The sequence below is a fragment of the Erigeron canadensis genome, chromosome 6, assembly GCF_010389155.1.
Source record: "Erigeron canadensis isolate Cc75 chromosome 6, C_canadensis_v1, whole genome shotgun sequence".
Lineage (NCBI taxonomy): Eukaryota > Viridiplantae > Streptophyta > Magnoliopsida > Asterales > Asteraceae > Erigeron > Erigeron canadensis.
In genome coordinates, this window is record NC_057766.1 from 765,059 (window position 1) to 881,266 (window position 116,208).

The window sequence follows — 116,208 nt, forward strand, 5'->3', positions numbered from 1 at the left end:
CGATTAGTCTAGTGATTGAAAAGTTTTCAAGATACGACTTTTATTTTTGTTTCGACAACTTCAAATTATGAATCATCACCGATTAATAGTGTTATATTTTTACTCCCAGACCGGGGTTTAGAATTTGGCACAGTATAACGAAAATTTTTTTACTAAAAAAAATATATTGTTTTATTGAAAAAGAAAATATTAAGTAAATTCTTGAAGTTAGAAAATAGTCGAAGTTAGGAAACCGACTTAAGAAATGTAAAAGTCCGTGTTAAATAAGTCAAAAAAGAGAAATAAAATGGTTGGTTGGAATAAGCTATCATACTCTGCGTACTATTATATGAATAGTACTCGATATAATATAATATTTCATTTTATCTTCATATTTACCTTTTTGATGCATATGGATATAATAACATATAATTATTATTATACGAAGAAAAAAAGAAAAAATAAAACCCCGACCGGTTTCGTCTCATTTTATCTTTTGGGTTTTCTGATGATCTTCTAATTACTATTATTAACCAGAAGAATTACCTCCTTTCGCGGTTAGTTTCTTCTTCTTCTTCCTCATCTCATTCTCTTTTTCTTCTTTTCTTTTTCAGTATTATTCTAATAGATTTTTACTGTTTCCCTTAGTAATTAATATTATATCATTACTAGTTATTTCCCAATTTTTTTGTATTTATTGATTGATGATTTTTATCTTCAAGTTTTTGAATTTTTTAATTATTAATGTATGCATTAAGAAGTATGTAATTTGGCTAATACTCTGAGCTTTGAAGTTCATTAATTAACAACCCCTATTGAATGTTTGCATATATAATACTCATATATATATATATATATATATATATGAGCTATGAATGAATGCTAGTATATATATCATAATAAGTCAGATTATTGGGAAGAATTGTTGACGGTTAATAGGACGACCGACCGTGCTCCAGCCCACCCCATAGACAATAACTAACTAAGATACCCCTTTAGACTTAGTGAACTTGGAAATGCCAAAATGAGCTTAGAAATGCAAACGTTTTGGGTCGAGAACTGTATACGACGTTATTTATTCCCCTGCCCGTAACGAACTAGGATACCCTTTAGATATGAGGCAAGTAGTGAATACTAATTGTTTTGTATTTTGCGGGTTTTTTGGTGCAAGTTCGTCCTGGATTATTGTTGCAATCATTACAAGATGTTTGGTGCATTAGTTTTGTTCCATTAGGTTTTTTGATTTTTGTTTCATGAAGGAGTGTTTCAGATGTTTTGCTAGGGTTAAAGACTCATGAAACTAGATGTACAGTCAACACGGGCTTTTCTTTCTCTGTATCTTCCTTTTTTTTTTTTTAATAGATTGTAGTTTGCTTATCAATTAAAATTTGCATCTTTCTTATCGTTTTTAATTTGCACCTGACAATTGGCAATTATTATGTAAAGTTCTCATTTCTATTATTCTTGCTATATGTAGATTTTTTGTCACTGGATGATTGCCAGAAAACGTGAATGACTGCAAGCTTTACTATTTCGTAGCAATTTTTGGTGTTGCAACTTCTGTATCATAAATGTATTCAAACAAGGTGGATTTGCCAACATCTCTTGAAAAATCAACTCACCAGCCAGATCTTGATATCAAGATTTGGGGATGGTCACTTATTTCAGTTTTTCCGTGGGCCATTAACGCCAAGGAGAAAATTAAAATGCCTGCTTTTTTTAACAAAAAACTGAAGAACCACGCACGGCAGTCTCGATTTCGTAAATTTTCTGAACCTGGTATGAGTTACGCCACAGTTCGTTTCAGGCCTTATGTTTCCAAAGTTCCATGGCATACAGGTCCAAGAGCGTTTCTGTCTCAGTTCTTTCCAAGATATGGGCATTACTGTGGACCAAACTGGTCAAGTGGGAAAGATGGAGGATCTCCACTTTGGGACAAACGTCCTATTGATTGGCTAGACTATTGTTGTTATTGTCATGACATGGGGTATGATACCCATGATCAAGCTGAGCTTCTCAAGGCAGATTTAGCATTTCTCGAGTGCTTGGAGAGGCCTCATATGGCTACAAAAGGGGATATTCGTGTCGCTAATCTCTACAAGACAATGTGTTTATCAGGTATATGTTGCTTCCTTTGCCACCTGCATGTTTCACTGAGAAGATGTCACAGTTTGACTAGCTTTTTCAGGTCAAATCGGCCATTTCATATATAAATAGTTAATACTCTCTTTTTACCTGGAGTAACTGATCTTAGTTGCGGCATATTAGGAAATTTGGTATACTGAAAAGTGCTCAAACAAACGCCACATTTCATCTAGAAAGTTTTTGTCCAAACTTAAATGATACCTCATAAGTAATGATTGCAAAATGTTACTATGGTAGTATGATTTGCTGCAAAATATTCTTCCATTTTGTCATTACTGCCTAGTTTACGATGCACTTGATTTGGAGTACCATATGTTACAGTTAAAATATGGTCCCATGATGATTGTGAAGTTGACTTGTAAATAGTTGAAAATGGTTGACTTGACTATTTATCAAAATATAAGATATCCAACAAGAACATCATTGAAACTTTGAAACTACCAAAATAATAATTTCAGCTTGTTTGTGAAAATTATCATGCACAGCCAAGTAATTTAATCTAGAGGCTTTGTGAAGAAGGAAATGTGTGGACTATTTCGAATTATGTCGTGACTAAAAGTTACATGTTATGAGTAATCTATCATCTCTGAATCTCTGATGCAGGTCTGAGGAGCATACTCATACCATACAGGCAGCATTTGGTGAAAATAAACTCAGGTCAGTTATATCTTTCTTTCGGATGGCTTAGCAATATGAAGTGGAAAGGATGGAATGCTCAGAAGTAGAGACTAATTAGAGTCGATCTGGTATTTAAGAATCATTTATAGGATATGTTTGTATAGGTAATATGTATATGATTATAGATTTATAGTGACTGAATGTGTACCACATAATCAAGTTCTGGTTTTCTAGTGTAAATTTACAAGTATGGATATTGTAGTCATGAGCGCATGTCTGTTTGTAGACTCGTCCTTGGGTGAAAAGTTTGTTTTCTGTAATTTCATCATTGTCTGATACTCTCTTTAAAAGTTAATCATTAGATTCGAAATGTTTCGACATGCTCATTCCAACCTAGCGGTCTCTTACTAGTCTTTTTCGCCAACTCTAGGCAGCAACCAAGCCTCAAAGTACTGGACTCTTGATCAAACCCAGTTGCGGCTCAATCAAATCGGAGGCCTAAATCAAGTTCTTATCATTGGGGTCTTTTTTAAGTAACAAAACTATTGATATTCTAAATAGAGTTTATTTCAAACACTAATATAAAATAATAAATCACTCCTAATATATCCGCTGAAACAACTATCACCTAATTGATAAAACTTAAGTTCTCTAATTCCCATTACTACGTGGTCATATGCATAACTAGAGAAATATGAGGCTTTCGGATACTTGGGGCCTAAAGTTTTTGCTTCCCTTGCTTTACCCTTGAGCCACTACTGATCATAAAGTTATTGATAGGTTGCAATGCAAGACTTGGATGTATTCAGATTTTCACTCTTTTTTGGATTGTCTATCTATGTGAGATGCGGTATTATGAACTCCTCACTTTCTATGCATATCAGACAAGATCAAGATGAATTGTGTATTGGCATTTGGCAACGGGGCTAATTAACAGGGAATATAATACAATAAATGACAAATTATCCAAAAGTATCACCAAAGTTGATTGTTTTTTTGTCATCTTTATACGTTATATGTGTATATCTCACAGTTTTAAATTCAACTATGCGTTTCGGTCCTTTTCATTATGTCGTCTCTAAAGTTTGAAGAGAATTAAGTCTAAATCCAAAGGAATATGCTGCAATAATACATTGCATGTACATTAATTAGAAACGAACTTTGAAATAGAGTATAATGATAGAAGGGTATAGAAGGGTGATGATTCTCTCAAGTTGATTCCCCAACTTGAGTCAAGTTGAATAGATTTTGAACTTTGAATGAAAATCAATGGTCAAGATTCACCTTTGAATCTTTGCCTTTGATTTTCTAACAACGACCAAGATTACCCTAGTCATTTTAAGGTTAACTTAGAAATCCCCTTCTTAAAAACAACCATTTCATCCATATAACCAGCCATGCCATATTGCTATTTTATACAATAGTTGAGAGTTGATTTATGGTGATGATAATCTTGATAATATCATTTCTAGGAATGATTATATGACCAACATAGGTTTGTATTTTACGCCTTCAACACTTTAAACTGCGATATTGATTATAAATGGTCCTAATGTGATCATGGAATTGGAAATGTGGACCATTGGTCCTGAACAATGTAGGGCTCAAACCGCCAAGCATAGGTCTTGTGCAACTCAATCATTAATGCTTTAATGTCTTTCTAACATGTCACCTTCCATTTCCTTAACTATGGTTATTTTCATTTATTTTTTAACTACGAATGTTAGTAGTGAATTTTCAAATTAGTATTTTACCATAATGTAATACTATGGGAATTGAACTCTAGACATTCTCATAAGGAAATCTTTAAGAAGATACTTTTTGACATATACAATAGATTTGAATCCTTAGTATAGTTATTACCAAGACCGCAAGAAGTTGAAATAATATATATATTTAACCATTTATTTTTAAAAAAATATGGTAACCTTTAAACTATAAATTAATATTCATACGTAAATGATATCTATAAATAAATTCGTTCACATATAAACTGATCAAGTTATACCTGATAAACATATATGAATAATCTTCACATAGTTACAGAACTCCCCTTTCTAGAATTATAAATTTGTAATCTTAAAATACTCTTCACCTTTATTTATAATATTAAAATATCTATTTCATTTATTTAATAATATCCTTAATGAGCTAATTTACAATATCTAGTTCTTAAATTTCTATAATATCTACACTATCATGTTTAAATCATTTACCTACACTATTCGTTGTCGTCGTAACTCCCATCATCACACCATCATTACCAATATTGTTGTCGCGAACATTCAATGTGTGTATGTATATATATAATGAAGTACTTATAAATTTGACCATTGTTTCCATGTATAAAAACCAATGAAATAGTCTATCAAGTGGAATATCACATGATTGATAGAAATGGTTACATCTACATGTTAGAAATTTGTAGTACTGTACATCCAAGGTTCTATTCACATGCTATTTGTATTAAGTCAATAAATAATTAATTGAAAAAGAAAAGACCTATTTTACATGATAACATCAGATTTTCTTTTTTCATTTTATTTATATCAATTATTAAGATGTGGGATCAATAGTTATGATTGGGACTAACATGTGACATGACTTGTAGATAGGTCTCTTTTTAAAATTTTTTTATTATATATGTATATAGGTATTAGGTAAAATAAAACAAGTATTAAAGTAAAATAAATAAAGCAATATGTTTTTCTTTACTAATAATTATCGTGCATCATGAAAACCATCGTATATCAATTGCTTCGTGAATCACCGTGCACCAATTTAACCATCATATAAAGGCCAAGATCTTTATATTTGTTTTACTTTAATACTTATTTTATAATATCCAACCCCTATGTATATATATTAATATATTTGATTTTAGTTTATTACAAAAGTTAAAAACAAAAAATCTATAATTAAGTGATATCAATACGAATAAAATCAAAATAATGCCCAATGTATCCAACATATATATGTTGTATAATTATTATTATTTACTTGATAGATAGTTTGTAGCTACTAGCTAGTGTTGTGAAGGAATTCGAAATCATTTATTTTCAGGGAGCTCGAAATCGACTTTCGATTTTTACGAGTAAAAGAAAGAAAGAAAGAGTGACAGGCTAGAAAGAAAAAGACAACCGGGTCCCACTGTTGAATTGCCGCTAAAACCGGACACACACCTCAATTTAAGAAAATAATATAACCAACCAATTTTCCATTTATAATTGCATTATATTATATTATTATTATTAATATAAATATAAATAAATTATATTACTACTCGTATTAGATAGACGTAGATCTAGTGTTCGATTTGTTTATCTTTTTATATATAGGTTTTCGTCTCTTCTTTTATTTCCATCTGTTATGTTATTAGGGCTAGTTTTGTTTATTTTTTTCCAGAGTGATGAAAATATATATATATGAATTAGTGTATGTATATATAAATATTTATGTGTTTCTATTGAAAAGCAATTACATTATCATTATTATTCTTTGTATTTAATTAACATAAATCTTCAAAATTTAAAAGTAAAATATAAAAATGGGTTGCTTTTCTTGCTTCAATTCCCACTCTCATAATAATGTTGATAATTGTGGTGATGCTGCTGCTCTGGACTCCAATCACACCCCCTCAGGTTTATTTAAATTTTTTGTTTTTTTTTGAAAAAATAAATAAATGAATTTATTTTTCATGATTTTTATGCATTATTGTGTGAATGTAGGTCATGGAAAGAAAAGAAGATACAAGGATGTTACTGGTAAGGTTTATCGAATATTTTCGAGATTGCAAAAACTTATTAGAAATAATATTAATTTATAATGTAGTTTTAAAGTAGGAGTCTTTTTTGTATATATGTTTGGTGTGTAGATGGGAAAGGGGTGGATAGTATGAAAGGAAAAGGGATGGCATTGAGTGGTCAGAGAGCAAATGTGGCACGAAGCTTTACGTTTCGCGAGCTAGCCGCATCCACACAGAATTTCCGCGTTGCGAATTTGATTGGTGAAGGCGGATTCGGAAGCGTTTACAAGGGCCGCTTGGATTCTGGCAAGGTATTTTGCTTAAAGTTTGTTTTTTTAGCTATAGATGGGAATAAGTATCTTGAACTGTTGATGTGTGTGATGAAATGTGACTTCAACATTAAAATCAAACTTACTAATTATGTAACGATATGATAGTTAGTTCCGCAATGCTAGAGATAATTCGCCAATGTAACTTCTACTTCAAGAGTTAATTTCCTATGGTTATTTCTTGTTTGATTCTCCAAATTTGCTAAGATCATAATCCGTTGAGTAACACTTAGGATTGGTTCTCAGCTTTAATGCACTCGAGGTTTCTAAATTTACATATATCTTGACATTTGGTTTACTTATACCATCTTCTTAACGGCTTGTCACCGTAGATAATCATAAAGCATAATTATAATCACTTTTATCTCAACAAGCGAAATACATACATAGCCTTGTAATGCATAAAGCGAACTTTGCTTTCAACATTTACTAAAAAAACAAGACAAATCTATTATCTTGTTAAACGTACATCCAAAAAATCCTTATGCACTTTAGGCGATTAAATATTGAGTGGTGGTTGCGGTGTCTTATGTTTGTATAAGCATTTGTTTCATATGTTTGTTTCCCTTATATTGTGGCATTGATAATGATAATGTAGTTTTATGAACAGTTAGTGGCTGTAAAAAAGCTCAACTTGAATGGACTTCAAGGGAACCAAGAATTTATTATGGAGGTTCTTATGTTGAGTCTACTTCGCCATTCAAACCTTGTCACATTGACTGGTTACTGCACAGACGGAGACCAGAGGCTCCTGATATACGAGTACATGCCTCGGGGAAGCCTGGAAAGTCATCTTTTTGGTACGTTTTAATTCATTGCATTCTTTGATCACTTTCTTTAGCGAGGAATGAGTTTTAATGAGAAGACTATATGATGCATGGATATCTAGACACTGGTTGTCTCTGACATCAAGTTTCTAGGCTGTTGTGTTTTTTTAAAGTTCAAAAGTCTTGTCTTGTGTCCATGTGCATACCTGATGAGCTCATAGGTTTGTTCCATTTTTATGTTAATCTTGTAATATTAATAGAAGAGATAGAAACCTGAACAAGGAAATATTTTACTTTATTTTAGATGACATGTATTGGATGTATCCTTTTCTAATTTACTATATTTTTGTTTTCATGGTATAGATCATTTTTGGGATAGGTAAAAAACTAATAATGTCCTAGGAAGAAAGTGAGAGTATCATCGATGGGCCAACTTGGTTTAATAAATTATATTCACATGCACTTCTATACACCGGCTCTGCTTTAAGTTAAGAACAGAATACTAACATCTCTGTGTACGTGATCACCGAAGGTCTTAATTATGGGCTGCAAAACAGGGGTCGGTAGTAATGACTCAATTATAAGCTAGGTGGCTGTAAGCCTATAAGGACACAATCTTAAACAATGTGACCCACTTCCTGAGTAGCAGTGTTTTAAATTTACCGTTTGAATCGCTATAAGTCTGACGCGTTTCCTTGGTGTGAGGTCTCCCATGCCATCGGTCAATTTTCAGACTTACTATTGTCTAGTTAAGAATTTCTTTACAGTACAATATTTTTGTTTCATTTGGTATCAAGCAAGTCTCATGGTAAACTTAACTGAATGCATACCTGTTTTCAGATCTAACTCCTCATCAGGAGCCATTGGATTGGCACACCAGACTAAAGATTGCGGTTGGTGCAGCTCGTGGTCTTGAGTATCTTCATTGCAAAGCAAATCCACCAGTAATTTATCGTGATTTAAAATCATCGAACATATTGCTAGATAATGAATTCAATCCAAAACTTTCAGACTTTGGGCTTGCTAAATTGGGTCCTGTTGGTGATAACACCCATGTGTCTACTCGAGTTATGGGTACCTATGGTTACTGTGCACCTGATTATGCAATGAGTGGTAAACTTACAATAAAGTCAGATATATACAGCTTTGGTGTTGTCTTGCTGGAGCTGATTACTGGGCGCAAAGTAATCGACATGACCAAAAAATCCGGAGAACAAAATTTAGTTTCGTGGGTAAGTTATTGGTTGATTTTCTCTTGTTTTGGAATGTTTTTATTTCTTTAATTATAATGAGCACATGAGGCAAAATTTGATGGGGACTGATCAATTGGCCAAACCAGACTTAGGTGAATGCTGAACACAGTTTAAGTTTTGTTGTTGACTTACTCGTCAGTAGAGGTTGGGCCGTCGGGGTAGGTCAACCCATTATCGTTTTCCTTTTCTTAAATTATTTGAAGTTCACAAATATATGGATATATATAATCGGAAATGGGTTAACATGGGTTCCATTATATCTCAAGTAGTTTAAATTAACTGATATAGCTTACACAATGACGTCAAACAGGTCACATACTCACATGGGTCAAACTGTGTGGTGATCCAAAGTCTAATTTCTATACATACAATCTCTTAAACTACTTTGTGCTTTGACTGAATATATGGATTATTATTATAAAACACTGTTTTGTAATCATGATGTAGGCATGGTCATTAATAATAAATTGAGCAAGTGTGTGTGGGGTTAACTCCAACCTAATTGTAAATCGTGTATATAAGCATCTTAATCCACATTGCATGTCTCCTTAATCTATACCCAATGTGTTTGCATCATTTGTAGTAATCCACTTTTCATTCCAAACTTTTTTGTAGTCCCGGCCATTTTTGAAAGATAGGAAGAAGTTTGTTCAGTTAGCAGATCCTTTGCTACAAGATCGCTTCCCTTCACGTTGTATGCACCATGCGGTTGCCATTATTGCGATGTGTCTCCAAGAACAAGCAAATTTTCGGCCCTTAATTGGTGATATAGTTGTTGCTCTCGAGTACTTGGCATCTCAAGCTGAGATATCTGAAAATCCTAAGAGCTCGACATTTAATTCTCGCCCATCACCCTCAAAGAAAGAGAATGAACATGTTGCACATGAGCGAGGTACAAAAATTCCGACTTCTTGAAATTGTGGTAAACCGAAGATCCATTACAGAAAATAGGAGCCGTGTTATTCTAAGAGGTTTACTGCAAAAATTAGGAGTCAAAGAAGATGATGGGAAGATTACTTTACTTTGAAGCATGAGGTACACAATCTCATTGTCAATTTATTTCTCATGTTAGGGAAACAATATTTATACCATGTTTACTCAACAGTACCATTATACATCGTGGGAATTTGACCAACTTAGTTGTGCTCGGTTTTTCCTGCTAGCCAACCCACCCATTATACTTCCTTTCATTTGTAAATTGGCTGGTTTTGACTATACAAAAATTTACGATAGTTTGTGTGGGAGACTGGGAGTTCATTAAATGTCTATAATTACTAGCAGTAAATGAACAAAAGAATAAATTTTTGTTGATTCACATTCCTCTTATTGTGAAAAGGATGAAACGGGACCTGCTGTTTCATACTGTATATCTTTATAACTAGTAATGTTATCCCATGAAGTTTTCAATATGTTTGTGAAATTATTCTAGAAAATTTATTGAATATTTATGGAGAGTTACAGAGAAAAACGATAGATTTGTTGATACAAACCAATATTATAGTACATTCTTAATGATGATGCTAAAAACCTTCTTATAAAGACATCATTTTCATGATGATTCTGCAAGTCAGGGTTTTAAAAGAAGTCTGGACTATAAAATGCTTTGAATAACTCTTTAATTGATTGAATACAGTATCACTTCTTACTTATTTCTATTCTGTAATGATGGCGTTGAAGAAATCTGTATTTGGAAGTTATTTAACCTGATTGAACTGGATGGGTTGAAATTTTGAGCAAAAAGGACTCGATTTTTGGTTCCTTTCGTTAAATTTCAGTGCTTAGTGAGCCCCTCTAAATATTTAAGGTATCTTTTTTTTCGAACTGCAAATTTGATCAACTTTCAAGAGCACGAGTAACATATATATAGCTGTAAATTGACAAATCACCAAAAACCTGGATACGTTGCCAGTTTCATGGGAATCCAAAATGGGAATCGTTGCAATTTTCTTCTAACACAATAAGTTAGTAATTTGTACTTACCAGTATAACCCCAAAAAGAGACATTTTGAGCAATGGCATTAATCTTTGATAATCCCCAATGTATGATCCCTGCAGGGATGATGCTTATGCTGGGATGTGTTTGAAAGTGAAACTCCGATGTCTCGTGTATTCTGTAAGTGCATATATGTCTGTTCCATCAACTCAGGTACTAGGGAAACGGAAGAAGCTGTGGATTAGTTTTATTATTTTCACCCTCGACAAGCATTAGGTATTGTGAAGTAAAGTGTAGCTAATATTCATCAAATGTGTAATTATAGCACAAGTCTTGATTATAGATTTAATAGATTGAATTTGCATCCAAGCTGGCACGCCCTTACACTGTGCAGTATTTGATTTTCTTGAGACATGATTTATATAACCGATTCCCAATCCAAAACTTTATACCTTAAATCTCAGTTAACCCATATTAATTGTGTGGTTTTTGGCTTTGATTCTTGGCTTCTTGCTGCAGATTATATGGTTGTGTTGCCAGTGTTATACATTCCTTTCTACTTTATCTGAATGATCAATATCTTGCATATGGTTTTGTGCTTCAATTGTGCATTCAGGCTATGTTTTGTTTTTATATATTTATTTTCTATTTTCATCTTACGGGTAAAGTTAAACAATTACCCTATCTTAAAATTTGTCAAAGTGTATTACTAGTATTTTTATTACTTATTAGGCCAATCTATGTAAATGCAAGTTATGACTGGTTAAATAGTCTTTCCTGGGAAATTAGAAGGAATATCGGTGGATACTGGATAGAGCAAGTCTTCTGTTAAACTTCTGATCACAATGGAGCAATTCATGTAGATTATCTGTTGTCACAAACATGCTATTCGTAAGTATAAACATATGAACCATGTCGAATGCAGGTAACATTGCCATTTGGCCAAGTAGTTCAATCTCAAAACCCCTATGTGGCGGATTAAGTTGGATGTGGAGCTCCTTTAAACAAGAATACTTGTGGGAAACCTTTGGCGGTTACTAGTAGCTAAGGCCGAGTATTTATCAGCATGACATCATAAATCAAAATCCAAACCACATACTTTTGGGTGTCGGAAATATCAAACCAAATGCCTTCGGCTTATAGCTAGCGGTTTGGTTATATTTTTATTTTTTTTTGTTACAGTTTTTTATAGTTTTAAAGGGGTCAAGCTCGCTTCTAGTTTCTACAATAGCGAGACCGTAACAACAAATTTCCAATATGAAGATAGAAAAACTTACACGATATTAATGTCTAGTTAAAAAATAACTCAACGATACAAGCGTAAACAGAAATAGATAGCACGAATCAAAATGTCTATAAGAAATAAAGTATATATTAAATTGGCATTAGAAATTAATGGTTTGGATTGGTTTATCTCGTTGGGTTTTCGTATGCATCCAGAAACCAAACTATTTCGGTTTTCTATAATTAAAAAACATAAGTAGGTTTTCCACTCAGGGGCGGGGTTTTGGTAGGACTATTAATAAAGTCGGGTTCAAGTTGTTGGGTTCCGGTTATTATGTTGACGGGTTGAAAATCTTCATCCCTAAACTGGCCCGCTAAAATTTTCAAGTTAATTGAAAAGTCTAACCCAGACCCATGGCCTACTAACCCAAACCTAAAAGTGACCCGGTTAATACATGGATCAAGAAGGTTGATGGGTTGGTTTAATTTCTGAGTCAAATCTTTTAGGATTCGACATGGTGGAATTAACAAAGCATTAGAGATTCGAAACAAGCTAGACTAATTACTAGTTTTGTAAAAACTTAAATGTATTAACTATGGTTATTAATCACAGTTAATGTGAATTCATTTCAAAACTTTAGACATATACGAGCATGGTACCCATGCAATGCGGCGGCGATAGCATTAGTTGCAATATGGTGGCGTCGGCGTTAAGAGGTATTGGTAATTGATACATAGATATTTGATTTTTATAGATAATGAATATCTTTTAAAAGATTATGGAATGGTTGTGTAAGTTAATTAATTAAGGGTAAAATGGTAATTTCACATGTCCCAAAATTGTAAACTTTTCAACATAGGGATATAATTTTTATATAGTAGTATAGATATAGATGTAGAGTACAATCAAAGTTGAGATGGTTACTTACATATGAGTCAAGATAGTTTATACTTTACGCTGACTGATACTATGGCAATGGCAAATGGATAGCATATGAACATGATCATGCACGTGGTCAAGATATTGACCAGTTAATTGATCATATTCATACTTGTTTCTTTGATGGAGTCACATTGCCTTAGAATATATATGTACGTAGTTGTCACTTGATATAAGTAATGGGAACAATATAAATGTGTCATCATACATACGTACTACTTCTGTAAGCAACACCACCAATACCTTTGATAAATGATTAGACTATTTAAAAATAGTTCATCTATAATGTTTTTTTTAAGCGCCTGATGACCCGACCAGTTTTTTAGTAAAATGACCATACTTTTTGCAGCGAGGGTCGCTGCAAAAAGTCAGTGTACGAAACCGTACACTGTGGACCATCAAGACCACAGTTTACGGTTAAGTTCTATAAATATAAACTTCATTTTCATTGTCTCTTAAAGTGATATCTTTCTTTCTATCTTTCATTGTATAAATATAAATTTTCTTTAGTTACTACTATCTATCTTAAAGCGTACGCGTTTTGAAGTGTTATTATTATTTCAAAAACTTTAGTATTATTATTACTATCTATCTTAAAGCGTTTCTATCTATCTTTCATTCTATCTTTCATCCAAGATGGATTTTGAAAGTATATGGGGCGAAATGGGTGCGGAAGGTTTTGAGCTTCACTTAGAAGAACCTGATGAAAAATTTGACATACCAGAGGCGACCCCTCATTTTGACTACGACGCTAGGGTTTTCCACACCGATCAGGTATCCTTGTTAACTTTAAAAAAAACTAATTTAGGCAAATATCATTATTAGTTTATATTTTAGTAGTATTTAATTTGTGTTTTTTTGTTAAATTTATTGCATATTTAAAATGTTAGATATTTATTAGTATACAAATTAATGATAAATTTTTAAAAAAAAACTAATTTAGGCAAATAACATTAGAATATTTATATTTTAGTACTATTTGATTTGTGTTAGGATGTTAAATTTATTGCAATGTTAAAATATTAGATATTTATTAGTATACAAACTAATGATAATTTTTATAAAAAAAACTAATCTACGCAAATATCATTAAAATATTCATATTTTAGTACTATTTCATTTGTGTTAGGATGTTAAATTTATTGCATATTTAAAATGTTAGGTATTTATTAGTATACAAATTAATGATAATTTGTTAAAAAAAACTAATTTAGGCAAATATCATAAAAATATTTATATTTTAGTACTATTTAGTTTGTGTTTCGTTGTTATATTTATTGCATATTTTAAAATGTTAGATATTGCATATTTAAAATGTTAGATATTTATTAGTATACAAATTAATGATAATTTGTTAAAAAAAAACTAATTTAGGCAAATATCATAAAAATATTTATATTTTAGTACTATTTAATTTGTGTTTCGTTGTTATATTTATTACATATTTTAAAATGTTAGATATTGCATATTTAAAATGTTAGATATTGCATATTTAAAATGTTAGATATTTATTAGTATATAAATTAATGATAATTTGTTAAAAAAAATTAATGATATTGCATATTTAAAATGTTAGATATTGCACAAGGAAAATATTATCAAATGACTTTAATACCCCTAATCTTATTTTTACTAAACCCACTATTACTTGTAAATTTTTACCGCAATTTTGTATAAATATATTGCTCAAGGACTAATAATACATCTTAAGGTGTTCGATTCACACGAAGAATTGTTCAACTGGACCAAAAGTACAGGATTGCAGCTTGGTTATGTGTTAATCAAACGACGAACAAATTCCAACTTAGCTGGTGTAAGAAATAAAGTGACGATAGTCTGTAATCTTTCTAGGAAAATGAATGATAGGATAAGCGGCCTCGTTAAAAAGACACTTAAGTGTCAGTGCCCCTTTAGATTAATCGGTCGTTTCACTGATGATGGTTGGAGGATAACCGTTGTAGACGACACACATAATCACTATCCAGCAGAGAATCTGGAGGGTTACGCGTACGCAAGAAGGTTGACTGAAGAGGAGAGATTATTTCTGGAAGAAGAATATCATCGTGGTAGTACGCCCCGTAGGATGTTAAAGCTATTGAAAGAAAAATTTCCAGGAAACTTGACCCGCAGTGATGACATTTACAATCTCCAAAAAGCTATGCGGAAGAAGGCGGCCGAAAAACATGGGAACACTCCAATGCAGGTATATCATATCAAATTTACATATCTTTTTATTTATTTACTATGATAGAGTATCTGAAACGAAATATGTACGCCATATTGTTCAAACGAAACAGGTTATGTTCAGTTTGCTTAAAGAGCATAATTACTTGTATTATCATACAACAAACAGTGTATCTGGTCGGTTGGAGAATCTGTTTTTTATACATCCGACAGCATTTAAATTGTGGCGTGCATTTCCTTATGTTATCCAAATAGACGCCACGTACAAAACGAATATGTACAACATGCCATTGGTCGAGATCGTTGGTGTCACTCCAACAAACAGGACCTTTAGCATATCATATGCGTTTATCATAAGCGAACAAGAGCATAATTATAGATGAGTGTTGGAGTGTTTGAAGTCGACGTTAGGTGAAGGCTTTGCTGTGCGTGTCGTACTCACGGACCGGGATCTGGCGCTAATGAAAGCATGCAAAACCGTTATGCCTGAAGCATACCGTTTACTGTGTAGAGTGCACATATGGAGGAACATAGACAAATTTAGCATGCCATCGTTAAAAGGGGAAGGGAAATGGGGGCCTTTTTACGGATGGTGGAAAAAACTTTACGAGTCCCGCACACTAGAAGAGTACACCAACAATTTATCATATTTAAAAGAGAAGATGGGTCCCCGTTTAGACAGTAAGTGAAGTGCTTTTGAAGTTTTTTTTTTCCTAATTTTTGGTAAATCACATATACCCACACAAGCTAATCACATGTTAAATTGACAGAGGTTTACAAGTACCTGCAGAAGGAGTGGCTTTCCCCGTACAAGGAAAAGTTTGTGTCCTTTTGGGTGGATCAGCACATCAACTACCGTAATTACACTACCAACAAAGTTGAGGCTGAGCATTCACTCCTCAAGTCCGAGTTACAGGGGAGATGTACATTTCAACGAATAATTCAGTGTGTTAATGATGTCCTCCTCGGACAAGATACAGAAATCAAGGGCCAACTGGAAGAAAGCAGGATTTATAGAGCTGGTAAACACAACTACCTATGTTTGAAAGACTTGCTTTGTGTTGTATCTGTGACAGCTCTTGATATAATGGTCGATGAAATAAAACGATTAAAAAATGAGATCGGAAAAGACTTGAGAAAATGCGGGTGTAAGGTGTGGACTAGTTGTGACCTTCCATGTGCCTGCCGTCTAGCTGCGTACATGCATTGCAGTAAGTTTATTGAAATATAAGCAATTGCTTTTTTTTATTTGCTAAATGCACAAATATTGTAATTATTTTTCGTCAAAAATGTAGACAAACGTGTTGAGGTGCATACCATAAATGACTTTTGGAGAAAGCTAGACCTGACACTGTCGACATGCCTTCCGGACAACGATCATCGAAAAGACTCTGACGATGACGAAGCTATCGACCAATTAGTAGAGGATGTTAAAGTCCAGTTTAAGGATCAACCGAAGTCAAATCGCAAAAACTGGATTTCTAAATTAAAAGACATCGTCTATCCGGGGAGAACGAAAATCAAGGACCTGTCTGTTATTAAAAATAAACGTGGAAGACCAATCGGGTCAAAGAAAAATATACCTCAAGTATGTCGGATCATAATTCGAACTACATTTAATTAATTGAAAATTTTTTTGGAAGTTTTGGTAATTGCCCCCTATTTGTTAGTATACTTGTAAGTGTAATCTGTTATTAAAATTTTTTTTTTTTTGCAGGCGCCCGAACAAAACAGACCAGCGACAAACACAGCACCCTCGGGTCTTCAAAAATCCAGGTGGGTTCAATTCTCTGATCAATTTTCGCAGCCGTCATGTGCATTTGGAGAAGGCCAATATGCGAGACACAGTGAATACGTGAGCACCCAATCACGTTTTTTTGAAGAAAGGGAAAGTCAACCACAATCACTTGAAAGTCGTAGATAGAGTGATTATGTGGGCACCGGTTCATTTTTCGCGGAAACACCATCACGTTTCTACAATGAAAATGAAAGCCAAGCACAATCACCTGAAAGTCGGAGACAGAGTGATTATGTGGGCATCAGTTCTGTTTTCGCGGAAACACCATCACGTTTCTTCAATGAAACTGAAAGCCAGCCCGAATGGGGTCAGATTGGGAGACAAAGTAATTATGTGGGCCTATCAATGAACGTGCCAGACAATGTAGACGAACCATATAACAAAGTATTATGGGGTCAAAGTGGTAGGCAAAGTGGGTATGTGGGTTATGAGTTTAACATCCCGGGAAATACAAATTCCTTTGGCGAACCTTATAACAAACTATACTAGGGACAAAGTGGCAGACATAGTTCGTATGTGGGTAGCGATTCACGTTTCGCAGACACACAAAGTTATTTCGGAGACCAGAATAACCAAACGCAAGAAGAAACATATAGCTTTGTTGATCAATTATTCTCGACACCCATTACACAGAATACACAAAATCCCCAGAACAACCCTGAACCGTTTACACACAACTTTTTCCTGAGTGAGTCAACATCGTTTGACATGAGTCATTACCTAGGCCAGCTCCCTAAGTTCTTTCAAAGATACGTTGTCAATATAAAAAATGTACAGTCTGATGGTAACTGTGGGTTTCGGGCACTGGCTGTTGCTTTGGGTGAAAACGAGCAAAAATTCGAGTGGATTCGCAAACTAATGCTAGAGGAGTATGAGTCCAGGCGCGGATACTATGAGGGTGCATTCGCTGGTGACGCTAAACACATACACACTTTGCTATCAATGTCTTATCCGAATGGTCGCCCACATGATTACTGGATGATGAATCCATATTGCGCTATGCTTCTGTCTAATGCGTTGGGGGTAATAATTATCTGTTTAAGTTTAGAGGAGAACATCACATGTTTTCCTTTTTGGAAGGGGCCAAGCGAGCTATACGTAGATGACCCGATATGCATTGCCCTGGTATCGGGGTCGACACATTTTGTTACAGTTGTTTTAGATAAGGACTGCCCAATGCCTTACACCTCAGCTTGGGGACATGATAAACCTGCATCGCAGGCCTGGGCAACACATCCGAAGTACAGAGACCGTTTGGCTGAGTACCACAGACACGTTCAAGCTAATAAGGCACCTACGGGATATAAGATCCTTGAATAGTTTATTTATATCGTATAATTGTTTGTTTGTAACTCTTTAACGTATGTAATAATAGTTATTATAAGTACTAGATATCGTTGATGTATTTTTTTACTTATATTTGTTATAATGATTACTAATAATAGTTGACGTATTCTATAGCTATCTTTGATGTTTTTGTTTTTATAAGTACTAGATATCGTTGACGTATTCTATTACTAATAATAGTTGACGTATTTATTTATATAGATTAGGCATATTTTTTTTACGTTTTTTTCGTTTGTTATGACCATCATCACCAGCACATCCGAAAAGATAAACACATATTCACCATAAACATAATTGATACGATAAAAAATATATTGTTTATAACCAAAAAATACTAATCATGAGCTTCATCGCTCTCATCATCATCATCATCGTCATCTAAATTGACATGATGCGATCCGCCTGAGTATTGAGGGGCTGTGGGCAACTGCTGGGACGGCTGAGGAGGAAAAGGAGCCTGTGCATAACTAGAATAGTTAAATAATTCATCAAATAAGGAGGACGTCTGGCTAGGCTGAGGTGGGTCATTGTTCAAGTCGAATGATGCACGTGGCTGTCCCTGGGTAAGATGCGTATAGTCATACGCCTCGGTACCCATCTGCCTGATGACCCGCCCTATGCCTCGACGATGCCTCGCCCGGGGTCCCCGTACATCCATGACAATGTCAGGATCTGGTGTTGGAACGAGGTCCTGTTCAGCCTCCTCCTTCTTCTTCTTGAGCTGAGACTGTAAAAAACATTACATTATACATAAGGTTGATTAATTAACATTTAATACTAAAAAATATAAAATCCTACAGAGAGACACATACATGTATTTCTTCAGCCATCGGGTGTTCCCATTGTTTATCCTTCTTCTTCTTGTGCTTAATCTCGAACAAATCCACCAAGTCCACGTCCTTGTTTTTTTCAACCTGTAAACACATCAATTTATCATAGACATATACATTCTTTAATTTATACTTTTAAACACAATTATATATATTTAATACACATATAATTCATAACTAACCTTCTCCTGGTGGACGTACTGAGAGTAAGACTTACGACCATGGGTCCCCGCAAGAACTTGCTTGCCCCTGTTCGTGCTGTTTCTCGCCGACTGCTTCACCCGGTCCAACCTCTAGTAATATCCCAACAAAGCTCTCCAGTCCTCCTGTGACATACCCTCTGGAGGAACAGCCTGTTCCAACTGGGGAACTACATCCAGGCCCCCCTTTTTGGAAAAGTGGGCTCTCTTGAACTGGCTCTTCCGGAGCCGATACTGATCGGAGCAGTCCCTATCAACACACAGCCTAAACCCCCGCCTGATAGGATCCTCGGGGTTAGGAATCTGAATAAAGTGGTCCAATTTGAACCGAGTCTGCAATTTATAAAAGTAAAAGTTAGCGAAATTAAAAATTGATACAAACATCAAAGAAGAAGTTAAAAATGAATAATATTTTACGTTCAGAGTCGGGATGATAAAATCCTTTCTCTCAGCAGGCACATGGTCCCAGGAGTCGTATGTCTGAGGGATGTGGCGGACCAAGGTGCCAATGAGGCTCTTATACATAGAAGAATTTGGGCCGATCGCCTACCACGTTTTTAAGTTGCTTGTGTCGAAGTCGATGGACATGCGGCCCTTTTTCGCGAACTCGGCCTCCAGATTTAAATTTTGACATGGCCCCCTCCCCTTTCCCTTTCGTGGGCTAGCAAAAATTAAAAAAACAAGTTAGTAAAAAAAATATTAAATTAAAATATGAATAATAAAGAACCAAATTCTAAAAAGACAATTTAGTAAAAAATATTAAATTAAAATATGAATTATAAAAAAACCAAATTCCTTACCGCCGCTGCCTTTGCAGCCTCATGTAATCTTCCACCATGGTCGATGTGGGTCTTCATTGCCGCCATCACCGCCATGGTAAGTCGCCATCTATACTGCAAAATACAAATCATATTATACGTTTTTTGCAAAATACAAATCATATAACAAAATTATCACAAATTTAATTACTTTTATATATATCTTTTTTACTTGATAATAATTTTTAGAACTCCGTTTATAGAATATAAATTTACTTTTATACTTTTAAATTTAACTTTATAGTAATTTTTAATACGTCTAAGGTAGTTTATTTAATCAAAATTTTTAATTCAAATTTTTAAATAATTTTGTATATTTAGTTCAATACATATATTTTTAACATAATCTTGGCTATTTATTTTAATCAATTTTTTAACAAATTTTAATCTACGTCATTATTATTTTGTCAATATTCTAACCAAAAAGTAAAACACCTAACACTAATGACTAAAATATTCTAACAAATCAATATATTAACTTTTTAACTTAATTGTTTATACTTTTGAACTTAATTTTTATAATTAATTTTTATGTATATTTTTCTTGAACTAAATTTTATTACGTCTTAAGTAGTTTATTTAATCAAAATTTTTACATAATCTTGCCTATTTATTTTAATCAATTTTTTAACAAATTCTAATCTTCTTAATTTTGCATTTAAAGATATATATTCTAACAAATCACTAACAAAACAAATTCGTGGCTCCTAACAAATCACTAAATTATCAATAAATCAAAACTAACTATACTAACAAACCTATTAAAATCCTATAAAAAACTAATAATCCTAACAAAACTAACAAAACTAATAAATATACAAAAACTATACTAACATACCAATATTCTAACAAAACTAACAAAACTAATAAATATACAAAAACTATACTAACATACCAATATTCTAACAAAACTAACTAATTAACAAAACTAACAAAACTAATAATAACATACCAATATACTAACAAACCTATTAAAATCCTATAAACAACTAATAATTCTAACAAATTAATAAAACTGATATATGTACAAAAACTATACTAACATACCATGGAGGCCCGAATTTTTTCACTTTTTGCAGCGAGGGTCGCTGCAAAAATTAGTAATGGTGTAGATGCTAAAAATAATGGTTTGGATATTGAGAAAAACATAAAATAGGCCTGAATTTTTTCACTTTTTGCAGCGAGGGTTGCTGCAAAAATTAGTAATGGTCTAGATACTAAAAAATAATGGTTTGGATATTGGGAAAAGCATAAAATACATACCACAATTTGAAATGGCTTGAAAATTTGGGGGAAGACGACCGACCGGAATTTGGGGGAGGATAATCCCGACACTGGCGGTACTGCGGTGGCGATGGACGGCGGCAGCGGCTGGCGGTAGTGCACGGTGGTGGCTGGCGGTGGACGGTGGTGGCTGGCGGCGGTAATGCAATAGATGGTGGAGGAAGAGAAGGCTGGCGGTACTGCACGGTGGTGGCTGGCGGTCGACGGTGGTGGCTGGCGGCGGTACTGCAATAGATGGGTGGAGGAAGAAAAAGTGTTATATTTTGAAGGGTGGAGGAAGTGTAATCTGAAAATGATGGAATAGATGATGGGTGGATCGGTTTTTAAAAAGGCGTCGGGTTAACTTATTGCAGCGACCCTCGCTGCAATAAGTGGAGTAACGGTCGGGTCAAACATTTAAAGCGGTGAGTGAAAAGCTGACGTGGCGAGGGTTATTGCAGCGACCCTCGCTGCAAAATGTGCCTGGTCAAATTACTAAAAATGGTGGTCGAGATACGGGGCGCGTTTTTTTAATCTATAGTTCATTTTTATATAGTTTAACTTGTTTTTATTTATGTGAAAAATTATATATATGTGAGTTGATATACGGGACGCTTTTATGCTTAGGTAACTTGCTCTTTTAATACGTTTAGGTTTTTGCTAGCGACTAGCGTATAGTAAACACGTTTACATAAATAATGAAAGAAACATGCTACAAATTGATATATTATTATGAAAACAAATGTATTGAAAATTAAAGAAAATGAAAATGGATGGACAGTTGGACACATAAAGACAGCATCCACACGTACCACACGTTTCAAACCTTTCCACACTCTTTTGAACCAGTTCGGGTTTTGTCCTTGATGGAGAATTCGGCATTAAATCTTTCCGTCATTTTGCAACTTAGTTTGTTCGTGTCAATTCCAGTTTACCCTTTTTTTTTTCAATTTTACTTATATAAAAAAAGAAACAAAAAGTGTATCACCAATACCACAACTTAATCAATACGAAAGCTAAAGAAAAACATATAAAAATTAATAATAAAAAGAGAAACAAAAAGTGTAGAGTATATAGTTTGAAAAATACATACCAATTCATCAACAAATACCATCTCGAATGTGTTGATTTTTTTCGGGTTATTCTACTCCAAAACAGTCCATGAAAAAAGTATATAAATTAAAAAACTTTTTGGTAGTCGATCATACCTTTTTTTTCGCTGGAGGTTTTTATTAGGGTTGAGAATATGTGAGTATTTTTTCTAGGTGGTATATATATAGATAATAATTATAAAGAATTTTTATAAGATTTTTTTTATTAAAGATTGGTCATTTTTTATTAAATAAATATTAAAAAAATAGAAGATTAATAAGGTGGGAGTATTAGGCTAAAGGAGGGAGATTAGGGGTGCAAAGTGTACCCCAACCTCCTTTTATAGTTATATTAGTATATATATAGATAATACTAATAAAAATTTTTAATAAGATTTTTTTATTAAAGCAAGATTGGTCAATTCTTATTAATTAAATATAAAAAAAATAGAAAATTAATAAGATGGGAGTATTAGGCTAAAGGACGGGAATTAGGGGTGCCAAGTGTACTCTCAACTTTCTCTTTTAGTTATATTATAGATAGATGAGTTAATCCCTCTCCGAAAAAACTATATGAGATGAAAACTTTGCCGCATAAATATTAAATAAGATTTGAAAGATTTGTTTATATATTTTTAAAGATTTTGTTTTGATAAAAAAAAAGATTTATGATAAAAGTTTAAATATAATTATCTATTTAATAAGTAAATAAAAAATTAAAAATTTTAGAAAAAATGAGAGAGCTCTAGAGTAATTAGGAAAGAGTTTTAGACCTAAAAATGGCTTTAAAAGATGTCAAGTGTACCCCTAACCTACTCTTTTAGTTATAAGTATAGATATTAATCATCTATATTATAATAAACCTAAGTTATATCATTTACATTTTAACTCTCTCTACATGAAAAAAGCCATTTAGAGACATCTATAGCGACTTAATTGGCGACATATTTCAAGCTAGCAACTTGCATAGCAATATCAAGTAAGAAGTCTCTAGAAAAAAGTCGCAAATTTTTGCGTCATTAGTATGTAAGATGCTAAAATTAGCGATAGTAATAGAGTCATTTACATCGTGTCGCTAACTTTTTTTAGCGACATCACTACTGTGACGGTAATGTTGACGTTAATCTCAAACAAGTCGCTAAACACGACGCAATATGTGACACTAATTATAGCAAAATTTTCCTGGTCCGTTTCATTTGTCGTTATATATGCCATTGGTTATATTAAAACCAACATTTTTTGAGCTAAATAGATAATAACTATACAAATAAATAATCTGATATTCGAATTGAAACATACATTACATTAACTAGATATTCCATTTAACATATATCCAAAGTAACTTCTACAACAAACTAAACATCAAAAAGTATTTAAGTTTAAACTAAAGATATTGGCTTCTTGAACATGACCTTTCCGGCTTTCATTAGCAAGTGCAATATGTGTATTCTGAAAAAAATAAGAAAATAACACTTTGTTAATATGGAATCTTGTAGAGAAACCTTGCATCTATTTAAAAAACCATAGACTTTTTAAAGAAAACTGAACATGATCCTTCCCTGGGATAGTAATTGTTTTCCTATCCTTCTTAATTCATGATTTCAATAAGTCAAATTCTTGTATAAATGATATAAAGAGTGATGCATGACAAGCACAGCCACCAATACTAGACAGTCTTAAATTAAGATAGGTGATGATCTTATACAAACCCGTGAATAAAAGAGCAACAAACCTGAATCTCTTGTCCGTTTTTGCCTTTAATCAAATGATCACTTTAGATCCTTCAGTTGCTTCTTTCCAGTTTATGCAGGTACATTCTCTCCAGAAAGCTCCTCGTCTCCTCTCCCATTAGCTATTGTTGCCTAATGCCTACATACATGGTACTCGACTTCAAATTTCAGAATTATATTATAAATTAATAAGATGAGAGCAAGAAGAGCAGTAGGTTTACCTGCAATAATCTGAACTTTAAAGAAAAATCCTTTGCATTAAAGTACTTTATAAACAAGCAGATGCTACCAAGAGATTCGGTATTCTGAACTTTAACATATCGGATACTTGGCATGTAACTGCAAAATATATTTAAAAAACATAGCCGTTTAGCAACATTGGCTACTATTCATTTAGACATTGTGCCAAATACTTGATTCATTTAGCATAAGTACCTAATTTTCGAAATAACACCTAGTAAATCAAAACAAATGAGGATGAAAACTACTCACTGAAAACCAACACTCTTAAAAAGGCGCGCGCACAGCTTTCAAGATGTTAGACAGGTTAACACTCGATGCCTGATGACAATGCCTTATCAACCATTGTGACGTTGTCAAAAAAGCAAATGTTGACGACGTCGATCTCAAAGCTTTTTAAATACTTGTATGAAATAAAAACCTATGAATAAATTGAAAAATTATACTCACCGCAATGACCTCAAGTCTTCCTTGGGGCTTTTTGGGAGCCATATCTCGAGATACGGAAACAATGTAATGTCCTTGCAGTATATCATCTGTATCCTATAAAAGATCAATATTAAACTATTAATTGGGAGTCACTAAATTTGTCTCTAAATGGTTGTTTTATTGTACTAGATTTTAAATAACTACATTACTTCCTTTGCATTAATTATTTTTACATTAATAACCACTCCACAACCGCCACCATCGCCGCCGTCACTCGTCACCGTCACTGCCACCACTGCAGTCGCGCCACTAAATTAAAAGTGATTAGATCGTCACGTTAGTTTCCAAATCGACATAACTAAAAGGTTGATTGCATTATATAGCTACTATAATGGAGACAACCAAAACTTATATAAAAAATTTTCGGTAAGGATCCTAATAACAAACAACTTACGATAAGAAAAAAAAAAAGATACATGACCCATAAAAGTCAGGAAAGCTTAATGCCTTAATCTTCTTGTTTCTATTTGCTAGCCAAAGAAAATAGCATGAAAAACCTAGTTGAGGACTCCGCCGAATTCTTGAAATTACGTGATTCCTGAATTTCCAAAGAGACCCAACACCAAACGACACATTTTATCGCCTCATTCACCTCATTTTATCGTATCATGAATCACAATGTCTAAAATTTCTGTTGTACAATGACAAAGTACATTTTATCATAACTCATAGAGAAATTCTATAACTAACTATTGACATCGATCAAGTTGCTATTTTTGGAAAGACATAAATTAAGGCTAGCTACGTCTTTTCAACGACGAATCTACTACTCGTATAATCTTAATCTTAATCTTAATATATACTATAAGAGAGTTGAACTAGTAACTTATTAACCAATCAAATCATTCAAATAAAAATTTCTAATAATGATTATCCAAATATATTATTATATTAGTATTTATATTATATTGTAGAAAAAGTCTCATTAATTTACAATTTTTTGTTTTTCATCAACTTACACTTTTTAGCCCTGAATACTTAATTTATATTTATTTTTAACTATTAACTTGTGAATTTTTTTAAAATTTATAATCATTTAATTAGTTAAAAAAAATTTCAATATATTAAATATTGTCTACAAAAAATTATTTCAATAGCTAATGACTTATTAACAAACATTATATTAGATTTTTATGAATTATAAATATTAATATTTAGTTTAATATTTAATATAAACACAACTTGAACTCTAAATACATATCGATCCAAAACATAATAACAAATGATGATATACAACATCCTTATCCTAAACACAATAGGAATCACAAAACATAAGACGGTCACAGAACAAAACACGATTTACAACACAGACTTACTTGAATACTAAATCGAAGTCAATATGAACTCTATTCAAGATTCATTATATCTCTCAAATCAAAAAGGTAAATAAGTTTCCTTTTTTTTTGTATATTAGGTTTGCGTATTAATGTTTAAAGTTACAATTGTCACTCAAATCAAGAAACCTAATTGTTATCAAAGAGTATGAAAACAATCTTAATTGTTATCTAATTATCACAGGACAGGTGATTGAAAATAAACTTATGCGTGTTATGGGTCCGCATCATGATCACGTACATATACTTGAATGTCGAATACATGATCAAAAGTATGTTTATATCTTAATTATTAATTATCTTTCATAATAATATCACATTATGAGTACAACTGGTTTCAAAAAGTTATATAATAGAGAAATTATTATAACATGTGCATTGTGCAATGAATACGACAAACAATTTCATCAATATGTCTGAGCTAATAATGACAGTGACGAACATATAATTATTGTACTACAACTTGCAAAGTGTAACACTTAAAACCATATATCTTCAAAATTATAAGCTTTTATGACTTAAATGTATAATAATCTAATATTGATAATATCGTAAACCCCGTATCCAATGTTGAACACGAGTCTAAAATCTAGTTATAAACGATACGGAATAGTTCTAAATTAACTCATGCTAATAATTGAATTTTTTACTTCGCCCCAAAAGGCAATAGACTCCATCAAATCAGCTAATTCTAAATTGGCAAAATTATGGGTATGTTTGGTTGGTGCCTTGGTGGTGTTTGGATCGAGGAAATGAGTTTCATAGTTTGTTTGATGATTTTAAACCAAGAAGAGGAATGAAACCTTTAAATCATAACGGAAAATTTTGAATAAGTGATGTCATTTTGTTGATTAATATAAAAAGTAGACACTAATTACTTACTTTAGCTATTTGAGTTTTTAGCTTATCCGAGAAAAAGTTTTCAAAATGTTTTTTTCGCCATGTACTCTTCTCCCTTTCCACCCTTTTTAACCACATGATCGAGTCACTTTTTCAACGCTTTCTCACAACATGCATTTGGCATATATGTTTTTTCTAAAATATATGTGTGGTTAATAATCCGTAATACATACAACTTAAATTTTGGAACAAATTGCATTTTTGGTCCCTGTGTTATCACACGAATTGCAAGTTTCATACAAACTTTTGCAAAGTGGCGTTTGTCGTCTTTATGGTATCATACCAGTTGCATTCTTGGCCCAAAACTGACGGATCGTTTATTTTTCTCCGTTAGTATGGCCATGTGCCACACATGTGACTATGTGAGGGTAATTATGTCATTTTCATTCAAATAATATTATCTAGATCATCAAATCCAAATTTGTAGTAGAACAACCTAGATCTATCATCTCTCTCACTTCTCAATTTAACAAATTTATTTCCCATACATAAATCGAAAACATAAACTCTTGTATCTATATAAATCTATTATCATAAAAAAAATAAAAAATAAAAAGCCAAACAAACTTACTTTTGTTATACAGATCTTAACAAAAACATGTCATCATCCAACACCTTCCAAATATTATACTCTAATTTTGTAGATCTAGAACTCAATATTCCTCACCCCTTTATCTCTCTCTATACACACACACACACAAAAATAATAATAATAAACTCTTCTATCTATATAAATCTATTATCATAAAAAAAATATAAAAAAAAAGAAAGAACCCAAACAAACTTACTTTTGTTATACAGATCTTAACAAAAACATGTCATCATCCAACACCTTCCAAATATTATACTCTGATTTTGTAGATCTAGAACTCAATATTCCTCACCTCTCTCTCTCTCTCTCTCTCTATATATATATATATATATATATATCTAACATATATAATAAAAGAGCATTCTAAATTCTAACATGAAAAAGCAAGAACCCTTAGATTAGTTCAATGTTGATCTAACCATTGATTTTTTTTGATGATGTCATTGCCCAAATATAGTTAAATTATGTTAAACCCTTTAGTTAAATCACACATTAAAAAAAATAATGCTATTATGTATGACTTTTTCAAATTTTGAATTGGTCCTATAAATCATCTAGGCAAATTAATTACAAATTGACTACTTTGATTTTTTTTTAAAAACATTCAAATAGAATATATTATCAAATTATTTTCTGCAAGTTAAATATATTAAGTTTAATTTTAAACAAGACATGTTAAGATTTAATGATATTGTTTTAACAATGTTTTATATCAAAATTTATTATCTACCAATAAATTTGTACAATATCGTAATGTAACAAACATAGATTAGAATTTGAAGAATGATCATATTTTAATTATACTATTAAAGTAACTATTTTTTATAATTATAAATTGTAAGAATTATTTTCCATATATAATAATGATCATATTTTAATTTATTAAGTTAAAGTTAAACATAAAATTTTCTTAAAAAAATATATGACAATATCATTTTCATCTAATGACTATAATTAAAATTTGAATTTTATGAAAAGGTTCAGACTTTTCCAATTGTGAATTAAGGTTTATCCTTTATTAAAGATTTATAAACATATATAAATGTCAATGTCAAGCTATATAATATTAATATTTTGTTAGTTATATATGTTCATCCGCGTAATACGCGGGAAAGTAATCTAGTATATATATACACACACAAAAAAAATAAATTAAAAAATATATATATATACACACATATATATGCATACATAACAGATAGTGATAGTTCTGGGTGGTGATAGCGTATAGGCAACGGTGGCGGGTGGTATACACAAGATCTGGAAATCCCTTACTTCACAGTCGTCGGAGCACCACAACCACCGGACTTCATAGCTGCCACCACCTTTTCTTCACAAATCTGAAGAAAACAAAAGGAGCCAAGAGATGCAATAGGAGACTAGGGTTCTTGGAAGGCTCGAATCAATGGAAAACAAAAACAACAAATTTTTTATTTTCGAGCTGAATTTTCAGGGGTTTTGATACCCGAACTCCAGACCTTTAAGGAAGAAAACTATCGTTGGATCTGAGTGTATACGTGTCATGAGACTTCAGTTAAAATTTCATTACGATCCGAGGGTTCATTCTCCGAAAAATTGCCAATCTTTGCAACTGATTTCAACAAGCATGATTTTTCACCCATTTTCCTTTTTTTTTTTTTTTTTCTCTTTTGGAAATTCTCCAGTTTTATTAAAATGATTATAATGGTCTTTGCTATGGTAAGTTTGATTTGAATAGATATAGAAAAGATTGGATGTATATGTTATATATATGTAAATGGATTAAAGATTGCAACTAGGGATATGACATAACTTAAAGTAGATGTTGGTTATTTTTTGTTTGGTTGAAGTAAAAGAAGTAAGGAATGGGTTGACATTATTACCCCTCACATATATGGCACATGGTAACACTAAAGGAGAGAAATAAACAGTCCGTCGGTTTTGGGCCAAGAATGCAACTGATGTGATACCACAGGGACGACGAACGCCACTTGCACTGTATTGTTAAGTTTTTTTAAGAAGGGGGAGGAAAGGACTTAGAAGGAAAAAAATAATAAAGGCATTGTTAAGCTTTAAAATGATATGGAAAGGAAATGAAAGGAGAGGTGAAGTGGGGGAAATAGTAGTTATTTTTGCTTTAAAAGTTTTCTTTTCATATTGAGGTGATTAAGAAGGAAAACTTCTTTTCACTCTTCTTTCCTTTTCATTCTTTAGTTAACTAAAGAATACAGTGTTGGCACAAGTTTGTATGAAACTTGCAATTGGTGTGATAATACAGGGATCAAAAATGCAATTCGTTCAAAATTTTGCTTCAATAGAAGTATATATGAGTACAAAAATTGAATACTAAAAAGTTAAATGTTCAAAAAAGAAAAAGACTACAAGTTTCACGGCATATTATTGTCTTATAATAATTGATCTGCTTTCCAAAGTACGTCTTTGATATTCTGTTCGCTTTTTCGGATCTCCTTCAGTAATCCTTTGCACGAGCGCTATACTTTCTTTTTGACATTGGTTCGTTCTCTCCACACCTTGAAAGTTTTTAGTCTTTTTAGATCATCCCAAACTTAATTTCAATTTACATTCGTTAGTCCTAAAATGGTGCTTAAGGATTTAATGAGTTAAATTTATAATAATTATTGTTGATGACGTACGTGTATAAGAAGTTTCACAAGTTTATAAATTCAAATCGTATCATCATTAATCTATATATAGAAGCAATCACCTGACATCAAAGAAAAAATATGATTCAAGAAACATCAAGCGTTGTTGAAAGGGAACTAACGTTGGTGTTTACTAATACTCGTTGATCGATGATGAAGATATATACAAATAATTTGAAGTGTTACGATTTCGAAATCTTGATTGTTGACGATCAACATATATCATCTAAAGAAGTTGTGTTTGTATGCAAGTATCTTGGCATATATATATAATTATTTAATACATCTACCAATATACTAAAACAGGATTGAAAATTTTATTGATCGACACTTCGTTTATTATTTACATGACATGTGTCCTTTTTTAAATTTCTAATTTTAAGTTACCTTATTACTATCAAATATTAATAGGTAATTATTAATATTTAATATAATTTCATATCTCTATATATATCTTTAAGTATTTTAATAATACTCATAACGAATTGACATAGTAATTCGAAAATTCGGAGGTATACTTTCCAACTTTCATGCATGTTTTTATTTTTATATTCTCAATCTTAATCTTAATCTTAATATATACTATAAGACAATTGAACTAATGACTTATTAACCAATTAAATCGCTCAATTTCATCAAATTGACTCTCGTTTATGTCATCTTTTAGATTAACTATAAATTAAAAATCCTAATAATCATTATCTAAATACATTATTATATTAGTATTTATATTCATCTGTAAAAAAATTCTCATTAATTTACACTTTTTTGTATTTCATCCATAATATACATTTTTTTAACCCTAACTACTTAGTTTATATTTATATTTAGCCATCAACTTGAGGGAATTTTTTAAAAACATTTCAAAAAAGTATTTATATTTAATTTTTTAAAGTTACAATTGTCACTCAATCAAGAATCCTAATTGTTATAAAAAAATATGAAAACAATGCTAATTGTTATCTAATTATCATAGGACGGTGATTGAAAATAAACATATTCATGTTATGTGCCGCATCATGATCAAACAAATATACTTGAATGTCAAGTATAAGATCACAATTATGTTTATAATTTAATTCTTAATTATCTTTTATAACAATATCACATTATGAATATAATTGGTTTCAAAAAGTTATATAATAGAGAAATTATTGTAGCATGTGCCTTGTGGAATGACTACGACAAACAATTTCATCAATATATATCAGCTAATAATGAGAGTGACGAACTTGTGGTTATTGTACTACAACTTGCAAAGTATAACACCTAGAACCATATATCTTCAAAATTATAAGCTTTTATGAATTATATGTATAAAAATCTAATATTGATAATATCGTAAACCCGTGTCCAGTGTGGGACACGGGTCTAAAAACTAGTAGTTAACTATAAGACAAAAAGATGTTATTAATTTTTTGTAGTTATGTATGTTTCTATTTTATTAATTATGTACTTATGTACATCTTGTTATATTTTATATATTCTCAGTGAATTATAAGACAAACAGGTGTCATTAACTTTTTATAATATAAGTAAATACAAATAAGCCTATAATTAATCAAAAGTGTAACAATTAAAAGAGTTGTTACCATTTACTAAAAAGAAATATCAGTTAATCTAACAAAAAAAAAAAGATTACAAAACTTAAAAACAAATGCACCCATATATGTTTTAGTATCATGATTTTAAGGTCATAAAATTCATTATTAACAAAATAATTAACATCATATTACTATTAACACTTTTATGATCCATGTATTGTATATTAGTTTTCATCAAGAAAATATGCATTAAATAAATTATGTTTAAAGTTAAACTTTTTAAAAATATCCATATAGTATATAAATTAATAAATCCGTATATTGTATGAGTATTAGTACTAGTAAGGGCTATGTAATGTAACAATAAAAAAATTATCAGTTGATTAACTCTATTTATTGTTTAGAACAAACTATATCATTCTAAAAAGAACAATACTGATCAATACACTTCAAAGTTGTTCCGCTAACAGACTTTTGTACGAAATGCGTAATTGTGTCGAGACATACAACTATGGCACATGTATTTTGTTATCAAAATTAACAAAAACTAAAATATTTATTGTCAATTGACGAAACCACCCTCGCCTTACAAACAAAACATGGAAAATATATATCCAAGGCCATAAAGGTAAATCCATACAAACTTAACGCGAATCCCAAGAAGCATAGATATGATTTGGGGGCAAATTAACAAAAGACTCGTACGTTAACGAAACAAACGACACAGCGAAGGTTTGAAATTTTTTCATTTGGCTCGAACCCACCCCCACGTCTGACAGCACGTCTCTTAACCGACACGGCCATACCAACTGTTGTCACTGAACTGTGCCTAGCTCGTACCGACGCTACACGTTGGGAAAAAGCATTTGTGCCAATATCGTTACTGTATTTGTACCAATCTAAATTCCCAAATTTCTGAATAAACAATTAAAAGAGTTGATAAGAACCTCTGTTGCATGCCAGCTACCAATTAATATAAATATTAAAATATATTCGTGTAAGTCTAATATGTCATCAAGTATTTGGCCTTGTCAACCATATACTTATAAATTCGATTGAGTATTATGTATGTGGATGTCACAATTGAGTACGTATAAATACCTTTAACTATCATTTATCTACGTTCTTTTATACCAACACTACTCCAGAGTAGATGTTCACGATTTTTTTTTTTTTCTTGATGGTAAACGATAAATTGTGGAGAGTACTAACTCCATTTAAAGTTTTTAACATATAAAGATGGGGCCACTATCGAGTTAACAAGATTGTCTTATCTATATTATATTATAAAAGAAAATGTTAAAAGAAGCCCTTAGAACTTTACTTAACATACATAAAAAAAGTTGTACGTTTCCATATTAAAAGTCTACCCTCTTATTTTTATGGTAAGTGTACAACTACTTAATGCAGCTTAACGAAAGCCCTTAGGGCTTCGTTTAGCAAAACCCTATAAAAAAAAGGGAAATGTTAAATGCAGCCTTAAGGGTTGTATTTAATGTGCATAAAAAACTTGTACTTTCCATATTAAAAGTCCAATCCTTAAATTTTATGCTAAATGTACAAATAATTTATGCACCTTAAAAAGTTGTATTTAGCAAACCCTAACTAAAAAGAATAACTCCTTATTTATGTAAATGTTAAAATTTGTGTAATATTTATACATAGTAGCTAATAGTACCCCTTAAAATGTTTTTATCTGCATAATCCATTAAACATTAATAATTAAATTACAATATCAATCATTTATCTCTTAAAATATCTACATTAGTTCTTTACATCAATTATTTTTACATCAATAACTTATACCACTCGACACTTCCTCCGCCATTAACAATCGTACCCACCACCATACCATCGCCGCAACAACTACCACCGCATTGCATAGGTAATGTGCTAGTCTACCACAAAAAAATATTTACTGAGTTACCAGTTTAAGCAGTACTCAAAAAGTATGCATTGCATTGTGATTTGTGATTGTGATATGATTCGGAGATCTGATGTGAGGTTGAATAAGTCATGCGAGGCTACCAAATTTACTTGCGGTTGACTACGCAAATACGCAATATAAATAAATATTGAAGGCCATTAAATTGACTTCCATTTTTAACTTCTACTTAATTATTGAAAAAAGGTGTTGGTATTTAATTGGATGATATGACGATTTCATTCTTGTGATGACTCGTTCGTTATGATTAATTTTCATAAACACATAAAATAAAATAATAATTATATATTTGTACGTATTTATGTATATAAGTTTGTGATACAATTTTGTTATAAATATATCAAAATTAAACACCAATGATATAATTTTGATTCGTTTAAATGTATTGATAATTGGATATCACATAATAACAATATCTTTTTTAAACACCAATAATATAATTGTCTGTGTATTCGTATAGAACTAAAAACAAGTATCACATACGATTCAAATACTCATTGCACATTAACGTCACATAATTATTATTTTTTTTCACATAATTTGCCCTTATAATACCGCCATTATCTCTAAATGCTAAACATATCACTACTGTTAAATTATCGCCACATATTTTTATTTATTTAAACACAATATTAAATCAAATAACATTACATTAATTTAAAATATCTATTAAAACTAAATAATACATATTACGTCAATATTAGAAACATAAAAATTAAACTAAACCTAAATCAAAAACATTAAAACTAAATTAAAAGTTTAGTATTTTTCAAGCTATTCAAATTAAAAATAAAAAATAAATTAACAAGATTCCAAATACATCCTTTAGTAACAGTATTCATGTATTCCAATGACGTCACAACATCGTAAATTTGTAACAAATTTTATCGGTCGTCCTACATTCGTCTTTAAATATAAATTTGAACTATTGCATTTTTGGTCCCTGTGTTATCACACTTTTTGCAGGTTTGGTCCAAACTTTTCATTTGTTGCATTTTTGGTCCCAAAAGTATGCATTTTTCGCAAGAATGGTCCAATTTAACGATTCCGTTAGTTATCAACCGTTAATTTGATCATGTGCACCTCATGTGAAGGGCAATATCAACTTTCTTGTTTCTATTTAATGTATATATATATATATGAGAAAATGGAGTATGTGGTTGTTAGACATCCAAGCTTGAGTGTAGAACTCCTCACATACTAATTTTTTAATATATCTATAAATGTTTGGCCCCCCATGCTTACCACCGATAGTCCTCCCTTACACCACCAAGAGCACATAACCACCACCACTTGGAACCCTAGCCGCCACCATATCGGACTATTGGATTTCTGGCAAGAGAAAGAAGAAGAAGAGTCAAATTGTTGGGTTTATAGCAAGAGGAAAAACCACCCACCACCACCACCTTTTCTGAATTTATCTGTACAACAACCTTGGAAACATTCACTTCCATCCGGTCCATCTTTTCTTTTATAAAATATGTATAATAGATGAAGATCTAAAAAATAAGAAAAAAATATGGAAATTTGTGTGTGTCTGTGTTTATAGATCTGTGGGTGTGTGTGTTTGTGGATCCGTGTATATATGGAAATTTGATGTGAGTCGAAGGTGTGAGTCCCTCGATAGCTACAAATCGCTCTCGAGATCGTCTATTATTATGTCGTGAGTGCGGAATCCTCACGAGATAACTAGTTTGATTAGTTAACGTGTATATCGCTAATTATCAAGTAAACAATCAGCCGTATGATGCTATATTCGTTTCTATAAGCTATAGAACGAACTTAGTGGTCTGGTGTACGTGTATGTCGAATGTGATGATCCATTTTAGGGTATTCATTCGTATATATATGTTTCAGATCGAACTGGGCTTGCTGGGCTTTGTTCTTACGAACTTAGCTGCCCAGCCCATGTAACGAAGTTAATCTTCGTTTGTACCAAACGAAGTTTATCTTCGTTTGCCTCTAACGAAGATATTCCTTATCTTCGTTAGATGTAATACTTGGTTATATTCCTAAGTGTTTCAGATCGAACTGGGCTTGCTGGGCTTTGTTCTTACGAACTTAGCTGCCCAGCCCATGTAACGAAGTTAATCTTCGTTTGTACCAAACGAAGTTTATCTTCGTTTGCCTCTAACGAAGATATTCCTTATCTTCGTTAGATGTAATACTTGGTTATATTCCTAAGTGTTTCATCTTAAAGAATCTTAACACATATTATGTTTGTATTTGTATAACACACAACAAACATCATACATAACATATATATAAAACCAAAACATGTAATCGATCATTACCAAAACATAAAGTCCATAATTTATCAATTACATATATATAGATACGACATAAAATAACATAATGTCTTAATCTAAAAGACGGATCAAATCTAAGTTGCTGTTGTCACATCAACGTGCATCAACAAACTCCCCCTTGACAGCAGCACCTTCGATTTCTTCAGTCTTCAAAATCTGATCATGCATCAAACAACAATCTTTTGCTATTTGCATGAATATCTTCATGTAAGCAGAGTTGAAGTATCTTACGATATCGACTTTCTTCATGCTTCCAAAATGGCAAGAACGAACACTCTGTATCGTATAACTTCCTCAGATCATTTCTTGAGAAGTTCACCAACTGCATCGGATCATATACTCTTCTCAACAAAATCTTCTTCTTTGAGTCTGCATACATCTTTGCTTCACCAAAATTTCGATCAATTTCCTAATTATCCATCTTGTCCAAGACATCTTGTGCCCATTTCTTGGCAGGGACTTTGATCATACACTTAATATCATGTTGAACATACTCAACTGTTTTATCTGGCTTGACCACTCTTTTCTTTGATCTTGGTTCAATCTTAAACTGTGGTTTATCTGAATCTTTCATGTTCTTTCTCAACCAGAAATCATTTCGAAGATTCTTACCAACAATATCAGCTAAACCATCATCACTTGGATTGATAATCCAATTATTTCCAAGTTCATGTAAATCTTCTTCACACAAACTCCTGAAATGTCTCTCACACCAGGCTAAGTACTGACAACCTTCTAGTCTTTTAAGAACAAACAACTTCAGTTCATCATCATAAAACCAACTCCAGATGATTGTCTTGTACTTTGCAGCATCTTTGTCTGAGATATGAGTCCAATACAAATTTGGTTTCCACGTTTCCCTATGTACTATCCATTCATTAACTCCTCTCTCGGGAACATGTCGATCAACCATATGTAATGAATCATCATCTCTGAGAGGAACTGGAAAATCATTTGGATTGAATGGTCTTGTCACGTTAATCTCATAATCAGACGGAATCAATGCATCACCATTCTTAGCATACACAACAAAATGTAAGACTTGAGTTTGGCTACTGAATGGAACTTGGAAGCATTCTTTCCCGAACATCTGATCTCTTCTGATCCAACACTCTACTCTCTTCAATCGATGGATCTTCAGGAATTGAGTCCCATACTTCATCAAACCCATAAGGCTTCTTGAATATGTTTAGATTTGGTTCAGGAACAAATTCACCTTCCTCGAGCTCATCACCATCAAAGAATAAATCTGTATAATCTGGATCATCTATTCAAAATTTACATAAAATGAACACCAGAATACAAAGAATAATCATGATAATTACAATAAAGATAAAATGTAATTGTATTGAAATAAGATAGATTACATTTACATGTCATAACTTATTACATACAATCGAATATACATTCTATCTACAAATTTTTATCATAATCAAAATCAGAAACATCAGAAACCTGAATCACGAGGAGCACCAGAAGGACCAGCACCAACATCAGAAGTATCACCTCCTGTCTCCCCCTCGATCTCTGCACCCTTTCCTTTATCTTCAACTGGGCGAGAATCATTCCTATCACCAGCATCACCTCTTGTCTCCCCCTCGATCTCTGCACCCTTTCCTTTATCTTCAACTGGGCGAGAATCATTCCTATCACCAACATTATCAACATCATCATCATCATTCTGACGTCTTGGTTGAACCGCTGACAATCTGCAAACCTCTTCAGGAACTTCTCCCCCTTGATTCTTGACCCAGTTGATCAAAAAAGTCAAGGCGGCTCGAGTATCGGTGAGATCAGACTCCAAAGTACGAACTCTAGTCTCCAGAAGATCAACACGACGAACAATCGAAGAATCTGAAGGAAGTCGGTAAGATAAGGAGGGAGCTACCAGAGGACGTAAGACTTGTGCTTGTGAAACAACAGGAACAACAGCAGCAGTTGGTCTTGGAGGATCAGGAAATGCTACAGAAGAAGCTTCAACAACACGTCTACGCTTATTTCTGGTATACTGAAGTTCAACATCCCCTTTCCGTTTCACCGGACTAACCGAACTGGCTCTGTTCACCGGATCTTCCATATCTTCAAAAATCCCACGCAGTTCAGAATCATGCTGAGCAGCAACATCAGGATCAATCTGAGCAGCATCACGAATGGAGTTAGCTGAATCTGAAACAGCTGGAACAGCATGACAAGCCTTACTTCTACGCTCTCGATGGAACGCAACACCTTCTTGATCAAACGACTGATGCGAATGATCACTTTCAGAAGCAGCCGAGATATCATGAATCAACTTAGTTCGACGTTCAGCAGCAGCAGATTCATCGGTGTCTGTCTCATTCGTAGCAGCGAAACCGTCGGAACTATCAACTTCACCTCCATCATTTCCATCATCCGAACCATCAGACTCATCCCTTGAATCATCACCAGAACCATCAACAGAACTTTCTGAATCATCAGAAGCAGAATCTTCATCATCATCATCTACAAACATATCATTCTCAAGACGAGATCGATAGTTTGGATTAATCAAGTGACCAAAAAGTGGTGGATCATGAAGACCAGCCACATTACTTGTATTGGCTTCAAGATCAGCAAAAAGACGCGAAGGCCAAGCATGAAAAACGTAGTGAGGACCTTGGTCATATACTAAGTTAGGACAAAAGTGTCTAACTGTGGCCATAACAAACCGAGGATACAAAAGAAATCTCTTTCTCCCCCTAGCATTAAGCTGATCAATAAACTCCTGATAAAAGTATCTTGAGAAAGGATAAGGTCGATTATATACCAATGCAACCATCTGTGACGCAATCTGAGCAGACAGTTGATCAAAACCAGCCTTGCGATTTCTCAAGCATACGAGCAATGCATACGCCAGATATCTCCATCTTCCCTGAAAACCACTCTTGTCAAAAGGAAGTTTGACCTGACCGAAAAATCCCATTCTCTGAAAACATCGAAGAAGTTCAAACTCATAAGTCATCTCTACGTCTTCTTCTTCTGCTACTTCCGGTTCTGCTCCTAGATGCAAAATAGTACGAAGCGATTCAGCGTTGAAATCAAATGTGATTCCTTCAACAGTAGCACGTACAAAACTCTGTCCATCAACCATGACTTCATGAGCAGTTGACCAAAAAGAATCGATATACTGCCTGACAAGTCTAGGCGAATCACAAAAAGCAAAAAATAATCTCGAGCGAGCAATGTAGTTAAACATTTCATGAAAATGGTCGCTATTATGCTGATCTGGATCAAGATTCAGTGCAAGACTATGTTTCTTCACAAACTGACGAGGAGCTAGAGCCATTTCTGCAAAACAAAGCAACCTGTTCATGCCGTTAAGGTGAATTCATAAAGTATAAACTGTACGAAAATACTCTTTAAATTCGTTAAGTATACAGGGACGAAAATAGAATCTAAATTCGTAAGCTATAACGGAACGAAGATAAATCCTAAATTCGTAAGAACTAATCTGAAATTTTCACCTAACGAAGTCTAAATTCGTAAGGTCTAAACTGGACATACAAGTTCGTAAGTTATAACTTATATTCTAAGTTCGTAACTTATAAACGAAGTCTAAGTTCGTTTGAACACAAACTAAGTTCGTAAGATAAGTTCGTTCCTTATCAACTAAATTATAAGTTCGTAAGGCATAAGTGAAAGTTAACTTCGTTTCCACCCAATTAACTTCGTTCGAACTAAAAGCTAAGTTCATGGTCACAAATCTAAATTCGTTTGAACTAATCTCTAAGTTCGTTTGCACAAGTCTAACTTCGTTTGGATAAACCAGTTAATGATTTCAAGAATATATATATATATATAATCAAAACGAATCAAATCGAAGAGACATAGAAAACCTAGATCATTTTCGTGAATGAAAAGAAGATCAAACACTTACTTAGATGACAATTTGCAAAACGAATCAAGAAAACGAAGTAGATAGAGAGAAAAGAAAAGAGTTTGGGTTTTAGGGTTTTGCTCGAAAATAAGAATAATTTTCGTTTTGTGAAGAAGAAACGAAGAAAAACCCCTTTATATAGTGAAGTAAAAATGGGATAACTATGGGTCGGGCTAAACTTTACAAACGAAGTTATCCAAACGAAGATAGCCTTCGTTTGGACAGAATAATTTCGAACTATCAAAACGAAGATAACAGTTATCTTCGTAAGAACAAATCAAAGTCAGAAAATATTCCAGATTTCAGCTAAGTTTTTGAAAATTATTCCAGATTTTCATCAAAGCGATCTTCCAAGACACGACCCTTCAGCGCAATTTGTACATAGCAAAAACTCGTTAGAAAGCAACCTGTTCATGCCGTGTACTAAAAAGTGCTTATCACCCAAATTCATAATCATAATGTAAGTATATAACCAAACATTATAATCTTGAATGAAAACCCATGGTTTAAACACTAACCATCAACAAACCTCAAAATAATCAATTTATATATGAACCTCATTACCAATGACGAGTATGACACCAAGAACTTCCTTTGATCATGGATATGCGTGACGGCAAATCATCTTGAAACACTTAAGTCCCATACTAGATGTCGTCTACAAAACTAACCAACAATGAACTATCCAACAAAAATTCACTGAAGAACTTAGTAAAGTTTTCAAAAGGATGTCATGAATCACAGCATGAAATTCAAAGAAAACAAAGATCAAATTTGATTATTTTCATTAAATACATGAATCATAAAATAAATAACTATTCCAAAAACAAGTTCATGTATTCATCCTTCACATGCTCAAATCTGCATCACAAATATTATCACTACACACCAAGGATCTTATCGTCATGATATCATCCGTGTAAATAACAATGTAGTAACAGAAATCAGCACTCCAACTTTATCTTCTTAACCTGAACACTGCACAATTACTACAGAACTCATTAACGCATTGAGAACAAAACAGTATAATGCAGAAAATTCAAGCTACAAACACACTCAATCAGGGTTAACAAATATGAAATAACTAAAAATCTAACAAAAGATCAAGGGAGGTCATTTCTTATCAAACCCTAAAATATCACCAAGTTATTAATCAAATTCTTAACTTGTTACAAATTAAAATTGTGAGATTTCAAATAACTTTGACATTTCACATAACACTTGAAAGATCATTTTCTAAACTTAAACAAATTAATGTCCATATTAGAAAATCTTCTTTGTAAACAAACCACACAACCTCATTAAAAATTCACATGAAGGAATTCAGCAAAACCACACAATCTTCTTTGCATTCATTTGATTTGCATAACAATATCACATTTACGTTCATGCTCATGATTGGTAGAGGTTCTTGCCTATACATTGAACAAATCTTATAGTAATGCTAGATCTTTCACAAAATTTAAGGACTACATCAATTCATTACTGAAAAGCAAGCAATCTCAGCCATATATCTGAATATGTTTCCCACAAGAACATTGTATAATTTAAGTTCAGATTGAAGGAAACCTTGGTACTTTATGTCTACCGATATATCCCAAATTGTAATCACTGAACTAATCAGTTATATTACGATTAAGCAGGCTTAAAAGCTAAAGTATCGTCACTTCTATTCATTTAGCACAGTAACCTTACTTTATTCATATTTTTTTTGGATTTTTGATTTTTTTTTTTAATGTTTTTGTATTTTTCTGACACTAGATATATACAAACTTATACTAAGACAACTCTTTTTGTATTTTTATGACTCTATCTATGTACGACTTACACTACAAAGACACAAAAAATAAATTTAAGTTCTTTGAGAGAAACTACTCGGCATTCTTCATACCATTGAGTTGATATAACAACTCAAGAAGAGGTCCATCAAAAGCTTTAGTGTATAGATCAGCAAGATTATCATCAGTGATAACCTTTTCTAAATGAATAAGCTTTTTCTCAAAACAGTCACGTATGAAATGATACTTTATATCTATGTGCTTGGTGACTTTAAAGTTTTTCGGATTCTTGGTAATATATATGACAGACTTATTATCAATACAAATAGGAGTATTTGAGATATTCATACCATAATCGCGCAATTGTTGTTGTATCCAAAGCACCTGAGAACAGCAATATCCAGCAGCAATGTACTCTGCTTCACAGGAAGACTGTGCAACCGATGTCTGCTTTTTGCACTGCCATGATATAATTCTCCCCCCTAAAAGCTGACATCCACCTGACGTTGATTTCCTATCCGAATTGTCACCACCATAATCCGAATCAGTGTAAGCTACGAAGTCAAAAGAACCATACATGGGATACCAAAGACCTAGACGAGGCTTGGCTTTCACATAACGAAAAATCCTTTTCGCAGCTTTCAAGTGAGACTCTTTCGGATTAGCCTGATATCTAGCACACATAGAAACAACAAAGGTAATATCTGGACGTGAGGCTGTCAGATACATCAAGGATCCAATGATAGCTCGATATTGAGTGGCATCGACGTATGGATCATTAGGCTTATCAGGACACAACCCATGATTAGTCTTAATGGGAGTAACAGCATCCTTAGCATCAGACATTCGAAACCTAGTAAGAAGATCTTTGACATACTTGGTCTGATGTATAAAGAACCCATCCTTCAGTCGATCCACCTGTAGTCCAAGGAAGAAGGTTAATTCCCCCATAGCACTCATCTCAAACTTAGCCTTCATGCTCTGTTCAAATTCCTTGCACATTTTATCATCAGATGAACCAAAAATGATGTCATCGACGTAAACCTTTACAAACAAGTAGTCCTTCCCTTTCCATTTAATAAACAACGTGCTGTCTATAGAACCTCTGGTAAAACCACTTTCCTTCAAATGTGTTGACAATTTTTCATACCACGATCGAGGAGCCTGATGCAAACCATATAAAGCCTTATCGAGACGATATACTCTATTAGGAAAGTCTGGATCCTCAAACCCGGCAGGTTGTTCTACATACACTTCCTCTTTAATGTCTCCATACAAAAAGGCACTCTTTACATCAAGCTGATACACCTTAATACCTTTATAACTAGCATATGCCAGAAATAATCGAATAGCTTCAAGTCTGGCTACAGGTGCAAATGTCTCATCGTAATCAAAGCCTTCTTGTTGCTCAAATCCTCTAACCACCAATCTTGCCTTATTGCGAGTGACGACACCTCTGTCATCTCTTTTACAACAAAAAACCCAACGCGTTGTTAAAGGAGATTCACCCGAAGGTAGGTCAACTAACTTCCATACCTCAAGCTTTTGAAACTGAGCCAATTCGTCTTGCATCGCCTCAACCCATGACGGTTCCTTAAGAGCCATTCCAACATTCTTAGGCTCAACGTGAGAGATAAAGCAATAATGAAAATACCAAGTAATTGCCCCAGTATCCTTAACTTCAGCAAAAATACACGACAGTTTCTTAGATTGATTCCTCGTGCAAACAGAGGCAGAAGCATCACCAATGATTTGCTCGACTGGATGATCCTTGTTGACCCTAGTTTGAGGAACCTTATCGACTGAAAGATCATCTCCCAAATTTGTCTGCACATGTTGCTCTGGAGTTTTATAATCTGGAGTTTGAGGCTCCTCCTGAGTTTCACCTTCCGTGTCATCAGTATCATAGAAAGGAGAATCAGGTAGAGGTACATGCAAAGGATCAGTAGGAACTATAGGAGCAAGCTCTAAGGTAGAATCTGCTACTTTTGTCCCACTAGATTCTCCAGATTCAGAAGTAGGCTCAACTATTGGTGAGGAAACAGAAGAAGAACCAGAAACCGGTCCACCATCCAGAGGATCATGGAGAGTAACGACATCCTCCACAGTTGGAACACCTGCAAAAGAAACAGGACCACGAAAAGAAGTGAAGACACCATCATAATCAAAATTATTAGCAGGACCAATGTGTACAGCAGGTTTATGACTGACAATTACGACATTTGTACCAAGATCTAGTTTGCCAGTCTTCTGATTGTACACACGCCTAATCGGTTTACTTGGGACATAACCCAGAAAAAAACCCTCCTCAGATTTAGGTTCAAATTTCCCTTGAGGAAGAGTTTTAAGAAAAGTGCAAGGAACATCGAAAGGCTCAACATTCTGCAAATTGGGCTTTTTATTGTGCAACAGTTCATAACTAGTTTTCTTAAACCGTTTAACTGTCAAAACCCGATTCAGAATGTGACAAGCTGTATTCACTGCCTCTCCCCAGAAAGTAATAGGAAGCCCTGAATCAGCAAACATCGTCCTGGCTGTCTCAATCAATGTCCTGTTCTTCCTTTCAGCCACGCCATTCTGTTGTGGCTCATATGGTGCACTGTACTGATGTTGAATTCCTTTGGTCAAGAAAAATACAGTAATAGTATTATTCTTGAACTCAGTACCATTGTCACTCCTGATTCTCTTAACTTTGACTCCATGGACATTTTCAACTTGCTTGATAAAATCCATAAATCGTTCTGCGGTCTCATCCTTGGTCTTCAGAAAGAATACCCATGAGTACCTCGAGTAATCATCAGTGATCACCAAACAGTAAGACATCCCTCCAATGCTTCTCTTGTTCACAGGACCAAAGAGATCCATATGAAGTAATTCGAATGGTTTGGAAATAGTGTTGAGTACTTTTGATTTATGCGAATTCTTATGTTGCTTTCCTTTCAAACACGGTACACACTTATCTTCCATCCCAAACTTCTTAACTGGCACATCGTCAACTAACCCAAGACTAATAAGTTCATTCATCTTCCGAAAGTTGAGATGTCCCATTCTACGATGCCATAGGAGAGATTCAGACTCATTTGCCTTGCTCAACAAACAAAGGGGCTCCTTTGGATTATCAACACCTAAAAGTAAGCCATAGATGTCTCTCTTCCTAGGAGCTTTGAGCATTATCCATTCTTATGGAATAACGAAGCCCGGCTTCAAGATGTATGCCTCCTTTTCTGTGAAATGAACATTGTTGCCCTTATCACAGATCTGTGAGACACTCATTAGATTGTGAGTAAGTTGTTCCACATAGTTAACTCTTTCTAGAGTTAGTTGTCCATTGACGACATCTCCTTGGCCGGTGATGTTGCTGCCCTTGGATCCAGCAAAACTAACATACGACCCATTTATACCAGTATAATTGGACAAGAGCTTCTTGTCCCCTATCATGTGCCTGGAGCATCCACTGTCAAGATACCACAAATGAATTGGTTTCCTAGGAACTCCCTGCACATAAAATGAGAAAAATTAGTTTTCATTGGGGACCCAAACCTTCATAGGTTTGGGTCGTCCCTTCTCATCCTTGAGAATCAGTTCAGTCCAATATCCATTGCTAGAAGCCGTGGGTGTGACTTGATTCTCAACTTGTCTTCTCACTGGAGAAGACTTCGGACCTCTAGTCGGAGAAGGTCTTGGGGAATGAGGGCCAAAAAAAGGTCTAACACTTGAGTGAATTCGGTCATAAAATGAATTACGACTTGGAGGTGTTTGTGACCGACTCGAACTCCCACTGGGGGTAGTGAATCTTTGTTCCTTAGGGGATGAACCTTTTGTTGGAGATTCACGTCGATGAGGTATAGTAAACGGTTTTGTAGAAGATTGAACTTTAGCCTCATAAACCTGTTTATCATTACCCAACCCCCTTTTTCCTTCCGAGGTGGAAACCTTTGAAGGAGAACCCGATCTCCGAGGTCGATTAGGACATACACTGTAAACATGACCTTTTTCATGACAAGCAAAGCAAGACAGGACCTTAGTCTTTTTCTTTGTATCTACCTTATTATTGGTACTTACAGATTCACTAGTGTCCACAGACTTACTTGTTTTTCTAGAATCCTCATGGTCTCGTTTGGTCGGTGATATCCTAGACTTACTTGGGGACTTTTTTCGTGCAGGCATTAAAATATGCTTCAAAACCTTAGTTGCTTCGACATTAACAACTAATTCATCTTCAAATTCGCTATCCCTAGACTGCTTAGGTAAAGGAGTTTGACGCAACTAACTTAATCGCTTCATATTCTTAATGTCAACATCCCAGACTTTATCAATCCTCTTAGGGTCAATAGATGCTAATGGAAATTCTAACTCAGTGTAGACCCTACTACTCTTTCGAAGTGTAAAGTGAGTAATATTGTCTTTCTGACCATAAGAAGTGGACGAATCTAGGACGACACCTTTCAATTTCTCTTCCTTGGTAGGTTGAGAAGAAACTCCTTTAGACTCTGTTTTTTCCTTAGTCAAATTCGGCTTAGGAGTTGAGTCTTTTGATTTACCATCATCAACACTAGGTTGAAGTAGGACTTCAGGAATATTGGGTTCAACAGGAGTATAGTTATTGTTGAAAGGAGGAGGCATTGTATTGTAAGAAACCTTAGCAGTGTTAGAAGTCTTAGATGTAGAATCCTCAAACTTTTTCATATGCATTAAAAGCTCATCATGTCTAGCAGAATCAACCTTAGCTTGTAATTCCACTATTTCTATTCTAGCATTAGCAAGTTCTTTCTCAATTGTAGCACACTTTTTAGCTAACAATGCATAAGCTTCACCACCTACTCTTTCTACAGCCACAGCATGTTTAACTTTGTCTTTCATAGCACTAATGTCAGACTCTAAAGATCTAATCCTATCTTTTAAGAATTTTTCTCTATCAGTGACAGTTAGATCTTTTTTAATCAACTTATCTCTTTCCTCATGAGCAGCATTAACAACAGATTCTAATTGTTTAAGTTGTGCGTTCTTTTGTTCAATTTCATCAAACATTCGATTAACAATTTTGTAAACATGAACAATAGTATGTAGAGAGTAAGATACCTGTTGATCTGCTTCTTTGCAGTCTGCCATGTAAGCAACAAAGTCATCCACACTCATGCCTGCTAGAATTTCATACTCCTTCATCTGCTCTTCAATTGTCTTTTCAACCTTTTCAGTAGCAGAATCGTCTTTGTTCTCAGCAGCGTTCACCTCTCCAGAATCTTTCGTATCATCAACCCCAATCTCTTCATCAGACTCAGAATCAGTGTCATATACCTGAGCAGAAGATTCCAAGTTCGAGCTTTGAACATTTTCATACAAATGCTCATCATTGTGGTAAACTGTGGTGTCCAAGAAATCCTCAACAGAATCTACTATCTGAGCCATATCATCAAGTATTTCAGCCAAATAAGCATTATTGGTCTCATCCTGTGGAAGATTCCAGACATAAGAACCATCAGGTTGAGCAGCTACAATAGCCTTGTCATTGCCATTTCCAGTAGTATCATCAGTCAACAAGAGAGCTCTACTTGCATTCGGATTAAAAAGACGATTACCACCTCTATCTGGACGTGTAGGGGTAATATTGACATCTCTCTTTGGTCGTTGACATTCTTTGGCAAAATGTCCAAAGCCATCGCAGTTGTAACACTTAACCTTTGACTTGTCGAAGCCCTGAGTACCCCCAATAAGCTTTCTACCTGTTCGTTGCATAAACCGTTGCACTCTTCTGGTGATCATCGCCAAATTCCATTTCAGATCCATTTCTTCAACATCATCTGGATCTATTTGGTCATAATCTTCATCAATGAGTGCTGGATCTGTGATCCTTCCTGCAACAAAAGCTTCATGTGCAGCACACATTGCGGCAAATACATTCATCCTTCCCTCGGCAGATTTCATATCCATGGGCATAGACTTGTAACCAGCAGAAGTAAATGAAATGTTACCAAACGTCATATTTCCTGGCTTTGCACTCTCACTAGTCTTTCGAGCCTTGAAACCAGCATCAGAAGCCATGAAACCAGCAGAATCATCTCCATCCATAACACAATTAGAACTCTCTTTCGTGCCAGAAGTACCAACCCCAGAAAAGAATGCATTAACATCAGTTGTTGGATTTTTCATAGTGGCATGATAAAGAGATGGATCTTGTGTGAAGTTGTCTTGGAGATCCTTTGCCTTATCCTTCATTTCTCTGTTTCTTAATGTGGATATAACACCATCTATACGAAGAGATGCATAATCAGCTCTTTCTTGCAATCCATGACGAAACTCTTTATAAGCTTTCGGCAAACCATCCAAGAATTTATCCACTATCTCAGTAGGAGTGTACTTAAGATCAAAATAGGCTAACTCAGCAAGAAGATGTTGAAATCTCAAGATAAGATCCTCAACTAGTTCGTTCTTGGTAGCATTAAAGTAATCAAATTGTTTCTTAAGCATCTTAATTCTATTTTGCTTCAATAATGGATCACCTTCACAGTGAGCTTCAATAGCATCGAACAATTGCTTTGAAGTCTTGTACTCCTGTTTAGGAAACAGGTGCACTAATTCTTGAGGAATGCACATCCGAAGAGTAGAAAGAGCCTTAACTTCAACAGCATACAAGGATTTTTCTTCTCCTTTTAACTCTCCTACCTTGTAATTAGTTGTAACACCGTTTACAGTAAGAATTGGCCATTCATATCCTTCGGTGATCATTATCCACATGTTCAAATCTTCTCGTTGAATATAATCTTCAAATCGGCCTCTCCACGCCCAGAAGTCAGCCAATGAAACTAACTTCGGTGGAGAATTAGTACGTCCAACGAGATGATCATGATAGACAAGAGAATTCAGGTATTGTGCAACAGCAGTGTTGGTTGACAAGGAAGCCATTGTTTAAATTCGTTTGCTGCAACTTAACGAAAATAGGATTAAGTTCGTTTGTAGGAAAGAAACGAAGATAGGTCTAACTTCATTTGAAGGAAAGAAACGAAGATAAGGCTAAGTTCGTAAGGTGAGAATGAACGAAGATAACTTTAAATTCGTTTGAAGGAACTTAACGAAAATAAAGCTAAATACGTTTGAAGAGATTGAAACGAAGATGAGGTTAAGTTCGTTTGCTAAATTCGTTTGAGAAAACGAACTTAGCGACAGTTAGGGTATCGGGAGGTTGTTTTGAGAGAAAATAATCAAACAAACGATCTCGAACCTTCGATAAGATATCGATTGGCTCTGATACCACTTGTGAGTCCCTCGATAGTTACAGATCGCTCTCGAGATCGTCTATTATTATGTCGTGAGTGCGGAATCCTCACGAGATAACTAGTTTGATTAGTTAACGTGTATATCCCTAATTATCAAGTAAACAATCAGCCGTATGATGCTATATTCGTTTCTATAAGCTATAGAACGAACTTAGTGGTCTGGTGTACGTGTATGTCGAATGTGATAATCCATTTTAGGGTATTCATTCGTATATATATGTTTCAGATCGAACTGGGCTTGTTGGGCTTTGTTCTTACAAACTTAGCTGCCCAGCCCATGTAACGAAGTTAATCTTCGTTTGTACCAAACGAAGTTTATCTTCGTTTGCCTCTAACGAAGATATTCCTTATCTTCGTTAGATGTAATACTTGGTTATATTCCTAAGTGTTTCATCTTAAAGAATCTTAACACATATTATGTTTGTATTTGTATAACACACAACAAACATCATACATAACATATATATAACACCAAAACATGTAATCGATCATTACCAAAACATAAAGTCCATAATCTATCAATTACATATATATAGATACGACATAAAATAACATAATGTCTTAATCTAAAAGACAGATCAAATCTAAGTTGTTGTTGTCACATCAACATTCATCAACAGAAGGTAGTGAATCCGTGGGTATGTGTGTTTACAGATCTCAATGTGTTACGACCTTACTTGAACAAGATCTGTTCCATAGGCTTGTACCTATGTATCCTTGATTTCTATCAAGACAAAAACTCATGTCTAGTTGATGAAATATATACATGTAGCTAGAGTGTGATTAACCGAGCCTTATGGTCTTGACCATGGCCCAGTAGAGGATCTCTGTTTGTCTATAAATTATGTTCGTGGTGGCCGAATGTGATGATTGATTTGGGTTGGTGGTGGCCGGAGGTGACTGGAGGTGGGTGGGTGTGATGATTGATTTGGATTGGTGGTGGCCAATATTGTAATGTATATGTGTGTATGTATGTGTGTGTATATATATAGGGGGACAATCAAATAAGAACAGATTTAAAATAAGAACGGTGAGAACACCTTAAAATCATCATTTTGATGCATTAAAAATCCATAAAACTGACATAATGCATAACTAATTATCATTATTTAAGTGTTTAACAACACATTGATTCATCAAAATCGAAAAAATCACGTTTTTTGTTGGATGCATCATTTTGATGAATATGCATCCAAGATGGATGCACAAAACAAAAAACATGATTATTTCGATTTTGACGGATTAATGTGTTGTTAAACACTTAAATAAAGATAATTAGTTATGCACTATGTTAGTTTTATGGACTTTTAATGCAACAATGCAACAAATGCATACTTTTGGGAACAAAAATGCAACAAATGAAAAGTTTGGACCAAACCTGCGAAAAGTGTGATAACACAGGGACCAAAAATGCAATTAGTTCTATAAATTTCTTCTTCTAGTGACAAAGTTGTCTTGCCTTTAAAATCTTTTTAATTAGCAACTACTAAAACGTCTTCCTATAGTTTTCTACTTTTTAATATTTTCAAGATTCCGCTCAAATATAAATATCTCCAAGGACTGTAGATTTTCACTTGATTAACTGTCATATAGCTAGTAGATGATGAAAAGGCGTCCATTTATTTTTGAAAGATTAATTTAACTTTTGTTGAGATTCAAAAAGAGTGTTTGATGTTATGTGAAATGTTTGAAATGTATATACGTGTTTCTTATGGAATATGAAAAGAAAAATACTAAAAATAGAAGTTGAGTTACACAAGATCGTGACACTTATGTAGGGCTCACATTTATTCAAATTCTCGGTGTATCCAGGGTGAGGGACGGCTCAAAGGGATCTAGAACGCGATCGTGACACTATAGACTTAAGAACTACGCAAGACTAGACGGCCAGAACGAGATGATGATATTAAAGACGTGAACATGAGGTGAGAATAGGCTTAATGTCATCGTCTTAATACTCTTCAGTCTTTTAAAAAAATAAAAAAGAAGCACAAAGTGTTTTGCTATTAATTACCGTTTAAAGTGACGAGAGAATCGCCCTAATTGGAAGGTAGGTGCCCCAATTGCCCACTAAATTCGCCATAACTGAGGGGTACGTATGCCACTCGGGGTTGAAAAGTGGCAATAAAAGCCCATTAAAGTGTGAGAACTTATAAAGATATTCACTTAGGAAAATGATTAATTTTCTTAAAGATCTTCCCAAAAGTTATTTTGAAATCTTCAAAACTTGACATGTAGATTCCTTTAATTCTCTTACCTAATCTCATCTCTTGATCTTGACACATAAGGGTGGACGGAGTGGAGTGGGCACCGGGCCGGTACCAGATGGCACACCGCGCCGACCCCCCGGTACCGGTTGGGTGGGGAGCATATTGGGCACAGTGGTGCCGGATGTGGTACCGGGTTATTCGAACGTTGAACTTTAAAAAAAAAAGGACATGAGACCCACACCCAACGGTTATCCTTCTTCTCTTTTTCTTTCTTTTTTCTCTTCTTTTTTCTTTGCATTCCGCCTGCTTCTTTTTTTTTTCTTTCAAAATTTCCAATCACACACACATATATCATATATCCACATAAATCATCTAAACAATCATGAACCCTTTCTTCAACAATCCTTTATTTTTTGACAATCACGGCCCAATACCCCCAAATTTCCAATCGGACTCGAGTTCATCCGACGAGACGAAACGGTATATTAATCTATTCACAATGGCGCATTATGCGTTTCAACAAGATGTCCGTGATACTACCTCCTCTTCAAGAACGTATACAATACGCGACGATCGTCTTGAGTCTCACAACCGTCTTTTTCAAGATTACTTTGCCGAGGAACCGAAATTTAATGAGACTTTTTTTAGACAACGGTTTCGTATGAGTAAACGGTTGTTTGTGAAGATAGCTTCAGATTTGGAAAACAATTTTAGTTTTTTTCAAAGGAAGATGGACGCTCGTGGTAAATGGGGGTTCTCGGCTTTACAGAGATGCACATATGCAGTTTGCCAGTTAGGATACGGTAGTAATCCCGACAGTTTAGATGATTATTGATGGGTGCATGTTTTTATTTATTTCCTAGTCTTTAAAATTTATGTTGTACAAGTAACTATCTAAACTAACACACACTTTAACGAGCAGCGAACCCGGTCAGTTGAGTATAGCCTAGTGGTAAATTACAGGATCGTTCGCAGGGACGTGTTGCGTTACCTAATCTAGTAGTACGTGTGATTCTAGTTTGTTTGGGGGTTTGTCACTAACTCCTAATAAACTAATTTTTAGCAATTAAATACGAAAATATAACCAAATGCTATGCAGCAAAAGGCTACTCTGAAAATAGTTGTGAAAGGACGAATATCAGTAATTAAATTAAAATACTTGTTTGGCATCTCCGATCTCATGGTACGACGAAATACTATCCTACTGGTTTGTTAGCCTGTTGGAAACTTAATCACGGTTCAGATTCTCGTTAGATTCACTTTACCTAAGTAGTAGTGCTGTCGCTAGACTCACACTACCCTTTAAAACAAATTCTCGCTAGATTCATTGTTTTAAGTATTATGACCTAAAGTTTGTGTTACTAATTCATCTTTTAATTACCCGGCTCTTAAGCCATGACCAGATATAATTCCCTCCGGTGACCACAGTGCTCGTTTCCAAGTCAAAGGATCGCGTCTGGTATCGTTAAGCTTCATGTTCAATTCACCCTAGTTACTATGGTTCTGGATCCCTCGGTTACAAGTGAATCACTTTTTACTTCTAGTTATAGACCGACTAGTTGTTTTCTGTCCTAGCATATTAGTCCTAGTGCATGATCATAGACAATCATCAGAATTAAACTAATATGTTCAGATATAAAACCAATAGCAACATGAATTACTAATAAACATGGATCTACGATAAACAGTAAAGCACACTCCAACAGAATCTAAACAAACACAGTAAAACAATAAACGTCTACATGATCACATTGATCCAAACAAGTATTCAGCCTACTAGCCTAGCATTATTAGAGGAATAACAAAGTCTGAGAATATAAAAGACATTGTTCAATAACAAAGAGTAAATAAAGATGAAAGATCTAGACCAAGAGTGAAGATCGGAAGGTGTTTAGATGCTCCAAAACCTCCTTGGAATCTGCAATTTCGATCTAGGGTTATTCCTGGGCGGCTAGGGCTGCTGAATCGGCTCTCTCTTAGGGTTTTGAGGGTTAGTTCGACTTAAATAGGTGTTTAAGTCGGTTACTGATCTGGGCCGACCAGCGGCGCTGGATAATGGGCTAGCGGCGTTGGTGATACTTCGAGCGGCCGTTGGTGAAGCTTCGAGCGGCGCTTGTGGTCTGGAGAGCGTTCGCTGGTGAGTACCAGCGGCGCTGGGTATGTGTCCAGCGGCGCTGATGGCTGCTGTCTTGCACTTGAGTCTTCGTTTGGCTCCCGAACCACTTCCTTGTGTCTTGTAACTTCATAGGCTTCCTTCTTGAGTCAGTTGATTCCATTTACCCTCTCTCGCATCTTCCGGGAACCTGCACAAACATATCATTCATTAAGTATCGATAGTTCCGGAATATTAACTCATTTAAGCATAGAAATGAAGCCTTTCTTTAGGGGTTTTTATCACAAAATGGACGTTCATCAATTATCTAAATATGTCAGAAAGATCGTCACGTGACACCCTTAATGCTTTTTGTGATGGAGTCATTAAGTTATATCGGCATGAATATTTGCGTAGGCCAACGCGTACTGATACGCAACGCATTCTTGATCATCATGCGTCTTATCATGGTTTCCCCGGCATGTCAGGTATATCTTTACTTAATATATATATATATATATATATATATATATATATATATATTTATATATATTACGTAGTTTAGTTAATAATGTATATATGTATGTATATATATATATTACGTTGTTTAGTTAATATTTTCGGTTTAATAAATGTGTTTATAGGGAGTCTTGATTGTAAACACTGGGCTTGGGATAATTGTCCAATAGCTTGGCGTGGCCAGTACACGCGAGGTGACCATCACGGGCCGACGATATCGCTTGAAGCAGTTGCATCACAGGATTGTTGGATTTGGCACACATACTTTGGTGTTGCCGGTTCAAACAATGACCTTAATGTGTTGAACCAATCTCCTTTGTTCAATCCTTTTGAAGACGGCATAGCACCGTTGGTTCCTTTCACTATAAATGGAACCGAATATCAGTACCCGTATTATCTCGTGGATGGGATCTACCCAAGATATGAGATGTTTGTGAAAACGATTGCCCATCCAACCGATGAGAAAAGGATTCGATATGCTAAGGCACAGGAGGCTGCAAGGAAGGATGTGGAGCGAGCTTTTGGTATTATAAAAAAAAAATGGAAAATACTTAGAGAACCGACACGACAAATGGAAGAAACCCCCATCTGTAAGATTATGTATGCGTGTTGTATTCTTCACAACATGATTTTAAAAGACGTGGACCACGCTATAAGTCCTGATTACATTTCAGATCTCCCGGTTGCGCCACAGCCATCGGATGAACGACTGTTTGAGATACAGAACCCAAACGTTCACGAGAATCTTAAGATGGATCTCATTGACCATATTCATCGCACATTCATCCCGGGCATCGATCGCTAGTCTATTTATGTATTGTGTTGTCGTTTCGTTTAATATTGTAGTTTGATGTTTTATTTTGTTGTTTGTTTTATTTTTAATATTTGTATTAGTTTGAATTTATTAAATAAAATGTTTTAGTTTTAAAAATAAATAGAAATGAAATTAAATAGAAAAGGGTGGGGAGGGGAGGGGAGGGGAGGGGTGGCGAGGTGCTCCTAGCAATCGGGGAGGGGAGGGGAGGAGAAGAAAAATCAGAGAGGGGAGGGTAAGAGTGGGCAAGCCCTCCCCCACCCTAATAATCTTGTTTAGAAAGATTTTTAGGATTAATGGGTCTCAACTCAATAATCTAAAATGAGAAATGATATATCCTTTTAATAAATAGTCGAATAATTTTCTTAAACACCTATAAAACATGACAAGTGTAATCCACTCATTTTCTTTCGGAATCTCGTTCTCATTAAGTGTAAAGATCACATGGTTATAAAATATTTTATAGAAACTATTTAAAAAGATTTTTCATTAGCCATCTAAAATACCTAGCTCTTGAAATAACAGGTGCCACAATGAAATCTCACTCTTCAAAAATACAAGAAATAATTTCGGAGTTCAATAGTGTGAAATCTCAAAACTTTGTTTCAGCATGCACTAGACAAACTGACAAAGTCAAAGTAGGGAAATAGTCTTTTCCCCATCTTGCAATACAATTTATCTACTTATATAATGCATTATATTTACACATATAAATACACATGTTCTATTGTATGTGTGTGATATACATACAATAGCTCATCTTTTTTGTCATCAACTCTTTCCCTTTTCCATTTCATTTCTCATCACTTTCCAAGAAACCATATTCCCCACTAAAATTCCAACTCTTTTATAACCTTAATATATCTTCAAAATCTAGCTCTCTTTCTCTAGCTCTCTTTGTGTGTGCTATCTAGCTAGCTAGTGAGACACAAAGAGTTAATCATTATGGGTAATTGCTTTCCAAAACCAGTTAATAATCTCTCCAACAATCATAGTAGCAAAATTCCCATCCCAGGTAATTTAATTTTGTTGTTTTTTACAACCAGTTAGTAGTTTGCATTCAAGACACCACAATGACATCGAATTGGCCAGTATTATGATTGTTTTTAACTATCTAACATTTATTGTTTTGACATCAGTTACTATCAGTGTTCATGAAAAAAGGAAAGAACCCATGATGGAAAACCATCCATCATCCACGGCAGCCGGAGGTAGCAGCGACGGCGGCGCCGCCACTTCTTCCGGTGAACATGTGCCACCAAGTGGGAAAATAGTGACACCCAACTTAAAAGCTTTCTCTTTTTCGGACCTAAAAAGTGCCACCAGAAATTTTAGGCCGGATACCATGCTTGGAGAAGGTGGTTTTGGGAGGGTTTTTAAAGGATGGGTGGACGGTGAGACATACGCGCCGTCGAAGGTCGGTATTGGCATCGCCGTCGCCGTCAAGAAATCAAATCCTGACAGTCCTCAAGGCCTTAAAGAATGGCAGGTAATTTGTTTTGTTATGTTTTTATTTTATTATTTTTTTCTTTTCCAAATTTCGTGTTCATTTTGTCTTCCATTATTTCCTTAGTTAACTTATGAATTATTATTATTATATTTATTATTATTACTAGTAAATGTATGATTTTTTTGCATGTAAAAAAATATCATGCATGACGTATAGGATGATTGCATATTTAATTGTCAATTTTATATAAATCAATTATTATTGAATTTCTTTTGGATGCGTTCTTTTTCTTCTTAAAAGTTCAAAATTTCTAATTTGTGAATGGTATTCTGAAAAAGGATTTTAGTAATCACATGGATTTTATTAAATTTTATAAAAGTGCTCTACTATCTCAACATCGAAAAATTTCACATGTATATTTGATGAATTTTAGCGATATAAATAAATGATACTTTTTATCAAAAATCTATAACAAGGATCATTATCTTTTTTAACTTTCACCTCCTCCATATCAAAATAATAATCGACTCTCATACTTATAAATTTATAATACTTATACGTACATATAATCTTTATCTGCGTTTAACGTTAAACTCCTTTTCAAAATGATCTCAGCTTTTGTAAATACTTACGAATATATGTTTTGGTAAGAGTTCTTAGATGAAAATTTTATTTGAATAAACTAGCTAGCTATAGCATAATATTCCTATAAATAAAGGGAGAATAAGTTTCCTTCTTGTGTCTAAATTTTTGTCAATGGTTTTGTCGCATGTTATTTAATTATGCGAAAAGTAACGCAACTTGTTGATATGTTGACTCTATTTAGAGCATTATAAATTTCATTTATTTTTATAGAACATGCTTCTGTAGTTGCACAACACATCTAGCTAAACCAGTCATAGAGTATGATATTTTAGTTCGTAATCTATATCTCTATAAGTTCTTCTAGCTAAATGAGAAACAGAGACTAGATCGGAAAAATTATATGCATTTGACAAGACATTTTTGTCAAATGTTACCAACTATGTTTTTAAACAAGTGATAGATAGGCTATACAACTTGTCATGTAAAGGCACATCATGCTTCAAAAGTTATAAATTATATGATTTTTTTTTCCCATCTATAATAATTTAACTAAACATGGTCATTTTTTAGCAGGCAGGGTATGAACACCTAATAAAAGTAGTTTACAAGCACATGTCATTTTTCAACAACTACAATACTTTAGTTATTAAATATAGTACATTTTAAATAACTTAACAATACTGCATATTGGGATTGGAGACCTTTATTCTTGGGTCAAAAGGGTCACAATCTATCTACTGTCATATTGTCAAAGAGTTGACATTATAGAGTGCACAAGTTTTGTTTGACATCTTCAAAATACTTGTATAGCACTTTTAATTATATCCTTCACAAAAAAGTCATGATAACTAATTAATTCAGGTTTATCACAAAAAAGTTTAGATGCTCTACTATTTCATAGTTGACTATGTGCCAAACTTTTAAGACTATCTCTATTGATAGATGATTGAAAAAGTTGGTTTCAAATGTTATCATTATAGTATTCAGTTTGCACCTAAATAACATTCAAACTTTTTTTCCCATGAACCTTAACTATGTTGTATTTGATTTTATTAAACTTTGTTAGTTAACCTTTATGTTAATTTATTCAGGCAGAAGTAAAATTCTTGGGAAAATTTAGCCATCCAAATCTAGTGAAACTAGTAGGATATTGCTGGGAAGATAGAGAATTTCTTCTTGTATATGAATATATGCAAAAAGGCAGTCTAGAAAATCATCTTTTTAAGAGTAAGTACAACCACTTTATTATTTCATACCAATTAGTTGAATAGGCATAAATTTTAACTAATTTTTTTAAAAAATTTATTGTAGAAGGTGCAGAACCACTTACATGGAATACAAGGATTAAAATAGCTACTGGAGCCGCACAAGGACTATCTTTTTTGCATACTACAGAAAAAAGTGTTATCTACAGAGATTTTAAGTCTGCAAATATTTTACTAGACACGGTTAGCCGATAAATGACTTATTTAATAATTTTTAAACTTGTTTTTCTATTAAAAAAAAAAAGATATTTTGATTCTAAATAAATTAATTTGTTTTTTCAGGAGTTCAATGCAAAACTCTCGGATTTTGGCTTGGCGAAATTAGGTCCTGTAAATGGTAACTCTCATGTCTCGACGGGCGTTGTGGGTACATATGGTTATGCAGCTCCAGAATACATAGCCACTGGTTAGTTCTTCATGCGCGATTTAGATACATTTGTTGTATACTTTTAGAATTGAATCGGTCTTGAGTTTCTTTAAAAACAAATTAAAAAGTAGATATCCGTTAACTTATGCATAACAGATATACAAATATAGAAATGAGAGGAAAGATATGTTGAGAGAAAAAAAATCGTTATCTTAATTAAATATAAGGCCGGCTAATATAATTTAGTCTAATATATTTGAGTTATTTATAGAAAGATTGGTTTCATGAATGTGACATAAGAACTTGATTAAGAACCATCATGTAATCATAAATATAAGTTATTCCTTTAATTACCCTTCTTATTTATTCACTAATTTAAATATCTTTACCTATATACCTATAATACCCTTAATAAAATAAATTACAACATAGATTCTTCAATCCTTAAATAACTATATTAACCCTTACCGCCGCACATCATCACCACAATTGCCGCAGGCACACCTTTGTCGTTACCACCATCACCGCTGCATCGCGCGGACACCCTGTCTCGTATTTTAATACGAGTTTTCAATAATTGTGTAAATTCTGCCATGGTTCGAAAAAGTGTTGTTGAATACTAATTTTTTTTTAAACATAATTGCAGGTCATTTATATGTCAAGAGCGACGTCTATGGTTTTGGAGTAGTGTTGCTAGAAATCATAACGGGTCTACGGGTACTTGATACTAATCGACCTGGATCGGAACATAATCTAGTGGATTGGGCTCGCCCATCATTACCCGACAAACGAAAGCTAAGAAAAATCATAGATCCACGTCTAGAACACGATTTCCCTCTAAAGGCAGCATGTAGAACCGCAGAACTCATTCTTAAGTGTCTTGAACCAGACCCTAAAAACCGACCTTCAATGGAGGAAGTGCTGGTGAGTCTAAAAGAGATTGGTTCTATAAAATCAAAACCGAAGGAAACAAAGGTACACTCAAGCCAATCTATGGGCACACAGCGTGACCGTCGTTACCAATCTGCCCATCAATCTCCCCTCCATACGAGGCAGAGCAGAGGAGGTCGGGCCAACCAGCTCTCGCCTATGAGATCATATTAACGTTGAAGATCATCAAACATATTTTTTGTACCGATGAAGATATTGAATTGGATATGTCCGACATATTTGTCATGAGGCAATTTCTAGAAGGAAAGAAACAGTTTGCTTCAGAGGCCCAACCAATGAGCCCAGTTAAAATTTGTATTATGGCCCGGGTTGTTTGTTTATGTAAATTGTAAGTAGAATAAAATGATATTATACCACTTGTAGATTTCAGTATGGGAAGTTTTTGTAACAATGAAACATTACCAATTTAAATTCCATTTCATTAATTATTTTAAGTTGAATTTTTCTTGTTCAATATTTCATAAATTAAGATCATAAACGAGTTATTGTTGGAACTCACTCGCCTCGACCAAAGATGATCCGAAGGCAAAGTTTATCAAGCTCAAGCCAAAAAAATGGAGGTGAGATGGGACTTGATGCATACCCAACTACAGTTCTTCAATCCCTTTTATATGCCACTAAATATGCAAATGAGACCTTTAAGAGCTTGGACTTGACATGCATACCATAAGGACTAAGAGCTTGGACTTGACATCAATCTATTAATAGATGGATTGGTATATAGTGGATTCTGAAACTGAGAGGTCTTGAATTCAAATCCTTGTGTGAGCAAAATACTCTCAGAAATTGAGACATGGTTTTCCCAGTTTCCTTTGGAAATTGGAGTTATATGAAGAGGCATGCCGCTAAGCCCAAATTTGTCGTTAAAAAAAATGGATAAAAAGAGCTTGGACTTGACATGATACCAGATGGTTGGGATAATTGTACAGCAGAAGAAAATACTCCCAAGGTGGTGATGATTTTACAAAGAAGGTACCCATATAAGCAGAGAATACAAGAACATGTGGCTTCTACATAATCGCACAAAGTATAAAAAAGGGATCATTAAGTGGTGCACGTTGCCATGTTGGTGATTCTTTTGGCATGGAGGCGATGACACAAAGGAAGCAGTTGAAAGATTTAACAGGATAGATAGATTCTATATGGTAAATGGTAATACCTTGTGTGAGGACAGATAGGATACCCTGATTTCTAACAAATAAGCGAGCTACCGTAACTATCAAGTGATTCACACTCTTGTATCGAACTCAAAATGTTACTCAAGTCGAGCAACAACCGATGAAGACTTGTTGAGCTATCGAATTGATTTATGCTTAGTCCAATGCCATTGGGCTCAGCTCAAGCTCATGATCAGGTCATTTGCATCACCATACTCGGATAATACCAGATGATTGCAGCTTACAAGGACTTGCAGAGTAAATGTTGTCGAATTTTATCAAACCGATGGATAAAGTAAAAATAACTTACACCACCACTGAGAACTCTCTGCTACAACAGTTCTGGCTCATTAATTAGGGAATGTTAACGTTCCTATTTACTAAGATTAACCAAATTCTTAACTAGTAACCTGGCAAGTCTAATAGGTAGGATACAGATACAGATACACAACACAAAAGCCAATACATTACTAGAAGCATTTGCGGTGGACAACGGATGGTCCAGATTCATCATAATCTGCCTTGGTTATATGTTGATTTTGAGGAAATACAACCTTGGCAAGTATGGCACCACCCACCCATGCTGAATACATGGATAAGTTCTCTGGCATGTACTCTGGGGCCTGCAATTAAAAATCCATCACAATTTAGACTCAGAATCAATCTTCTTAAACAATATAATTGAATTCGATGGCGTATTAAAAAGTGCAATGGACCAATATGGATGTAGGGGATTGACCTAAACAGGAAAATAGAGATCAGATGGCTTACTGGATGGCAATGTCTATAAGTGTTATTCGATTGAGTAAACTAACGGGAATATCAATAGGGCGAGTCTCAACGTAGATCAAATTAGCCAATGTGAATTTACAAGCAAAAAAACTAAATCCACTGATCCGACAAGGAATCCAATAAATCAATCTACTTACGGAGATCTGTGCTTGGATTTATCCATTCACATAACAAAATATAATTTTATTTATTTTCAGTATTAAACACCTCTTCTACCATTCACTATGATTTAATTCAAAGAAAAAAGCTAGCAGTAGCATGTTTCTGCACATTAAATTTTATACAAAGACAGGTTAACAACTTGAAAAAATTATATATACGAGTATTAATATTTTAACATTTCTTTTATTAAAAGTTACAATTTTTAATGACACCATTGAAATTTAAAGTATCTTCTAAAATACAGTCCTTCACATAAAAGTTCTCAGTTTCTTATAAAACCCGGTCCGGCCGGGTTTAAAAAAATGTAGACAACTACTTCCTTCTATCCTTGAACATGAAGTTGAATAAGTCAAAGTGAGGTGATGCTATACAATATCTAGTAGCAGTAAGGCAATTCCAGGTGTAATTCTCTCAACTAGAGTTGTTGAAAGTAATAATAATGAGAATATGTTGTACTTCTCTAACGGAGCAATACTAAATTCTATATATATTCGGTCAAACATTTAATGATGCAGAAATGCTACTAGTATTGAAAAAGTTGCCCAGGTTTATTATAAAAACAGTCTCTGGTTTAGGATCATTTAAGTTGAGGGTTCAAGATTTACTTTGGCACTTAAAGGTTTGTTAATGTAACTTAGCAATTTAAGGATGCCATCTAAGGATGAGTTCTAACTCCCGAGCACCAAAACCGGACAGATACAGGGATCATACAGGTATCAGATTTCAAAAGCCGGTACCGATTGAACAATGTGGTACAGGATGGGTTTTGTTTTGAGCCATAATCAATACCAGTAGTACACAGTATCGGTATTCCTCGGTGTTCCTGGTTGGGTCCTGAAAACCATGAAGGCATGAAGTGCGCCGCACTTGGCTTATATATAGTGTTCTCTATCAGCTTATATATAAGGTTCTATCTTTTTTCAGGTTCCCATAACTTCAAAGTTGCGTGTGATACTTTTCTTGCACATATGATATGAGTGCAACACTATGGGGACCTATGAGACACATCATTTCGCCTTCCATTGCTGATGAGGCATTCCATCACTATGAGACTATCCTTCCACAAAGAGAAAATATCATTATATTGTAATTTGCATGTTTATCTTAAAGCTATCATGGATGAGTTTTGACTGAAAACTTGGCATAATAAACAACAAATATAGAGACCAAGTCTTGGACTCTTGGGAAGTGGACAACTGACGTTCAGTGAACATTCACTGAAAAACTTGGAAGTGAGCCAGTCATTATACTTGTGCACCGCTTCTTCCCCTGAGTTCAACTCTGCTTCAGTCTCGTACCAAACCTCCAGCACCAATACGATATCGGTACCGCAACAAATACAAATGGTATGGTATTCGGTATGAGATTTCACTAGCTTTTGATATTGGTATTTGACAGTATGGTACCGGAACCATAACGACCTCATGCCTAATTCCATCAAGCCTTTTGACAGGTCAGACATTATAGGTACTTGCAGGCCTTAGATATGTCTCCGCATTTACTAAAATGCACAAAAGTATGTGTTAGATATTATTACCTTAACCAAAGAAGGGCGTATGGAAGATGAGAAAAGGCTAGCCTCGCTTTGAAACCTATCTTCAAAACCTGCAGCGCGACAATACACTACGTGTTAGCAGTAAACACATACATTCTTTCATTCTTAAAGGTGCATGCCACCCACAAAAAAGAAAACCTTAGGGGGCGTTTAGTTGGGAAACACCTATTGTTTTCCATTTTTGTTTTCCAAGAAAACATGCAAAACAGAAAACGCGTTCAAATCATAGTTTTTCAAAAATGTTTTCCAAGAAAACAGAAAGAATTGTTTTCCACTTTTCTATGGAAAATTAGAACACACTTTTTTATTGTTTTCCACTTTTCATTTTCTATTTTCTGAATTTTGAAAACCTCAAATTATATTAAACTCTCCTCGTACGCCCCCGTCCATCCCCCCCCCCCCCCCCGGGTCACCCCCGACCCTAACCTCCCACTTAACAAACTATATTAAAACATGTTTTTAATATGGTAAATGAAAATAATATTTTCTAGTTTTTAACGCATTTTCAAAATTTTCATTTTCTTTTCTAGAGATGGAAAACTCCTATTTTTTAGAAGATTAGAAATGGAAAACTAGAAAACATTTTCCACAACTAAACGTGCCCTAAAATGGTTAATCATTATTTCATCTACCTGCCATGGAAACTGTTCCACCACAGAGAACAGTGTTCTCCAACAGCTGACGATTATTCTCAGATGTTACCGCTGAGAGTATGTCGACAAGCTGCTCAACAATACCATGAGATTCCAAACCCAAAATAGATGGTTGGAACAATGCCTCTCCCACCGTAAACCTTTCTCTTTTTATGGAGATCACCTGGAACCGCAAAACATTACAACCAAATATATTTTAGAGTCGGATAAAAACGAATCATACTATCGTTAGCTACATACACAAACGAGTTCACATCAAAACAGATTAAGTGCCGAAAAAACAGAACCCACCTGTCCATCAGGCAAAGTATGTTGCTCCTCCTCGCATGATTGCAATGTCTTCTCATAAGCAAGATCATCCTTGGCACAGCATGCATACTGCTCTTTTAGTCTCTCAACTTCAGACAGATCAAGCTTTATCGATGGATTGGACTTTGCAAGCTCTTGTGCAAACAGCTTTGTCAAATCAGCACCCCCAATTTCTATTCTTCGTGAAGCTACATGCTGAACCGCACCTTCAATTACTGGAGCAATATCTGCATATGATAAACCATAAAGATCGGTCAAGTACTTTCTGGGGTAACTACATTCAATAGCCATTCTATTAAATACCTATTTTTCCATGACCGATATCAACTGTGCACCCCGAAATGCGTCCTATTGCATAGAGTGATAACACTGCTTGCTCTGAAGCATAGAAGCCTGATATGTTAAACGTTTCAAACATCAACTGCACCAACTGCTCTCTCACAGCCTGTAAGAGAAATAAAACTCAACATAATTTGATAAAGAAAAAGAAATGGACCATCATGAGCAAAGCTCATCTTAATCAGCTATTTAATTAAAACCAAGCTTCCGAGCATACTAAAACCAAGTAAAAAATGATAGATACATAAAGCATATATCAAAGCATTAAACATATGTATGGGGCATAAGAGAGACGATGGCTAACCTTGGGGGTTAACAGAGGATCCGCAAACAAAATTTGACCTTCATTACCAATTTCCCATCCTAAACCATTGTAAAGAACATGGTGCAGGAGATCCTCCATAGCATCCCAATCTTTAACAAACCCTCGTACAACTGGATCAACAGTGTTAGCCACTAGCGATGGAGAATCAGGCATTGATCCATCTTCATTCATCACTTTCATTTGAGTCGGAATAACCTAACTCGTACATAAAAAAGCAAGTTACACATCCGTCCACACGCACACAAAAAAATTCAAACTTTATAACAACAATAGATATAAAAAAAACAGACTTTAGATAAATGTCAATCAAGCAAACTCAAAAACAACTAAACATTACAACTTTCGAGAGTTTGTACCATAGAAGGAGGTTGATCAGGAACCGCGAAACCCGCTTTCAAAAGCTTTGAGCCGGCATCAATCACCACTGCCTCCATACTTTTAACTTTCTGTCACGAATAAAACACATACGAGTAATAATTAGTTCACTCGTTAGATAAATAAAGAAAATGGATAATCGACCCATTTTCGATCCCACAATTTAAGTTCACATCAAAGAATACAAGATAATATGGTCTCTCTAACTTCAAGTTACAGATGTCATAACAAAACTAACAATTATAATTAGCTTTTTGCTAAACATGTATAAATGTATAATACTTTACTACACTTAATCTTATAGGGAAGTGATATTGCTACAACAAGTTTTAGTCTTCTACAACAAGTCCTGCATAATACAGTTGTACACTGCGTAATAAATTGTGTACCTTTGTTGTAGATAGCTAATATTTGTTGTATAAATATCACTTCCCAATCTGGTAGCCCCAATGACTACCAATAGCAGATTTTTTTTTAAATTATAATGATATAATAATTGTGGCTAACAAATATTGGAAATTGAAAAACCTAAACCTAATTTTCAGTTGAAATAAAATAACTAGTGAATCATTTGGAAACCGAGACTAACCTGAAACAATAACGAAGATACAGGAAGCGACGGCGACGGCGACGGCTGAAAGTTCGCCGGAGAGTGAGGTTGGGGGGTGGGGTGTACGAGTTTTAGCTTCCAAAAGATTCAAAATCTAGAAGTTATTTCTCAATTTAATGGGCCGAATAATTAGGCCAATTTTGTTTGTTTTCAAATGGATATGTAGACTAAACCAGGCCCAAAGTCCCAAACCATCTATAGTTATTCTATGATTCCCAAACTCTTACGAGTATTTTTTTTTTTAAAAGTAAGTTTTGATTCAACAATTTTAACCAGAGATTTTCTGGACCTCCAACCCCTCCTCATGAAATATTCCTTTGATATGAGAACCTCAAGACTCGAACCTGAGACCTTGAGTAAACTCACCCCGGGCCCACATAGTAGTTTTAGAAAATACCCCTGACCACTGGGGTTTATTGTCATGAAACTAAACCGAATGTATACCGCTTTACACAAATTATTATAGTTTGTATTAAATTTTAATTTTTTTCATTATATGTAATGAACGTTCAAATTATATGTATTATATGTAATCAACCAATCAAAACTTACAAATGTCATCTTGTATGGTTGTTACATATACTCGGATACATACAATGCACATTATCTAGAAGTTCATTACATATGATGCACATGATTAAAATTCAATATACACTATGCCAATTCATATAAAATTATTAACATTCCAGGTTACTAATCCCTTAATATGTGAACTATCGTATGTTACTATGTTATAAGGTTTTGATAGCTTTTACCTTAAGGGTAAAAGATAAGAACCAAGTAAAAAAGTCAAGTCACCAGTTGGTTCATTTAAGAGGTGTAAGTTTAATCAAAGCTAATCTGCGTGTGGTTGTTGGAGTTTCAATTGTCAAAAGTTGAACTCATTAAATTGGCATCATACTTTGGAAAAATGTGGACTATTTAGTTGAATCCTACAAAGCTAATATAAGTTAACACTATTCATTTATATGGTGATTAAAGATCTCATTTTTTATTACATGTAGTTTTGTAGCTCGTGATTACATTTCTTAATTTTGTGATTTTTGTCTTTGTTAAAAGACAGGCAATTACTTAATTTCATTTTTATAAGGTACTCGTATGAGAAAATGGATATACAGTTTCATGAAGTAAACATAAATTTTTTGTCAAGATGAAACAAAAATAAAACTTCGTGAAACAGTCTAGTCAGTGCCGGCTTAAGCATTTTAGAGGCCTTAAACGAGATCAATTTTGGAGGCCCGGTTTCTTAGCATACAAACTATTTTAAACGGAAAAAAAAGGTACCCGCTGCTGGCTGAACTGCTGCAACTGGGTTGCTGGGCTGCTGGACTGCTGAAGGCTTGCTGGGTGTTGTTCTGTTGATGTTGCTTTCCTACAGTCTTGCTAGTAATTGTATAGCAAATTTGTTATTTCATCTTAAGAGAAACAAATCAAGATTAACTTAGATTCTACCTCAAAATCTAAAGCTAAATTTACTAACTGAATTAATAGCAAACAAAACATTATACCAAATAACCAATCCTAAAAGAAATTCAAAGTTCTCAAATTCATTCTCTACTAAGCCTTTAGCATTACTTAGAATTAAATCCCCTCTTTTTAATCGCTAGTTTTAAGTATAAGAAGTTGAGACAATCGGTATATAATCTTTGGAGAATGGAAACAATCAAACAATAGGGAATAAACTTACCTATTGTTGTCATTATAATTAAGAGTCTTTAACGTTGTCATTATAATTGCGGGAGCAGGCTTTTTAATTTCCAAGAAGATGGAGATTTTGACAAGAAGTTGCGTTTGGACTTCATGGGTATCCTTTTTTTGAGGCGATTGTCTTCTTTTTCTCTTTTTTTTTTACTCGCTGGCCGCTGCTTTTAATTTTTTTTTTTTTTTTTTTTTTTTTTTGAAAATTAGCTTCTTATATTTTAGAGGTATATAAAAGCTCTTACAAAAATTGGGGCCTTTGGATTTTTGAGGCCTAAAACCCATGCTTAACCCTCCTCTATAGTTAGGAAACCGTGAGTCTATATGATGTTTGAAGAATTTGGAGAAAAGTCAACAAATTCAAACTTGGACACTTGACGACTAGACGTTGGGATTGACAATAGGGTCACTTTTGGCATGGGATTGCAAAAAGGATTAATGGACTAAGACCACTTTCGGTAATCATTATCTATCATGATTATTAGTATAGATTATAGATGACTCAAATCATTGTTAGCTCTTAAGCTTTATGCTTAATTAATGAACTAGTTATATTCGAACTCACCAATATTATTTATATATTCAATTTTGAATTGTAAAGCAAAACACTCTTGTATATTTTAGGATCAAAGAGGAACAATAATAAAATGTCAGAATTTTTTTCTTTTAAAGTTAACTTTTATTCATACGGCTGAACCATCAAATAGTGGTGTGGCAAACTATACAAATGAGTTACATAAAAACAAAATTACACCAATTATTCCACTCTACCGAATAATGTTTCATTCTATTTTTTTTACCAAAGAAAGCCTATGGATCTAATATCATGAAAAATTCTTTCCGTATTAATATTGACATTGTTAATTCTCTTCTCATTTCGGGCCTTCCACACACACCAATAGTCCAACACGTGACAAAAGCAATACCCTTAATCACCTCTTTTTACTTCCTTTCCAAGACTTCCGTGTTCGTAAAACTCAAAGATGTCTTTGGTTGAGAACAAAAAAATTGTGCTCTAAAGCTATCTAGAGGTTTTTTTAACGTAAAAATATAAGCGGCCTTCATTTATATACGGATTCAGTTTTTTATTTTATTAATTTTTCGATTATATATCTTTGTTGATTAAATTTTCCCCTGTTGTGCTGTTAAATTTGTTATTTGAATTAAAAATAATAAAGATTACAAAACATAAAGTTACAAAAATGGAATTTTTGGGCCGTTACAAAAAGAAAATGAGTAACGTGTCTAAACTTTAGTCTAAAATTTTAAGGAATGATTGAAACATAACAAAATCAATGATAAAGATTAATATAAAGAAAGGGAAATGATAGATCCTTCTTATTTATCTTCCTAATAATCCTTCTAAATGTGACACCATTGTTAAAAATTGAATGAATTAGACATATTTTTAAACACATTTATTAGGCATATCTTCCTAATAATCCTTCTAAATGACACCATTGTTAAAAATTGAATGAATTAGACATATTTTTAAACACATTTATTAGGCATATCTATCGTTATAAAAATTTGCCCTTACATTTGTACCCTCCTTATCCCGCTTAAAAGACCCCTTTGGTTCAGCCTTTCATATAGCGTGAGCAGTAAACATCTCCATCGTCTATTCTTCTTGTAGTAACTTTTACAGAAAACAAAATCAAGGTGATTGTTCTTGACATCCTTTACACTTTAAACTATTGAGACATTAGAGGTTGTTGGAGAAAGAATCTTTGTAAGGTGACCTTTTTAAAACAAAACGATAGGGATAGAGGGGTGGAGTGACACATTTTGTATCATCGAGGCGTGGCTTACAAAGACTAATAATAACGTCATATGAGTGCTAATCATGACTATGCCTTTTTATGTTTTTCCTTTTGGTACTTTTACACTTTCAATTCAAGCCCTTACATATTCGATATTTGTTTGTATTGAGCTAAATCATAACAATCTTTCAAAGCTATATACTTGAGTCTTGAGGCTTGTGTGTGAAATTGGAAAATTATGTCACTCAAGATGTATCTAACTTTACCAAATATATACGGAGTATTGTATAAGCCTTCACATAAAATACTACATATGTATCCAAATTATATAAACTTACTTCAATATATATGTGTTTTACTTGATATACATATATCCACATTTGAGTACATCCAACCTTCCAAAAGTTCCTATTGTATGTAACATAACCGCATACTCCCAAAGTTTCAGGTCTAAACATAACCGCATACTCCCAAAGTTTGATGTCTGCATATAGCGAGTACCATGTATCTTTACACTAGGATATTTACAATGACCGACCTAGGAGTGAATATCACTAGGTTCACACATAATTAGATAAGATAGGAAGTGATATATCCTCTTAATAAATAGTCTAATAGTCTTTCTAAAAAATATAAAACATGACAAATGTAATCAATTCATTCTCTTTTCAAAATCATCATTTGATTCTATCAAGTAGCATGATCTCAAAATTAGAAAGATGAATTATTGTTTAGAAAGATTTATCATTTTCTTAATTAGACATTTAAAAAAGATCGGGTTCGGCGAAACCGAGCCCTACCCGATGGATACTCCCTCCGGCCTAAATACCTCAACACAACACAAAAGGATACACATTCTGTTTTTATTCACACATACATAACCAAATCGGAAAGGAAACACAAATGTGAACATGATATGAAAGCTTCATGTGTGTCAACTAAAGAGCAGTTTGGTGAGTCAATTAGTCAGCACAAAATGTACAACACGTCAAAATCTATCACAAACCTAAAGTGGTCTCCACCAACAACAGTTTCATCATTAACAAACATACTCCACCAGGGTTTTTTTCTTTATATATATGATAGTTGTGGTTGGTTTATTTAAACTTCTTTGCTATATATATAATGAGATGAGATGACATAGACTCGTAACTAGAAAAAAGGTATCATTGGATGGAAACACAAATAAACGTATAACACGTTCTTGAGAAATCATTTCAAACTCTAATAACAAAACTTGTTGCACATGCATTTGATAGTGGATGCACATATGTGTCTTTTAAATCGAATTATTATTGACATATGATCGATTTAGATGGACTATATGAACTATTGAATCATTGTGTGTTTATGTGTAATGTGGGTCAAATAAAAGGTGAGAAAGAGTGAATTAGAATGAAAAATTAGAGAGAAATGGAATTAGGAAATTATTTTCAATTAAGCACAACATATACTTGCAACAAGTAAGGTTGAGCAAAAACCGAAAAAAATCGAGAAAACCCAAATGTCAAACCGAAACCGAACGAAACCAATTAGTTTGGTTTTCATTTTTTTAAAAACCAAACGGATTGGTTCAGTTTCGGTTTTAAATACTAAAAAACTGATAAAAACCGAAACGAACCAAACAAGGTATATTTTAATTTGTTTTATATTTATATCACATTAAATTTATATTTATTACTTATATCTAGTAAATGTGTTAGTATATTTGAACCTTTTTTCCTTTTAGTGTACAAAAGTTAATATAAATTGTATGTTTTAGACGAAAACGTATAACAAAATTAGTTCGTTTTTTAAAAATTATACTAACTTTAAGTTAAAAGATATAATTAGTTAACAAAAGGTATTGGTGTATTTTAGTTTTATATCATATTTTTTTCTTAACAGTTGAAAGTTAAATTTATAACATGATAAACAAAAAGTATAAAAAAAAACTCGAAACAAAAACGAAACCGACTCAAAATGAACTGGCAAACCGATTCCAACGATTTTGGTTTTCTAAAAACTGAACAGATTTGTTTGGATTTCGGTTTTAGGCCAAAACCGAATCAAAAAAGGACTTATACTCAACCCTAACAACAAGTGGGTCTGGCAAGCCAAGGACGAGAAAGTGATTACGGTCAAAGCTGTAAAAGGTTTTATTTGAAGTGCTCAAGATATAGTAATAGGTATATATGTTCTTACATGATCTAATGGGTTCTGCCCAAAGTCAATATTTTTATATGTGGAGGGTTCTTATGGACGACCGCATTCCAACTATAGAGGCTTAGCATTCGCAATTGTGTTTATGATAATGATACGTGTGTACTTTGTCAAGGATGTATTGAGTTGGTGGATCACTTGTTCTGTGGTTGTGAAGTAGCAAATCTCATTTGGAACTTTGTTAGTAGTTTGTGTAAGTCTACCTCGTTTTTCATCTTCACGGTCAAGTATCGGTTGAGATACATGAGAATACGGGAATAGGAAAAAAGGAAAGGAAGGCCCTTAAAGGTATTATCATGGTGGCTTGTTAGTGAAGTAAGGAATGATAAAAGATTCACGAGCTCCATTGTGAGAAGATTGTAATATTAGGTCCGGTTTAAGAATAAGAAGAAGAATAAAAATATTAATTAGTTGGTAAAATTGATATAGTTATAAGATTATGCAAATGTCGTTGTATGTAAGCTGTCACTTATAATATTATCATTTTGATGGATATATATTGTGAATGAAATTTACTTTTTTAAAAAATTAAAAATTACATAGTGTATAGTATATGCCTAATAAAGTTGATTGCTACCATTTCTGTGTGAAACTCATAAATATATTAGTGACAAACTTCCATGATTGCTAATACGATCTATATAGTAATTAAACCTAATTATATAGTTACAATTCTAAATAGTACAGTAGTATATGTATACTTAGTTATTTTTCTTATAAACAAGTGATATATGTCATAGATAAAATAATTAGCTTTAAGCCAAAATTAATGGTCCACTACATTAAAATGCTTACCTAAACTCCCGCACTTCATTAGATGACATTTTCACATACTATTTCTCCCCGGCCGCCCCGAGAATTCATGTAAATTGAAGTTTGGTAATAAAAACAGAAGTATATAGAATTTTAGGAAAGGTTTAGCTTTTATTTTAAAAAAAACTTTAAAATAAAATGTTAGTTTTGAAAACTTTAACTTTTTGATAAAACTTTTAATCTTTAAAAGTTACACAAATATCTTTTAATGTTGTAGTTACAATTACCATACTAAACACTTTTTAAAAATATCAGCTATCAATTTTACTTAAAAGCTACAACTTACAACTCCATCTAAAAGTTATAAATACAAGCTAAAACTATCTTTATCAAACATATCCTAAGACTATTTTTATCAAACATATTTTAAATACGTATACATAAGCCTAAGAGAACCTATTATATGCTACCTTCTTTTGTTGGGATTATATTATTAATTAGGTTATATATACACTTGTATATCTCGGATTAGAAACACATAGGGGCTCGTTTGGTTAGTAAAAAATATTTAAAAAAATTTTCATTTATAATTTTCTAAAAAAATGAAAGAGTTTTTATTTTATAGAAAACAATAAAAATTTTAAAAACGCGTTCTAATTAAAAAAAAACTCGAAAACATTTTAGAGATGTGAGGGGAAGGTATGAAAAAATGGAAAAAATGAAAAATAAGAAAAAGATGTTTTAAAGTTTTTTATTGAAAAGTAAAAAACATTGTTTTCTGTTTTCTTGGAAAGTATTATTAGAAAACTATTATTAGAACGCATTTTCTGTTTTTCACGTTTTCTCGAAAAACAAAATTAGAAAACAAGAGATGTTTTTCACAACCAAACACGCCCCTAAGGTTCATACTTTGATAATACAAATCTCATTTGATATGGAATTTCGAATCAAAAACTTATATATCTCGTTAAAATTACTTTTATTATTTTATTTATAACTTGTTTCGAGTTTATACAAAAAAAAAAAAAAATGCTGACTGCAATCTAAGAGTAGGTTGTATTTTTTATATCAAAATGTCTACCTTTTAAATTTTTAAGGATTAATCCCTGGATAATTAATGTACTTTTCGGTTTGTATATGGTTGTCATCATACTTTTTTATTTATATTTTTTATATTGATATACATTACCTACAAACTTATAAAATTTATATATTGTTGACCATTATCTTTAAATCTGCTTCTCTCTCATCTACATGTCTTTGAGAGAGTGTTTGGGATTGCGTTATAAAATGATTATCTGATTATTACGTTTGTAAAACGCAAATAGTCTTAAAAAGTGTTTGTATGAAAAAGTAATTATTAGCTATGAAAACGTAGTTTTGGAGAAGCATGTAACTATGCACCTACATGCTTTTACAAAACACAGTTTTAAAAACACATAACCTATTTTGAAAACTCAGATTTTGTTTTGCAATCGCAATACCAAACACCCCTTAAATTTGTTTCTCTCTCTAACTAAAAAACACCAAAAAACCGAAAAACCAAATCTTCAAAATAAATATAAAAAAAAACCATTCTTGAGTAGTCCTTTTTTTCCGTCAATGACCAAAAAAAATAATAACGTTTCTTTCACTCGTTTAGAAGACCACTTCCACTTAGCGGCTACAAGAAACACCAAATTATTTTGATTGTAACCAGTCTTCTAATTTTTAGTTTCTCGATCTACTAGTCATGACTTACGGGAGGAGAGACGACGGTGGTGAAATCACTTGTGTGACCATGACTTAATGAAGAACAAAAGTAGGATAAGATGGTAATAATCCAAAATTTTACTATATTCATTTTGAAAGGAAAATGATATGCGCATCTTGAAAAGCAGTAACAAATTGTTCGGATAATCCGGTAAATATACATCATGTGAATCAACAAACAAATCAAACCAAGGACATTTCCGTAACTTCCTATATCCATATTTAAAAAATACCTTTTTAAAATTAAATCAAAAAAGGTCTGACACAAATATAAATACCATGTCTCCTAAATAAAATATTCTATTTATTTGCGTGCTTAAATTCAGTGCTCCACTCCTATAAAATTCAATTCCTTTAAATTCATTCTTTCTAACTTCTCTCTGTTTTTGTTCCTCCCACTTCCCAACACTCCGGTCACCGGATTTCTTTACTACAGCAAAAAGAAGAGAAAAACACGGCGTCATCACACCGTGATAATGAAGCTATCTTTTTTCCGGCTTTACACAACATTGGTTTGTTTTCAGGCATGTTTTTTCTTTTCTTAACTAATTATTTCCAAACATATAGTCATGTTTTTGTGTGTGTAATTTTTTTTTTACTTTCTTTAGCAGTTTTTATAATAAATGTTGAAATTGTAAACCACATTAATAATAGGAGAAGTATGATGACCATGTCCAATAATAATAACAATTACTATTATGTAACTGTATTATATATTTTTATTAACACAATATATGTTCATACTGTATAATATAGTACAGTAATTATAATTATAATTATATTTATATGTTCACACTTATCACACATCTTCAAATATATATAATTTAATGTAACATGGTCCATATATATAAATTGTAGATTGAATGAATGAATGTGTTGGGTGTTAGTTGATTAGTCTTTGTCATGGGATTTCGTAAATGCATAGCTGTGTATGGATTGAATTATAAAAAAAAATTTTATTTAAAGTTTCTATATATGAATATATCATATAAAATATGATTTGATAAGTGGAGTGACAGAAACCAATATTAATTTCTAGTTTATGAAAGAGGAAAAACATGACATTTTGGTGTTGTAAGTGGTATATGTGATACGTATCTATACTAAATTATACGAGTAATTGTTTATAATAAATTTTTAAAATTTCTAATTTTTTTAAGAGCGGTAAAATTACCATACTAGTGATATCGAATTTATTTTGATCAATAACCTACATATTAGAATATATTCTATCAACAAATAAAAAAACAATATAAATATGTAGGCGTGTTTTTTTTTTTTTTTTTTGCGAAATCCCTGAGCATTGTGTGTTATTCTAATTGTTATAGTTTAAATTGAGAAAATGCTGAATTAGTGCTTCACTTCAAAGGTATAAAAAAGGTTAATCTTTTTATATCAAAAGTCCACCCTTAAATTTTATGATAAGTGTATGATTATTTAACGTAACCTAACGAAAATTCTTAGGATTTTGTTTAACAAAACCCTTTAGATTATTGTTTAGTTTAATTTAATTTTGTATAGAGAAAGTAAAAACATGACTAATATAAGAAGTAAAACTATAAAGTAATCAATCCATGCATGTTTTAAAAAGGGAAAATGTATGTAAGTAAGGTAGGTAAATCATGAGTTTTGTTACCTTAATTTTGGGTAAATTTATTTTTATTTAAAAAGATACTAATAAAGAACAAATTATACTTGATGCTTATCATAACAATCTCAATTATGATGTCCATCCTGTCCATTGATGGTTATCAAAAGAAATGGTGCTTACCAAAGTAAGTAATGACCAATAATTTTGTTATGTGTGCTGTCTCTATATATTTCTAGTATAAAAGTATAAATTTATACTTCTCAATCTCTTCCCCATAAGAATAGAATTTCAAAAAGATAAATCATTCTAAATACATACTGTCTAATAATACTAGCCCTTCCCGAAAAAAATAAATAAATGAAAAACTGTCAAATACTGATTTTAATTAATATGTAGTGTGTACATACATGGACCCCTTTGAATTGACAATTGCTTTTTTAAAATAAACACACTGAAATAATTGGTATCTCAAGTCTTGCAAACCTGAAAAATATTTTCACACTATATAAATTAATGTCTAGTGTACAACATTCTTTATGCATAATTTTGGTGTATTTGTTAATTTGTTGGTGTACAAATCATTTCATTTATGACATATATATATATATATATATATATATATATATAGAAAAATGATCCGTACTGCAGACTTTACCTAAACTTAGGTACTGTCACTTAAAAAAAAGTTACAAATTAAACCTTTGAATTTGATAAACATACCTAGCTCCCTAAATTTTACATAAACCTTCCATGAATTTTACATAATTTCCCTGCTTTACCTAAGATAAGTACTACATGCTTTACCTAACATTTCCCATATATATATATATATATATGCCTATATGATGAAGTGTTTTTAAAACTGTTAATGCCCCCCAAAAAAAGAGATTTTGCTGACCGTAGTTTATAAGGCTATGGATAAGACGCAATATGTCGTAATAAAAAGTTACTGCTCAAAATGCACAGCACTTTTGGGTATGTTTAGCAAACTCTTAAAAGTATTATCTTTAAATTTTGCAATTTTTTTTTACCTTTTCAATTTAATGTTTAGCTCTATCAAGTGTCTCTGCTCATGCTGTTGCTAAAGCAAGGTTACTCAAATAATCACTTGATAGATTAAAGTCAATGTTCTCATTGCAAAATTAAAATAAAAAAAAAAAAAGAAAGAAAGAAGAGTATATAGGATGTATGCAATATCTACATTCCATATAACTTATTAGATATGGTAAGCATATATATAAATGTTAGGGATATCATTAGAATGACCTGAATACACAAATCTTTGTTTGGCATTCAGGGTCACTTTCTGTAAATTAATGCTCTAGCTGAAATTGTTGAGCAAGCCGTTCTCTGTTGAATGTGATTAGCATGTGTTTTGTTTCCCTATATCTACGAAAATAAAGATGCATAGAATAAAGTGTGTTGGAACCACGTTAGTGTGATCGTCACCGATCGTCTGTCATTCCTGATATGATAATTGACGATAACTGAAATCCCTATGTCTAGTAAATATATGATGGGCGTATTTACTCTTAGAGACGTAGTATAGGGTTTCCCATTAGGTGATTGTAACTAAGAGGACTAATGGTACACACATTAAACACTAAAAGGGTTGAATGTGTAAATACTAAAAGGTTGAATGTGTAATTACTCTCATTATAAATAGAGGGTAATTAACCCTAAGTTAGGGTTAATCTCTACACATACAATACCCTAATTTTCGTGTGTTTTCCTCTCTCTAATTCGTGCATAACATCACAGCCGAATTACTCATCTCATCATTACTTAATCACCTTGTTTTGGGAACCCGAAATCAATGGCAAACATGTTTAATGCCTTTATAGGTTCCACAGGATCATCTGGTGAGTATTTTCCCTTGAATCAAACCATGTTTATTCCAACAAAGTGTTGTTTCATATTTCCGTCTATAGTCTCGTGTTAATTATATGTCCCTTTATGATGAATTTGTGTGACTCTCTGGAATAATGCTCGGACCAAGTATCAAAGCGATACATAATAAATGAAAATGAAAGAGTAACCTGAGCTTACAATTCGAGAAAACAGCGCAATTTGCATGTTTGAAATTAAAGTAAAAGGAAACTTGGAACTAACATATGTATCCATATTGACGTTCTAAAATACATCTATACCTTACAATAAGTCAATTTATTCTACAATATAAAAGGCTTCCTTTGCATTTTATAGCACCAAGTGATGTTCATTGACTTTATATTTGATCAATTCACATCAGTTAATAAACTGTTCAGATAATAAACTTTACATGTTGTTTTTGCAGGTCTTGTTGTTTATATCTATATGCAGTGCAGAAAGGTCTGATTCACGAATACTACAGACTACCAATGACACGTTGAGGTGAACTTTTCTTCAACTTTACATAATTTTGTTTTCGGGCGTTGTAAATAAGATATTATTGTTGATTGGAATCTAAGTCCGCATTCTTCAGTTTGCAATTAATTTCCCTTGTTTTATGCATACATGTAAACATCATTTAGTTTTTGTGTTTGTAATTATCTATTATTGGTGGTTGACTTTTTCTTTTACTTTTTCGATGATGCTGAATTAATAACCTCTGCTTTAGGGAAAAACATGTTGAAAACTATTGTGCAATGCATGATATATGTGGAGCAAGAAGTGACGGGAAAGTAGTGAACTGCCCTTTTGGTGCTCCATCTGTAAAGGTATGTAATAACAATGGTCGCTAACACGATCAGAGTTAAAAAAGAATACTGACATATATTAAAACATAAACAAACGACAGTAGACATTTTTTTCATAAAAAATTGCACAATTCTTTCATATTCAATGTCAGCTGTTTGTTTTCCAGCCAGATGATTTATTATCAGCCAAGATTCAGAGTCTGTGTCCAACAATTTCAGGGAACATCTGTTGTACAGAGGCTCAGTTTGATACATTGCATTCACAAGTCCAACAAGTAAGATATTGTGCTTTTTTTTAACTTATATATTTTACTGTGGACTTCAACAGAGGTCAACTCAAAGAATTGCTGTCATTTTTATATTCTTGGTTTGACTTATTTTCTTGCAGGCGATACCTTTTTTAGTTGGTTGTCCAGCATGCTTAAGAAATTTTCTGAATCTCTTTTGTGAGCTTACATGCTCTCCACATCAGAGCCAGTTCATCAATGTGACTTCTATTTCCAAGGTCAGAGTGTGTTTATATTCTTGACTAACTTAATTCATCGGCAACCAGCAGAGCAGTAGTTTTTTAAGCTCTAAACATATTATTATCATTCTAGCTGTAGTTTGAATTCGATCCCAGTCAGATTTTCATCTATTAATGCTTTTCTCTCTAACTTTTGGTATATTTGTTTCAGTTGAAGAATAATTCAACTGTGGGTTCGATTGACTACTTCGTAACTGACACTTTTGGAGCGGGTTTATTCGATTCATGCAAGGATGTGAAGTTTGGTAGTATGAATTCTCGGGCAATTGAGTTTGTTGGTAATGGAGCTAAGAATTTCAAAGGTAAAAGTTTTCTCTTTTTCTCCCTGTACATACATAAGCATTCAATTCCATGCATACAATGCATGATTAATGTGTGCTTTTCTTGCAGAGTGGTATGCTTTCATTGGTCGAAAAGCAGGCTTTCAGATTCCAGGATCGCCCTATCCAATTAATTTTCGGTCCGACGTTGACATGTCAAGCGGAATGAAACCTATGAATGTCACTACTTATTCATGTGGTGACACATCACTAGGCTGTTCTTGTGGTGATTGTCCTTCAGCTCCTATATGTTCTAGTTCCTCCCCTCCATCATCTCATGTAAAGGGTTCTTGCTCAGTGAGGATTGGCTCTCTAAAGGTGTGTTTAACACCAAAATTGTTTGATAGTCCAGTAAAGTCTGTGCCTGGTCTATAAATGTTTTTGTTAGCACAAAACTAGAGTCGACAAAATGGGTGGGTCGGGCAGGTTGAGTAAAAGGTCAAAACGGGTAGTTATTTGGTACAGGGTTGTATGGGATGTACCCAGTTGGGTTGATTCCAAGCACTTTTTGTACAAGTTTATTGTTATTGTATAAGTAAGTGGTGTATGAAATATGAATATGATTTCAAAATGAAATGTGATTTTATCTGATGAAGGTTGAGGGGTATAATCCTTATACTATTCATTTAGTTTCAGTTTTAAATTCTTGCAGGTGAGATGCATTGAAATATCACTAGCGATAGTATACATTTTATTGGCTTCCTTGTTTCTTTGGTGGGGATTGTACCATAAAAGAGGAGCAAGGAACCCAGCTTTGAGAACTAAATCAATGATGAATGTGAATAACGGTGGTCAAGTACAGCAGGTCCGTGGCAAAAAGGATAAGAATATTCCCATGCAGGTATGTACTGCTTTGAATATTTAGTTACTTGTTAAGACGGTATACGTATCTTAATACTATATATTGCTTAGATTTTTCACATTAAGTTTGTTAAATTCAGATGTTGGAGGATAACCCTCAAATCACAAGTGGGGTCCAGCTTTCACCTGTGCAAAGATACATGGCAAATAAATTCAGGTCAAAGCTACTTAAAGTCAACTCTATAGCTACACTTATTTAAAAAAAACTCAAATCTTGACCGTGTTATTGAATTTCAGGTTATATGGAACATGGGTTGCTAAAAATGCAAATCTTGTCTTATTCTCTTCATTGTCTATTGTCCTTCTTCTTAGTTTAGGCTTAATTCGTTTTAAAGTAGAGACACGGCCTGAGAAGGTATATACATAATTAATAAATTTCCAAACTTACTTTTTTTCTTGACCGATTAACAGTATTGTATAGATTTCCCCTCCATATTATTAGTATTACTAAAAATGTATTTTCATATGTTTGATATCTTTGAACTTGTGTTATTGCAGCTTTGGGTAGGCCATGGGAGTAGAGCTGCAGCAGAGAAAGAATACTTTGATAGCCACCTGGCACCTTTCTACAGAATCGAGCAGGTGAGGAGGTATCCGCATGCATATTTCAGTTGAATTTATGATTTGAAATGTGGTGATTAGTTATGAAAATGTTCTTGTGTTTTTGAGTTTTCTTTTATTAACACTTCAGAACGTTTTACAGCTCCTATTGGCAACCAAACCTCAGGCTGCACATGAGAAACCGCCTACTATTGTCACTGAGGAAAATATCAAGTTGCTTTTTCATATACAAGAGAAGGTATTTATATATTTTGATGATATATGCCTTTGGTTCCATGATTTAATAAACTGAATTTCTTAACAGGTTGATGGAGTTCGAGCAAATTATAGTGGATCGTTGGTTTCTTTGACGGACATATGCATGAAACCTCTAGGCGGGGCTTGTGCCACACAAAGTATTCTCCAGGTAATTCTTTTCTGTTGTAATATATATATATATATTAATTTAGTTAATAGTTTGATTTAAGCATCACCAAGGGGCCTAGTGGTCAGGTGTCCTAATGTCCTTAAAAAGGGTCCCATATTCAAACCTCCTTGCGTTAATATCTTGAGGATGGGCAGGAAAATGGTTCGACAGCATTACTGGAATACCCTTGTTATTTGTTAGGGCACATATGTATGAGTCAAAAACTTGGCCTCCCTGAGTAACTTGAATAGAGAACCCTTGTCCGTTTACTCGTTTATAACCAGTTGTCTTGTATGTCGCCGGCCAAACTTTATGGAAGTAAAATGTTCCAATAACTGTTTTAGTTTGAACTTGTTAACTGGTATGTTTCTATATTATTTGCTTATGATATGCTCTTTACTACTTGACTATCTCCCCTTGTTTTTTATGTTGTAGTATTTCAAAATGGATCCTAAAAACTATGACAACTTTGGGGGCGTTGACCATGCTGAATACTGCTTTCAGGTATAAATACTGGTAATTTGTTTTGTGTTCATGGCTCATATGGATGGTTGAAAATATGGTTTCTTGGTCAGAGTTGCTAGTAGTTTTCCTTTGACTTAAGTCAATTGACCAGAAGACCCTGGTGGGAAACTAGTAGAATTACAATCTAAATGGATTTTGATGAATTATTACCATGCCATTGGTTTGTTGTCTTCATCTTAAAGTTCATAGTGTAACTTTATTGCCAAGGTTATGCTTACATACTTCTATATGCATGTATGATTTTCCTTTCTTGTGGGCATATTCCATCTTTATTCTTGTAGTTCTCTTTTTCACATTTACATTAGTCTGATAATAAGTTGAAATAGGGTACTAGATGTACTTTACAGGAAATACCACTTACATTCTGTAATGCATGACAAACATCAATTATCGTATTTGTTACTATATGTGCAACAGACATATACTCTTTTTTTCATTAAGTATATAGTTCTCTTTTTCATTACTCCTTTTTTCTATATATGATTGAACATTCTACTGGCAATCGTTAAAATTTAAGCCATCTGAATTTGGCTATTTGAATTGTGTGTCCAGCATTATACTTCTGATGAGAATTGTTTGAGCGCATTCAAAGGACCACTAGAACCCAGCACAGCATTAGGAGGTTTCTCTGGTAACAATTACTCTGAGGTAATTCTTTGATCTATTGTTTCATATGAAATGTAAATATGTTTGATAGTGACCCTATAATGATGAACTTAAGACAGGCTTCTGCATTTATTATAACTTATCCCGTGAACAACGTAATTGATAAAGAAAGCAATGAAACCAAAAGGGCTATTGCTTGGGAGAAGGCTTTCATTCAGTTGGTCAAGGTTTCTATTTTTTTTCTTCCTCTTTTTCAGTTCAAATACATATGTTTATTACCATTTTACATTCTGACTAATCCTTGTATCAGAATGAGCTCCTAGAAATGGTGGAATCCAAGAATTTGACACTATCCTATTCCTCTGAAAGTTCTATCGAAGAAGAACTGAAAAGAGAAAGTAGTGCTGATGTTGTTACAATTTTGGTAAGAGCATAGTTTATATGTATGATGTGTATTAGTTTTTTAGATCAGATATTGTGACCATTCATTTATTAGCTCCTAGCTCATATGTTCGTCACATAACTTTGGAAATCATTATTCAGATAAGCTACCTTGTAATGTTTGCTTATATATCCTTGGCATTGGGTGACACTCCTCGCTTCACTTCCTTCTATATTTCTTCCAAGGTATGCATCATTTAGACAACCCTTTCGTTAACATCATCAATATCAGTATACACACACACACACATATAAAATGTATATACTGTTATGTTAAACAGGTAAATTTGAGTTATATGATCATAATTCTATTCCAGGTATTGCTAGGCCTTTCTGGAGTAATACTTGTCATGCTGTCTGTTACTGCATCAGTTGGTTTTTTCAGTGCAATTGGAGTAAAATCTACACTTATCATCATGGAAGTCATCCCTTTTCTTGTTCTGGCTGTAAGTCAAATCTTTTTACAATATCCTATTCGCTCTCCACATGTTAACATATGCAGAATACTAAAGTGAACATGTAAAATTTACCATTAGGTTGAAGTCAACCCTTACAAACGTTGATAACAACTAAACTGAAATTTAGCTTCATTTCCTGTTAAGCATATGCATCTTGTATTCTTGTACATACATACCACCACTCATCCACACTTAATAGATTATGATCATAATTCTTCGTATAGTAAAGCTAAACATGTCCAATCTTTGATTATGAAATATACTAGTAACTATGATAATAGATGTTGGCATCTATTTTGACAGGTGGGGGTAGACAACATGTGTATTCTGGTACATGCAGTTAAACGGCAGCAGGTGGAGTTGCCTTTAGAAGGTCGAATAAGTAATGCACTTGCTGAAGTTGGTCCATCTATAACTCTAGCTAGTTTATCTGAGTTTTTAGCATTTGCTGTTGGAAGCTTTATTCCTATGCCAGCATGTCGGGTGTTTTCCATGTTTGCAGGTCAGCCATGAATTTTATTTCTAAATAGATGATTGTAAACGAATACCCAAAGGGCTGTCTGGGCTGGTTGCATAACGGTCAAGTGGGTAATATTTTTTTGTATGTGGCAGGTTGATCCAAAACACTATGTTCAAAGATTTCATATAGATAATAACTGGAAATTTTGATTGAAGTTATATTATTTCGTTAGTAATCTACTATAATGTAAAAAACGAATTTGCAAACTGTATGCGTTAAAAACTATATGTCGTGCGGCTTGACCCGTTCCCTTGTACATTGTCTTTTTCTTCTTTATTTTGAACCGTCAGAGACAAAACATAGCCTGACTAAATCTATTTACAAATAGAAAAATGGCACTCTATGAGAACACCTGATATGTATGTTTATATGTTAACCCTGTTTTACGTATATTTCAGCACTGGCTATTCTCTTAGACTTCCTTCTGCAAGTTACTGCATTTGTCGCTTTAATTGTTTTTGATTTTCTAAGAGCCGAGGACCAAAGGATTGATTGTTTTCCTTGTATCAGAGTCCGTGGTTCACTTGCTGATAGCGATGACGGTTCGTACAAAGAGCAACTTTATTAGATACTATTTTTTTTCATTTATTTGGTTTGCATAATAGCAAAGGTATCTGTTGTAATTGCTTTTGCAGGTAACAATCAGAGAAAATCTGGATTACTTACTCGATATATGAAGGTAATAGTATGTTTTCTATCATTGGTGAATGTTACTTCTTCATGTGTTTATATTTGTTTTTATAATTTAAGCTACTTTTCAGGAGGTTCATGCACCCATTCTAGGTGTATGGGGGGTCAAATTGGTTGTCATTGTAATTTTTGTTGCATTATCACTCGCCAGCATTGTAAGTTGTCCATTGAACTATTCTTAATCAGTTTTCCATAGATTTTCAATCCCCATTTCTCTGACATTTTTCATCTTAATATTTACAAGGCATTATGTACAAGAATTCAACCTGGTTTGGAACAACAAATAGTTCTGCCTCGAGACTCATATCTTCAAGGTTACTTCAATAATGTCTCGGAGTATCTCAGAATTGGTGCACCTCTATATTTTGTAGTGAAAAACTATAATTACAGGTAAATTGGTTTTATTTGTTCCTCGTTGTCCATATTGGTTTTTATCATTAGGGAAATAAATGTGGTACTGTTACAAGTTTTTCTAACATTAAGTTTTTTGTGTTTTCTCAGTTCAGAATCAAGCCAGACGAATCAATTGTGCTCTATCAACCATTGTGATTCCAACTCCCTTTTAAATGAAGTATGGCAGTGGTTACATATTAATCGTTATTTAATATATCCCAATCACATATTTCTTTAATTCTAAGGAAATGAAATATTGATATGCACCTTGTGCTGGCTGATGTTAAGTTATTTATCGTGCAGATATCAAAAGCGTCTGTGGTACCTACGTCAAGCTACATAGCTAAACCTGCTGCTTCATGGCTTGATGACTTTCTTGTTTGGGTATCTCCAGAAGCTTTTGGCTGCTGCCGGAAGTTCACTAATGCAACTTATTGTCCTCCTGATGATCAGGTAAATCTACTTTCATTCTTCCTTATTTATATGACTTTGTTTTTTAGTATAATCATGAGTCAGTAATTGTTTAAACTAACTCAGTCCTACCTACAAATATGTTCAATACATGAGGGTTAGTAGACTATATTAAATATTTGATTATCATTTTCCTTTTCAGCCTCCCTGTTGTACTTCAAGTGATGGTTCCTGTACTGTAAACAGCGTTTGCAAGGACTGTACCACGGTAACTATATCTACCAGTTCCTACCTGTTTTCCTTTTGTTATTGTTGACGATATTTTAACATCAAATTTTCTGTAGATATAAAACCTTGCATATCTACTGGGCACTGTTGAAGTAAGTAAGATGATTAACTGAAATTTGAACATTGTTTTCAGTGTTTTCGTCACTCAGATTTCCAAAATGATCGTCCAACTACGACACAATTCAAGGAGAAGCTTCCGTGGTTCCTCAGTTCTTTGCCTTCTGCTGATTGTGCAAAAGGTGGCCATGGGGCTTACACCAACAGTGTAGAACTCAACGGTTAGTGAAGTTCCATGTAGCTAAGACTATCTGTTTGTTTAATATGCCTATTTACTTGTGCAACTTTCATTGCATAGCTTGTGACTAAAGGTGGCAAAATGGATGGGTAAAAGGGTAATTTTCTGGGCAGATCAATGTGTCAAACACAGACCTCCAACACATTCTCATCCACTTCTTTATATTGTTTAAATGTGTCAAATATGATTACAAAACGATATTCTGTGATGATAAAGTAGCTTTTTACATAAAGTCTTTAGCACATTGTAAGTGTTTGAATATACATAAGATGGTTTTAACCCTATAAACCTGTTTAACCTGTTAGATCTATAAACCTGTTTAACTCGTTAGATATGTTTATTGTACATTTGACCAGTTAGTATTTAAATGACATTTCCACATTTATATACATTCTGTCCCTCAGGCTTTGAGAATGGTGTTATTCAAGCATCTTCATTCCGTACGTATCACACTCCTCTAAACAAGCAGGTAGCAAGAAATTAATGCTGTACTAGAACTGAGTAGTTTATGTGTATCATTCTCTTTAATGATCAAAAACTGTTTTATTTCAGGCTGATTTTGTCAACTCAATGAGGGCTGCACGAGAATTTAGTTCAAGGGTCTCCAAATCCTTACAGGTAATAGAACAGTTAAGTGACAGCAAAAAACGGGGAAAAAAATAATAATAATTGTATCAATGCCTCGTTACTAAACTGTTTGTATTTTTATATACGCTTTTATGCTTTGCAGATTGAGGTGTTTCCTTATTCCGTATTTTACATGTTCTTCGAGCAATATCTTGACATATGGAAGACGGCACTAGTCAGTCTTGCAGTAGCTGTTGGTTAGTGATTTTTCATATAATCTTAGTTGGATTTTCTTACTTATTAAGATCAATAAGTTACTTTTACATGAATCTACAGGTGCCGTGTTTATTGTCTGCCTGGTGATTACTTGTAGGTAAGTTTCATTCCCCTTTGAATGAAACTGAATATTTAAGTGTAGACTAAAACTTCTTTCATTATCCTGGAAAATGTTTAATCCTCTTAACTCATCCTCCTACAAATTCAACCTACAATTTGATCATGAAGCATGGTATAAAATATATAAATTCGCCTGCATGCCCTGTCCCAATGACAACGTGTGGAAGACAACTTTGAAAATTGATCATATTGACAAAGTTTATGTCCTCGTCTAACTAAACTTGTGACTTTTTTTCTATTAGTTGAGTAATTAGAATAACATCAATAGTGTTTGATTATTACAATATACAACAAAAAGAACATCCCTTTTAAAGCGCCTATCCAAATACCACAGAAGTACGATGCTAACTTTTCGTCTCTCTGTTGTTCCGGGTTCAGCATATGGAGCTCGGGTATAATTGTACTAGTGCTGGTGATGATTCTTGTGGATCTCCTGGTATATTTCTTTCTTATTGCTTTCAGGTTGATCATTACAGGTTTTTATAACAAGTTGAAATGTTAAAAGATTTGTACTTGTATCCAGGGAGTTATGGCTATTTTAGACATCCAACTAAATGCTGTGTCTGTCGTAAACCTCGTGATGTCAGTGGGTATTTCTGTGGAGTTTTGTGTACATATAACACATGCTTTCTTGGTAAGTGATTCTCTGCCCCACCGTATATGAGTACATGGATGCATTTCATCAGCACAACATGGATAGAAAGTTAGCTTCTTCTCACTGCTACTTTTACTTTCTGTAGGTTAGTAGCGGAGATAGAGATCAACGAACGAAGGAGGCTTTGGGTACAATGGGTGCTTCAGTTTTCAGGTTTCTGGTGTTCTTTTTGTTTTTTCTTCTTTCAGTTATTTTTTTAAAAGGGAAACTTAGTTAAGTATTCCTCTATTGAATATTGTTTTTTTTTCCCGTCAAAACAAACCATAACCTTTTCATTGTCATGCTTTTTTCAGTGGCATAACAATTACAAAACTAGTAGGAGTAATCGTCCTTTGCTTCTCAAGGACAGAAATCTTTGTGGTAATCAATCTTCGCTTAAATATTATGTGATTTGTGGTGGTGATTTTGAACCATTCATATATGGATGAATCAATTGGAGTTGTGTTTTATCGCTAAAAAGGGTCAAATAAAGAAAGCTAAAAGTGGAACGAGTTAAATGGGTTGAATGGTTCAAACAGGGTCAAAAGTTTCCAAATCCAATTATGGTTATTGTGTCATTTGTGTCAATCTGACTCTACTCATTTGACCCGTACTACAATGGCTGTTTCAACCAATTGTTCAACCCAACCTACCTCTTTGTTAAACGTCATTTATCATGACCTGAAACATAAAGTGTGATCTTATACGTCATTTGTAAGATTAAGATTTTAGGAACCATGTATCTCCACAAGTTAGTACATATATCGTACAGTCACATTATCACATTAAAGAAACTGATTGTATGCAGGTTTACTACTTTCAAATGTACCTGGCCTTGGTCCTTCTGGGTTTCTTGCATGGACTAATTTTCTTACCTGTAAGTTAACACAAATCTGTTACAAAAGTGTGTACATTTTTGGATATAATACATTTCACTTTTCACTGAAAAAAAAAATCTGTTACAAAAGTTAATTGCTTTCTTTCATTACTCCACAACAAGCCAATAGTTGGGAATGCTTATTTGAAAGTCTTTATGTGCTTCAAAAATAAGCATGCACCAACTATCTGCTTATACATAAGCGTATAAACAGTTTTTACAAGGGCATTTGGGATTGCTTATATGCTTTTAAAAATAGGCAATAAATAGAGAAGCACTTAAATAGGCAAACCCAAACTTCTCTATGAAATTTTAAATAGTGTATACATTCATATACAAATTACTAAATAGCAGTACACAAACGATTTTCAAATTACGGACTACTGATCATATGTTTGCAGGTGGTGCTAAGCATGTTTGGGCCGCCTTCTAGACGAGTTCTAGTTGAGAGGAAAGATCATAACAATTCTTTTGCTTCACCATCATTATAACTTATGCTACACAAAAGTAGGTTTTCACTCGCCCTCTCATTCTCTTCGGTGAAATTTTCTTCCCAAGCGTCATAGTATTTATATGTCCCGTGTTCGGGAAAAAAATAGTGGTAACACATGTATATAGTGGTACCTCAAGTTATAGACTACAGATGAGCATAGATGTAACTTTACTTGTAACCCATATTTCCTATTATTAACTACGTATAATTTGTAGCTCACTTGATCAGTATGACAAGCGATAGTGAGTTCTGTAGTGTAGCTTTCATGCATTTGAGCTTTTTTAAATCTTGAACTCTTCACAATTGATCCAAAGGCTACCATGTTTTAATCTTAGTTCAAAAAGTTATTCTGATCAAAAATGTAATAGAGATTTGTACTCTCTTAAGAATTGGTTATATACACCAATAATCAACAATGTCTTAACATTTTGGGATTTCTACCAGATATCTGAAATTCGAATCCTGTTAGTGCAGTATTGAAGGACGTGTAGGGAAGGGTTAAAAAATGGTCATGAGATCATTAGCTCTTCTATTTTGACATGTACACTACTTTTTTGAGAAAGATAGTTAAAAGCAGTGTTGTAAAATTTGGCTGACTCGGCCGGGAACTCGGACTTGGAATCGGAATCGGGGGTTAAACGGGCCGAGTTGGTTAGAATCGGGTGAAACTCGGTCAATGACTTGGTCGCTTGTAAAATTCGGTCAAACTAGCCAGTATCAGTCAAAAATCGGCCAAATTGGTTAAAAATCGGTCAAAACTCGGGTCAACTTTGGTCAATTTTTTAATATTTTTTTAATTAAAAAAAAACCTTAATTGGTTTAAGTTTATGTTTCTAATAAATGAAGTTTGACCTTTGAAATATTATATTAAAGTTTGAAGTTTATTCCATATAATTTCAAAACTATAATTTTTCTATATAAAAACCCGATTCGGGTTCTCCCCGATTCCGATCCGAATTTTTAAAAACTCGTGACTCCCCCTCGCCGATCTGATCCTGAGTTACGAGTTCTCTAACCTTGGTTAAAAGGGCTAGTTCAGGATAAAAAAAAAGTAATATATTTATATAAAATATTCAATTAGAAAAATTTAAAACGTTATTGAACAAAAAAAGGTTAGAATTTGTTCTAAAAATGATATATTATTTTATTTTAATTTTAAAAATTATGCCCTTCTTATTTTCAAGTATTATACGTTTTCCAACTTAGGAAATTTATATATTAACTTGTTAGCTTTTTTGTTTTCGTCCCAAGGTCCGTCATTAGCCAAATTATAACTTAATAGCTAAAGCCCATTGGGCTATGCGTGTTTCCAAATACTTAAGCCCATTAAGAGAGAGACAAATCCACAATAGAATACAAAAGCGAAAAATTGTTGTAATAGATTATTGTGAGTTGAAAAAAAAAAGGTAACTGTGAATTAGCCCCGGTAATCCGGTGAGATCACATTGGATACCCATCGATATATTTTGTATAGGTTTATGATATCGGTGAAAAACTTTTAACTAATTACCACATGATTTGGGTACCTTTAAGGATCAAATCCGTATCTCTCGACTTCACATTTGAGCATAAATTTCATTCGTAATGGGTAGTATTCCATTTACGATGGATCAGTGATTAGTGTGACTTGAGATCATATACACACCATATGTTATTTGTTTTGAGATTTAACACGCAGTGTGGCCCCTACCCTTAGCTTCCTGAACGTGATGCATCGACATCAAAATGACAAATTGAGCTTTCTTCCCATTACAAACAAAACAAAATGTCAATTAAAGAAAGGGTCCATACCCATCTTTGTTGTCCATTATGTCAATATTTTGTCTTCTTTTTTTCTTGATGAAATTCCTCTTTTGCACCTCTTGTAATGACGGCACTAACATAAATTGACCTTGTTTACTATACCTAAACAATGGCAATATTTACTTTGTAATGAAAATGTGATCTTTCTAAAACATTAATAGCATTCCGTATATGAGAATGAAGTTCTGGTTGCTGACATGAGACCTTCTTGACCTCGCTCAAATTTTACCTCAAGATGACATCTTCCCCACGTTGTCGTATCCCAAGTCGGGTTAACTTGCCAGTTCTAATCGCACTTCATACACATATCGTATATAGATACATACATATTTTATTTATATGTATGTATAAATGCATAAATAAAGGAAGGAGTTAAAAGATAAAATTCCTATAGGAATTGGCGTCTTCGCCATCATTTTGAAGACGACAATCCCCATCAGTGTTTTCACCATGTTGTCCAATTTAGGCACCAATGGCATCCATGGTCCACCCTATTGCCTTTTAACTTGTTGCGAGTACAAAATGTAGAGACTGCAAACACTAGTTCATATTTCTGATGTAAAATCAGATAAATGTAACTTTCATTCATCGGGTGCATAATCCAGATTTTCATTTCTATCGTCTTAACTACAACAATGTACAAGTTTTAAGGTGTATAATACGATTCACTACAACATGAAATTTAAAAATAAAAAAAAAAGTACCTATTAGAAAGAAAATTTGTACAGCTAAACTTTGGACATGAAAAACATGATATCTTTGATGCCATACTAATAAGTTGCACCAACATTGTTCTTCATTTTCACCTTCCTGACGCAACCCTGAAGCAGAACCCATCTATGAGCCAACACGTAGTGAACCCTTATAGCCTAATATCGATACATCAACCAACCTTTATCGGAATCATACAGTATAATATATCAATGAACATATTGACAACTTTCTTGACACATAACCCGATGCTTTAATCCAAATGCTTCTCGGGTCTTACCAAAAAAACCCGCATCGACCCGTCCACGACACCCATTGAAGACAGCCAGTCACAAGGGCATGTGACTAAACCGTGGAGACTTGGTGAACCAAGTTGCCTTTTACAAGACTGCATGACTACCAAAACTACCGCCCACGTGTTGAGGTTCCAAAAGAGCAAGCTTTATAGTTCCACTCTTACATGATCTATAAACATCAACACATTCCTCCAGATCGGCATCACACGTTAAAAGAACCCATTCGGAGTCATCATCAAAGTACTTGAGATGAAACTCGTGGATATCATTTATACTAAACCTCTTAGCAATTTCTTCAAGTAATTGATTGTATCCGCAATCCTTTTGCAGACGAAAACGTACTTTTTCTTCACCATAGGTGACTTTCACTCTTTGAACGGTTTCATCTCGAGCATTCGTTCCTTTAGGGGGAAGTGCTGGTGCTGTTGGGAGGTCGGTGAGAGATTTATGGCTATGTGATTTCTTTAGAACCTTAGGTTCTTGTTCTTGATCTTGACTAAAAATCGACACATGGCGCTCCACATCACTACGGGCCCTTTTCAAAACATTGCCACCAGTATCTTCACCGGTCGGAGTGTGTGGGTGTGGGTACGGGTGGGTTCCACTAGAACATGTTTGACTGGAACTCGAAGTTTGACTACATGACGGGGAGAGTGATTTCGTTACACCCTCAATGGCCTTTAAGTCGACCACATGGAGATTGGAAGGATCTATCGAGCTTGTTTTTGGATCAGAAGAAGCAAGATTCCGAAAGTTTGAATAAAATGACTCGATTTGGAATGAACCGGATGCCCCATGAACCGAATCCATCACAAGCTGGATTTTTTGTAGTGAATGACCGACTTTCTTTATCTTCCGAGAAGGCCAACGTTGTATCCCATGTTGTCGACATATCCTTTTTAATGTTGTGGGACAAACTGCAATCACAAGTTTCGAATCAGAATCAACATAACCAGTCAGAGGAGGCAAGGTTGGGCACAAGGTCACTTTCGATACGGGTCAGAACACACCAGACCAATGGGTAACCGCAAGCAGTTGGTCATCATAAAAAATTATCAATAATGCATTAATCATAATTCATGATTACGGAAACAGTAAAACCACAACAGTATCTGTATCTTTGAATGAAATGATTTCAGAAGGTTGTATGTATCAAAAAATTTATTATGTGTGACTTTCAACCTGTTTGGCACATTTTACCCATTATCCATTTTGCTTAAAATTGATTGAACTGATTTGAGATAAACTACAGGAGTAAACTATTTAGTAACCCGGTTGGTGCCATTCATTGTCAAGCCATGCCCACGAAAAATGCCACCTCTAACAAGTTTAATCATCAAACAAGAAAACCAAATGCTTACCGCCGAGGTTTTTTGCAGCATCTTTCAGACTGCCAGCAAAATACTGTCTAAGCATTTCCAAAGTGATTGTTTTCTCCGTCTTAGCACCACCACGCCGTCTCTCCGGCCTCTTAATACCATCATTGACCAAACTACCCTCGCCAGAACCAGAATTATTTGGTTGATTGCTAATAAAGTCCACAGGCTTTTCCATGAAGACTTCTTCAACTTTCAGCACTTTTTCTACACCACTAGAAACAAACAAACCTTCTTCCAACAACTCCTTATCCGTAACAATCCTTAAACTCCGGCAAACATTTTGTATAATAACTGATAACGAATTAAGCAAACTCTTTTGCTTTTCTTGATCAACACAATCAACTGGTAAAAAGAACTCCAAAACATAATCAATATTAGCAGCGGACGTGCTTCTAAGACGAATCGCCACAACCCCACACAAACCAAAAATCTGAGCATGGTGTGATAATGGGTACTCTGTTTTTGTCATCAATTTTACATCGGGAAAATAACACGGTTGGTTTGTTCTGAAAGCTCTACCAACTACACCTTCACCTTTTAATAAGTGGTGCTCAGAACACGCTTCTTGAAAATCCTTAAATCTGGAATCGTGCACATAGCAAGCAGGGTCCACCGTTGATATGCAATGGATTAAATTTGTCTCTGAATGTCGACATCCTCCTTTTCCTTGTTGAATACACGGGACCCATGTTTGAGCCAACGGTAAGTTGTGAGTTTTGCAAGCAGATTTTAGGATCTCCAGAATCTCAGGTAGTGCCGCTTTATACAAACCATCATTCACCTGGCAATATATTTATCCAAAGTTAACAAATTTTTTATAATGTTTCATCTATGACTTATCGCTTATCATGGCAATCAACATTTCATTATTACCTTGGACTTTTGAGAGTTTGAAGGTTCGGAACTCCTGAGGTCAACTGCCTACAAAACATCAAAAACTTCAATACATTTAGTCATTTCTCAACAATATTAAATATTAAGCTTTTACATTTAATGTGCTTAAAAAGTGATTATTAATTCGGATAAACAACTTCTGCTGTATTGTAATCAAATAATCACTTTTAAAGTGCAAAAACTGAAGTCTCCCCAAGAAAGCTATACTTACGTTTATCACAATTCTTACAACTTTCACTATATTGGTAACGGAACAATAACAACAGTTAAGATGACAGTTTTATTGTCTTATCTATATCCTTACGGGTCTCTCTATCTATATATATATGGAGTCTGTCATCCTTACATACTTACTAAACCATGTAAAGGAACTATAAATCTACATGCATATGATATTAAGATTTGGCTAACTGAAATTATCCTTTTATAAACCTCGCAACGAAAGTTAATATCATGAAATCAATCAACTTAAAACTTATAAACAATAAAAAAAAGGGCTAAAGTAAGTATAACATCAAAATAGAAAAAAACATACCTCTAGAGCTTTACAAACACCTTCGATCTCGGGAGAATAGTTACTCTTTTGAGTAGTCATAACAACCTCAATAACACCGAGACAACTTCGACTATCCTGATCAAAAATCGGGACAGCAACACTACCACGAACATCAAACTGCTGTGCATGAGCAACTCTCGGGTACTCCTCAGTTTTAAAAAACCGAACATCAGGAGTCCATTCTGGAACTTTCCCCATAAATACCCTTCCAGGTAATCCGATAATATCTTTTGAATCACCCTCGGCTGCAAAAGTAAATTTTGCAGATATGCTTCTATAACTAGATAGTTGAGGGCAATCTGGACCAAGTGAAAAAAGGGTATCACTTGTACTCAGAACTTTCTTCCCCTCTCGATTTTCAGGTAACCATATTTGAATAAGTGTGTTCTTATTTAGTGAAGAATGCCTTATATTCTCGATTGCGTAAATCAATCTTTCCTTCACACCGATATTGACACTTGGCGGGATCCACCATCTACGAATCGCCTCAGAACTTTCTAGAAAGTTTTCCGATTGATTATGGAATCCAACCAAACTACTAACATTAGTTTTTGACATAAACCCATCTTCACTTTGATTTTGACTAACAGAGAGATTCATGAGACTTGATGATTTTGCCCTTTCTTCTTGAACGTCTTCAGGCAGATGATCAAAGTTGTTGAACTCCACAGTCTGCCATGGGTCGAAAATAGGATTGCTATTGTTATCTATGAATTCGGATCCGTCTGTTGCTTGTAACCAACATCCATCTAATAAGAGCTCATCCATGTAATCGAAATCCATCATGGATTCGGCTGGATTCCCAAACATGTTATTAGCAGGAAACACACTATCATTCATAGCTTCAGTCTTGTACAAAATCCACAAACTTTATCTAAAAACAGCAACTTTTTCGTTCAAATCACATGTAAAATCTGTCAAAATAACAGAAAACACAGAAAAAAATAGCATCAAGTAACAGAAATCAACAAATAAAAGAATTCAAAACTAGAGAACTTAACATAGAGACATGTAGAAATTTACAAATGAATGAATACAATTTGGGCAAATATTACTAAATTTAAGTTTATAAGTTTGTTACTCACTACTCTTTTGCAACATTTATATATATTACAAAAAAAAAGCATATAGAGGGAGACTTCACCTAATAGCTTCTTCATGGCTCCATCACCAGCAAATATCTTGAACTTATAATTCCAACTTCTTGTTCATATCAACAATCAGAATCTATCAAGAATGGAAAGGAAAGGAAAGATCAGGAACACTACCGAGTCCGAAATAAGCTGAATTTAAATCCCAAAAAATATAGTTTCACACAACCAAAGATGTTACACACTACTAGTACTCAAAATCCACTATTATTTCTAATTTCAACATGAGAGCTTTATTGTTCAATGAAAACAAAACAAATTACACTTTATGACTAAAAAAAAGACCCATATCCAAAACCCAATCTTGTACTCAAATACCACAAAACTTTTGCCCAAAAGAAGAAAATGGAAATGGAAAATTCATATAGCCACACAAAATCTATCAAAATATAGGAAAAGGAGGAGAAAAAAATGTAAACACAAAAGTAATATGTATCTATGGTCAACCTACCATAAAAAAGATTATATTCTTTGCCAAATCAAAAAAGATTCTATCAACTTGACCAACTTGATTAGTACTGCTAGTAGTTCAAGTACATACATAACAAAAAGTTAGCTACACAAACAGAAAAAGATCAATCAAAATGAACAGGCACTATACAGAACACACCTATATATGTTCCACTAGTTTTTTTAAGATTCCTAGTTAAAGGTGCATCAGAAAACAAACAAACAAACAAACAAATAAACAAAACAAAACTTATTATTTCTTACAGATTTCACAAGATTGTACTATTCACCCCCACTGACCCACTTGCTGTCACATATCAATACATTTAACTAAAAAAAAAATAAAAAATAAAACAAGTACAAGACCAGGAACAGTTTAAGACCAGATTCTTGAATATTCCAAATGTAGTTTTATCATGGTAATAGTAAAATTCCTAAAATACCCATAAAAAATGTAAAAAAAAATGATAATCACAAAAAATAAAGAACAAAAAACAAGAAATTCTTGGTGGGAATGTTTTAGATGCAAAAAAACACATAACTTCAGAAAAACTGTTGGGATTTTTGTCTGAATCAAACAGACAGACAAAGATATCATCTGAACTGTTTCTTTCTTTCTTTAAATACCTTGTAATAATCATTTGGTGTCATATATTTTGATGAAAGAAATGAAAAGGCCAAGCCTTTAGCTTGTTTAAGGGAATCTTGATACAATCTTTATAAGAGAAACCCCACCATGAAAACTCTCTTATTAAGGGAATCTTGCAAGCTAGTCAACCTTGCTCTAGAGAGAGAAATTATAAAGAGAAGATCCTTATGTATTATTTATGCGGTTTGAAAGTAATAATAAAAGATTATAGATATAAAAAGATAGAATCAATTTTATAACAAGAACTACAGAAATGACGGAATTATTATATTTCTAGTTATGTATATATCCAGATGCATAAATGGGTGATGTATTAAGATGCATATATATTATTATATATATATGTATAAAAAATTCAAATTAAAATAATGGAGGTTTTTTTATATACGATTCTTTTAAAGTAGGCAAGAAAAAATAATAAACAATTGAATGTTGGTGTGTGGATGATGGATAGGTAAGCAATTTGCAAAGGCAAATAAAAAGTTTAGCTTTTAGTTATGGGAAATGGTTAATCCTTTTAACAAAATAGCTTAAAAATTCTCTTAATTATTAGATAATGATATGTGAAAAAATCAGGGAGCAAGATTAGAAAAGAGAATTAGTGGATACCATATGTCACTTTCTTAAAGTGTTAGAAAGATTTTTAGGCTATTTTGTTAGAAGGATTAATCATTTCCTTTTAGTTATTAAATTATGAAGGCCCATACTTGATTTAGCCTTTAACTATTTGAAACCTTAAACCTAATATGATCGAGCTTCAATTTTGTTCTCAAAAAATTAGCATATGTTTGATAAGAGTTGTCATATATTGGCATAGAAATATACTAGATTTTAGACCCGTGTCCAATACTGGACACGAGACTTACGACATTATTAAAAATAGATATTAATACATGTAACTCATAAAAGCTTATAAGTTCAAAGTTGAAGATATATGTAGATTTTATGTGTTTAATTCAAATGTCAAGAATGTTAAGCTAATAGAAAGAAAACTAATGTAAAAAAATAATATTGGAAGCATATACCCTCATTCGGCAGTTAAAAAACTTTTTTATAGACGAAATTTATTGTAATGTCTTTTCTCTTCTCATCTTTGTCACATATTAACACCTTAGAGCCCCTTCTCGACTTAACTCGAGATACTGCGATGTATAATTATTCTTGTGTGAAAGCTGGACTTTGTAGATAGAAACCAATTTTAATAACATTGTAAAATAATTATTTTAGTTATTTGTTTTTTATTAATTAAATAAAATTATGTAAAAAACTAAATGGTGACATTATCGAGAGTTAATTTGATGAAATCGAGTGATATAATTGGCTAATAAGTTATAAGTTCAACTGTCTCTATTAATATTAAAATATTACAATTAGTCAATTACTATTAAGATCTTGATATATTTACATTAAATTTAATTTATTATTAATTATATATATATACATATAATAGAACATATTATTGGATATATATTAGTTATTATTTTATTGGATAATATTAGATATTATTCTATCAGATATATATTAGATATTATTATTTATTTATTATATTGAAATTATTAGGTAAAAAGTGTAAATTTATAATGAAAAACAAAAAAGTGTGAATTAAAGTCAAAATTGAAAACAAAAGTCAACACTAAAAAATTGAGAGTTATAATTGGTCGATAAGTTATTAGAACAACTGTGCTCTAATATAATAAAAGATGTTTATGTTTAAATATATGTTAAATATTGCATTCTATTAATATTGATATATGGTTTACAAATTTTCTCCCCAACTTAACCTCGCGTGCTGGAATCGTTAGTGGCACGAGGGTATTCCCTTCCGCATCGACTCTCGTTGCACGTTAATTATGAGAACGATCAAGGCATGATAACGTTATAGCGTATGTTCTCGCAAGCCGTCTTCTTCAAGGTATGAGAATTTGAGCATACGTGGAGCTCACTAGCTTAAAGCGAATTCAAATTTAATAAAATTATCGTCAACTATCTCAAATTCAAATTTAATATATCATTTGTCAATGTAATTTGTAACATCTTTATGCATAGATCTAAAATATGTTCAATTCATTAGAACGAGGTTGATTATTGTAAAATAATTATTAAAATAAAATAAATAGGATAATATTTTAACCCTTGGATCATGATAAAATCGATACACGAAGATTCATGAAATACAATTATATACATTAATGCATGATGATTTTTATGATGGACGGTGATTTTCAATAAAGATAAACATTTTGTTTTATTTGTTTTAAATTAATACTTGTTTTACCTTAACGAGGACCTCATTAAAATATTTCGGCATATATTTCATCTTTTTAATGATTTTTTTATTATACCTTTATAATTGTTAATGGCTTTTGAAAAAGGTCAATAGTAGTGATATTTGACAGAGTTAGTGATATAAGAGAAATAAGAGTGTTATGTGTCACCACTTTTTTAGTATTTAAAAACATATTTTGTATATATGATGTTATGAATAAATCTAATAAGAGATTCTTTATCTAGAAAGAGAATACAAATTAATATTTTGTGTGCAGGTATAATTAAGTTATATTTCACTGATAAAATGGGTTTAAAATATATATTTTGGATAAATACGGTATTTTTAAGTTGGAATACATATATTTTTAACATAATGATAAATCAACTTAATTGATAAGCCTAAAGATATGCCTAATAGTAAGATAATGACATGTAGAAAAATCAGGGGGCAAGATTAAGAAAGAGAATTAGTGGAATCCACATGTTAAATTCTTAAGGTTTTAGGTTGATTTTTAGGTATATGAATTAAGTTAATTAATCATTTTCCATATTTTTAATTTGGATTATATATATATATATATATATATATATATATATATGGGAAAAAAGAACATAAGGCTGTCTGACATCTAAGCTTAGGTGTAGAACCCCTCACATATAAAATTTTTAATATTTTTTACTTAATCATTAAATGCTTGGGCCCCCATGATATTTATGGATTAAAAAAATAATATGTGAGTGTTCCACACCTAAGCTTACGTACCTAACAACCTTATATTTTCATCCCTATATATATATCGATTATAATATTTCATTTATGACTTACTTCTAAAATGTGCAAATTTACACTGACAAAAATCCCGGATAATAAAACAATCGTGAACAAAGTGCAAAACGATTAAGCATAGTGGCCATACTTATTGATAAAAGAATTCACAGTCGGCTACGTTTTTCTCTTAAAATTCTTTTGGGTACCTATCACCTTTTTTGTTTGTTTTTTCTCTTCTAGAGAGCTTCAGTCTATATGATTATTTTTTTTTCTTATAATTAAACTTGACAATTTCTTTTAACACGAAAAGGGTATCCGCGCAATGCGACGTAATTGGCAGTGGCGGCGGTAACCATGTGATTATTAATGTAAAAAGAGATAATGTAGTTATTTTAAGACTCAAAAGATGTATGTTGTAAATAATTTTATTAAGAATATTATAAGTATATTATGTAGAAATATTTAAATTAGTGAATAAAAGATAGGTAGTTTGAATAGATAAGGTTGAAAAATATTTTAGGGATATTTTGGGTAGATATAGTTTATAAATTGAGAATGTGTTAAAAATTAAAATTATTTTGAGAATTTTAAAGGTTGAAAAGTTGAAAAGGAGGATGGGTGGTGTTTCAGATAAAAATTACCTAAGATAATTTTTTGATCAAAGATTTGTAATTGAGATTAGGTGTTTAGGATCTTCAAATAAAATAAGGCTTTTGTTAAAGAAAATAATATTGAACAAGAGTTTTTGATAAAAAAAAAAAAAAAAAGAGTTTGTGAAAATCCTTGACAGAATTATAAAAATAAAAAAAAAAATTGTTGAAAATAAGGATAATAAGACTAAAGATTAGTGTTGTGATCCTAAATTGAAAATAAAAGTAAAGACAATAACGATACCAGAATTTTGTTGACGAGATAAATCCTTGATTCAATTAAGAAATCTTAGTTAAAAAACCCAGGGAGGAATCAATTGTTCCTACCTGTGTTCTTTTATTATTATTTGTTTAGGATTACAATACACTGAATTAGAAGTGATTTGATCGAACTAATAATCGTTAGAGAAAATAAGGATGCAGTGAATTAGTGTATGCGAGTACAAGTGAAACTAAGCATTTATCCCTATCCTCGAAAATGCACTGTATTTATAATAAAGACTAATAATTAATCTTCTGAAAAATCTGGGATCTCCCGTGTTGCATTCTTCAACGTGCATATACTAAGTGAACGTTGAATCTTTCTTGACGCGTCAATCTTCAAATTAGTTCCGATTTCCAAGGAAAACTAAGTAAAGAACACGTTTGATTTTCCTAGATAAACTGAATGATATCTTTAAATCATTGAGATCCTATATTCCACCATTAGAATTTCCTCAGTATCCTGAATAGTTATCCTGACACCAGGATCCTCCAAAATACAAGAACATGTTGAAAGCAATTGCAAGATTCAAGTAAAGATCAGAATCCTAATTATGAATTTTGACCCTAAATAGGTACTTTGCTTTATAAAGGAGCATAGATTATTGCAATTTAAATTCTATTAATGTAACAAATTATTTGTTAAAATAAAATCAACAAACTTTAAATTTAATTAAAACACAAAAAAGAAAAATGTAAAAGAAAACAAGAAGATGTCTAGAACTACTTTCTTTATTAACCAGATTGTTTCCCATTGCATAAGATGATTCATTCTCCCCTTACTTCCGTTTATAGAGGAGTTTAATCCAAGTCTAATGACAATACAAAAACTATCCTAGAAGTACTATAAATCGATTTTCCTTGTCTTGCACTTCAAGCTAAACAGTTTCTTAATTCGAGTCTTATAATCATATATTAATCCTACATTTTGTTATTTCTTTCCAATCTTGCTAACAACTTTTACAATCTTTTTAATTAGCAAATCTCATGTACAACCGATTCTAAGACCTTGCATCTTCGACCAACAGGAGCCGTTGGATCCTGGAAAGACATCATCCAATCACACCCATCTAGAGTACACGTCCAATATCGCTTGATTGCCTCTTGTAGATTTCTTGTCTCAAGTCTTGACATTGTCTTCCCATCTACTTCTAATCTGTAATTTTTGTATCAACATGCATATGTATAGAATTTTTTTTCTTGAACATTCTGTCTTTCATTCTCAAGGTTACAAGTAACAAGCCGCTATAGCAATACTTGTTTTCCTGGATTGTGTAAACATCACCAATAGCTTCCCTCGTATATGTTCAAAGCAAGTTAACCTTGACGACCTTGAGATACTTTATGCCCGACTCTACCTTCGTGGTCATTATTCAACTCACGACCAAACTCAAACCTCAAGTTGAACACGTTTACACCCGTGTACATCTTGAACTTTTTCTTCGTCCACTAGTACACCAAATACTACCACGCTAGTGCTTTTTTCACCAAATGTATGCATTTTATTTGTCTCCGGAAATCTAGTCAGCACCCAATGTGATTGTGAACCTTTAATCACCTATAATCTCCCTATTAGCATCTTCACAATATCCTTATAAATTGTATACTTTTAGGCTTTCAAAAAAAAAAATTGTATGCTATTAGAGAACCCGAAAGGCAATTATCCAAGCACATACTTATGTACCTTGTGGATCAAGTTAAAAACTCCCCGCAAACACCTTCAAGAAACCAAGAACTCCATAGACAATTAAAACCCATGGACAAACCTTCAAGATCGATTATTATCAATAAATTTTAATCTTGTCTTTAACTTTTTAGTTTTTTAATTTGCTATTAAAAAACACTAACATATATAGATTTAATTGTTAATATATATTTTAAAAATACCAAAATTATCATAAAATATCAGTTGTTAAGCATTTAGATTCACACATAAGATTTAAAATACATTCCCTTAGTTATTATAGATATAAAATCTTCATATAATTTATATGTATATACAATTACATTTTCTCCTAATAAGCTCCATATATTGATTAACATAATAGTTTGAATTACGAAAAGTCAACTACTAATATTATGATTTAAGTCCACCCATATATTATACAACCAATGATGATGTGGATTTTTATTATAAAACTATTTATGATGTGAATTCATTACAATCTATAGAAAAATTATCATACATAAATCAAAACCATCTTTATCTTTGACTTTACAAAAGTCAACTGCGTTTTTTTATAAATAAATTCATTATATATGTGTCAATTCATATAATTTCATGCTATTGATTATTATGAAGCTATCTATACGACTCCAAAATACCAGGACAAAGTTATACGTATCATCTGACTACATATAGTGAACTTAATTGTACGTACATGACATATTACTAATATCTAACCCTATTTATAAGCAAAGTCCGGTGGTCGATTGCAAGCTCGAATAACATCATGTTCACAAAACATTTGAACCCAGACCTTTTTCAATAAAAAAATGTTTTTGAACAAACATTTATATTTTGGAGAAAACAAATTATATAGTTCACGGACACCCGCAAACACTAATATTGTTATTTGGAGTTAGCATGCTCCGTTAAGGGATCCATCACAAATAGTATATTGCTTAAAAAAAATAGTCAACTACTACTATTTTAAGTCCGTCACTCTGTTTATTTTGTATCAAACATCATTTTCATCATGTAATAAAGTATGTTAGCTTTATTAGTTAAATGATATACTATAAATATTATATAATTATTCTTTTATAAATAAATAATTTTATAAATATTATTCATTACTTTTTATTAAGGTTTTTATGATGAGAGTCTAATAGTGTATTATAAAGCTACTGATTAATATGTAACTAAACTAAACCCATGCGATGCATGGAAATAAGTGATAGTGTAAATAAAAAATAATTGATAGTTATTATATAATCTACGATTTATGATAATATATTACAAATTTTTGAATAAAATTAATATATGTTAAATTAAATATATTAAAACATAACTAATGAAATAAAATGTATTAAATATAATGTAATAAAAAACCCCATTTGAAAAGTATAATTTATGTTGAATTACTAATGAAATAAGATGTATTAAATATAAACATCTTAAAATGAGAACACTTAAAAATTACATTTTAATGCATTAAAAGTTCATAAAACTGACATAGTGCATAACTCATTATAATTATTTAAGTGTTTAACAACACATCGATCCGTCAAAATCCAAAAAATCACGTTTTTTGTTGGATGTATCAATTTGATGAATATGCATCCAAGATGGATGCACACAAAAAAAACGTGATTTTTTCGATTTTGACGGATCAATGTGTTGTTAAACACTTAAATAATGATAATTAGTTAAGCACTATGTTAGTTTTATGGACTTTTAATGCATCAAAATGATGTTTTTAAGTGTTCTCACCGTTCTTATTTTAAAAGTGTTCTCACCGGAGTGTTACCATATATATATATGGCTTTAGTATCTGGGGGTGTAAGTAACTTTTATACTTTTTCTATTATGTGAATGTAACTTTTATTTGGTTCATTGTATGTAACTAACTCTCTAAATTGAACGATTAATGTAAAAGTGTATACGTGGCACACCATATGAGCTGTCACGTATAAGTTTTTGATTGGTCAACGTAAAAATTTTACATTAATCGTTCAAATTTAGCAGGTTAGTTACATACAATGAAACAAACGAAAGTTACATTCACACAATAGGAAAAATGTAAAAGTTACTCACACTTCCAAATAATTAACCTTATATATATATAAGGGTAATATTAGCTACATTATCATGTAGCCTATTAACTACATCAAATCAATTAAAAGACATTTTTATCTATAAACCTTTTAATACAAAGACTTATCTAACCCTTAATACCTCAATAACAATCAGAGTTGAATTTACCAAATTCCTCTCATGCTATATTGATGTTGCTGACTCTGGATTCAAAAAACTGTAAAACTTTTAAAATTTACGAAAATTCATTTTGAGCCTTAAAAGTATAATAATATATTTTTTCATTCCATTAAACAGTTGGTTTTAATTCATTACATTTTACATTTTTCCAAATTTAATGAATTATATATATCGCAACAACTAACATAAAATATTACATTGAAAATGTACTCTAATTATTTCCAAAAACTTGTTAGAAAATCTTGTTGAAATCTGGTTGATATTCATTGTTTCTTAATGAATCAAACGTAGATGAACTTATAGTGGCTGAACTTCGAGTTTGATCTTGTTCACCCATTAACAAAAGAAAACTATTAAACAAATATTCGATGTTTATATATATATATATATATAAGGGTGAGATAATTTGAGACCACCTCTTATTTTAGGACCAACTAGGACCATTGATTTTTGTACACCATCATGATCTACTACGATATACAAGACTTTTTTGTAAAAACACTAAGACTTTCCGGCGATGGATCCATAGAAAAATCATGTGTAAGTTACTTACACATGTGTAAGTGTGTAAGTTAACTTACACATGATTTTTCTGTGGGCCCGTCGCTTGAAAGTCTTAGTGTTTTTACAAAAAAGTCTTGTACATCATAGTAGATCATGATGGTGGTGTGTAACTTACGAAAATCAATGGTCCTTTTTTGGACTTTTTTTAGTTGGTCTCAAATTATCTTTCCCATATATATATATATATATATATATATGGTCTCAAGTTTTAAAAAAGATGTATTCAGTTGATATGTGAAAAGTAACTATAAAATGTTAATAAAATTTTGGTGGGAAATTGTGTGAATATTTAGAGGGAAAGTTCACGAGAATATACGGTGTGTATTATTAATATAGGATAATTGGAAAACAATGTAAAAATATGGTTATTAATTGATTTGATGTAGTTAGTTGGTTACATGGTCATGTAGCTAATATATTATATATATATATATATATAAGAAAACCTATATATAAAAAACCGGTCATCTACTAATAAACTAAAATATGATTTAGATGTTTTTGGAACGACACGTGTCGTAATCCTTAATCGACACGTCTCCTTTTTAATTTATTTACTTTATTAAATTATTTATTTTAATTGTATATATATTTAATTTTCTTATTAGATATAAAATTAAACTCTAACTCTTTGCCTATAGATATAAAACACATTATAACCTTATTTGATTGATAGTTTTCTCATTATTAATAAAACTGTCCCTTTTTCTTTCTTAACTTTTCAAGTCCTATTACTTATATTATTTATAATAAGTTATTAACATGAAAACTTCAAAATTTTGAGTTTATGATCCGAAATCATAAGGCATTTGTCGTCATCCACTATTTTTACAAGTTCCGATTTTGATGTAATTTTAAAAATTTAAGGTAAATTCAAAACTCTAACTAAACATATATTATATTTATAATCGGTTTACTTTGACCACAATTTATTTCATATGCACAAATCATATGTGAGGCATATAAGAATTTTTTTTATGATACAATTTATATTATTACCATACATCGTACAGGTATTAAGACTAATAGAAGTGATATATAAAGCTAAAGATGAAAACTTACTAATTATCTCCAGAGAGTTATAGTTAGGTAAGAAATTTTTTGTCACCACTCACGAGGGATCAGATATTCAGATTCCAGAAAACATGCATAATAATAAATAAAATAAAAATAATCTTAATCTTAATAATATATACTATAAGACAGTTGAACTAATGACTTATTAACCAATCAAATCGCTTAATTTCATCAAATTGATTTTCGCTTATGTCATCATTTAGATTAACTATAAATTAAAAATCCTAATAATCATTATCCAAATATATTATTCTATTAGTACTTATATTATTTTGTAAAAAAAATCTCATTAATTTATACTTTTTTGTTTTCCATCAATAATTTACACTTTTTAGCCCTGAATACTTAATTTATATTTATTTTTAACCATCAACTTGAGAAATTTTTCTAAAATTTACAATCATTTAATTAGTTACAAAATTTTTAAATATATTAAATATTGTTTACAAAAAATTATTTCAAAACCTAATGACTTATTAACAAATATTAGATTAGATTTTTATAAAATATAAATATTAATATATAGTTTAATATTAAATATAAACACAATTTGAACTCTAGATACATATCCAAAACATAATAACAGATGGCGATATATAACATCCTTATCTTAAACACAATAGGAATCATAAAACATGAAACGGTCACAGAACAGAACATGATTTACAACACAGGGTTACTTGAATACTAAATCGAAGTCAATATGAACTCTATTGAAGATGTATTATATCTCTCAAATCAAAAAGGTACATATATATATATATATGTATATTAGGTTTGCGTATTAATGTTTAAAGTTACCATTGTCACTCAAATCAAGAAACCTAATTGTTATCAAAGAGTATAAAAACAATCTTAATTGTTATGTAATTATCATAGGACAAGTGATTGAAAATAAACATATGCGTGTTATGGGTCCACATCATGATCACATACATATACTTGAATGTCAAATACATGATCAAAAGTATGTTTATATATTAATTCTTAATTACCTTTCATAATAATATCACATTATGAGTACAACTGGTTTCAAAAAGTTATATAATAAAGAAATTATTATAACATGTACCTTGTGGAATGAATACGACAAACCATTTCATCAATATATCTCAGTTAATAATGACAGTGACGAACATATGATTATTGTACTACAACTTGCAAATTGTAACACTTAAAACCCTATATCTTCAAAGTTATAAACTTTTATGACTTAAATATATGTAGATCTAATATTGATAATATCGTAAACCTCGTGTCCAGTGTTGGACACGGGTCTAAAATCTAGTATTTACTATGGTATATAATACGTAATTTTCAATTAAAAAGTTTATTAATTATTATATATTAAAACTAGATTAAACCCGCACGTTGTGCGGGGCTGACTGATAATGTAAACTAAAAATTAACTCTACATTACATTATTATTCATGATTTATGATAATATAAAAAAATAGTCAATTTACAACTGATTTAAATTATAAAATTATAATTTATACATATATAATATATATCAAATATGTTAAAGCATGACTAATAAAACGGAGTCTTATTCCATGTTGTATTCATGACACAAGAGAACGTACTTTCAACACGACATTGTGTTTGGTAGGGGTTATATCTTTAATCATGGTGATCGATGTCATAGAGTATAAAAAAAATTAAAAAATGAGAGTAATTTGGATATTAATGTGAAACAACTCTAAATAAATAATAAGAATAATGTATAATCTGTCAATATATATACTAATAATAAACGTAACTTTGTAACTTGGTGAATAAAAAATACATCCATTAAGTTTAAAGAAAATATAGATGGAACAATTAATTAAAATTATTAAATTAAAATAATAGTACATATCCCTCATACATTGTAACCGATCATTAATAGATTTAAGAGATAAAGAGATATATATGTTTTTAATAAACAACCTCATTAAGAGATATATATATAAAATAATTTAAAAAATACGAATAGTACATTAACCATATATTGAAGCCGACTTGTATTGATGTATATATATATATTTTTTTACTTTTTAATTATTTTATTATTAAACAATGATGATTAAGATAATAATTTTTAAAGTAATGCTTAAAATTAGAAAATTAATGTATGTATGACACATAATGAAAAATCCTACATGACATTCTCTCATAATTGTCAATTAATCAAAAACTTGTCCTCTCTTAGTTATATAGAGATATCATATTAATCAAGATGATGAGGTTTTATTTCCATATGTGTAATAGTAGGTATTAAATATGTTAATAAATAATAAACACATGTACTAAACATGAAAGAATTAACTGTTAGTACATATGTTTTTTAGTTCAAACAATTTGTAAGACTAGAGTGAAGGCCCGTGCGTTGCACGGCCGGGCTTCACAGGTTATTTTGTACGTTTCTTTTATTTAGCGGTTTTTTCTTATGATAGTTTGGAATTTTCTAAACAATACAAAATGATATCAAAAGAACTAAAAGGAAAAAAAGGCGTTAATCTTATTCAAAATCAAACTAAAGTCAACCTGATAAACTAAAATAAATACTTCTAAAGCTTGAAATACAACTCTAAAGCCAGGGGTGCTAAGTCCACTTCTATCTACACACTCTCTCGATCTCAAAGCCCTTCTGATGACCTGCCGTATAAGAAAGAAAAAGGAATACGGCTGAGCAAAAAGCCCAGTAAACGGATATGACAAAAGCTGAAATATAATATCAAATGCGGAGACGTATATTAAAAGTACGAACTTACTACCTTAACAAACTTATTTCAAATCAAAGTTTACATACGCATAGTTCACAAATACCTTATACATTAACAAATCAAATTAGACTATAAAACCAAGTTCCATAAAATAATGCACATAAGAGTCAAACAAAATTACTTGTTAAAGGGTCGAACGCTTCGTATGACACTACGAAAATGCAAACCGTCAAACTTACAAAATGCATAGGACCGATCCATACGCCTCCTATCAAAATATCAAAGTGCGCATACCACTACCGGGTAATCAAAAGGAGACGTCGTAGATCAAATCAAATACACCGCTACGGCCGGTGCCACGTCATCGGTGTCACAATAACGCGCCCATGGGACCTCCATGGATAGGTTACTCTTATATGCATATCTTAAGAAACCATTTTGATTGACTTATATATATATATATATATATACTTAAATATATCAAATGACAAACTTAGTTTTCGAACAGATAAATAATAATTACATATATTTCGAGACATTCTAAAATATTAACTTAAAACCACATCTCCATCCACCCAATTCTTACAAAATTTCAATAGAGTCACTTATAAATTTTCGGGCCAATCAATATGATTCATAGTATGCAACTGTATTAATTTCCGTGGCCAATGAATATTCGAGGGCATATCATAAATCACAAAATGCGGCTGTATTAATCTTTTGGGGCCAATTAATATGATTTATAATAAGCGACTGTATTATTATTTCGGCCAACGAATATTGAAGGGACATATTAGTGTACAAATCATCGCACCAAATGTAATATACCAAACGCATCTTTTCGGGACCATACTCAAATCGGGTTTGAAGAGATGATTTTGACACAACTATAAAGAATAAAATATTATGATTCCCAAATAAATATTTCTGAAGGCAACCTCGTTAGTACATCAAAAGTCAGGGATATCACAATATTTATACAAAGGATAACAAACAACTAATTTTTCAAATAACAAGCAACTTTTATAAAAATAAATACACATTTAATCAGATTAAGTTTTGAGAGAAAAGATTTTACCGGAAGGATCCTAAAACCAACTACAATATCCGTACAATAATATATACATATATAACAAATAAAAGTCTTGAAAGAAAATATTAGACCGAAAAGCTCCTAATTACCTTTACAATATCCGTACCTTAATAAAGGTCTAAATTTTCAAAAGTCGGTGTACTCCACCAAGATTAGCAAACAAAATCTACATTAAAATAATTTTAACTAAAATCAATATACTTTAAGAATTTCTATAAGAATTAGTTATTTAGATTTATAGGTTTTATTTTCTTTAATATGGTTAATAACCATAACTTGTTTAAAACATATATTAAAATGATAAAGTTTGTCATATGGCTGACTGACTTTCTACTTGCATGTACGTATGCGGAAAACTCGTTACAAAGGTTGTCATTATTTTGCAACATTGAAAACTAACAGTAATATGATTAATCGTTTAGCTATTGATCAAGTTTTTCTCGATCCATTTCTATATAACGTTTTGTGTCTTATTATACTTAAATCGAAAGAAGAACTTTTGTTTTATGACATCATCGAAAAGTTTTTGTTTTCTGTTTCGCGAGTTTGTATCAATATTATAGATCGATTACCACAAAACGTACGTACATTATTAGTATACTTTTTATATCTATTATATAAACACAAGGTAGATATTTAAATGAGTTGATCTCGATATACCTCTACGGATGAAAGATGGTCCTCATAAACGAACTCGAATAGATCTCGAAACGAACAAGAAACAACTCAAGGGTGATAGCTTAGCCCGAAGCAGATCTAGCTACGAACTTTCTAACCCATGATCTAAACATAGACTCTTGTTTCTAAATTTCTGATCAATATATCAAGGATTTTCGGTCAACGGAAGAGTGAGACGTAAGATGGTGTAGTTTCTGTTTCGAATGGTGAAGATGTGCTGAAAACTTATGATCGATGTGTATTTATATATATCTTAAGGTTGGGTTTGATGGATGAATAAAAGGGAACAAAATCTGACCCTATAAAATAGATTGTAGCTGAGTAATAGAGGATTTGATTTTATCTAATTTGATTGTCTCTTTGATTTATATGACCAAGTTTCTCCAGTTTTGATCAAATATTTAGTTTCACTTAATTAACACAAATTGCTTTTGTGCTTAATTTGTCTACTGCCGCAAGCCGTGCAAGATGAGAAAAACTAAAAGAAGATTTAATATTTGTATAGAACTTATGATTATAGTTACAAAGTATATTTATTTGGCTTCATAAATTTGGAATACATGTAGTCGTAACCTACACCCAATCGATTTGAATTCTTTCTTTTCACTAATAATAATTATTATTATCTTAACAGTTATTGATTCATACATACATATCCCTTAGTAACTTTTGATTCAATTCATTCCATATTTATTTAACATTACTTCATTTGTTTTTAAAGTCTATGATTCTAAATTCCTTACATGCTGTCTAATATCTTTCTTAACCAACGCTATACATATTCACGTTAGTTTTTAAATTTCATGTTCTATGACACTAATAATTTAATTATCAAAAATAAGGATGTTAGTGATATCGTTTTAATTAGCATACGCGTTATAACAAACCATTCAATTAGTATTATATCATTCTCTTAATACATTAGTGTCATTTTTTTACGACTTAATCTATATATATATATATACTTAGATATTTATATTTACTTAGATATTTAATTTGGGGTATCAAATTATCAATACCAACATACATCTACACTAAACTATATATATTATAAAAAATAGATAGATAAACATTCAATACCCTAATAATCCTATTAAGTCATTAACCTTATTAAGTATCATAATAAACCCTATTAAGTACATATCGATAAAGCGTCAAGAATGCGCTAATTTTTCCACTATCATGATAGAACTTTTAATTATATATAGAATATAGATTATCAATACCAACATACATCTACACTAAACTATATATATTAAATAGATAGATAAGCATTCAATACCCTAATAATCCTATTAAGTCATTAACCTTATTAATTATCCTATTAAACCCTATTAAGTACATATTGATAAAGCGTCAAAAATGCGTTAATATTTTCACTATCATGATAGAACTTTTAATTATATATAGATACTAAGATCCCTCTATATAGGGACGGTTTCGATACAATAGTTATATTCAAAATTCCTTGTTTGCCCTTTAATCACCGGTTAATGTAATTTAATTTTCAAATTAATTACAATTTTGCCATTATCCCTTTATTAGAAAATTGAATGATTATGATTAATTAAAAAAAGTTCTCAAAGGTTCTCTCTTTTTTAAGGGTTTTCAAAATAACTTTTCACCGGGTAAAGTTATTTTGAGAACCTTTTTCTTTGCGAGAACATTTAAGAACTTTTCAAATCAAGCACAACTGATGATTGTTCTGTACATGAAAATTGTTTTTTGATTGTTTTCTGAATAACTTATGAGTAATTTTGAAGTTTATAATTGTGCAGAGCATGGATTATCATCCGTTATACATTTATGTGAAGATTTGGATTCTTGATCACATGTGCACGAATATTGCTACGATCGTATATATGCAAGCCGATCACATGTAATCATAGCAATATTCGTGCACATGTGATCAAGAATCCAAATCTTCACATAATTGCATAATGGATGATAACCCATGTCTCCACACAATTATAAACTTCAAAATTACACATAAGTTATTCGAAAAACAATCAAAAAACAATTTTCATGTAAAGAATAATCATCGGTTGGGCTTGATTTGAAAATTTCTCAAAGGTTCTCGCAAAAAAAAAAGGTTCTCAAAAAAACTTTTCAAATATATATATATATATATATATATATATATATAGGGGCGGGTTATATTAGGGACTCCTTATTTTTGGGACTGTTAAGGACTCGATCTAGACCGTCTATTTTCATCAGATCTAATCACCACTGATCATCTCCGGTGACATCTCCGGCCATATTCATCTCCGGCGACATCTCCGGCGAGACTTACACATGTGTAAGTTGAATAAAAATTATGATTCGGAGAGGGCTTCGCCCTTAAGGATATTCATAAACCAAAGCTAGTGGGGGTGATAGGTCATAGGGTGATAGGTCATAGAGGGTGATAGGTCATAGGGGGTGACCGATGATGGGTGATCTACCTAAAAAAAATTATACTTAAATCATGTGTAAGTTACTTACACATGTGTAAGTCTTGCCGGAGATGGTCGCCGTCGCCGGAGGATCATGGTGGTGGTCGGATATGATGATGGTGGTGGTGGTGGTGGCCGGAGAAAGAGGTAGAAGGAGTCCCTAAAAGTCCTAAAATAAAGAGTCCCTAATTTAACTTTTCCCTATATATATATTGTCGGCAAAGCAGAGAAAAAAAACTAAAATTAACTTTTGATCCAGGCTATTGAAATTACTTTTACAAATCAATCTGAGCTCTTGAAATTAAAAATCAAGATATAATAACTAATTTATTATATTAAGAAAATTAATGTATTGATTAACTAATAACAAGTACACATAGTATAAAAGAAATTAATGGGGCCGTATAAAAGAAATTAATGGGGCCGTGTAATTAAATGAGTCTATGAATTGTAAACATATATGGATTATGGTTGCTTTTTATGTAGTTAATTTGTATTCTATCTTTACCATTTTTATGTTATAAATCATTTCTATATGATTTAACTATAAAATCAATCTCAGTCCTAATAACATTGTCATATTATATTTATTTATATATATTATATTATCTATAAATTGTTGACAAAGCATATAAGAAAAAATAAAATTATTTATGTATTGAGTGATGGTGGCGGCAACCAGTGATGATGGCGGCAATGATTGGTGGTGGTGGCGGGCTTGAGTGACGTAGCTAGTGATCCGTTTATGTAAATGTAAATTATATAAAAGTGGCCTGTAATAGAGCTATTTTAAAAGATACATGTTTGTCTAAGGTGTATTTGATATGATAAAATTAATTTATTAAAAGTAAAATGATCATTTACAATTGAGATATTTTAGTATGAGTAGATAATTTTTATATGGTAGTAGATAGAGTATAAGTCGACTTCTATTTCCAGGAAAAATGCTCGACATCAACCATAATCACATGTAATAAATAGAAAATGACATTTTCCAATCATATTACTCTAGAGATTAAAAATAAAAATAGAAAAAGTAAATTTATAATGAATATCAAGCCATCACGCAAACAATTAGTAAACAACGATTTGTTCACATATTTCATCTTATATATAGTTGGTCAACCCTTTTCGAGGTTGATACATAATTACCTGTCGAAACATGCTTAACTATCAAACATATAGAATTAATAACACATATTTTACATTAATCTTTCTAAGTTTCTATGATGAGACTTGAACTTGTTAAGGATTTTATACAATCTAGAGAATACAATCACCTTGATACGATCTAAGGATTTGATGTACTGTATCATTTATTAGCTGTTATTGAATATTTATAAAATCTCCTGGGTCTATAAAGAAATGTTATATTAAGAATCCCCAAAATTTTGAAAAAACTTTTACGAACTTTTTTAAATCAATATTAGTAACTATATGATTGCTTAGAGATGTTTATATGACTATGTAATTGCTTACAAATGTTCACATGAGTATCTAGATATATTTGATTACCACCGAACTAATGAAAACATTTATATACAGAACACTTATATACATGTGATCAACTTGTATACATATGCTCATAGCAATTAATATTCATGCACATGTGATCATCAATTTTTTTCTCCACATAATTGTATAACGGATGATGATCTATGTATCTACATAATTATAAAATCCATAATAACAACTAAATAACTCAAAATACAATCACCATATAAAAAATAATCATTTATTGAGCTTAATTTAAAGGTTCCTATAATTTTGGGGTTCATAAAACAACTTTTCATTATATATATTTTATGGTTGGTTTTATTAGTGAACACCCTTAATATTAGAACACGATAAAAATACTTAAAACTTCATTTTGATGCCAAACTAATATATTATGTATATAACTAATTATCATTATTTAAGTATTTAACAACACATTCAAAATCAAGAAAATCACGTTTTTTTGGCATTTATTTTGATGAATATGCATAGAGAAAATCACTTTTTTGTGTGCATTCATTTTGATGAATATGCATCTAAAATAAATGTACAAAATAAAAAAACATGATTTCTTCAATTTTAACAGATCAATGTGTTGTTAAATAGTTAAATAATTAATGATACTTAGTGATACACTATGTTAATTTTATAAACTTTTAATGCATCAAAATGAAATTTTTAAGTGTTCTCGTCATGTCTCATTTTAAGATTGGGTGTATAGATTCGCAACCAATATATTATATATATATATAGAGAGAGAGAGGTAATGACCTCATTAGTTTGTTTAAATTATGAAACATATATAAACTTTGGTGTGTTGTTGGGAAACATGTCTATCAAGACGTGTGCACTTAGTTCAATCAATACGTTATTATAATTTGAACAAATATTGATATATTTATAATAATTTATTATAATTAACTTTAGTAAATTACTATTCCAATGATGGTTTCGCGGCTTCGCCTATAATATACTCGTAGTTCTTAGGAATTTAGTTAAAATGTATAAAATAGTTATATACTAAAACATTTAGAAAGTGTACTTTTGGTATGAAAAATATAATATTTTATGCACGTTAAATATAGATTTTTTTAGAGCTGCATTTAGCATTTTGATACGATATTAAAATGTTAAAAAAAAAAAAAATACAGAAGTTGTCAAAAGATGAACGTTCATATTTAATTCAGTATTAGCTGTAGTAACCTTCAAGTTGAGTTACTAATCTTGTATGCTGAACTTAAAATTGATTAATTAAAGTCTACTTGCATGATTGATTCACAAAATAAGACTATAAGTTAAACGAAAAAATATTACAATACACGAACTGATTATAATAATGATAAAGAAGTTTAATTAGACCAAAATATCAGATTAAAATATAAACATCGATTAACTAAACTTTAAAATACGTGCTAAGAATATTATAACTAGTAAAATACATGGGTTTCATCATTATATATTGAAATCATCATATTCAATTATTTGTTACTTAAATGAAAGAATATATTAATCAAGGCAAGATGGTTCTAGATTTCTTTGCTTACGTACACTATTTAGAAAAAAAAAAAGTAATAAAAGAAAAAAAAAAAGAAAACAAACTATCAACTAGGTGATTAATAAGGCTTTTAAAGATTTACATGGGAATTCTACAAGTACAGCTGCATATATATTTTAATGCAACAAACATATGTAGAGTCGTAGAGATTCCTTTCAATTGCTAAAAGTAAATCTATAGAATATAAAACACATATTTAAATGTAAAATATCACTAAATACAATTCTATAGACTAAATGTAAAATTATGTTTTGCAATTTAATTATCGTTTTTACAGTTGAATAATGTATTTAACAAGACTCGTAAGTATAATAAGTATTTTTTTGTTAAACAAAAAAATCATCAAGATTTTTATTGAATATATGAATCTTTAATACAATATAATTTAGGATCAGTTTGGTTTTTTTTTTTCAATGATGAGATTTGTTGAAAATTTCGTGTCGTGTTTTTACA

The 116,208-nt window shown here is 32.5% G+C and overlaps 8 protein-coding genes, 1 long non-coding RNA gene and 1 other non-coding gene across 12 annotated transcripts; 7 read left to right on the top strand and 3 right to left on the bottom strand.

Annotated features, from left to right (window-relative positions):
- The first annotated feature begins 421 nt into the window (after window positions 1–421).
- LOC122602762 lies at window positions 422–3,122 on the top strand. The gene is made up of 3 exons (XM_043775358.1): window positions 422–536; window positions 1,457–2,097; window positions 2,728–3,122. Exons 2-3 carry the CDS (start codon window positions 1,551–1,553, stop codon window positions 2,847–2,849), a joined length of 669 nt encoding a protein of 222 aa, XP_043631293.1. The 5' UTR covers window positions 422–536; window positions 1,457–1,550; the 3' UTR covers window positions 2,850–3,122.
- Window positions 3,123–6,133: 3,011 nt separating this feature from the next.
- On the top strand, window positions 6,134–11,254 carry LOC122602761 (probable serine/threonine-protein kinase PBL21). Its single transcript, XM_043775356.1, has 7 exons — window positions 6,134–6,383; window positions 6,471–6,506; window positions 6,617–6,798; window positions 7,427–7,616; window positions 8,424–8,815; window positions 9,452–9,871; window positions 10,892–11,254. Exons 1-6 carry the CDS (start codon window positions 6,290–6,292, stop codon window positions 9,749–9,751), a joined length of 1,194 nt encoding a protein of 397 aa, XP_043631291.1. The 5' UTR covers window positions 6,134–6,289; the 3' UTR covers window positions 9,752–9,871; window positions 10,892–11,254.
- A 7,708-nt stretch (window positions 11,255–18,962) lies between these two features.
- On the bottom strand, window positions 18,963–19,371 carry LOC122602796. The gene is made up of 3 exons (XR_006324401.1): window positions 19,275–19,371; window positions 19,075–19,176; window positions 18,963–18,989 (listed from the first exon to the last, which is right to left on the bottom strand). It is a non-coding gene; the product is annotated as an uncharacterized LOC122602796 (long non-coding RNA).
- A 30,429-nt stretch (window positions 19,372–49,800) lies between these two features.
- Window positions 49,801–50,009, top strand: LOC122606385. The gene has a single exon (XR_006324896.1). It is a non-coding gene; the product is annotated as a small nucleolar RNA U3 (small nucleolar RNA).
- Window positions 50,010–51,842: 1,833 nt separating this feature from the next.
- On the top strand, window positions 51,843–52,178 carry LOC122602978. Its single transcript, XM_043775592.1, has one exon. It carries the CDS (start codon window positions 51,843–51,845, stop codon window positions 52,176–52,178), a length of 336 nt encoding a protein of 111 aa, XP_043631527.1.
- Window positions 52,179–53,769: 1,591 nt separating this feature from the next.
- Window positions 53,770–55,418, top strand: LOC122602981. The gene is made up of 3 exons (XM_043775595.1): window positions 53,770–53,923; window positions 54,080–54,478; window positions 55,294–55,418. Exons 1-3 carry the CDS (start codon window positions 53,770–53,772, stop codon window positions 55,416–55,418), a joined length of 678 nt encoding a protein of 225 aa, XP_043631530.1.
- Window positions 55,419–55,516: 98 nt separating this feature from the next.
- Window positions 55,517–59,826, top strand: LOC122603657 (probable serine/threonine-protein kinase PIX13). Of its 2 annotated transcripts, none has more exons than XM_043776423.1 (6): window positions 55,517–55,783; window positions 55,908–56,257; window positions 57,895–58,030; window positions 58,115–58,251; window positions 58,351–58,474; window positions 59,082–59,826. In XM_043776423.1, exons 1-6 carry the CDS (start codon window positions 55,714–55,716, stop codon window positions 59,537–59,539), a joined length of 1,275 nt encoding a protein of 424 aa, XP_043632358.1. In that variant the 5' UTR covers window positions 55,517–55,713; the 3' UTR covers window positions 59,540–59,826. The 2 variants fall into 2 exon arrangements, with proteins under 2 accessions (XP_043632358.1, XP_043632359.1); XM_043776424.1 differs by having other exon boundaries at window positions 58,118–58,251.
- Window positions 59,827–60,794: 968 nt separating this feature from the next.
- LOC122605909 (actin-related protein 7) lies at window positions 60,795–65,682 on the bottom strand. The gene is made up of 8 exons (XM_043778868.1): window positions 65,643–65,682; window positions 65,035–65,124; window positions 64,658–64,873; window positions 64,318–64,459; window positions 63,997–64,241; window positions 63,685–63,868; window positions 63,035–63,102; window positions 60,795–61,166 (listed from the first exon to the last, which is right to left on the bottom strand). The coding sequence occupies exons 2-8, from the start codon at window positions 65,110–65,112 to the stop codon at window positions 61,014–61,016; spliced, it is 1,086 nt and encodes a 361-aa protein (XP_043634803.1). The 5' UTR covers window positions 65,113–65,124; window positions 65,643–65,682; the 3' UTR covers window positions 60,795–61,013.
- Window positions 65,683–74,161: 8,479 nt separating this feature from the next.
- On the top strand, window positions 74,162–88,681 carry LOC122603976 (NPC intracellular cholesterol transporter 1-like). Its single transcript, XM_043776848.1, has 38 exons — window positions 74,162–74,355; window positions 77,719–77,795; window positions 78,022–78,121; window positions 78,268–78,375; window positions 78,489–78,605; window positions 78,778–78,928; window positions 79,017–79,264; window positions 79,599–79,787; window positions 79,888–79,964; window positions 80,045–80,162; window positions 80,306–80,389; window positions 80,511–80,606; window positions 80,673–80,774; window positions 81,210–81,278; window positions 81,852–81,947; window positions 82,025–82,132; window positions 82,216–82,329; window positions 82,449–82,532; window positions 82,664–82,792; window positions 83,108–83,306; window positions 83,723–83,866; window positions 83,960–84,003; window positions 84,086–84,169; window positions 84,259–84,404; window positions 84,516–84,585; window positions 84,711–84,860; window positions 85,021–85,086; window positions 85,240–85,384; window positions 85,806–85,870; window positions 85,954–86,019; window positions 86,132–86,225; window positions 86,305–86,341; window positions 86,743–86,800; window positions 86,888–86,998; window positions 87,105–87,172; window positions 87,313–87,379; window positions 87,807–87,875; window positions 88,277–88,681. Exons 1-38 carry the CDS (start codon window positions 74,308–74,310, stop codon window positions 88,364–88,366), a joined length of 3,888 nt encoding a protein of 1,295 aa, XP_043632783.1. The 5' UTR covers window positions 74,162–74,307; the 3' UTR covers window positions 88,367–88,681.
- A 2,083-nt stretch (window positions 88,682–90,764) lies between these two features.
- LOC122605801 (protein NLP5-like) lies at window positions 90,765–95,278 on the bottom strand. 2 transcript variants are annotated; one of them, XM_043778756.1, is made up of 5 exons: window positions 95,152–95,278; window positions 93,987–94,921; window positions 93,431–93,478; window positions 92,540–93,338; window positions 90,765–92,095 (listed from the first exon to the last, which is right to left on the bottom strand). In XM_043778756.1, the coding sequence occupies exons 2-5, from the start codon at window positions 94,845–94,847 to the stop codon at window positions 91,263–91,265; spliced, it is 2,541 nt and encodes an 846-aa protein (XP_043634691.1). In that variant the 5' UTR covers window positions 94,848–94,921; window positions 95,152–95,278; the 3' UTR covers window positions 90,765–91,262. The 2 variants fall into 2 exon arrangements, with proteins under 2 accessions (XP_043634691.1, XP_043634692.1); XM_043778757.1 differs by lacking the exon at window positions 95,152–95,278 and having other exon boundaries at window positions 93,987–94,963.
- Between the last annotated feature and the right edge of the window lie 20,930 nt (window positions 95,279–116,208).

What these genes read in the sequence shown, in the direction of transcription:
- LOC122602978 (XM_043775592.1), top strand. Translation starts at nt 51,843, where the DNA reads ATGGCGCATTATGCGTTTCAACAAGATGTCCGTGATACTACCTCCTCT.
- LOC122603657 (XM_043776423.1), top strand. Translation starts at nt 55,714, where the DNA reads ATGGGTAATTGCTTTCCAAAACCAGTTAATAATCTCTCCAACAATCAT. An exon ending in AGAAAATCATCTTTTTAAGA is followed by an intron (nt 58,031 to 58,114) that starts GTAAGTACAACC and finishes AATTTATTGTAG; the next exon opens with AAGGTGCAGAACCACTTACA. An exon ending in CAAATATTTTACTAGACACG is followed by an intron (nt 58,252 to 58,350) that starts GTTAGCCGATAA and finishes TTGTTTTTTCAG; the next exon opens with GAGTTCAATGCAAAACTCTC.
- LOC122602761 (XM_043775356.1), top strand. Translation starts at nt 6,290, where the DNA reads ATGGGTTGCTTTTCTTGCTTCAATTCCCACTCTCATAATAATGTTGAT. An exon ending in GCCGCTTGGATTCTGGCAAG is followed by an intron (nt 6,799 to 7,426) that starts GTATTTTGCTTA and finishes TTTTATGAACAG; the next exon opens with TTAGTGGCTGTAAAAAAGCT. An exon ending in CCTGGAAAGTCATCTTTTTG is followed by an intron (nt 7,617 to 8,423) that starts GTACGTTTTAAT and finishes ACCTGTTTTCAG; the next exon opens with ATCTAACTCCTCATCAGGAG.
- LOC122605801 (XM_043778756.1), bottom strand. Translation starts at nt 94,847, where the DNA reads ATGAATGATAGTGTGTTTCCTGCTAATAACATGTTTGGGAATCCAGCC. An exon ending in GTGTTTGTAAAGCTCTAGAG is followed by an intron (nt 93,479 to 93,986) that starts GTATGTTTTTTT and finishes GATGTTTTGTAG; the next exon opens with GCAGTTGACCTCAGGAGTTC. An exon ending in TGCTGCAAAAAACCTCGGCG is followed by an intron (nt 92,096 to 92,539) that starts GTAAGCATTTGG and finishes TTGTGATTGCAG; the next exon opens with TTTGTCCCACAACATTAAAA.
- LOC122602762 (XM_043775358.1), top strand. Translation starts at nt 1,551, where the DNA reads ATGTATTCAAACAAGGTGGATTTGCCAACATCTCTTGAAAAATCAACT. An exon ending in CAAGACAATGTGTTTATCAG is followed by an intron (nt 2,098 to 2,727) that starts GTATATGTTGCT and finishes TCTCTGATGCAG; the next exon opens with GTCTGAGGAGCATACTCATA.
- LOC122602981 (XM_043775595.1), top strand. Translation starts at nt 53,770, where the DNA reads ATGTCAGAAAGATCGTCACGTGACACCCTTAATGCTTTTTGTGATGGA. An exon ending in TGGTTTCCCCGGCATGTCAG is followed by an intron (nt 53,924 to 54,079) that starts GTATATCTTTAC and finishes ATGTGTTTATAG; the next exon opens with GGAGTCTTGATTGTAAACAC. An exon ending in GGATGTGGAGCGAGCTTTTG is followed by an intron (nt 54,479 to 55,293) that starts GTATTATAAAAA and finishes TTGAAATAACAG; the next exon opens with GTGCCACAATGAAATCTCAC.
- LOC122605909 (XM_043778868.1), bottom strand. Translation starts at nt 65,112, where the DNA reads ATGGAGGCAGTGGTGATTGATGCCGGCTCAAAGCTTTTGAAAGCGGGT. An exon ending in TATCGGTCATGGAAAAATAG is followed by an intron (nt 64,242 to 64,317) that starts GTATTTAATAGA and finishes TATCATATGCAG; the next exon opens with ATATTGCTCCAGTAATTGAA. An exon ending in TGGAACAGTTTCCATGGCAG is followed by an intron (nt 63,103 to 63,684) that starts GTAGATGAAATA and finishes GTCGCGCTGCAG; the next exon opens with GTTTTGAAGATAGGTTTCAA.
- LOC122603976 (XM_043776848.1), top strand. Translation starts at nt 74,308, where the DNA reads ATGAAGCTATCTTTTTTCCGGCTTTACACAACATTGGTTTGTTTTCAG. An exon ending in CTTTCTACAGAATCGAGCAG is followed by an intron (nt 80,390 to 80,510) that starts GTGAGGAGGTAT and finishes AACGTTTTACAG; the next exon opens with CTCCTATTGGCAACCAAACC. An exon ending in CCACACAAAGTATTCTCCAG is followed by an intron (nt 80,775 to 81,209) that starts GTAATTCTTTTC and finishes TTTATGTTGTAG; the next exon opens with TATTTCAAAATGGATCCTAA.